The sequence below is a fragment of the Antennarius striatus genome, chromosome 13 (assembly GCF_040054535.1).
Source record: "Antennarius striatus isolate MH-2024 chromosome 13, ASM4005453v1, whole genome shotgun sequence".
Lineage (NCBI taxonomy): Eukaryota > Metazoa > Chordata > Actinopteri > Lophiiformes > Antennariidae > Antennarius > Antennarius striatus.
In genome coordinates this window covers 7,285,703-7,392,079 of record NC_090788.1, presented here as the reverse complement: position 1 = coordinate 7,392,079, position 106,377 = coordinate 7,285,703, and the positions used below count along the sequence as shown (strand labels likewise).

Genomic DNA, 106,377 nt, shown 5'->3' with positions numbered 1-106,377 from the left:
CTTTTAAATTTCAGATTTTATTTAGCAATCATTGGAATAATTGTAATTGATACTGATTCCATCTTTAAAAATGCAACAAGGGCCTGGAGTCAGACATAACAATGAGTCTTCAGTCTTACACATTATACATAACATCATATAAGCATAATGGGGTCCAAACAAGATTCTGGGGACAGCACATTAAAGCTTGAGAGTCGTTCTATACAATTTACAAGTATGTACACAATTTGAAACCCAAAGCCACCGATCATTAATCAACAAGCCATCCTGTCGACACCCTGATCCACATCAAATCACATCACTCAGTCCACTTCAAACAGCGCCGTCAGTCCTTTAGGGTACTTAATTCTGTCTTCAGTTCTCACCAACCCACTCTGTGACAGTAAGAGGGAGACTAAGTGAGCACCAAATGAATGATGGTTGCTCTGATGATTGAACAAATAAGGAGTTCCAAGTCACTTATTGTGTAGCCATAAACAATAAAAGGAGAATAAATGATTCATTTTAACATTGACTGACTGAAAATGTATGTTCTCCATCAAAATGAATGAAGCCAATCTCACGCATAATTGCTTAATGATGGATGTACTGTATCTGTGACATTTTACACCACAGGTGAGAGGTGGCATACTTTCATTAAAACCTGAGTATGTGAGTGTTCGTGTGTGTGTGTGTGTGTGTGTGTGTGTGTGTGTGTGTGTGTGTGTGTGTGTGTGTGTGTGTGTTTCGCTTGTGCAAACAGGTTGACCTCCTTTACAGCCATGAGCAGCTTCAATATGATGATGTACCTTTGTTCTCCAATTATCACCTCTGATCCGGTGGGTGATTCCTAACTAATGATTGCTAATATGCAGGAGTAAATAAATAGTAAAAAAACAACTTTATTATGATAACAGCATCAACCTCTATATGTTTGCCTAAAAGGGGATCATTACATAAAAAAACGTTCAAAATCTGACACCTCCATGGGGATAACTTAAAAGGAAAACGTAAACTTTTTTCAACTTCATATTTACCAACTTATACACGTAATAAAGGTCCTCATGAATTATTCCAATAACATGATCAGAAACAGAATTAATTAGAGTCTGATTCGGTTGAATAAGTAATGCAGATTTCGTCTCTGAAAAAAAATGATTTCCCTGCTCCATGAATGACTGCCTTCTTTGCCATTAAATGCTTCGTTCTTTTCTTGTTTTTTCTTTCACAACTGTTTGTCTCACTTGCTAATATACACTGTGTGTATGTGTGTGTATGTGTGTGTGTGGGTGTGTGCTGTCAAGTTTCATTTTCCATTTTGCTGTGTTTATTCTCAAATTCTCTGCAATCTGTTGACAAAGTGCCAGGCATGACAGCAAAGGGAAAATGTGGCAGGATCGCTGGAGAGGCTGACAGAAAAAGTGAAACGGACGCCTGTCAAACCCGACCGACCCTTCATCTGGCGGGGGTGTGGGGTGGGTGGGGGGTGTCACGTAGAGACAGGATGGCTAAGTGCTGCACTGTGAATGGAAATGTCTCCTCTGACCCAGCAGCTCAACCTTGCCATATGTCGTGTAGTTGTTCAATTTCCTCTCATTATCACACAGCAAATGTTGAATTTTAACACAATCCAGAAATGTTATTATTCTGCATCTGTGGGGGAAGTCATTGGAGACTTTGAAGAACTGGTGTGCTTTGGCCTCTTGAACTATTGCATGTAATCATTCAGGAAATAGGATTTTCCTAGTAAGGTTCATCGAGGAAGTGCAGGAGGCACTCTTGCGGTAAGGAGTTGGGGGCGTGGGGGGGTGATGAAGACATTGATTAGCTACACAGCAGTGAAATAAACAGGTGGCGTCAGAGATAGGCAGCATCTCTCAGCTCTGGCAGACAAGATTTTCCCATATCATTGACATCCACGGAGACAGCAAGTGTGCCAAGTATAAATGCAAGGGGAAGGGGGGGGATACTTGTGTTTATTGAGATGTTACGAATGGGGGGTTGGGGTGGGGGGGTTGGGGAGGGCAGCAGTAATGAGTGCAAATTTATGATTTCAGATTTATTGCAGTTGTGTTTGAGAAAGATTACTTTCTTTTAAGGCAGGCAGTTGGTGAGGAATTAGGATATGTCAGAGATAATAAATTTTGTAGTGAGCTGGAGCTTCATCCAGCAGCAATAAATTCACATTTGTTTATGAGATATAACATTGGCTGTTACAATAAAAGTTGACTGAAAACAAGGGGAGGAGGTGTCATATAAGGGTGATGAGAAGGGACTATAAAATTGTTCAAAATTACAGTGAAAAAAAGACATTTTATATGGTGTCAGGTGAAAGGAAGCATATTTTCAAATGAATCTTAAATGCAGATAAAATATAATATGAAGAGCTTTTCTTGTATACAATCTAATTTATTGTGAAACAACTAATAATTACAATTATATGATATGATATAGTATAATATAATCTCCCCACCTTTATATTTGAATAAGCTCAATTGAAAAAGTCTCACATTGTCATGCTGTCACCAACTCCACCCACTACCTGTAAATCAGGCACCCAACCTATCATGGAGCCCAACCAATCACGGCACATCTGCCAGAAGGAATCACTTGAATAATATGGCGTAAGACATCTACTACATTAGGAGAATAAATAACTATACATGGACTCCCAGTGAACATAATGTTAGAGTGTCATAACTGTTCCAACAATGTTCTTGTTTTTGTGCAGAAAGCCCAAACAGCAGGAACGAGACAGAAAATGGCAACAAACTCTGAGAGAAACTCTGACTGAAAGAGAGGAAAGGTTTGTGTCACAAAAAGAGAAGTACTACTTAGCCAGAGCCAATGAAAACCAAGCACAAAAGGAAAATTGCCAAGAAAAAGAATGGTGAGTTATACAAAAAGTATGCCATACATTCAGTGGTTTAAAGCCTATCGACCAATAAGCATTTTACCATTTTTATTTATTATCTATCTAACTCCATAGAACAATGTAGCTATTTATTCTTTTCATGTTGTATGTTTGGTATGAAGTCTGATATTAATGTTTTATTGTGGAATTTCCACAGGTTCCTGCTAGTATAATATAATCTCCCCACCTATATATTTGAATAAGCTCACTTGAAAACTCACGCTGTCAGGCTTTTTAACTCCACCCACTACCTATCAATCATGGCGCCCAACCAATCACGGCGCATCTATCAGAAGGAATCATTGGAACAATATGAAGTAAGGCATTGGCCAGCGAAGCTTTCTGTTGCCTTTCGTCCACACAACAAAGCAGATAGCCGGGACAAAAACGTCAGCCAAAGTGAAGTTTTTTGAAAACGTCGTGTGGATGCTGTAACCGAAATTTTTTCTATCCAGGGGGCGTCTCCCTGCGATGAAAACTGCTGTGACTTTAGTGTGTTTTACCAGTCTCTACATGTACACACAGAATGGAGTTAAAACTGGCTATTTTCTGAAGTATAACAGCTCCACGTCGAAGACGTGTTGATAAACATGCTTGACAGTTGGATATTTGTTCGTCTGTTTCTTTATGAGTCATACAGTTTGTATATTTATTTATTCATTCATTCATTCACGTTCCTCGCCGACGCCAGTTCTGGGTCAGACTGGGATGAGCTGCCTGCTGGTGGGAGAACTCTGTGATGGAGGTCATCCTCCAGGAGGAATGACATGAATTTCCACACGTCCCGTTCTCTGAGTTGTTCTGCTTATAAACGTGTTGATCAATGACTTATGCTGCCACGTGTAGACATGGCCTGATTCAGGTAGTGGTTCAGTTTGTGCCAAGAGTTTTGACAGCGATATAAGGAGGGTGTTTTTTCTAAAGCAGGGGAAATATAAAAAAAAAAAAATCACCTGCCACGATGGACAAAAATGTTGTTTTTAAATAAAAACCAAAAACATTACCCAAGTATAATCACTGGCTATACCTCAGTGTTACAAAAGCACAATCATTGTCATTACCCTAACCCCAAAACCCTCCCCTCACTGTACATGTTTACTGTATTTTCATTTTCGTCGTGTCCAAATGATCGTTTTCCATACTGCCAGTGTGTGTGTGTGTGTGTGTGTGTGTGTGTGTGTGTGTGTGTGTGTGTGTGTGTGTGTGTGTGTGTGTGTGTGTATACTGTATACAGGTACTGTACAAGCATTTGGAGTTAAACAAAACTACAGTAATTTCTCCACGGGAATTATTAATACATTTATTTATTTGATATCTGTTTTTACACACACACACACACACACACACACACACACACACACACACACACACACACACACACACACACACACACACACACACACACACACACACACACACACACACAACCAGTATACTGCCATCACTAAAATATACATGTTTTGCATACTTTATTTTGCTGACAGTTATATTCCCAGGCTTTCTGTAAAATACCACACTCTTCAAACTCATGCCCACTGATATTTTAGCATTCAGTAGGTGTCGTACTAGAGCAAATGAAGTCTCATGAAGCTTTGAACCACAGAGAACCGATTGGGATGAAAAGCTTCGATGCTTCATGGGGCTTCTTCTGCCCATCACTAACTATATATGGACTTCCCACATAATTTCAGAGTGTCACAACTGTTGCAACAATTTTCATGTTTTTGAGCAGACAGTCCAAACGGTAGGAAAGACACAGAAAACGGCAACGATTCTTGAGTGAAAATAACTGGCTAACATGAAAAGTCTGTCCAGCTATGGTTTCTGTTTGGAATGGGACAATCGATGTAGTATCCAAAATGCTCCTCGTGCATCCGACAAAAACAGTCTTTAACTAACTACATACAGTTCTGTTCATGAAGTCACCTAACAGAGCTATCACTTCTCTAAAATTTCTTTTCCACTCTTTTGACAGGTGACTTTTCCTTTAACGTTAGCTCCTTTCCCAATCTTACGATTAGTTAGCTTTCTTTCTCCAGTTAGCCTGCTAACATTCATCTACGCCTTAACAATGCCCACCCAGCGCGATCCATGATTCACCAACACAAAATCGTTACGTCAACATGTTGATTTTTGACTACGTTGGGTGCGCTTGGTTTATAATACCAATACATTTGTTTTCATGTTTGGTATGAAGTCTGATATTATTGTTTTATTGTGGAATTTCCATGGGTTCCCGCATGTAAAATAAACGACATTTTCAAGCAGAGGAGGTGCTTCACATAAAACATGGCCAGCAGGTGTCGTTTCATTAAATTTGATTTGAATTAAAAGAAACATATTTGCTGCATAACAACTGGCTGGGTAACATATTTGGTTTTATTTTATTTTGGGATGCTTTCTGATTGGCTTCAGCGATCTTGCTGGTGCTCAGTGACTTTCATGAAAAAATTTGCAGTGAAACTGCGAATAACGTTGAAGAAAACTACTCGAGCGATCGAGCAGAATGTCTATAACTATAAAAAAAAAATAACCACAAGTGCACTATTGTGTTCTCCTGGGGAGCCTCCAGCAAATAGGGCTAGGTTAGGTTTAAACAGCAGAGCTGCAGACTTAGTCTGGATCTGTGAGCGAGCAGAAAAGACAAAGATGCACATCAGTATCGGAATGCAAATGTCCTTTCCTTGTTTACCTAAATGCCCTCTATCCGAGACCTCCAGGAGAGGCCATGCTCCTCCATGTTGGTGTGAAGAGGTAACATAAAAGTTCACAAACCATCAGGGTGAAAGAGTTTGAAATAAATTGGTCACTGAGGGAAATGAAGGCCAATGGTCTCCGGCTTACCCTCAGGGCAACTGAGCCACAGAGCAGAACCCACAGTCTCAGGTGGGGTGTATGCTAACCGTCATACCATTCCACTGTAGCAATTAGCTAAATGTCGTAAGTCACAAATCAGCTTTTCAAAATAATACTGAAAGCTGTCCAGCACTTGCAGGAAAAATGACATGACATGAAGCAGCTTGTGGAGTAATAACATGATGTCAGTGAATGGCCCGTTTTCCAGCAGCTATAATGAGTTTTGCAGAGCTGGGTCTGACAGTAGCCTGTATATTTTGCTGTTTGGTGAATGAGAAGTTGTCCTGTTATTTGGGGTACTAAAAAGCTGGAAAAATTTGCACAAGCTGTGTGAGGCTCGTTGTTGCTATAAATGAGCCATTTTCCCCCCATGACTTTATCTACAATAAAAAAAAACACCTCTAGCAAACAAACAAACAAAAAAATTGTTCAAATTAGTGCAATTTCAACACAATCATCTGCCTTAGTGGAGCAGGCAAATGCATCTGCAGTTGACTCTTCTTGTACCCTTTGTATGACTATGAAAACCATCAAATCAGACACATCACAAAACGTCATCAGAGATGACATTGTTTTTGCTGAGCATGGAGCTAAAATACTTGCAACAGCTATGGATGTGCTTTTCCTTTCCCGTGGCTCATCTCAGAATTTTCTAACAAATTAACACCCTCAATGTGATGAACATGTGTAATTAAAGCCCGATGTTCACACTGTTCACACATGAAAAATGACTGCATTAATATGGTCCTCTATGCTTTACTGCCATTATCACCACGGGTGTTTTCTGCAGACAAACGATTATCTTGAAAAAAATTTTTTAGCACAGTCCAAAGACGGGAAACAGTTTGAGGCCGAAATATTCCCCTAGGTGTTGAAATAATTATTGCAGCAATAAATAAGTTACAGCAAAAAGATTTTTTTTATCCAACAAAAACCCCAACACCCAATCGAGTGACCACATCGTTCCGAGACCACTGTGAAGCTACATTTTAATAAGACGGGGCTGTAACTCTTTGTAAATGCACATGGAGGGTTGTAATTGGGCTCTTTGGGCTCAGCAATGCACTTCAGCTCCTCCATTATATTCCCTTGTACTACAAGCCGGGCAATTTAGGTAGAGACAAATCAAAATTGGGTGTTGGGATTGTATTGTAGGGTCTCCGATAGGGCAGCTAAATTGTGCCCAAGTGAATATAAAACTGACTACACACGAGCAATTTTTTTTGTCCCATTCAGTCATCCAACCAATTTAAAGTTAAATGTTGGATTGCGCATGCTGTCTCATCAGCACAGTTTTGCAGACAGTCCTAATTCCTGTCTATCTATTACACGACACAAATATTGACAGTGTCTGACACAGTGGGTTACAATGATTGCACTTTAAAAAGCAATGACTTTCAGTCTCTCCTGACTTGGCTGTGGTGAAATTAGGTCAAATCTAAAATCCATTCAGGCTACCTGCAAGAATATACTGTATATGTATGTATATATATATATATATATATATATATATATATATATATATATATATATATATATATATATATATATATATATGTATAGAGTTACACAAAGATACCAAAATTACACAACAGATCAACATAGTCTAAAGCAAATTCAACATAACTAGTTTTTGATCTGACAGATATAACGGTGAAGTGACTCTGCTGTCTGAACCAATGAGAGTGCAGCAACAGTGTCATCTGAAGGTGCTGTCAAACTTACAGATCTGAAAATTACATCAATTAAAGTTGACTCCCCACAAGGCAGAAAAAAAAGCTACTAAAAATAGAAATACAATTTTAAGTATATGATGCTGCCACTCAAAATATGAATGGACATTGTGTGTGAATGCAGACATGTTTCAGACTCTGGTTCATTTTCACATACACATTTTATTTCGCATCAAAGGATGAAAAACGGCCCTACGGTATGTGGCTGTGCATTCCTGAGGGCAGACCAATATGGCAGATAAATATTCTTCAAAGAGAGAGCCATGACCAGAACAACAATCAGACCGAAACCCCTGAACAAGTGTAAACACACGGTGTTGTGAATCTCACCCGGCAGAGAATGCTAGTTGGCTGAATATTAATATTAGAATATTTTAAATCTGGCTGTCAATCTAGTCTGTACATTTTTTTAGGGAATTGTGTCAAACTACAGCCATTTGACAGTGTAATATAGAGGACAAATATTTTTTTTAATGATTTTTAACATTATATATAGTCTGCATCTCATTTTTTTCCAGTTGTCATCAGGTTGTTTTGGACTGTATGTTCTACCATTCCCCTTTAATGTCACATTAAACTTTTGATATTGCACTGCTATGTCACTCTTATGTCACTGTATGTAACTGGAAAGGAAATGCAAAAACAAATATATAGATATATTTTATTAACATACTGTTTTTGGGAATCTGTTTTCCTACATATTTCCTTTGGATATTAAGTGTTGTGTTGCTTGGTTGTCATTAAAACATCATAGCAACCATTCATTGAAAACCATTGCAAGTACAATGCATAATAGTAATCCAAGAATTATTTAGTAACACAGTTTATGTTGACATATTATTTCCAAGCTTTAACTGTGGGTTTTTTTTCCTGCGCATCTTTCAATACAGTATATGAGTGTTTCTCAAAACAATTACATCACAGCCAAGTACATATCTTTTGTTTAGGTTCAGTTTAACATAGATGTCCCTCGTTGCCATTATCAGTGCTCATCCTCAGCTCAGCTGACAATGGGTTTGTGCTTATTTTTACCAAAATGCTCTGTGCAAAGTACAATACAGTAGCTTCTTCAAAATAAGCTAACAGTTTGAGAATCAATGAAAAATTATTCACCGTAATAAATCACAAAAGAGACAACATTGGGTTTGGCTTGCATAGCAAATCAAAGGAGAGAAAAAAAAAACAACTTAAAAAATATATTTACAATTATGCAAGTCCTTTTCCTTTTTACTAAGCCACATTGTTGTGATTTTTCTTCTTCTCTGCCATGTGAATCTTTGTACAGCATGTGACAGAAAACAGAAGCAGACACACAACATACTGTATACTCTTTTGAAGAGAGGGGGATGAAAATAACACTGGTGAGACTGGTGTCTGTGTCTGTACATGACATTTACAGCTCCGCATTTTATTTTGCACTCAGTTTCATTGTCTTCATTCTGTCTCCTCTCCCTCTTTCCAACATCATTCTGTGTCACTCTCCGAGAGTAAATCTCATAGCTCTTACAAACAAGGTGTCCTGGAACAGGCAGCAACAGCAGGGAATGATGTTTCACAAAGACTCTGAAAGAGAGACAATAGATGCACAGAAACATAACATAAAATCCAAACAACAATAAATGCTTCACTCTCTGCATCTCCTTTTGCAATATGTACATATGTTCCCTTGAGGATTGACACTTACAGTGTTCCCTTTTCTCTGTGCCTTGAGTGGGAGGTTGCCCGTTGTGAGAAGGATCTGCACTGGGTCTCTTGTGGGAATCTCTGCTCAGGGTGGCCCTGTTAGATGTTGTTGTGCCGCTCCACGAAGCCATATGCTGACGCTCGAGAGTTGACACAGTCACCATACACTCCTCAGAGGGGTCCGAGGTTGATGCTGCCCACGAACTGTGCATGCGGGAACCCACGTTGTGCATCGGCTTCATGATGGGTGTGTGGGCTACTGAGTAGATGATGGGTGAGAATGTTGGACAAAGGGTGAGAATTACGCATCATAACAGAAGCATAACTTTAGTGCAAAAAAAAAAAAAAGTGGTAGCGTACCATCTGCCATATTGTCTCTCCGTCTGGGCAGAGTTCCGACCTTGTCCATTTGTGGTTTGAGGCCAGTTATTGGTGCCCCCTTGTGGCCAAGACTATGTGTACCGTGAGTACCGTGATCCATTGGTCTGGAGCTGCCTGAGTGACACTGCTGCAAGCCTTTACCTACAAGTAGAAAAGAGAAAGATTTGATGTACATAAATATTGTACCTACCATATCCAAACAAGGTTTTGACTCAGATTTAGAAAAAGGAGCTGGATGGTGAGCTCTGAAAATTTGTGGGATCTGTAACCCTCTCACGCATACTACTTAATAGATTTAAAGCTTTAAACAGAGTCTCTGAGAATCATTTCCTTGGTTGCTGCCTTCATCCAGTTATACTAAGTGCAAAACTGAGAGCCTTTTCATTTAAATTAGACATCATGCAAACCTGTCGAACCAAACATGACATTTAAAGCATCGAGTCACAACTGCAGTCCTTGTAGAAATGCTGCCAGCACACTGGCTTTGTTTGTCATTTGTCTTACTGGGTTGAAGAGACTCCTTAGTCTCAATGCATTTGTGACAGAATAACTTCTAATACGTGACAGCTACACACAAGATGACAAAAATGTTTGCATTACTAATTATCTGTAAATATTTTTAGTCAAAGCGACCTGTATTTTAACCTGCGTTGGGGTTTCAAAAGTACTGAAAACACATAATCTCAATGAAGAGGTCAATCTCTTAACCAATCAAACAATGGAGTATAAAAATGGAAAGGTACCATCCCAGTGGGAGAAGCCTTCATGTTTCTCTCTAAAGAAATGCTTTCAGGCAGAATCCTATCTATAAATACATCAAATCTTAAATGTTGGGAATGTGACTTTTAAGTATTTTTAAAAAAATATTCTATGTTATGGTTTTGATGTCTATGCAGGGCTGGCTTAAAATAACCTTTAAGAAACTGTTTGGATATCTCTGACAACCAATGTTGTGGAAAAAAACTTATGCATGATTTAAACTCGCTTATTAGAATACTTCTGAGTCTCTGAAATTTTTAACTTTACAGTAACTGTTTAGTCCACATTGCTTTTGACTGTCAGTCAGTCAACATCTCGTTTGACTTCATAAACATGACCTTCAATGCAATACACAAAAAGACAACAAAAATCCCAACTTGGCAGAATCTGAAAGGTATGACTAGTAATAAAACTACTTCTGTATTTAATGACCTGACAAGAAATGACAGTCATATACTGTATTTTTCCTTGATAATAATTTTGCAAAGGCCACTTTGGCCCAACTAGTAACTGTATATCAATGACAGGGGACCACTGATTTGGGAAGGCAATCAGGAAACACTACACTGTACAAGAATAAAATAATAGAACATTTTCCAGTTGAGGGTGGCATGGTGGCGCTGTCGCCGCATAGCAAGGCGGTTCCGGGTTCGAGTTCCGCTCTGTGCGGAGTTTGCATGTTCTCCCCATGTCTGTGTGGGTTTTCTCTGGGTTCTCCGGCTTCCTCCCATCTCCAAAAACATCCACTTCAGGTTTATAATGTTATTATAATACTGCTCTTGCTCCATTCTTTGCATCAATATCTTTTGGCATGAGTTTCAATCATATGTCCCATTTATCAGTGTTAATGAGAAGATAAAAACAACCTTTGAGAGGTGCAAAGAGATGTATAAATCGGTCAAGATTTCCACAATGAAGAATGATGAACCTGGGGTCTTTTTTCTGTCAGTGACCCAGGGTCTGTCTAAGTTTAAAATCATTTTCACCACCTGAAAAACATTACCTGATCCCTCAATGCTTTCCAAACTGTGACTAGGAGCATATTCGAAGCCACACAAGTTCTTCGACACCACTGCGTATCTTTCCTCCTCCTCCTCTTCATCATCTTCGGAAAGGAGAACGGCTCCCAGATCAGACCCCAAAGTACTGGACATGAAATCCACTGGCGGGTTTGGGTTTCTGGACAAGTTGGGACTGCCTTTCATGTGCCTAAATAATTGAGGGGATAAAGTGTGTAGTAATGAAAAGGATAATGGACACCCCATAATGAGCAGGCCAAATAAACAAAGACAGTTCCAGAACGCAGAATCAGTGCTTTCTCAGGAAAATAGGTAGGCAGAGACTTTTAAATGCCAGCAGTGACTTCACTCATTACTTTCTTTCAGCTGGCATGCTTATGCCTCCTACTTAGACACTACCTGAAAAAAGACAAGAATAACTTCCACCATGTCATTTATTGCTGAACAATAGATCTTCATTGTGCTTCTCCCATAGCTCAATATTGATACAAAGCGCTGGCAGCACGGGGACACACTGCACTGAAAATGACTGCATCCAGTGAGTTAATGTCTAAATCATACATTTTTAAGATTGACATACTGCAGTGTTTACCTGTTATGAATTAATTGTGACTGGGAGACTTCCCTTTTCTTAACTGCTGCTGATAGCCGCTACTTCTCTCTGCTCTCATCCCGCGTCCAGTGAATGACAGGAAGTGAAACATCAGGTCAAATATTTTTTTCAAGAACAAAAAAAAAAAAAAAAGGTATTAACCGGTTTACAATTATTTTCTGTTCCGATTCTGTTCCGGAACATTAAAAAATATAAAGTTTTCGGTTTCTGCCCAAATACCAAAAGTTTCCGGTTTTCGTTTTTGTTCCATGAACCGGTTCAAAGCCCTTGTTAAAACATATCTAGATGGGCAGAGCTGTCACCAACATGCCTGTTATCTCCCCCACAGCTGTCCTCAATGATGGCTCACATCCCACCACAGGGGAGATGCATGCATAATTACCGACACTATTTACCGTTGTGAGAACAGCATGTTAGACTAAAACCAGTTATTAGCCTAAAACATGTGTTGCCGCTGACTTTTCTAGTTGTTATGTTCTCCGTTGGAGATCGGAGGGCTGATTTTATCAGTCAAGTATAGACCAGGATCAGTAGACACTCAAATATTGGTCACAGATATACAGAAACCCAAAATTAACACAATACAACAGATTATTTGTGATGCGTACACACACTTGGGAACAAGCTACATCTCATAGATGATCTATTCATCACCAGAAAAGATTATATACGGAAGATGGCTCAGAATGTTTGTTGGTACTTTGAAAGACCCTTACCATGCCTGTTTAGCCACCTCATATTGGTAAGCTCTGGTTAGCTCATCCAGGTGCGCTTGCAAAATGGATTGCATTTCCTCGTGGTGGGTGGAGCTGAGGGAGGAAGTTGATGGCGGGCTGAAGGGAGCCGGCGAAGAGGATCGGCCTCTCAGAGGAGGAGTGGGGCCTCTTTCATCATCTACCTCATTGTCAAGATTCTGGCGACAGTAAGTCTGGACCGACATGGGTGGGGCCCAACTGTTGCTGTCATATCTGATATGCGGGATAAATAATTTCTGTTGTAGTTATTACATTAGTTTGCTAAACAATCATACTGTATATGTTTAAGACGACTTGAAAAATGGAAGTATTTGATCACCTAAACATATTCTCACTGATAGGTGACTTTAGACCCACCATTAAGGGGTGTTGAAAAACACAGTACAATTCATTTCAGCATGGGAAACATTTTTTTTTAATCCCTAGCTGGCTTTATGAGATGTAGAAGGAAATAGTTTGTCAATTCAGGTTAAAAGAAAAACAAATTTAAACAGAATTAAAATAGCTCAATGTTCTGTTAATGCTGTGTTGTCCCAAAATCATTCTGCGCAAGAGTAATAATGTTAACATTATACCATTGAATCAAGTAAAATGCTATTCTGGGAATGTTTTATTGGGGTAATTAATAATCTTTCTTTATGCAGTGCAGTTTTACCAGATTTATTCTTGATGCCATTGGTATCTTGTTGAATATACCGCAGCACCTAGACAGTGAGGGTTTATATGGAGGAAAAAAAAAATTTTTTTTTCTGGCCTCTGGCTATTTTCCACTCAGATATTTTATGAGTTACCTTTTTTTTTTTTTTTTTAGAAAATAATGGGTTCTCTCCAACAAACATTACATAGGAGATACTCCAACATTGAGAAAATGTGATTTTGTTGTCTATCAGAAATTTGTTTTCTTGTCAAGGTGCACAGATTGGAGGGATGTCTGAGCTGTATGATGCTTCTTTCATTGTCTGATGATATGGTGGAAAGTCCCCATGTGGCTCAGAAAGTGAAACATTTTTTGTTCTCCTCGTACCTACTTTGCAAGATATATCTTTAATTTATAGGTCACTACAATTGAGACTTTGCTCACGTTTTACTAAAATCACTGGATGCTCGGTAAAACAGGATGACAATAAAATAGAACATTATACTGATTAGTTTCCCTCAGTTTGCCATTTGGGAACTGATACATGGAACTGGTCACAATCTTTGGTTAAATTTAGTCAAACTGCTGTTTAACTCAACTTTGTATAAATTTGTACAAACTATTACCACTACACTACTTTTGTTAAATAGACAGTTGAATGTATGAAGCATTCTTGCAGAATAACGCACAAATATATACACACATTGGGCACAGATGTAGAGTATTGCGACATTTTATGTTTGCGTATGTTTTTTCTCTTTAAGTCTACATTTAGATTTGTGTGTATCTGTTCAAGACTTGAGACAGATTACATATAAATTCATCTTACCCTCGTCCATGGTTTTCCTGCGGGTAACGGTCAAGGTCAACCTCAGTACCGGGTAAAGGGTGCATGGGTGGCAGGGGCAGAGGCATGTTAGCCCAACATGTCCCGTTTGATTTAGAAGCCTTTGTTCCACCCTTCACCTTCTTTTTCTTCCCAACCTTTGCACCTGGAGGAGGGAGGTAAAGAAGGAAAAATATCTGCTTACGTGCATATTGCAAGAGATCCAAATGCTCACACGCAAATTATTCTTTGCAACATTCACACAACCTAACCCTTCAACACACACAAACGCATGCACTCCCTCACACACACACACACACACACACACACACGCACGCACACACTGCCTTGACAGCTATCCAAGCTGTCCATATCTGCTATTTGAAATTATCTAAACCTTTCTTTTTGTGGACTGACAGTGCATTTGGACTTTTCCTAAATGCTGACATTTTTTAAAGAGGCATCAAAACCTGCAAGCAAAATACTTTAAGTTACATCCATACAGCTCTGGCACCATCTCTCCCTCTTTCTTATTATCTCTGATAAACCTGACATTTAGCTCTGGCACACAATCCATTGTGTAAGGCTACTGAAGTACAGGCAGACATGCCTCTGTGATTTTACTCAATGTATAGAAGGTGCATAAATAACCCAGAACACTTAGGGATTTTCTGCCATCAGTACTAATCACGTTAAAGCAAAAAAGAAATGTGTCATGATTGTGTGACATTTCTGGGCTAGATAAGCGCTAAGGGTCGAATTGTGACGAAGACCGAAGAGTAATTAAGAATATTGTCCTAAGGCTTCATTTTCAGTGAATATGTAAATAACAGTGCTTTTTTCCATTTTTGCTTGCCAACTCCCCTGTAGTATTTTGCCACTGAAGAAAGTATGGAATTTATGGCATATCTTAATTTCACTGGAAGTTCAAGCACTGCTACAGTGTACAGACCCCTAGGATTCATACCCAAGAGCACAAACATCAGACCAAAAAAATTTAAAAAAAAATTATGTTTAATATGTGTGTTACCGCTGCCAGGTCGTCTGTCTGTTAGCGAGTATCCCAGGTTTGCTATTTCCTGCTGGGCTTGGAGAGAGGCTTTCCAACGAGGATCTGGCCTATCCACAGCCAGTTCGTGGAAACTGTTGGACTGGAGTATCTGAGTCGTGGCGTAGGGGGTGGGCTGACGTACTGGGCTGCTGTAGCCGACCTTCCCCATGAAGTCGATGCTGCTGTAGATGGCACCATCAGACAGCATGGTACCCGTCTTCTCCACTGCTGCAGATGGTAGGACATCTGAGGAGCGTGACATGAGTAAGGGAAAAGAGAAAAAGGATCATGGAGGGATTAGCTGACATGAAGTTAACGATCTCTAAGGTCATTAAGCCTCCCTGCTGCTCTGGCTCTCTGTATTAGTTAAATACAGGTCTCTTATGGACTTGATATAAATGGAAGTGATTATCTACAAGCGTAATTAGCATGTGACACGCTGTGGAGGCCTGGGTGAGTGTCCACAAGAGGGATATTCAAATAGTGGTAACCTTCTGCTCTACTGTCTTGTACACATTCTGTCTGCAGCTCAACAGGGTTCCAGTAAAATGGGAGAACATGCAAACACACAATGAAAACGCACAAACTATAACTATTAGTGCCAAACAAACATGTAAAATCAGCAATGGCAGGCCATGGGGAGGAACGGCAGGGGAAAAGTACATGTAAACACCATAAACTTTAGCAAATATCAGGCTTGTCAAATCACATCAGCGAAGTATAGCCCTCAAAGGCTCTTTTAATTTGTGCGTGTGTGTGTATTTGTGTGTGTGTGTGTGTGTGTACACACCCTAATCATGTCCTGTCATTGTGCTTCTAAGTGGATGAACATCAAAAATGTCCAACCAGGCATCGCTGAAACTGTATTCTCTGTCACTCCATCCTGTTTATATCTCTTACCTCCCCGGCCATAGTTGCCACCGCCCTTCGGACTCTCTAAACCCCCATTAGCTGGGAGGCTAGTGGATGGCCAGGAGTCAGCTAACCAGGGGAGCCCTTGATCACCCGCTTTCAACAGCCCAGGACGACTGTTGTTTGTGGACAGAGATAGGTAAAAGAGAAAACCAGTAACATGGTTAAATATACAGCTGGCATCATCACAGTATTGCGCATTTTCTTCCTGCGGCACCAACTGCAAATTGATGTGAAAACTCTTTCAGCATATTCTCACCCGTGGAGCAGCCCAGCATGCAGGCGACAATAAACAACAGAGAGACATAAAATGGCAAGTCTATAAATCAGACTTCTGCCTCCTCTAAACTCCATCATCCCTAACTCTCCTCCAAGACACACGGCAGGCCTAAATACACACTAAATCCACTTTAGAGCCTTAGCACAACAGAAATTTACATTTTAAATTGAGAATCATGGACAGCCCCTGGCAGATCAGCTACACTGGCGCACTGTCTCCATAGCAACAGAGACAGCAAAAGCCCATTAGGTGGTTTAGGAAAGCTACCATGCCATTTTGTCTTAGTGAAATACAACGCTAATGAATAAGAGCTTTGACTTCAAGGTAGAAAAGTTGCAAGGGGCAATTTAGGGAGGAAAAAAACCCCACACACAATTTAGAACCTCTTTATATTAGATGTGCAATGGTCACATGGTGCATGCATACTGTTTGCATGTTTAGTTAATGTGCAGTGACACACATCATTTTCCACTGGGACTGAATCTTTAATGGTGGGCGGAGTTGTTCAAAGCTGCCTTGGTGATGACTCAAAGGTGTTCATACAATTATGTCAATAATTTCCATTTTAAAATCCACACATTTATATATGTTTATTTCTAAATACACTCTAGCACCAGAATGCACAAAAAGACAATAGAAGTGTGTATTTTTAGTCTATTATATTCAACATTTGTTTTAGCTTTGGGGTTATATGCTGCTTCATGTAGACAAAGAAGCACATTCGGCTATTATCTGTAAAAGAATTCCCCATTTCCTTATTTCTTATTGTTTCAGTACACTTTGATGGATGGTATGGATGCAAACCTACACTTCACTTCTGGTGTTTTTGAGCTGGCAAAAATTTTTTTGCAGGAAATTCAAGGCACAACACTTGGCTGATCCATGCCGTTGGTATGCCAACCTTTTTCTACATCACATTCATCATCTCTCCCGTCCTCCCACAGCCCCTTGTTCTGCCAATAACCTCATTTAAACTGAGCAAAAGCCAGTGAACAAAACAGCAGTTCACCTGCATCCATGGGTAGCGCTTTTCAAATGAGTGATTAATGATTTCATCAAGTGTACATCAGTGCGAGTAATACATTGATATAAGCAAGCAAATGGATATTAAAATATGTACGTAAATTGCATTCAGCACAAAAGAACTCCTCATTACAGGTATTACAATGGGCTCTTGTCAACAAAAGGGCAAGCTGTGCTTAACATCTTGTGGCACTTGTGTCAAATGTCAGCGGTAAAGCTCCCCAATAAGCTTGTTGCTTTTTTTATTTCAGTTAAAACTAAATTCTCACCTTCCGTTTCTGATCAGGCCTCTGTCTCTTTGGAAGGTAACTGGCAGAGAGAAAAAGGGGGTGGGATTAGAAACTGTTTTGCTTCAACCTGAATTCCAATGAGAGGTATATTACAGTAGTGACTGGTTAATTTCTATGATATTTTAATATGCTATATGCGCAGACATACCTGCACGAGTGAAGGTGAACGATTGTACTGCAATTCCGGACAGAGATGGATAGAGGTAGATGGAGGGTCATAAATCAAACACATTAGAATGCAGCGATTTGAAAGAGGAAATAAAGACATTCATAAAATCACGTATGGCAATACTGTCCCCTCATCTTTTACTTTGTTCTGTTCATTTATCACTGGTGGTGTGTCAGCAATATTCATATCTTAATGTAATTCGGGTCAGTAATTTGACATCTCATCACAGCACTGCGTCATTTTGTCCGCATTAAACTGATGGCTCCAAGGAATAACGTTGAAATGAACATGACATGTTTTATAATTTTATTCTATGAAACTGTTTCTTACAAAAAAAGGCTGAAAAAGAGGTTAGAATAGAATTACATAATTATTTGATAAACTGACAGCAGAAAAGACATTCTTAAACAATAAAACAATTATTGTTGCTCATGACAATTAAATGTACTGTAATTTGAAGTAATACAGTTTGAAATTTGAAGAAATTTGTTTAAAAGTACAATTCAAAAAGAAATCATGGCATTTCTGATATTGTGAACTTTCCAGTAATTCTTCTTCATCTTCTAAAAGGAAATGTGCTTTGCTCGGACTTAAACACCTCAATTCGTTTGAGCGAAAGGATCAGACGAGCAGCACTCAATCATGTAAATCCCTATTGAATTAGAAAATCAGAGCACTCTCTCCAAGTCCCTGCCATGAGGGAAAAAAATATTTCAAACATAAACCTAGACGTGCCTCTGGTTAATGTGCAAACAACCAGCCTTGGCCTGACAGTGGTAGGGGGTGGAGGTAAGGCGCTGATGGAACTCAGCACGGTTGATGCACATCATTGCACATGATTTCAAGTCAATAGGGCCTATTTCCATTTGTGGTGAATATATTTCCTTTGTTGAACAATTTAGCCAGCTCAGATGGAGTCACATCTGAGATGACATCAGTTCTCATTGGAGAGAGAGAGAGAGAGAGAGAGAGAGAGAGAGAGAGAGAGAGAGAGAGAGAGAGAGAGAGAGAGAGAGAGAGAGAGAGAGAGAGAGAGAGAGAGAGAGAGAGAGAGAGAGAGAGAGAGAGAGAGCGAGAGAGGCCTATCAGTGCTAAGATTTTGTATGGTGTGGAACCGATGGTGAATTGATTTTTTTTTTCTTTTACCTGCATAGTTGCTGAGTCCCTTCCTCTTTTTTCTCCTCCAGTATAGCCAGGCACTAAAACCCATAAGGACAATCCAGCAAGCTCCTCCCAAACCGGCAATAAAGGCTGGCTGCTTCACCATGTCTGAGATGCTATTGTTTCCTTCCGATCCCGTCATTATGTCCCTCAGTTCTGCACCTGGGGGTACAGTAGGAATATACAAACACAAACACATGCATGCACGCATGCACATATGCATGGGCATGTGCACGTGCACACACACACATGCACGCGCGCACGCACACACACACACATACACACACCACACACACAGAATAAGAGGACAAATAATTTATCGTCAATTGAACATCAATTCCACACAAATGGAAACCAAACACAAACAAAGGTCATTTTTTCCTAGTTTCCAAGCATGAAAAGCTTTTGATCAATATGAAAGTAAGTCAAAATATTCAAGTCTTATTTCCATAGTGATTTCAAATATATATGTATAAAAAAACATAATAAAATCTGTTTGAATGTTGTTATTTGGTTTATTTTGCCTGGTTAACACATCTGAAAACTTTATGAAAGAAGGAAAATATAATGGTAAAGATTGGTAGTAAAACACATTCAGTTCCAATGATGCACTTATATAATACACCTACTGTATATGAGACAGCACATACCAAACATAAATCAAACAGACCTCAGGAAATGGCAAAAGGTGGAGACAATGGAGGTAAAAGCAATACGAATAAATAAATAAACAAATAAATAAATAAATGAATACACAGCATCAGTGTATCCAATATGTAGGCAGAGTAAATCAATTCAGCTGTGCACTTATCAACTTGAGCTGCAAGACACAGGATTGACAGAGCAGCTCTGACAGAGTTTGATTTTCTGTTGCAGCTACTGTGCTGTGAAATTAGATTCACAGTCTCTAGCAGAATCCCACCCACCCCCCTCCATCATTAAGCTCTGGTCCACAGGGGTGTGTTTCCCTTTCCCTGTGTGTTAAGGGTTTTATTATATATCAGTCAAAAGTCACAGACGAAGACCATCTGGCCTGGGCTCTGATATTGATTCTGGGCTTATATACTCTGGGCATCCTTTTATTTGCTGTTTGATAAGATGTGATAGTCTGATAAGCTCCAACGAAAACACTGTCTACTATGTTAGCACCAGCTGCCCACATATTGAAGAGGATTATTGATATGGCTAACAGTACTTGGCAGTGTTACCAGACACTACACTTAATGAAACACTATTGATTTCTCAGTAGACGTCTGCGTTGTAAAGCGCAATCTTCTTTCTTCAAGTGCAATAAATTGATAAATCATTTTTCTAGACCACCAATCTGTGATGGAGACCTAGGTTCCCCATTAGGAGGACTTTCCATTTGACACCTGGTTTGGTGTGAGTGTGTCTGTGAGTGAGTGTGTGTGTGTGTGTGTCTGTGTGTGAGTGAATTACCCAAAATGATGAGCTGAGGTTTGCTCTTGACCCCCACCCCTGCACTAGTGCCTGCAGCCACCTCCACATGGTACTGAACTCCAGCCTGCAGCCCCCCGACCACCACTGAACGGATGGTTGCATCCACAGACTTATTGACGTGAAAGCGGGTTTCATTGGCCAAACACCAGATCTAACACAGACACACCAGACATGATAGATTTTAAGGTTAGTAATAAATTCAGTTTGCGTCAGTGTGCCAAAAGCAGAATGTGATCCAACCTTGTACTCCTGGATAATGCCATTCTGTTGGTCGGAAGGCGGAGGGTCCCACGATACGCTGATAGATGTGCTGTTGTGGTTCCCTACTGTCAACACTGTCACTTGCTGTGGTGGTGCACCAGGTGCTGATGGGTTACAAGCAGTATGAAAAAAAGAGCTTATTACATAACAAAAAGAGCATTTCATATCTTAATATGATTTTTGCATAACTGTGAAGCAAAGGGAGCTTCCCAATTTTTCCATTATACAGGGAGTCCTCAACATACGAACATTCGACTTATGAACATTCATAGATACAAGCACCGAGGCCCTGCCATTCACACACACATGCACACCTATGAGCAATTTTGACATGACCAATCCACCTAAACTGCATGTTTTTGGAGGTGAAAGGAAGTCAGAGAACCCTGAGAGAACCCATGTAGACACGACGAGAACATTCAAACTCCACACAGAAAGGACTCAAACCCGGACAGCGACTGCACTACCCACTGTGCCAATGTACTGGCCGTAAATATAGATTGAAATTTGATAAATAACGACTCACAAACAATTCAGCTTAAAGAACCATTTGTGTTTGTAGGTTGAGGACTACCTGTATTGACTTTTCCATACTTCTTGGCATCACAACTTAAACACATTAAGCATTTTTGCTTTCTCTATGTACATAAATGGATACATAAATGGTTTATTGATTATTTATCGACTCATACATATTTCTGTACATCCTCTATGAGGACATCGATACAAGAACATTGAGAAAGTAAAGTTTCAGAAGAGTCAACAATAGTCATTTTTGGATGTGATAACAGTAAATGCAAAATGGAAAATGTGGAGGTAATAATGACCCCAGTGGTGGTTTATGAGGCCATTAAGTACATCAACTTGACTTGAGTTTTTAAACTTAATTAAGATATTTCTTAATTGTTTACATACAGTACACATTTGTTGTATCTTGCTTATATTGTAGCTACACTGTCTCAAACCATTTCCAGCTGTTTTATTTCATTCATGTCGTCTGTATCCGTGTCAGATACAGTAGATCCTTGACTTAGAGTATAAATTTAACTTTAACTGTTGCATAAACAATAACAATTCCAACCAGAACAGCAAGATTTTTTTAAAGGTCCTATATTATTCTCTTTGTAAGTGACTTCGCACAATTGCCAGATGTCCAACTACACTGTATTTGAAATCTATCACCCTTAACTGACTTGCACAAAATGATTGCAAATAGGTAAAGAAATCAGCAGACGAGACAACGGATGGGTATGGATAGGAAACTATAAAAGTCGTGTCTCCTTGTTAGCCAGCAATTTCTTGCTGGCTAACAAGATGGAGGGGCTAACAGGATGTGCTTCAATGATATGTGGTCATGATCACGAATATTTCATTGAGAGCTTCCAGACGGTTCGGATGGGACCGGCAGTGGTAAGAGGAAACATGGAGGTCTTCTCTTCTTCTTGTGAACTACTTTGAACTGTTGGCTGTTGTGTGCCTATACCACTCTCTATCTTATTTTCACCTGCTAACCATCGCAATGAGGAGGAAGACAAATGGAAGCTAGGACGCTAAGAACTGTATATATCCGTATGCTTTTATTTTATTATCTATTCTCTATTAATTATGACTTGGTTTTCTTAAATGTTCCTTATTTTGACGTTTTGATATCATCTATGGTTTTCTCTGTAGCAGAAAACCATTGTTACAACTGTAACAAAAAAATATTCTTCCCTCAGAGGAAATGTTTTTTTTTTTTTTTGGTGAAGCAATTGCTGTTGGACAACTTTGCGGATGTACATTCAAGACAGGGCCCGTTTGTTTTCCAGATTCTAGGAGTTGGCAGGGTTTGGGAAGACGATTGTATTTGTAGGGAAATGAAAAAATGTGTTTTCATAATAGGATCCCTTTAAATGAAAGGAATTTCAATTAAGCCCAAAGACTAACATTACTTTCTTAATGGATAAGAACCATTTTGACCACATTTAAATGCTTTTTAAGTGGATGCATTTAATTTTTCAAGTCTTATGTAATTGGAACTGCTTCATGTCCTTGAAAGCATGCTGAAGTTGACTGTAAAGTGGAAATTGCAGCTGTCCTTCTGGGATGCCATATTCAAAGCTCTTTAAAGGACAATTTCCTATGTACCAAGTTACCTTGCTAACCTTCATGGACAGATTGGTGGATTACATAGAGTGCCAATGCCATGTATATGGCACAGGGGAAAAAAAAAATTGATTGAACTGCTCTAGGACCACAGTCTCTCATGACTCATATTAAAATTTCATTATGCTCTGATTGAGTGGATGCATTAACTTCTTTGAAATGGCACTTATTATGGCACTACAATTTACTAAAGCTAACTGCAGTGTAATGCTGCAGTGTTTGCAGATAAGGCAATGGTGGTCACAATAATGCAAAGCAGTTGGGACATAACTGCATTGTCTTATTTACCACCTGGTCTAAAAGCCAGTTACTTAATGTTTCCTGATGGGATTGGTTCTGTAAATGGCTGGAGAGAAATGCAGTCAAGAAGTGTGCAGTATGAGTGCAGCAACTTTAGAAGTGTTTGTATTGCTATAGAAGAGCAGTAACTCCAGGTGATCTATTCCTTTACCTCCAAAACAAAAGAAAAGAAAAAATAAATTGAGAGTCCCTCAAATTTTGGTAAAGGTGACCTAAAGCTTCTCTCTGATTGGTTCCTTCAGATTTTCCAGGACATGCAGCTCTCTGTGAGTCTGACCCACTTGCTGTTATTGGCAGTAAATTTGTTCAGCTTTCCTGTGTAATGTGATTGGACAATTCGTAACACTGTCTTTCATTTTCCAACCCACCATTATTATAGCTGTGGATAGGTGACTGCCATTATCTTTATCAAGACACTTTGAATATAACAATAATTGGACCAGCAGGGATTTCAAAAAATCAATGCAAATACAATAGTAATATTACAGTAATACACTAAGGTTGAACTATAATGGTTGACACTACTAGCATGGTAGAATACTTGAGGTTTGATTACTTATCTAATTAGAGATTTGGTGAGTCTCAACCATGACACCTCCTCTTTACCTCTGTGCACACAGATGTATATCTAAGAACATAGTTCTCAGTGAAAATATGAAGAAGGGTGGAGTATCTACTCCAAGTAGGACAGAAGTCCCTCTCTCAAGCAAAATAGTTCAATCTATCTCAGGGTCTTATTCATGAGTGAGGGAAAAATGAAATGGGAAATAGACAGGCAGGTAGATGAGTCGTCCACAGTAATGTGGTTGCTCTGCTGAGCCATAGTGATGAAGACAGAAATGAGCCACAAAGCAAAACTCTCCATTTACTGCTCTGTCTACACTCATCCATGGTCATGAGCTCTGCGCAATGACAAAAAGGACAGGATTTTGATTACAAGCGGTGAGAAATGAGCTCTCTGTCGGGAGTCTGGGCTCAGCTTTAGAGATAGGGTGAAGAGCTCAGACATCTGGGAGAGGCTCAAAGTTGAGCAGCTGCTCCTCCACATCAAGCAGAGGTGGTTTGGGCATCTGGTTAAGATGCCCCCTGGATTCCTTCCTAGGGAGGTGTTCAAGGCAGGTCCATCTGGGAGGAGACCAAAAGGCAGACCCAGAATTTGCTAGAGAGATTAGATCTCTTGGTTGGCCTGGGAGCACCTTGGAATCCCTTGGAATCCCTTCAGAGGAGGTGGGAGTGTCTGGGCTTCACTGTTCAAACTGATGCGACTATGACCCCAATCCAGATAAATGGTTGAAAATGAAAACAAGAACAATATGTACATATGGATTAAGCAGTACAATAAAAATTCCATATCAAGCATGCGCAGTTTTGGTATTGCTGTTTCAGCAAAGGGGTGGGGCTTGCCCAGTCAGTTGAGGGTTTTCACCAATATCATCAACCAATTAGTGTAATTCAGCAATTTCTGCATGAATAAAAACAATCCCTGTGGATGAATAATGGCTGTGATATAGTAATGACTGCAGAAAACATAAAACTAAATGCTTAGACTGACAGATATGGTCAAAGAGCATGCTCTTAATAATGTGACTAATACTGATGTGAGGGATGCTGAACACGGAAGCTTGTGAGTAATTTGAAGCAATTATTGCTTCCAGTGACTCAGAACATTTCAGTGTTTACTGAACACAGCTGTTCAATTAAACAAAAGGTATAAAAGCTGCTTAATGTCCCACTTTACATGATATAAAGAGGTAAACATAACCTGTTATGCAAATGACTGCAGCGATTAAACAAATTCATACATTTCAACAAACTAGTCCCCATATAACACCTGCAAAACACACCCTACCCAGTAGGATCAGGAAATAGGTCATATGGTGGTGGATACTCACAAATATGAGGTGAACTTTATTGTAGAGATCATAAAAGAAAGGTAAGGGTTAACTTCTCATACAGAGCCTTCAACGTAAAATAATGTTTTTTGTCCACGGCCAACAGTAGTACAGCCATTGGTAGCTATTGAAGCCAGTGAGAGCCAATTCACTGATTATGACTAGGATTATGGTAATGGAATGTCCTATTGGCACTGATTTATCTGTTAAATCAATAACTATATTGACCTCTAGTTCAATTAGCTCTTGTCTCTTCACTGTCCTTCCTTCCTGTCCTGGTCTCAAAATATCAGAGCATCACCATGAAGGCTATACCTACTGAGGGTACATATAGCATTTCATTTAATTTTCCATCAGCAGTTGTGGAAAGCTATAGGATCCATGACAGGAGTGATGGTGACGTCAAAGAGCCTTTTGCCTCTGGCCACATTGCTCTCACTCGCAACTCATTAAATGATTGTAAGGATCATTAATCTTAACATACAAATGCCACTTTATGTCACTTGTTTTGACCTCTGAAGCTCCTGAGATATCCTCTGCTAGGGTTTCACAAAGGTAGGGACCTGCCTTTGATGGATATCTTGTGTTTTTTGCATGTCAGCACATTTGCGGAACAGAGTATCAGTAGATCACGCCAATTTTTCCACTACTATGGTCTTTCCAGAGTCCAAGTAACTAGAGCATGCATACTGGTCCACAAAGACATTAAGTGATCCTGTGTGGCCATTTTAATTGGCTGGGGCTGAGTTGTGTTTCTTTTTCCCCACCAGCCGTATCCTTAGTCCACAGGCCTTAACTCTCCTACTGGGAGGAAGATGCATTAATGACCTCAGCATGACTTGCTTTCACTGCAAGCTAACCCCCATGCAATCCAAGTGATGCAGCATGAAAGCCCCATTGTTGTGTCAATGTTTGGGTGAAACAGTCGTCTTGCAATTCACAAACATTTGTTTTTTTCAAATTCATGGATTTTTATGTGATGAGCATCAAAAGTAGTGAATAATACTGTCCTATGACGAGGCTTAAGACAGCAGTTTGTCCATGGTTGGTAAGTTATTTCAGTAAGTTAGTTTATATTTATACCGCAAACATTAGCATTCAGAGAACTGTGGCTGATTGTGTTTGTGCTGGTAAACGAAGGGCGCATCCCTCTAGTCTTTTTTAGTATGTGACGGAGATTTGGCAGCAGGGGTCCACACATCAGCAGAGTTGGGCTTATGTCAAAAGCGACAGTTTTTGCCCTCCCCCTGTTTGCCCACCAACCCACAGAGACCAAGACCTGTCAAAGTCCCCTACTGTGCTGTCTGTGAAACCTGTTTGCACACACAAGAGACATGGCACTACAGCAGTATGCCTGTGTGGGTGGCTGTACTTGAAATGCCATTACGCATTACCGCTAGAAGCCCCAATATAACTGTGCAGTAAGTGGAGTCATTTACAAAGTAAATCTTGAATTACTTGTAAAACAGAGGCTGAGGAATTTTTTTTTCTCCTCAGTACTTTTTCGCTTACCTTCTTCCATAGTACGTGCTGTCATAGATTCACTGTCTGCACCCTGGAACTCGTTGAAGTATGGCCGCACTTTAATTTCATAGACAATGCCTTTCTTGAGACCAGAGAGAGTTATGTCCCTCTCTGAAGCAACCTTCAAGTCCTGTATCTGCCAAGGCCCTGGGGAGGGCAGACCTGAAGTCTGCCGGAACAGAACACGGTAGCCTTGAATAAACTGGGAAGGATTGTCCACCTGAATGAAGAGCAGAATGAGAGAGAGAGCAGCATGAATATACGCTCTATGGAAATGATGTGGGAGTCCTACATGAATTTAAAGCTGTGTACAGTTTTTGACTGCTTTATAAATTTTTTTTGACTATACAGTTTAATCATAAGTGGACAATGAAGAAATTGCACAAAGAGGGTCATGAAGTAAAGCTGAGACAGTCAGAGACCTTAAGCAGTATGTGAACACAAAATTCTGAATCACCAAGGAGTATATCATCAAACCTGACCAAATATATTCGGATAATACTCCCCCCCCCCCCCCCCCCTCTGTCGCCTTATTCCACATGTCATTGACAAAATGGACACTGAATCTTAAATATTGTGAAAACAAGAAAAAATTACTTGAAAAACAGTAGGTTTGAAGACTTGAATAAAAAAAAAATCATCTTCTCCGTTTACGAAAAATTGCACTGCAGATATAATGAAAACCTTTGGCTTACGTACTGCAAGCTTACACTTTTATTCAACATCAAATCCCAAATTAAAACAACAAAATATGACTTCCAAATCTGATGATGAAGATGTTTAAGTGGGTCTAAATGACATGAAATTGTATGTCTTGTCAAAATTTAGGAAATTAATATAAGAACATAACTACACATTTTTTAAATGCATTGAAATATGCATCGCATTTAAATATCAATTTATTAAACTCTAATGACACCCAAAAAACTCAATACCTGTTTTCTCATCTGACATTAACCTGACTATCTAAATAAATTTTACTGAAATACAGTATGCACCTGTACAACTCTTTCTAAAGGACATCAGAGGAATAAAGACGTCAGATCAACCAACAGCGCACACTTTTGTACAGCCACAATTGCCTGAAATTGGGAAAGGAATGTATGGCTTTCCTGCAACAAATAATGGATCCACTGAGGCCAAAAAAAACATAGCTTTACCCATTCACTCAGCAAGCAGCATTACAATGTGTAGTTGTCACAATGACAGCATAAAATAACAGACTGGTGTAAACCCTTCCTAGTGTCATTAGCCTGCAGCTGTATGCAGTATGGACACCTTGCCAATGGACAGAAATGATCACCTAATGGTGATGTATTTGTCCTAAATAGAAACATTACTCTTAATTCCTGCATTACCTCAAACCAATCTAAATTAATGGAGCACCAGCTGCTTACACTATGAATTCTACAGTGTATCCTATGTTTGCCAACAAATTCAAAATCTAGTGAGATGAAAGATTTGCTGCTGTGCAGGTAATAGTACAACAATAACAACCGAATTCCCCAAAAAGTAAAATTCACAAATACTTTTTTGTGAATACATTTCAGTGGTAAACAGGCTCATAGGTAGTGACTAATGATGTCATGATTATGATTATGAAAAAGGCATCCTTGAAAGATTCATATTAGGGCTGTAAGTTTAACGTGTTAAGTAGATTAATTACGCTACAAATTAACGTGCTATAAAAATTAACGCAATTAATCGTGAGTGGCAAGTCAATGCGCAAGCATTTTAAATTTGGCCCATTGAGAGACCTGTAGGCTGCAGTGACACGTCACTTCGTATCTGCGCCACTAGTCAAAAGCAGGGTGACTGACAACAGAGATGGACGCGACACAGGAGAGCGAGGCAAACCCACTTGGACTTTTGGGCGGAAAGTTTATTTAATAAAAGAACAAAGACGGGACTATCAAGAAAAACGCAGTGATTTGTACCTTTTGTAAAATAGAATTTTCATATCACCGAAGCAGCTCCAGCTTAACGTATCATTTAAATGCAAAACATGTCAAGGACACAGAGTTGTGTGTTGTCAGTTCCTGTAACGTTAGCTAACCCTTTTAAAGGCCTGTTGGCATCTTGCAATTTAGTTGCCTTATTTAGAGGCATGTTCTACTATTCATTTTGAATCGCTGCATTGAGTCAGCTTTAGTATTCATTTGGATTGAGAGTCTGCTTATGTGCCTATTTGAGATTCAGTCTTATTTTATTTCTGACTTTTATTTATTTAACTTTATTCGTATTGCATTTTTGAGAAATGCACCTGACCAAATTGGTTTGCTGATGTGCTTGACATTTTTCTTTTGAATTTCATTTATAAAGCACACTTGACCAATAAAAATGTGGATTTCAGATCTTCCCTTCTTGGTGCATTCTATTGATTAGTCATGCACTACAATTTTGTAATGTCCTAGAATTCAAATTCTTTATTTGGGGCCTTTAGCAGGTATGAGATTAAAATGTGATTAATTAATTACAAATCCTGTAATTCAATTTTTTTAATTGCCTGACAGCACTAATATGTTTAACAGCAAAGAAATGCTAAAAAAGGGGCAATAAACTATGTGAATAATTAATGTTTTTCTGTTTTACCTAGCATTCTAATCGGAGTTTGTACTGAAACCTATCACCAAATGTGTGTACTCACAGTCCATGTGACCTGCACAGAAGTCGAACTGAGGACCACTGGGTTGTGCATACTGACCACCACATCCCCCAACTCCTTCTGAACTCGACGATGGTCCACCCCTTGTGCTGTGGGACTAATGTCTGGGAAAGAGAAAGAAATGAACGCATGTAGAGGGAGAGCATTTCTTACTAATAGTAATCCATATCTATTTATTTTTTGCACCTTGAGTGCGGACAGGCTCAGACATTGGACTTGGGTCTCCAAGACCTTGACCATTGACTGCCCTGATGATGAACAGATAAACTGTATTGGGTCGCAGGTCCTTGACTGTGAACTCGGTGGTCTTCACATGGTCTGCCACCGTCTGCCAGCTGTTACTGACCAACTGACTGCAAAAATAAATGTATTAATTTGTTGAAATCGGGAAACAAAATGTATCACAGAAGTAACTCCAATTGCATGGGACAACACTGACAGGCTTTCCTCCTAGAGATTGTGAACAAGGATTAATTTAAAGCATTTAAAAAAAAATTGAAATGCATCCTGTCATCAACACTAGGAATATGACTACATATGATCTTTCTTGAATTGGGTGCGGAAAGAAAAAGCTCTTGTGCCAATATTACTTTTCAGTGTAAGAAAAATTTAATTTCTGAAACATCTAGAATTCTGTTTGAAAACATCTATTTTCTGCCTACATAAACATCATACATCTGTTACTGCCATGAAAGTTTGGGGTCACCAAATGTTACCCAAGGGTATAGGTCACAGACATTACCCAAAAGCCTCAATGACATATGAGGACACTGGGGAGATTGCCTCAGGCCCTGGTTCCCATGACAACGAGATACTGCTCTTTGTGACATCGATGACCTTTGGCTTGGAGGGTGGCCCTGGGAGAGCTGTGACATTGTGAGACACAAACTCCAGGAGGTCCGTGGACTCTGGCAACCGAGGAAACACAGATACACAAGATGAATACTAGCAAAGCTATACCAAATCACGCACAGAAATTTTCTTTTAGTTATCATTAAATTTTCTAAATCAGACCTCGGACATCCAAGTAGGCACTCCATGATGTTTCCCCACTAGAGCTGGTTGCCACACAGGTGTATAATCCCATGTCAGATAGCTAGGGAAGACAAAGACAATCCCAAGACAACTTTTACAATGAGGCAGATTTCAGATTTATTTAAAAGACTAAAATCCACTCATAAGACTTTCTCTTCTCATTCACATCACAATGTTACCGTTTTCAAGCTGCACTCTGCCGTTATATTTCACTGTATCCCATATATTTTCTAACTCTGTTCCCAATTGGTTCCTACAAGCTCTTACATCAGCCTAGGCTTCTGAAGGAGGTTCACAGCTACTCATACAGTAAAAATGCATTAACCTCCACTGGCCTGCATTTGGCTCAAGAAAAACCGGAGAGTGGATGAGTGGAGGAAACTTTAACACCGGGCAATTAGAAAAAAGAGCCTAGTAAGAGCTTACATTAATTTTCTTAATTGATTCCCTCCAATAATAGTCACCCCCCATTCCCAGAGCCATCAACATTATCATCATCATTGCTGACACAAGACATAAGTGATATGACCATTTGTTTTATACATGCAGGGGTATAGGAGTCCCAGAGCACTGTGATATCTCAAGAAAGAGTCGAGGATAGTGAGAGAGAGAGACTTTGACACTGTGACAGGACATTGTTTATTGCAGTTTGTCCATTATATTAGCCCCTTTAGACTCCTCTCACCAGTCTCTGTCCTTGAGTCCTTGAGTCTAACTGCTGCCTCACATATTCAGACCAAATAGCAGTGTTTAACAACTTTTAAAAATCAATATTTACTATTCATCTTTTAAAAGCAACCTGACTGCACTTTTCCATTTGAATTACATTCAGCTGACATCAGCCACTGGGTAAGAGTGTTTCTCTTTCATCTTTCACATGCAATAGAAGAAAAACAATAGAACAAATAGAACAAAAAAAGAAGAAAAAAGTAGATTCTGGATGTGTTTGAGTTTGTATGTCTGTGCTGATGCAATGCATGTAGATCCTTTTTCTGTGGACAAGTAATTAAAATAAGGAAAAGCAGATGCAGAATTAACCTTCTCTTCTACTGAAGAACAACAATTACATTGCACAGTACACATGTATAACCTCCAGGCAATTGGAAAGTGGATGAGTACACAGCATTATTAGTTTCACACATTTAAGAGAGATTCAACCAATTCTTCTCTAATGGAGCCATTTTAAGTTAAGCTGAATTGCAGCAATTGTTCGACTTCAGGTACAGAAAAACAGACAAAATCTTTGTTCTGTGCTCCTTCTACAGGAGATTGTATCATGTACTTCAACCCACTATCAGGTATCTTCTGTGAAAACTATGAGTTATTTTATAAAAATGAGTTATTTTTTTGCCTGCAGTTTTCACCATTGTTATTAAGAATTAATAAGGTTGTAATTTCATTGCTGAGATCTGATAATGCAGTGGAACCAGTGTAAATATTCATATGGCAACACATGCTTTTATTTGCAACCTTGTGGCTGATTGTTTTCGCTCAAATGATGTTGTGTTTTCACATGGCCATAGTAACCTTGGGTAGCACAAAGTGGTGGAAGTAGACAGATTAAGCCACCAAAACACACTGTAATCCCACCCTGGTGTTCTGGATCTGGAGGCTGCCGTGCTCTAGGAGAGAAAATCGTGGATCCTTTCCCAGCAGACTAGGCCCATTCTTTCTCCAGGTAACTGTAGGCTCTGGGTCCCCTGATGCCTGACACCTAAGTATGGACACACCTCCCAATATTTGCGTTTGATTGGATGGGCCCTGCCGGATTATGGGTGGTGGGCGATCTTTCATAGCTGAGGATGAAGAGCAAAGAAGAGTGTTATTATTTAAATTAAGAGTTACCCTATAATTTTGATGTCATGACTTGAGGATAAAAGTCTCTGATCTAACTGGATACATTTTGCCTAATTTGTGAAAAATACATGACCTCCTTACATGGCGTTAATTTGTGATTACTAAGAATTGCTTTAATGTCTGATGTTATGGTTCAATCACCAAGATATGTTGTGAGAGGAACTGAGCTATCTCCACAGTTAAGCAGTGTGCTCACTGCTCTGCATCACACCTTTGAGCTTTAATTATTAGGTAAGGATTAATGACGCTTCATCCACGGTGCTAATTACCATACCTTCTTATTAACACTTCTCAACACATTCATGCCTGTCCTCTCTCTTCCTACTCCGACTCAAGGCTGCACCTCCTCCCAGCTTTAACACTCTCAGGCACACAACTACTAAACTACGAATTATCATGCCAAGCAATACAACAACTCGTCTATTTAAAAGCTTTTTAAAACATGTTGTATCATCCAAAAAATAGCTTGTACACTGCAGCAGTAATTTCTCAAGCTCTCTAGGCCCCCACTTCCAATTTTCTTACGCCTCTCCATTGCTATCTGGTCTGTCTCCAAGTGTTTGCAGCAGGTTTCTCTGTGTTAACTATCATCAAACCTCCTTCTTCACTGTGAGTAACACAGGCTCTCAAGCCTATGAATAGTCAAAGATCCAGGTACAAGTTTGAGTAGGGACGGCAAGTGGAAATTCACATGAAATGAATGGTGGCAGAATGGCTTGTATTTGTGTGGCGAAAATAGCTGAAATATATTCTATAATGATCAAACTTAAAAATAATATATTGCACATTTAATACATATAATATCCTAGAGGAAGACCAAAGAGGACGTTTATGGATGTAATGAGGGAAGACATGAAGGTAGTAGGTGTGAGAGAAGAGGATTCAAAGGACAGGGCTAGATGGAGGCAATTGATTCGCAGTGGCGACCCCTGAAGGGAAAAGCCGAAAGGAAAAGAAGAAGAAAATCCAGGAAAACATTACCCAACTACCCAATTACCCAAACCCAATTGACTGGGACTCAAACAACACAATATCACTATTCTTATTTTGCTACAATGCTCTAAGAAATCCAATTATACATTCTAGCTTTCTAAGCAAAGTTAGTAAAATTATGCTTTTTGGGGGAGTGTTTATCACTTATTACAACCAGAAAATCCCCAGGCTACAAAATTAGTTTAAAACTAGTTTGGAGACGTAGATTTTTGACGACCATAAAGTTCTAAGCCTGCTACTGAGAGAATGTTAATTATGAAAAATACCAATTAGATGGGGCGGCACGGTGGCGCAGTGGTTAGCGCTGCTGCCTCACAACACGGCGGACCCGGGTTCGAGTCCCGCTCTGTGAGGAGTTCGCATGCTCTCCCCGTGTCTGCGTGGGTTCTCTCCGGGTTCTCCGGCTTCCTCCCACCTCCAAAAAAGCATGCGCTTGAGGTTGATTGGCCGGTCCCAAATTGACCATAGGAGTGAGTGTGTGTGTGAGTGGTTGTTTGTTTCTATTTGGCTCTGTGGTACACTGGCGTCGTGCCCGGAGTGTCCCCTGCCTCACGCCCTGAGACTGCCAGGATAGGCACTGGCTACCCCGCGACCTGCGTTAGCGGATTAAGCGGGTTGGAAGATGAATGAATGAACCAATTAGATGACATGATATAGATTATACTGTACATGACCCAAGCAGAAAGATACCTCTCAAGTCAACAGACAAAATCTGTTTTGTATCAAGCACAGGCTTGAATTAAGGCTTTGAAAAAGCTGATTTTGTTTCTGTGTAACCATGATCTTCTTTGACTGAGCAGTTAGGATAGATTCCACTACTGTCTGAAGTATTCAATTTGCGCATCAACGCTCACGACGTCACCTCATTAAGGATTTTTGGTAGGCAGTCACGGGGTACCGTGCGAGCATTCTGTTGGCTGATGGCATCCGGAAGTGCTCGGACTTCTGTCAGTCTCGGACTTTCGTGAGACACAAAAGACGCAATGACTCTGGGTATCTGCACAGGACCCGCCTCTTCAAGTGGACTCTCGCAAAATGGCTCCTCGGTTCATCGGACCCTTCCCCATTGACAGGATCATTAACCCCAATGCCGTCAGACTCCAGCTTCCAGCCTCCCTCAAGATCCACCTGGTTTTCCATGTGTCTTTGCTAAAACTGGTGACTGACAACCACCAGAGCCACCGCCACCTCCTCCACACACCTTGGAGGACATCCCGCATACACGGTGGATCGCATGCTGGATGTTTACAAGCAAGACAGAGGATACCAGTACCTCGTCGAATGGGAGGGATACTCCGGAACGCTCCTGGATCTCACGCTCCCTAATATTGGACCCACAACTGCTGCGGGATTTCTACGTCCGCAACCCAGGGGAACCCGGTAAACCGCCAGGTGGCGTTCCTTGGGGGCGGGGGGTGTGTGTGTGTGTGTGTAATGTCATGGTTGTGTTTTTTGCTCTGGTCATGTTTCTCTGCTCCGCTCTCCCTCCCCCCGCTCTGCAGTGCTGCAGCATGGCAGGAGGTGGTTCTGGGGTTGTGGGCAGAGCCTGGTCTCCACACCTGAGTTTCATCGGGCCGATTACATGGGGTCTATTTAGCCACCTTTCCCCTTTTGTTTAGCGCTAGAAGATTTTCAAGTCATGCAATGTGTCCCCGCCACGTTGCTGATGTTGGCCTTGCTTTTGACTCGTGGCTCACAACACTCTTGACTATACTCCTAATTTTAAGTCACTTCAAAAAAGCCTGTTAAATTTACTACTGTTCACTTACAACAATCAATCACGCCCCCATCCTCTGTGGTCCAAACTAAACATTTGGGTATTGATCTTTCTCCTGTGAGTGACAGAACAGGAGTAATTTGCTCTCCAAAAACACTTCAACATATGCTAATGTAGTAATGTGTGGGAAGCAACAAATGGAGAGAAAGGCATAAACAGCCTTTAGCTGGCAGCAGATCAGCACTTAATGCTTAATGCTGACATTAAAGCTTTGTCAAGAAAAGTGTGAAGTGTCTTTCTACCAGGGAGGTAAGGAGACTTTTATTTTGCACAGTTTTAGTCTTTTCAGATCATTCAAATTAACCACAGTGAGGTGATAATGACAAAGGTGGTTGTGGGTGACTGGCTTTTAGAGCATTGAAATGCAGCACCTCTGACTTTAGTGTGGGAAGATAAACGGCCTTTTGTAAAGCAATGTTCTGGATTTATAAGGTGCCGCAGGCTCATGTGTACATTTCCTGTAGAATTTTGAAAGTTACTTTATTAAACCCCAGTGGAAAAATTCTTTTCTCACTCAATATATATTTCACACACATACATGCCAGAGCACACACACAAAGTGCTTGCAAACATGTATTTAAGAGAGATGGTGGTGTGATGGGCAGCCAAGCAGCCGCACCCCAGGGGCACCCTTTAGGGTTTGTTTCATTGCTCAAGGGCACCTCGGCAATGCTCAGGAGGTGAACTGGCACCTGTCCATGCTTTGATTTATGCTGGACTTGAACCAGCTACCTTCTGGTCCCCAAGCCAAGTCCTTGTGGAGTATACAGCACAACATCACAATAAAACAAAGTGACCTGACATCAAAAAGAGAATAAAAACGACGAGGTCTTTAAATTAAAATCTAAGTTGTTACCTCAGTTGCCAATTTCAAACAAGATGATGAAAATTAAGAGATATCAAGAGTCAGGGCGAAATGTGTGTTAATCTGAATAATATCATGAAAATAACATTGAATAGAAGCACACTGCCTAGCTGTCTGGATGGTAACACATAAACATCCACACTTAATATGAAATCACAATGTGTGCCTGTGTATACTGTAATTGCAAACTGCTATAACACATTTACGTAATATTTTTCATTGTAATGTATAATTTCACCAGAGAAGAAGTGACGCTTCTGTCATCTACCAGCTATTCAAGAAATCTCTCCAGATGATACCATGAGGAAAAATGTAATAGCTTTTTTCTAGTTAAATTACAAGTGGTTTGAGCCATGCAACCATGGACTAGTTTTGTATTATACATGAAATTATGCAAATTTACTTAATTGGGCGTAACAATAAAATTTATCCCAAAAAAAATATTGTCATGAGTGTTGGTGCTGAAATTTGAAGAACTCTTAAATTGTAGTATACTGTAGAGAAATTGATATTCTCTCTCTTTCTCTCTCTCTCTTGTGTGTTTGTGTGTGTTTGTGTACAGCCTTACCGTCTGCTACCTCAAGCTGGGCCTTGGCCATGATACTGCCTGCTACAGTGAGAGCCTGACAAATATAATATCCTGCATCAGAGCGTTGCACAGAGGAGATGGTCAACTCTCCATTCACAGACACGGAAATGCGGCTATCTCCCTGTATTGGCTGGTTGGGAAACAGAAGATCCTAAAAGGAGCAAAAGTGGGCGGATAATGTCATTAAATGTTTTAGCAAGTCTGAATCTGCCAAATCTTTCCAACATTCTCTTTCTGTTATCTTTTTTTTTTACTGAAAAGTGAGATATGCTTGGGTTTCTTCTGCTATTCTCTCAAACTACATTAGCACATTAGTATTATTACATATCATATACCACACGACTCTAGCATAGGAATAGGGAAACTATGACTTATGTGATTGTAGGATTTGTAAACTTGCTTTTACTAAATAATTTTAAGCTTTGCATATGCTTTGTTGCATGTTAATAGTCAAAACCTTTAATAAGGTAGTTTTTACATGTCATTTGCATAGTACAAATAAACACTCATTCTATCTGCTCCTCAGCTGGCCCACCTATCAAATTTTAGTACTCTGTGTGGCTCACCAGTCAAAAAGTTTGCCCACCCCTGCTTTAAGATGTTATTGATACTGTTTGTGCTGTTTTGAATTTACACAAGCGATTAATCTTATGTTTTCTATTACAAATTGTGAGATAAACTATTTTAAGTAATTACTTTGCCAAATTAAGTGTTAGGTCATGACATTCTATTTTATACTACTCACACACTAATGTGTCCAAGATATGCCTTTGAAATGTTTCTTTATTAACAATGTGTAATTAAGTTAGAAAAGTAGTGGCTTTAAATGCCACTTCACAAAAGGGTGCTAATCCCACTGTGATAACCTGCAGTCACTATTGTGAAACGCATGAAGTTGTGGCTTCAGCACTGGCTGTATCTGCACCACAAGGAGGCAAGCTGATGGGCAGGAGAGACAATGCACTGCTTCCATTATGACTAATGGCTCCATTGCAGTGCAGTGTTGTTGTGCAGAGAATTGTGTGGTCATAGTGGTGTAGATGAACAATAAATGACCATTTCATTATCTGTGTGTGGAACAAATACACTCATGCCTGTCTCCTGAATTTGTTTCTTCTGATCTTTGGCTAACTCTTATACAGCATCAGTCAGACACACCTTCCAGTGTGATACAGCATGTCTGCACAACAAAATGGGCCACAAGGGACAGCCTTAATTGTCTACTATGCAGAGATACCTACGTAATATTTGATATCATGTGGTGCATTGTGTCAAAATCAGTATCTTTACCTGGTTACCCTCTCGTTGCCAGAAGACAGTGGGCTGAGGTTTGCCTCTGGTCTCGCAAGGAAAGGTAGCTGTTCGTCCTTGGGCAACAATCTGGTCTCGGGGTCGCACCACAAACTGGGGTGCCTCTGCAGTTTAAGGTATAATAAACCGTGACACAATAGCAAGACATTTACACATAGCGTATTACAGAAGGACGAGGTGTAAAGAAAAATACCTGGGCTGCAAATCAAACTGCTAACTGAGAGCTTCATGCATTCTTCATTATATAGAACACACAAGCTATTAACATAGATATGAGATCAATTTTGAAGTGAGCTAAATCCATACATAAACCAAACTGTATACAGTATCTTTTCCACAAACTGCTAGAGGAAGCGTGGGATTTATAGTAAAAATGTAGATATGCATGTCCAATATTGGTCAGATGGATGTTTGTGGAATGCTGCAGAAGTCCATGCATACATGTGTGTGATTAAAAAAAAACAAAGAGAAAAAAACACATGCATAATGGGATCAGCTCTTACTTACCGACAGGGCGAGCTGGTGACACAACAATGGTGTGGATGAGTATAGCACACAACATAGAGAGGAGAACAGCAGAGGAGTACAACAGAGAGACAGAAAAAAAGAATGGAAATCAGAAATGAATGATATGGAATTGAATTTCCAGCCAAGGGAGGAGGGTGGAGCTCCACCAAAACAAGGTGATGGCATGGAAATAACACTCTAGCAAAATTAAGGGGGACTAGTAATTAAATATATATACTGCATATATATGCATAAAAAATCTAAACTTGACAATTTGACAAACGTTTAGAAGTTTAAAAATTTGTTGCACCTAAATTTCCACAGCAGCCCATGGGAACTTTAAAATAAAATCACAGTTTAATGAAGACATAATAAAATTAAGAACTTAACTGACAGACTCAGTTAAAAATGTATTTTTCCTTCTTTTGGGGTTTTTTCTTGGAAAATTGTCCGGTTTTGGCTTCCTTGGTGATCTGCGATAACTTGTTGTATGTCTTGTTACATTTTACTGAAAATAAATATACAAATCTAGCTTCATATAAGTTCTGAAGATAGGGTCAGGATATATTTCCCAGATTTAAGACAACTAACATATGAGTTTTTGAAATAAATGGAAAAAAAAAATCAATAAATGGACTATATGCAGAAAGAGAATGAGCATTTAATGGGATCAGTGATGAACGACATGTGATATACAAATGTGTTATTTGTTGCTTCAGCATGAATTGTTCCTTATCTTAGTTTGTATGAATATTTTCACAGTGCCCAGTTTAATTCTAATAGTAATGTAAAGAGCAGAAAACTGAGGGAACATGACTTTCCAAATAGCAATATTGTTTATCTTCACAATATCAATTTTACTATGGAAGAATTTCCTCTCATACACATGGTGTAAATATGGAGTGAGCATGCTGAATGGAGAATTAGCCTCCTGGGAGGAGTCATAACAGTTCACTTAGGGCCAGTTCAATTGTTCATATCTGGAGCCTAGCTGAAGATCTGAAACAATCAGCTACAACAGCCCGTTACAAGAAGGAAAGAATGAAGCCAGGCCAAGCTTTGGAGCAGTGGGGCAATAACAGTCATAAGGTGGGCAATAATGGATTGATTGTCCTGCGACCTGCTTCGGGAGATACCAGAAACAACAAAAAGTTACCAACCTCTTATAGTCAAGTAGGCAGAGGCCTCCACTTTACCGACACGGTTCTCTGCCAGACAGGCGTAAGTTCCCTGATCACTGACAGATGCTTTCTTTATCCTCAGCAGGAAGTCCTCTTTATCATATCTCATATCATACCTAGCAACAAAAGAGAACAATGACATCAAGTGAGGTTGCTTTCACAACACAAAAAGATCAAAAACAATCATCTGCATATGAAAATGTTTGTTTTAATGAATGGCAAAACCAAATACACTGTCATTGAATGGAGTTTGTATAAACTCGTGCAGTGCTTTAGATGGTTGCTTTTAGGAAGCTTATGTCATTTTTGATAGAATAAAGAATTTCTAAAGCAATTGCTGCACACACTCCACTACAGAGGCAAAAAAGGGGGCAATTATGCTCAGATGAAGGCATGGCAAAATGAAAGGTGCTTTCAGCTGGAACCTTAGCTGTTTCACTATTTCAATATTTATAAAACAGAAGCACCCGGTGCGGTGTTGTCTGTGCATATGCTATACTACATATGTGTGTGAGCGCATGAGAGAGAGAAGGGGTGGGGGGGTATGTGGAAGAGATAGACAAATAGTCTGCGAGGAAGGGAGTGGCAAAGTCTGACAAACTGAATTTGATAAATGAGCCGAGCAGTAAGAAATGACTAATTCATAGACACGTTACATGCACCAGTGTGTATGCACTAGCGCAGCTTAGTGTAAGGCAGCAGAGGTGCAGTTGAAAGAGAGAGGGAGAGAGAGAGACAGATGGAGAGATAGAAACCTCTCAGCTACCATAGTTTGGATAAGGGTCTCAAAGGGGCTACAGACAGAGTAAGTAGAAGAGTCAGGTTTTCACTCTCTAGGGTCCTTTTTGGTGTGAGAGCTCCTGTGAAATTGTCTGGCCAACCATGCTGACTCAAAGATGGTCAGCAAGTCAGGCAGAGAAATGGCACAAGGAGTGAGAAAAAGTCATATTTGAAATAGATGTTCCAAAAGGTGTGGGCAGAATATCGATGAGAGTTGTGAGGTCTGTCCAGAGTCTGGTGAGGACTCCATTCACATCACATCCCTGACCCAAATACAGACCTCCCAGGAGGCTGATGGGTTTAAGTGAAGAATGAAAGAAGTGGAAGGAGGGAAGTGAGGCGAAGATGGGTCTGAAAGTAGGACATGTTTCTAGATTCAAGGGTTCTTGGGGTCACAACTCAGGTAGGCAGACACATAACCAGACACAGAGGCTGTTATTATAGTCTACCTCACAATATAAAGCGCTCAAAGTTCAGGAAAACGGAACCTTTTTCATACAGTACTGGGATGATACCTTATATTTCTCATGGCATTCTGTAATTCACACATTCTCAGTTGTAGTTCTTTGTTAAAATGATGGATGCTGTCAATTTAATCTGCTGTTTTGATTATCCATTCAATAGCACAGCAATATACCTTCATTAATAGCCATCTACTTTGTGCTGTTTGTTTTTTGTTTTTGTTTTTGAACTTATGAGACCAACCACATCCCTATCAACACCCAGTCTTTTCAGATTCAACAACTTAATTATTTACCAGCTTCACAGGGTCATCCACTGCCACCACCACCACCACAGTCAGTGACTCTCTGGGCTTTGACTTCAGTTTAGTTAAATGCCTATTTAATAATACTGTATTTGCTTTCTTCTTCTTTTCCTTTCAGCTTTTCCCTTCAGGGGTCGCCACAGCGATAGCAAATACTGTATTTGCTTTACTTGATAGTAAGTTTATTAGTAAATTAGTGAATTTCCTTATAAAAAAAAAAAAAAAAAAGCTTAATATTAATAAATTGTCCACTTTCCATCATTTGGGAGAGAAAATACAGTTAAGTATGGATTAATCTGATACAGCTTGAAGACACTAAAGCACCGCTTGAATATGGGAAATAAACAAATAAATAAGACTTTAATGGATGGCCAGACTGTATAATGAGACATATTATAATTAAAGGGATAAAGCACTGAGCAGTAACTATCAAGATCCCCATGACAGGCAAGTAACGACTTCATATTAATATTATTCCAATGGGATTGAAATAAATGCTTAGGTTGTAGGTCCAGAACAGAGAACCACACTGCAGGAACACTGTGGAATATGATGCAAATGCACCACAACCTAATGTGCATCAGCATTTATTCATTTTGACTTTTACTGTATGATTATGTACACACACAAACAATTGCATACACACACGGACCATTACATTACACTTTATAACACACATCCCTCACCTGCCGCGGGGAATATCCACATCCTCCTTTTTCCAGCGCAGAGTGGGTTGTGGGTCACCCTGGACATGACACCTGAACTCCACACTCTCGTCAACTAAGACCACCTGGTTCACAGGTCGTTGCACAAACACTGGTCTCTCTGGGTGTATACAGCACACATAACAGAGCGGCTAAATATACTTTTTTGACAGTGATAAGTGCATTATGTAGAGCAAATACTCAACAAAATCAGGGTTTTTGTCCTCTGTCTGAACCAAGAAAAGAGTGAATGTATGATTCTTACCAAACACTGACAGTTGAGCTTTTTCACTTTCTCTTTCCCCAACCATGTTGGCCGCCACACACACATATATCCCTGAATCAGTCTTCTTAGTATTGGAGATGGTCAGCTTTCCTCCCCGAACCTGCCAATAATACACACAATTTCATAAACCATTTCAATACATAAGTGCTTGCCATTGCAACAGTTCCAGGTAAATGCAAATAAATTAATCACTGAATTTAGGTTGCATACATGATAGAGCTGTTCAAGAGCTGCTCAAGAGCTGTTACTGGGGAGAAAACCCACCGTTATTCTGTCATCTTTGAGGTCAAGGCGAGACTTCTCCTTCCTCCAGAAGGTGGTGGGTTCGGGATGCCCACGTGGAGGCTGACACTCAAGACTGGCTGTCTCCCCAACAGCCACAACCACATCTTGTGGGTTTTGCCTGAAGTCATCACGTAATACTATGAAGCAAAATAAAGACAGCACAAACTGTTATTCTCATTGTAAGAGCAGCTCATTCAGTTTATTAGTTTGGAGTGTTATTAGATTCCATGAAACGGAAAGTCATTTTGAAGATGAGCTGTCTTGGATTTACTCACATACTACCTTTGTGTAATACACAAGTCCCAAGACAAATCTATCAAGACCACCTCACAGGACTCATAGCAACATCTCAGTCTTAATAACACAGCTTTTCCCGAAGGGGCTATGGCCTCCTCTCTGATCACAATAGCTAAATGTACGAGTGGGTAAGTAAGGCATTGATCCAGAGTACAATACACTGTGTACAGGAAGAATGCCTGAATGAAGAGAAAGGAACATAAGAGGAAAGTTAAACTCATTCATTTCAACAATAATAATCGTTGTTTCTCTTCTGCTGACCTTCCACAAACTTAAATGGTTTACTGAAATAAAAAAAAAAGCACTAACTATTCTTAAGTGCAAGGTGGAGTGGATGAACAATTTGATGTGGAACTTGGTCTGGATGGAAACTTTATGGAGTCCACAGTTTTACAGTTTCATTCTCTGGGCTGTATGAGTGAGCTCTCACAATTAGTTGGTTTATTGAGCTCTAATTGTCAAACTAATTCACAGATTATTGCGTTTGTTGAAGATAGAATGCAATAATCTGTGAATTTACCCACTTTCAGTAAACTCCTAAAATAAATCAACCAATAGATTTTAAACCACATGTCTTTTATGCAGAAACATCTTATTTTGCCTGGGATCATTTTTATTACATTTTGTGGTATTTTGCTGTTCTGTGATTAGTTCAGCTTGGAGGATTTATTCTTCATCTGAAGATGATGCGTCATCTATTGTCAAATTTATCCTGGACCTCAGGATCAGACCTGGGATCTGTTCGGCATGGAAATGACATCAATACAGAAAGAAGTGAGGTACTGTCTGGAGAACCTTTATAGTCTTTATCTGCAGAGGCTAATGCTTGTGAGTGCATAGTTGTTTGTGTCAATACCTTCAAGAAACGATTGCTTTATGTATGAAAACTCTTTTACCATTGATGATGTCACTCCAGATATTATCATATTAGGTTAAAAAAAGAAGAAGCAATCTTTAAAACTATTTTTGTCTCTGCTATGTCTATATAGCATTCTTAATATAAATAAAAATAAACATTACTCATGAAATGTGGGGTTGTTTTCTCATGTATGGGGCTCACCTTTGGGTTAAAAAAAATATTTTCTCCAAATTAAATGTTGTTAATAATGAATGTGCTGTGATATTACTGTGTCAAACCAAGCATGGCAATTAAACTGAACAATTCTCAGAAACCTTGTGAAAGCTGTAGTTTGAAGATGGGGCTGCACTTTGCAGTTAACACAGGTTCAGTTGATGGTTACATGAAAAGAAACGGCATGTACGAATTGAAAAAGAAAACACCTGTGAGCGAGGATAACTGACTGAATCAAACAAATTTCTGAAGCCTTATGAAAGGACAAGCGAGGAGGCGCAAGGTCTGATTTAGAGCCACGGGTGAAATGGTTTCAATATATGTCATTAACAGCAGCAAATGTCAGTGAGATGTTCCTCATTGTGGGTTATACTGATTCTTTTGAAAACATCCAACATATCTGTTGTGTTACTTCTGAAAGGATTCACTCTTGAAGCCAGAAAAAACAGCACTACAGTGCACCCTCATGCATTCGTGGGTCAACACTCGCGACTCCATCTCATCGCGAATTTTTGGTTTGGCAGTCACGTGATACCGTACACGTATTGTATTGGCTGATGGCATCCAGAAGTGCGCTCGGTTCCATCAGTCTCGGACTTACGTGAGACAAGTGCTTTAAACAGTCTATCAGAGTGTGGGAAAAGGTAATACAGATAGTAGGTGGTTTAGGATCAGTATGGGGAGGGTTCATAAACGTTTAAATTACCATAAATAATAAGATAGTTTTTTGCTCGATCGCAGATTCCTGGAAAGCATTAACCGCAAAGATCGAGGGTGCACAGTATATCAACAGGTAACATGTGGGCGATGAAATGGGACAACATTCCTTGATTGTTTACACTTTTATCATATTAAAATTCCATCATTGACACTTTTTTCACTAGATCCTGCCACTGTTGGACATTTTAATTAATCTATGGCAGGCATGTCTGTACTTTATTTTTTGTGGTCAAAGGAGTTATGGTTTTGGGATTTTCCATTTGTGTTTTCCCCTTTTGTTCTTCCTGTCCTTCCAGGACCTGCAGGGCTTGTGTATGGAGGAGGCGTGACGATGAGGCACACCAGGTTACAATCAACCTTCATCAACCTTTCTATATAGCTGGTCCTGACTCTCACTACAGTGCCAGATAATTCCGTCTTGTTTGGCAGCGCTATCCAGACTCTTTGCGACCTCCTGAGTACCTTTTGTTAGTGATGTCTGAATGGCGCCCCATAGATGGGGCTTCGAACCGTTTGCAACAATTGTACCGAAAAATGTTTCATTACTGGGCGCCCCATTCATTGGGAACATGGATGCCCTCTTTGGAAGGGTGACTGTACTGCAACCACAGTCAATGAGCCATGAAAACAGCTCTTTGACGTTTCCTGTATTGCATATGTTTTCTGAATAAAACCGAATATAATTTAATTCAATGTGTAAATCCTTGCCGAGACGTCATCACAGCAGCATCCTCACGTCTGGATCCGTAACGCCTCATCATTGATGACGCGTTGTTACTGTATGTCAGGTGGAGGGAACAAAGCAAACACTTCACATGCAAATTAAAAATGATGTGTGTGGTTTATTATTTTCTACTGTATTAATAACAGAGTCTGAAAATAAGTTTCTAAGAAATCAAACTCTACTTTGTTTGGCGGCACCAGTTCAAAATGTGTCCAGACTTGGGATCTCTTTCTGGTTGGATCCAAAGTAATTGCAACGCAAACTGTCCGTCAACAATCGGAAAGCTAATGTGATCAATCCAAGGGATATTGACATGATTGGCAGCGCACCCTGCTGTTTCAGCCATTTTAATACATCTGGGACCAACCGGTGTTTCGGATCGCCCATTGATCTGGACTACGAAACTGTTTCACCTGGTGAATGGAGCCCCAGTGTGTCACTACATGAATGGGGCGCTGAGTGTTTCAGAGCGCTTGGTGTGCCAAACGTCATCAGTCACGTGGTTTTTCCATGTTTGAAGCAGGCTCCGGAGCAGTGGTTCACATGGGAGCTCCCACTGAGTCCAGGGCGTGTATTGGAGCGTCGCAAAAAAAGCGGACATCACTACCTTTTGTTGTTTCCAGTGAACAGCAGAACTAATTCTTGTTTTTTTATTGATTGCAGTTTGATGCCTCAATGCCGTTATCACTTGGAGCCCCAGCCTCCTGCCACCACTAAGCTACCTGCCATTTTTTGTGTTCTTGCTCGCTTTTATAATAAACTTTCTGAACATTGATCCGCCTGTCTCCTGTAGCTTGGGTCCACAACAGTCTCCAGTCAGCCTTAACAAAAGGACTAAGAACATCAAATATTGTCAGGAAATGCCTTTTAAAGCCATGCTTTTTTTTAATTTTGAATTGAAGATGAGCTGGCTGCTTCTAATTTAATAAGTTAACACTTCAAAAAGTGTTCAAACTGTTATCTAAAATGATATGAAAAATATAACGGTTTAAGCAGCTAAATGAACAACTGTCCCGTAAGTGCTTACTGGAATCATGTCTAAAAATAGAGCTTATGATTTAAATGTTGCAATGACTTCCAGCCGTTTTGCATTAATACATAATGACATGTTATTTTTGTGAAAAGTCTAACTGTAGGCGGAATTTGAATTATAAAGAGCGTTGTGTGACAACAATGACTTAAAATATCTTTGTAGAGAACTACAGTATTGGGATTTGTCAAAGATAAAGGAGCTTGTGGACAAAACTCTGCTATATTACATTTGAGTCATATTTAATGATGTCTTCATCTTACTTTACTACCATCACATCTGCTAATCCATTTTTCTTTATTTGATTACGGTACCTTGTGAATGTACAACAGAAAATTAAACATTTTTTCCGTGATATGACTGTTTTTTTCAAAATGAAACCTCAATTTATGGTGCTTTGCTAAAGGTAAAGTAAAACTCAGCAGCAGTCTGAATCAGTGCTTTGTTTGCTTTTCACCCTCATTACAGCAGAAATCTGTGCTGCTGATAAACTGTAGCTAGAATTTCAAGTCCCAGAGGACATCTCTAGTGAGAAGAAAAATTCAGGAGAGCCAAAGGCCCTTCGGCCCACCTGTCAATAACACCCAGTCTGTGCTGCAGTCTACAAGCCTCGTTTGCAGACTTTGGCACAGGCATGTCTAGCTGGCTGTCACATGGTACTGTAAGATTAGTGACCCATTCATTATACAAAACACTTCACACAGCCAGTCACGCAACAAACTTCCTGTTCCTGAGTTGTCACATTAAAGATGCTTCTATAACGCCAGAGCTTGTCTGCAAACCCAGCCCTCCCCACCCACATCCCTCCCCATTCTATCTTCTCCATATCAAAGATACTCCCAAATTCACAGCATCCAGAACAAAGGTTTTTTTTTATGACTGGTGGCATATTTAATACATATAATCTGAATAAAAGGACGGTGAATAGTTTATAACCTCTCTAGGAACTGACTACTACTAATTTGAAAGGGTATGGGGCTGAGGTGTTTGTCCAAATGCTTAAACATGGATTATTGCTGTTTCTATGGTTATTTGTTCAATACCAATAAAAACCATTGCCTCCTGCAATCACAGCACTCCCACACCCCCAATAGTGCTGGCGCTGTCCCCTCTCTCCCATTATTGCTGAGAGGCCTCTGCAAGATTCTGTAGGTGATGGTAATGAAGGCACGGGAGACGTGAGGTGGGGGTGGAGTTGCACTTATCTTGAATGTGGAAGCAGAATTTATGTGTAGTCTATTGCAGACAGTTGTCTGAGTATCGGTCATTGATTCAAAAAAGCTATACATGGGACCAAACTGTTCACCAGCTTAATTTATCCAATTACAAGGCAAGTGACTTGTAAATAGGTTTCATTTTTAGAAACAATGAGTGGAAAATAAAAATTGGAAATATAATTTATTTGAAATAACACAAATTACTATGCGGTTCTATAACATAATTAACAGGAGAAGTGTGGTTGCAAATTTCCTTTTGGCATCCTGATTTCTTGAGACCATTCTAGGCCACCGCAACACTATGAATTTGAATAACAGAATATAACTACTTCAAAAAAAAATAAAAGAAGAAAACACACCCCCCCCCTCAAAAAAAAGAAAAAAAAAGAAAAATCAAAAACCCCACAATCCATGAAAATCCCCCTTGAGCTGTGGATATGGCGTTTGCTCACAAGCTCCCCAAAGGACACAAGAGAAGAATATAAACCCCATTTGGTACCAAATACTCAGGTTTAAAGGAGCTTGTTTATTCCTATACAGTAAGTGATGTTTCAAAGTGCATTTAAACGACAATGCATTTATTATCTGCTCTTGGTACACTTAATGTCTCATGTATCCATTAGGCTTCCATGCATTTACTGCAGTGTCTCAGTTCAAAGTCAGATGCAATATCTCTAGATCTGTACAAGATCTAAGAGGGGAAATCCTTCTGACTTGTTCACCCTGACTTTGTATCTATTTTTCATCTGCTGCAATCAATCATACCAGAAGACAATTTTGTTTTTTAATGGCCTTTCATAATTATGATTAGTCCAGTGCTTTGGTTTACACCAAACAAAATTAATCACATCTGCAACACTGTCAGCCAATTGTGTTTATTGCTATCATAATAATACATCACAAGCTCAACCGACATGTAAGTCTTAGTCTTGCCTTAATTATCACAAGCAGCTCTGGTGTGGCTGTTTGGGGCTTGATGTCAACATTAATTAGAATAACAACCCTTTTTGGCACATTTCTCAGAGGCATTTGCCTCCCTTTTATAAATTTCAGAATTTGTTTTATGATGTGTAATTTCCTGTAGACGACACCCTTGTATTGGCCATTAAAATAAATTGGTATTGTTTAACTGCATTAATATTTTAATATTCTTTAAACACACGGGAAAGTCAATATAAAAGGTCTCAATGGAATAATTTGCAGTGTAAAAAAACAATCACTAGATGCAGGTTCTGATCAGTGTTGACCTATTAATAGAGCAAAAATTGAGTCACCACAAATAAAATGAATGAATTCAAATATGTTCATCCAGTTCCAACCACACTGAATAGCAATAAAAAGGGGTGACAGACTGATGGTAATGTTCCATAAAATTTCAGCCAAATTAACTCATGCATCATTTTGTTTATTTTGTAGTGATCTGCTTGTGTATGCACTTCTGTGTGCCACTGTGTGTCCTGTATAAGTGAGTCAGTGTGTGCATAGGTGTGAACAGTGCCAGCAGGCTGGTGGTCGAGCTGCAGAACACATAACCTTACCCCACGCCAAAGCAAACAGATGTGATCCTACTGTATAGCAATACCGTAGATGCAGAAAAAACAGAATTGCTTATGAGCAGAGCTGAAAGATGAAGACGCCACCCAGTGAGATGTGTGTGACAGATGCTTTCTCATCCGAGTGTCACAGGTGTAATGAAAAATTAATGTGGCGCATGTGGACAAAGCTCGTCACACGGCAGGTTGAAAGATCAATCAGGCTGTGTTCTCTTTTTTCCAGACATCCAGTATCCATTTGTACAAAATACCGGAGCCTATTGTCAAGTGTCATGATGTTATATTAACTACATCGTTTTTGTGAAGCTTCAGCAGAGGATGTCTTGCAACAGCTAAGTTATATCTTATGACAGTGGTCTGCTAAATTGTGTCTTGGAGTTTGCTGAAGATTCCTTTTGAAAACTGATCGCCTGGAGGGGTGTGTCACTTTATCAACGGCAGTCAAGGATGTTCCATATCTGTCACATGAATAAAATGCACATTGACTCATACACACATACACACCCATGCAAAAACAATAAAAACAGCTGCCCTGTCCCTATATCACATACTTTGCTGATGACCACAACACATCAGTGCTGTTTAGGAGGCAGACACGGAAGCCGAGACCGATTTGACAACACACAGGGGCTGCACAAAAAATGTGGAGTGGAGAGGTCTATTTGCATTGTTGTTCTTTTTTTTTTAAATAAATAAACAATTTAAAATGTCTGTGTCCTAAAACAGTCATCAGCAATCAGTCAGGACTACAATCAACGGGGAGATGAGAAACGTTTACACAGTGTCCCCCGGGGCTACGGGCCCAGCCCAGACATATACCACCTATAATAATTCTAAGTCTACAAAAGCGGGACACTGAGTGAGTAAATCTCTAATTCCACTTTCGAGAGAGCATGCAGCAGCCAGCATATTAAAACATTTATTTTGAGTATCAAACATACAAAGCAAAAACATGAAGACGCAAAACAAAAACTCAAAAAAGATTAATGGTATGACATTACCACCTAGTTTGCATAAAATGGTTAAAGCTACTCTGCTTATCATATTCAGACATATTTATCAGTGATTGGTGACCCAGGATTATTTCCATATTTAAAGCAAGGTATGAAATTCAATACTGAAAGCAGGGCGGGGTTAGGAACTCCATGGTAACCAAAGTCAGCTGTCTCCAAAATTGTAAGCAGACAGCTAGAAAAACCTGGCTTTGCGTTTTTGGGATCATTAGTGTCCAGTCAAATTAATGTTGATTTAAAGTATAGTGATAGAGATTTATTGAAAAGTGAGCAAATCTGTGACAGACTTTTTTTAGACACGTCCATTTTGAAGAGTTAGAGTATTGCTAACAGAGGCAGTACTGAATGCAGAAAGTGTTTTTTGCCATTGTTTCCTTTAGTATAGTTCTCAGCTACTTTGGCGCTAAACATGGAAATTACATTTAGTGTTTTCCTCTTCACTCAAATTGCACTATACGTCACTGCAGATCTCATTTTACCCATATATAGATATTTGAATATGTAATTTTTCCACTTTGCTGTACAATAATATATATTTGTTATTCATTCGTTGGCCTTTGAGATTAGGAATCGTCATGTTAAATTAACCTCCATTCTTTTGTCATGTAATGTAAATTAAAGTTGTGGATGCTGCAGATGCCCCCCATCCCCCCCCCCACCCACACATCCCCCATAGCTCCATCCCCTCATTTCTCACTTGCTATGCCTCTAGTTACAGTAACAGCATTCCCTCAGACCACATTTCCACATCTATAATTAATTACCCCTGTCTCTATGCATTTGTTCACTGGAACACATTCCTCTATTTCTCAGACCTTGATTCCTATGTAAATCTGCTACTGCCTGCCTCCCAGAAGCTCATCTAATTACACGTGTAAATTCAAAAGCACATCTGTGTGCACAGGATTATGCAAACATTTGTACGTGGCAGTAGTTCATGATTTTGCATTTAAGGATGCACAATGCCTTCATTAATTGCAAGTCAGACGTGCTATCTCCTTGAGTATTTGCAGAGCAGCCTTACCAAGCCTTGTTGGGCTTCAGGGTATGTATGACCCATGTTCACAAGGCTACCATGGTTCTTTATTCTTTTTTGAGAAATATGAAGAGTAAGAAGGGAAAAAAATGAAATAAAGAATCAAGTCATATTTTGTTCTTGTAAACCGTGGATATCATTGAACCTCACAGCATTGTGGAAATGTACAACATGAGCTGGAAAAGGACTCGAGGCTCAGAATCTAGAATTTTATCCCCTTGTTTCACTAAATCTGAGAAAAAGCTTTCCCCACTCAGACTAGTCTTTTCAAACCGGAATAATATATGCTGCTGTGTTTCACAGTCATCCTCATCTTCATCATCAAAAGTGGATAAACAAACGCTAAATGTCTTTTCTCTCTCTCTTTCTCTCTCTGTCTCTTAAAAAAAATCTTAATCAGATTTTCTGCACCTTCCCTGTAATTCTAATTCTAGCAGCCATTTTCTCTCTGTTCTCTTAACTATATCCTCTGGTGATGAATGCATGGGAAATCCTCACAATATGGTACAATAAGCTTTATAATATGACCCTGTTGCCTAGACTTTTGTGGGATCTACTGGAGGAACATCATACCAATGAAAGCCAAAGTCATCAGTTATACTCTATTCATCTACACCATCCAGCACCACTGAACACACCTTGTAATGGCCGCCACAGATGCTGTTTGTTACTAAGATGTTTTGACTACAACATTCTTGGTCATATCCTTCTGTGCATGACTAGTTAAAGATGGGCCACAATATATGCATGTTTGGATAGTATAGATATATGTAGGAATGGATAAAGAAACACTTCACGTTCTGCAGCACACTGCAACTGCACTACAGATGACATTCAACACAAAAGAAAACTAATTAATATGGTAATGTCATGGCACCACATTAACTGATAAAATATGGCAAGCTTTGTAGCCTTGATTGCTACTGATTTGACCTTTGATCTCTAAACGAGTAAACGAACTGTAATGTTAGGATATAAATGTAGGGCACAATGTTCATGGGACCTGGGGGTGAATCCCCCATCACTAATAAGAATCCACCATGTCACACCCAGGAATGACATAAGATGAGTTTACATGGACTTTTTTTTTTCAGTCTGATTGAACATTTCATATCAACATTTTACATGAACTGTGATGTAATAATACCTGGTGATAAAATGTGCCAATGAATTTAATTGGAAAGACTGTGTGTCATGCAAAAGAGACGTAGTGGGGTAAATTTGAGTCTTTTTAGCAATGATGAATGTTGGTTTGCTTTTAATGGTGTGACAGCCAAATAATTGTACAGGCATACGCTGGCAGCAGTGAGTATAACACTAAATACTAAGCTGCACCACTTGTATTGTCCGATCAGTTTAAGAAATATTTTATCCCCTGCATCAAAGTTAAATTCATCCAGTTTGGGTGTAGAGATGGAACATTCTTATTTTGATTGAGCTCTTAACTAAATTCAAATTGGAATGAAGAGGTCCATGTAAACCCAGTTATAGATTGATACCAGGATGGGACAATAGGACTCCCAGTCAATAGTATTATTATACAGTCTATATTTGTTGCTGGGGGTTGTAGTCAATCATTTATAAGCTGTATGTCACCTTCAACAACAAAGTGTTCCAGGTATATTACTCTGAGTAACACTGAGCTTCTTTCATCTCCACCCTAGGCCCCATTGCCAATGCGCCACTGAGCAGCTTAGAAGATTATTCACCCCAAATCTCTGTTAATCACATGCATACACATCACCAGCAAACCCAAGGCCACCCAGCACAGATCCTGTACATCAAACAAGCAGCTGCTGGTGGCCGACGCTGACCTGCTGCTCTCCAACACCTTCCCTTCCCACCTTTTCCATCACATAAAGCATCTAAGCATATTAAAATGCACCATCTATCAGAAGAAAGACTGTGGTGCCACTTCAGAAAATGGCATTCATTTTTTTTATGTATGGCATTTCCATGGACAGATGGAAAATCAGACCAATCTTCCAGTGATCGCCCATCATGGGGTGATCAGTCTCCACAGAGACAGCAACCCCCCATCCTACCTCCCGTTCCTGTGTGAACACACACATGCATATTTCTGCACTTGCTGGGGAACACACACACACACACACGCACACACACGCACACACACTCAGCAATGTACGTTTGCAAAGCAACTGCATATAACATCTCTCACTCTCCTTTTCTCCCTCTCTCTCTTAAGATAAACCCGTTCAATACATCAACATCTTTATACCGCAGACATTCACATTTCAAGTTAATCATGTCTCTTTATCACCTGCCAGTCTTGCTCTCTATTTTTCTTTTCACCCAAACCTCCCATTTATGGTAGATTTTGTGCAAACAAAGGAAGTGGCTTTCTCCAACTTCTCTGTCAGATCTTTTCATCCACATGCCTCCATCCATACACGGTGCTTAAATTGTTTCTCCTAAAAGACAAAATGATTTTAAAAGTCAATTTAAAGGTCTAAGTGATGGAAAATGGAATAAATACACTATGGTTGGTCATTCTTTGAACAGAGTGCGTGGTGTGCTGGTTGACAAAATAACTGTAAACACTGACATGGCTAATCTCTGCACAGCTGTGAGCATTAGGTGGTTTAATCCCGATCCAGATCGGCGATGTGTTCACACTGGCTCAGAGACAGATGAGCAATAGCCACCAGGCTGCCAAGTGGGCTAAAGACAGTCGAACTGGCCCGAAGCTTACTGTTAGACATGATAAGCTGTGAATCTGTGGGTCCTGGAGGGCGACTGCAAACAATACAATGTTTGCAATGCATCCTGCACTTTCCCAAAAAATATTCTTCTTGAATGTTGCACTCTGAGATGCATTTCCTTTTTACTTGGCATTGAAACCCCATGTGACTGCTTTGAGTTCAGAGAGATTGAAAACTAGAAAATTAAAAATCAGATCAACAGAGAGGAAAATATCATTCATTAAAAAGCTAGATTTAGTTGGAAAGGCAATGATATAGTAGATCTAAAGAAAAAATAAAGGCAGTTAATTTCTAATATGTGCCATTCTGACATGAACAGTACTTTTATAATGGTAGCAAACCCTACCATACGTTGCTTTTTCAAATTAACCTTAAATAATGTGTGCAACAATCCAATGAAACCATTACACCTGTCGGTACACATATGAGCTGCTGTCTAGGTCAACTTCAACGGTTTGTCAGTTTCTTGTCTTCTTTCATTCCTTCTATCTTTGCTTTTCCCTTAAAACTGTTTATGAATGGATTTCATTTGTATTGTATCCACTAGTAACAGTGCCGTTTGCTCAGAAGTTCTCAATTTAAAAGGAGTTTTTAGCCCCGTAATTTATCATTCTTTATCAGAATCAAATCCTATTTGTTTTTGCTTTCATAACCTGTCAATCAGATTTCTAACTCACATGCTATGACTCTTCAAAGACAGCCTCCCCTGATGCAATATAGTGCAGGCACAGTGATGGTCCTTTTCCCTCCAGGCAATTTAATAAGCTTCTAAGTCATGGTAAAAATGATTGCTTCAGAGGCTGACTCTGCAGTATAAGGCATTGCACTTCTTTGCCGCTGACACACTGGAGCCAGTCTGCACTGACTTTACTGTCTGATCTACATGCGACGCCATGTGCCAAACTCAATTGTCTATGGTCAGATCAACAAAGAGAAAAGGAGACAAGGAAACATTTGTGACGTGTATCGGTAAGAAGAAAGGTCAGAAGTGTAAGCCTTGCAATAAATGACTGACAGATGCATGCGTGGACATGATTCCAACACATATTCTCTTGTTACAATGTGTAGGGAAACAGACAATCCTGCCTCAATCCCCCGGATAACAAAAATCAACCCATGCTTGCAGCATATAAACAGTCAGTGCAAACAAAGCATACTGAGTTGGTTTCCACTGCTTGTTCTCTTTCTGCTTACTGTTGAAGTTCAAAGAATGTTCATTAAATCAAAACTTTTCCTCAACATCAAAAGTTTAAGATTAAAAGTCAGTACAGTGCGCCCTCGGTCTTTGCGGTTAATGTGTTCCAGGAACCACACGCAATTGAGGAATCCGCAATCGAGATCGCGATCTATTTATCTTACTGTTTATGGAAAATTAAACATTTATGAACCCTCCCTATACTGATATTAAGCCACCTTCTATCTGTATCACCTTTTCCCACACTCTGATAGACTGTTTAAAGCACTTTTGTGTCTCACAAAAGTCCGAGACTGACGGAACAGAGCGCACTTCCGGATGCCGTCAGCCAATAGAATGTGTGTACGGTATCACGTGACTGCCTAACAAAATTTGCGATGAGGTGGAGTCGCAAGCGTTGATGCACGAATGCGCGAGGGTGCACTGTATTACTGGAAGCTAGAGTGTACCCTCTATTTATAGGGAGTTAGTTGCCATTAAGCGGACACTGAATCTTAAATTCAGTACAGGGATGAGATTAATTATCCCTGAATGTGCAGGTATCAAATTGTTAATTATGGCTTAAAATATGTAATGGACTTCTTAAGAGTTCTGTATATGCCAAAAAAAAATTAACAGGTTGTTTCGCTCAAGTGCAGGCATTAGAATGTGAGAGTATTACCCAGTCATCAAAATGTTTCTCCAAGATGGCTTGTGGTGCTTTTTTTTTAAATTTGAAAGGTTGAGATGCTGCAAGAGGTGAATAGTGGAAGAAAATGAGGTACAAACAGCAGATCATTCATGGAAAGCACGCTGTTGTACAATATAAAGCTGTATGCAGCATATACTCCCTGCTCGACAAAGACTGTGCTTATGATTGTTAAGTTGCTCCAATTACTGGCTGGCAGAGGCATTTGAGAAATGCTCCATTAACCCCGTCATCAGAATAAACAGAAAACAGCCAGGCGTTTTCTCTCTGGGAATGTAATTGATGAGACACCAGGAACAACACACCCACTGGAGCGTCCAGTCCCACAGCAAATTATTGCTTGGGTACAGTATGTGTGTCTCCTGGTTTGCTGTTTTCATGACATTTGGTGCCCGACTAGAGTATGATCATATTCCTTGGGTGTCAGATGTTGAATAATTACAATGCAGCCTATATTGAACATCTTCCTCAAGTAGATCTTGAGTTTTCTTTTCTTTTTGTGTGATGAAATGACTTACGCTGAATTTCACCACCATGCTTATAATTAACATTTCAGGTTTAACAGCATGTGCATTTTTGCATTTCAGATTCTTGTGTTTGTAAGCACAGCTGCATTAACATTCTTTCAGGAGACAGCCTAATGACAGCGGCAGAAGAATCATCCTTCAAACTGACACAGTGAGTCTTGAGCACCCACACATCACTAATACTCTTGCAAATTCTTTCAATCTACGGTTGCATGTAAATAACATACTGCGGCACTGAAACATCAACGCATAGTGAAGATTATTACCTCTGCCATGAAGGGAATGTTTGTTGCTGACATTGATTTGTTTATCTGTCGGGGGAATTGCTCAAAAAGAGGAAGGATATGGCACAAGGAACAGTCCATTAGAGTTTGGGGGTGATCTGGGTCATCATCTGGATCATCTGGATTCAGAAGTTTTTGAAAGGATTCTGTACTGTCAGAATGTAACTTGTTAAAAGTGTGAATCTAACTCTAAAGACATACTTGTAAAAACGGTTTTCGTTTTATAATGGAAAATGAACGTCACCCATTTGGCATTTGGGGCATTTGGGACGATTTTGGCTCAGAAAGTTGGCATTATTCATTGCCCAGTCCTTGCAGTTTACAAGTCACAGTGCACTTAGGTAGGGCACTGAACCCTAAATCACTCAAAGTAGATGTTTCACTGGTGAATGAGAGACTGTATGAACAGTCACCACTCCTAATGAGCAGGTGGTGCCACCACTGTGTGATTGTGTCTGAAGGAGTGGATGCTGGCTTGTGTTGTAAGGCAGTTTGAATGCTTTTGTAGATAGTTTGACACTTGAACGCATCTTCAGCTACTGATTCAAACATCATCCTCTATTTCATATATAGGAACCTTAACTCTCTATTGTCCTGCTACACCACCTCTGATACAAATGCTAAACTTATTATACATTAAAGTGTTTCCCTTCAACATTTATCTATCCTGTAATCTCTTTCTAGACCACGCCTGAGCTTGAGGAATATCATCCTACCTCATCACTCATTTGGTGAAGATATTAAACTAGCCTCCTCATAATCTCTTTGCTGGGATAGAAGCAAAACATAATCACTGAGATAACTAGGGTATCGCAGAAATGTGGGCTTTCATATTGGTCATTTTTACATTATATATTTTTAAGAGGCCCATTTTTTCCACCAGAAGTTTTTTACTTGGCTCTGTTGTCTTCACTCTGTTGAGGCGTTATTGCCAAGCAAATAGGATTTCATTGTGTCCTTATCATTTAATTGATCGGCAGAGTGATCTGTAATAATGAATTGTTTTGGAGCAAATCCCTAAATTAGAGAACGGAGCTTGTAGTAACATCTTCATTAGCTGAGATTTTATCTGACTGAAATATTCATTATAGCGCTATTTTCAACATACAGTATATTCCCATCTGCAACTGAAACATCAAAATCATAGCAGAATTTACTAAAAAAAAAAAATTCTAAACAAATAGTTTGGTATAAATTCAACATAAGACTATTTGTTCTCTTACATTGAAGAGTGTGCATGAATTAGTAATAAGACCTGTGATGCCCTTGCGAGTAGATAGAGGAATATATAATTATGCATGAGCAAAGATGGGGGTTGTGACAGACAGTGCAAAAAAAAAAAATAGACTGCCGGATAGCAAGACGTTCTGGGGGTAAAATGTAGAGAGAGTATTTATTCTGGATGGATAGCTGTATAGCTTCAACATGGTGGGTGTGCTGTTTCGCCCTGCATGGCTGAGTTGAACTGCAGTGCAACTTGGTGTAGCTCACTCTCAAAACCCTCACCCACAGAGAGTTCCCCAACTGTCACATGCCACTGAACCACAGTAAACAACACACACACACCATGCGCAAATACACAGACACACACACACAGCAAAGCCATTTTCATTAACAGAACCACTGGCACTCTCAGCCCAGCTGGTCCCTGAGTCGACACTGGAACTGCACATCTGGTGTCAATGCTCTGTTAGAGGGAGGCCATCTGCCTGAATGTATGGAGGGGGAAACAGGAGAAGAGACAGGGAGTCAAAAGGGATTGAGGAGACAAAAACAACAAGACTCTCATCGATACTTTGCCATTCAATGTATGCACATTAATATAGATCTGTTTTGTCGGATGAACTGTATACTCTACATGCATTAGTCCTCTTCCGGGTAAGAGGATTAGACGTCAAGTTTGCTCTCTGAGCATTTGGAGCTAATGGCAGTGAACAGATAGCATGTTTAATGGCCGTGACTCTCAACACACGTCGTCTCAACGTGAATAATTCTCTATCTGCATTGTCTTTATCAGAACAGGGGAAGTTAATATTACATATTACACAGAACCATTAATAATCTGTAGGCTTGTCAATGTGACATTGATGCACATTTTAAACTACAGTTTAAAATGTATGCTTAGAGTTGCACTGCCTACCAGTCTGTTTGTATTACACAGTGGATGTTGAAGGCGTTCCCATATAGAATCCATGCAACGCTCCAATTACCTCTGTTGAGTTGCATTTATACTGCGCTGGAAATTATATGCAGAGCTGCACAGGGGTTGATTAGACATGGTGTTCAACAGTGTCGCAGAGATGCTCCATCTACAGCTGCAAGCGTGAAACCAGTGTGCAGACACAAGAACGAGCTGATGATAAAATCATCTTAGTCACCGACTGATGAATTGGCACAGGTCCAGATCGCGTGGTGAAAGCCCTGTAGCAATTTGTCCCACTTAAAAGGGACAGGTGCATAAGCAGAAAACTACCTTTACCTTCCTGATTGAATTATCAATGACTCATGACATTGTCTTGTTAAGTTTTACTGACCACAGTTTGACCCTGGCGCCAACAGAGCCATGTGTTGTAATTCGGATCTCACAATTTTTTCAGTGGGAGGCAAGAGGTCAGGAACCCTTTGGATGCACCAGAAGTAATGTACTTATACTTGATGTTTAGGAGAGCCACAGACACACAGACGGACACAGACACAAACACACACACACACATACACACACCCACGCACACGAAGAGCCTTCTTCCACCAGCGACTGACTGAATCATGCTCTTATTAAACCTTGATCGGAATTCCAGATAGAACATTATCCACTTACAGTTATTAATGTTGCAGCTCTCCTGGGAGGACAGAGCAGGCGGAAAGGGAGAGATGCACACCCCACTTACAAATACTGACAATAAAAGCTTTATCACTGGAGGTAGGATTGTTTACGAACGAGGTTTGCGTTACTTAAGTTCTGGAAAAAAATCGCTCCTCTCGTTAGGCAAGAAACCCGACTCACACACACATGCATTGCTAAAAGAGATCCAAAAAGCATCCAACAAAAAGCAATTATTTAAAAAGCACATTATTATCAAACCAATCAGGAAAAGTGGTGTGCACCCAGATACCGCAACCCTGCACTAGATCCTTGATGAGACTTCACAAAATTACTCAAATCCGAGCCTCAAGGGAGACAAAGAAATGGAGATTTGCATTATTTATTTACTATTATTTTTTTTGCTAGACTTAAACTTCAGCCCCTGTTAATTAGAAATCCAAAGGCATTCCATCATTTGGCTTACAGAATTACAAATTCTACGGAGATGCATGCAAAATGTGATTGAAAATGACAAGTGAAGGAGAGGTAGAGAAATTAGTGTGGAACTCCTGTTGCCTGTAGAATTCTGGGAGACAGGAAAGCAATTATACAATGTTAAGTGTGAGTATGTGCAAGGTTTGTGATTAAGGCCGAAAAGGTAAAAAAAATAAATAAATAAATACATGGCTTCATAGCATATGAGCCAAGAGCTTCATTCAGAAAAAACACCAAAACAGAAATGCAAAGCGAAAATATTAGCAGTCAGATTCCGTGACTACATTTAGTGTGTCAGTCTGCGTCTGGTGAGTTGTATGGTCAGTGGTCTTAAACCTTCAGCTCTATTTGGATCTTCAGCACCACAATTTTGGTAAATTTTAAAGTAGTTTTAATAGTTTTGTGCTGTTTATCCAAATACCTTTTGATTTTGGTTCATCAAAAAAAGTCAAGTCAGTCTCTGGAAAACAGTCATGAACAACTCCATATTGACAATAATAACTTGTGGCTGCTGTGGTTGCTTTGGGGGAGATTAAAAAAAAAAAAATCACCTAGAATCAGAAACTCTGCTGACTTCTAAAGAGGATTTAAAGAAGGAAGGTTTTAATTTCACTCCAGTTACTTTAATGGAAGTGTTTGTAAAGGTTGAATAGAAACCAATTAAACGTTACTACATAAGGTACACAGTTATTTTTTTAAATAGATACACATTTGTTGTGTATTATGTTTCAAAAAAAACGCCACAAAAACATTCAAACAGTTCTTATTTATTAGTGTCACTAAAATCCTGACATGACTGCGTGTAGAAATTGTGTGCTGGCCAATAATTGGGGTGAAAATTGATATTAATCAAGTCAGTGGCTGGCAGATTGTTAAACAGTACAGTCGTAGGCGGTTAGGATGGTGTTTGATAAAACATCTGATTTGCACTCTGGCAACTATCTTTCCTTCCTTTGCTAATAAATTCAGGTCTTGCACACTGTTTTCTAATCTTTATTACTCCCTTTAAGAGTTACAGTATCTGTACGTGCCTCCACCAAACTGCATGAATTTTTCCTCCGAGGGATTGAATGATACAACAGTGATACACGGAGAGTGGTGACTGTTGAACCCGAGCCAGACCTGCTCCATGGGGGAGGGGCTGTGAACACATGCAGGGAACAGGAGGCAACAACTAGGGCTGGTTCTAGCTTTGATGAGGAGGAATGAGAGGAAGACAGGCGCAGTCTTTGAGGGAAGCAGGTGTGCGAGGAGGTGATAAGGATGTTGTGGGGGGGCTCTACACACAGACACACACACACACACACACACACACACACACACACATGTGCATGCTTGTGACAAATAAATATACTCCTAAAAATACCACTTGCTGAAAGTCATTCAACTTCAACACTAAATTGAAATGGCATCCATTGAAATATCTCAGATTGCGCTAGTGATATCCCTAACTTTTTCTTTTTCTTAACATCATAAGAAGGCAGACGGAGAATTACGGGGTGCAGTAAAAAAAAAAAAAAAAAAAAAATCAAGAGCAGGATGAAGATGGTGAGAAAGAGAAAAATAGAAAAAAAAAGTTGAAATGAGGAGCTCCCATTGTGGTAAACAGTCCATTTTGGGGGAGAGGATACATCTTTTAGCGTGCGTACTGTACGTATTTATGGTTGCACACACACATACATTAATGTGTTGAAGTCAAAGCGTCCCTTGGGAGTGCTTTGCGGCAATGTGTGTTACGGAACAGAGAAAAGTAATTTATGGGTACAGTTTTTTTTTTTCTTTTGGCTGTGTTATTTCAGAATCCATTAGGATTAATTAAGCGTTACTACATGTGGTGCTATAGAGTTCAGATTTTGCAGATGCATTATAATCATTAGCTCACAGTTTATTCAGCCTGTTTAACAGCTGCTAATAGCCGGAGTGAAGCCAGACCAGAGTGTTATAATGGTTTGAGAACAGCAAGTACAACCGCTGGACTGGTTGAAAGTGACTCAGTGATTGAGAGTGTCTACTGTGGCGTTGATGTATAAACCGCGGTGTGTTAATGTAAATCAGTGGTAAACTACCCCCCCCCCGGGAAATCTGTCCAGGCTGTTAATCAAAGATGGGGGGGGGAGTATGACGGACAGAGAGGAGGCAATTAGACACTCCGTTATCAAATATTTGGTTTGTTTGGCAGGAAACCTACATTAAAGAGTGAAAGGGACACAGACGAGCCGGCTCAGCCTGCTTCACATCAACTGTTATTTCAGATTGACGTAGCGCACGCAATTAACGCCAATCAGGGATTAATTGAGCTAACAGAAGGAGAAGGGTGGGTTTGGAATTGTTCCGCTTTAGCAGTCTTTCTAGCCCAATCATCCAAAGTCCAATTAAAACATCACTGATTTCTTTGCTATATCCGCTCATAAATTGTGCATATTTGTGCTCTGAAAATGTGGTTGGACTTCACATTCCAACTTTACATACCTTTAGTGTCTGTCGTCATTCTACCGTTTCATTACATCTGAAAAACACAAACTGCCGTTGAAGAAAGTGTGATATTGTAGAGCAGGGGTGTCAAACTCTTTTTCACTGAGGATCAAATCAGCATGATGGCTGTTCTCACAGGGCCAGGTGTAACTTAGAAATGTAACAAAATGTAACTCAATGTAAAATAAATGTAACTACTCCTTAAACTTAAAAAAAATCTGGATATATTACTTATATAAGTTACAAACATTACAGTTGCAAAGAAAAAATATGTTTGCCTGTTACCACACGCCATGTGGCAATGGGGCTTGATTCTCAGACCTCTAGTGATGAAAACAAGTTATAGAATGCTTATTATTCGGTTGTACTGAGACAATAGCAAGACAGAACAGATATGTAATGATGTAATAAAACAATAACGCTGACAGTATCAGTGTTTTTAGTCGATGTTCACAAGCACGGATGTATTTATGTGGCTAGAAATAGCTGTTAGTAAGTTCAAGGAAAGTTAACCGTCCCTCAAACCATTTATGTTGCCTCAGTGAAGGCTTTTTTTGGAACATTTCTGGTCTTTAATACCACCTTTCAAATGGACAGAGCTGTGTCTAATGACATGACACTGCTTCATGAGCTGTTCGAAAAATAGCTACAAGTATGATCTGACGACAACGCCTTAAAATGTGGTCACACCACACTTCTGCATCACAGATAATTAATTCTTAGGTTAAATTAGTTTGGTAAGACTTTGCTTCATCATAATGTCCACTTTCTTAAAGTGCCACAGTAAGATTATAAATGCATATGTTTTAAGAACATTACTAAATATTTACTGATTTTTGTCTTTTTTTGGCAGTGGCAAGGGAGACTCATCAAATCATAATCGCATTCTAAAAAAAATCAAATTATGTAAATTCTTAATGAAAACATGAATTAATTCAATAAAAAATGCAAATGATACAGGAAAAAAAGATTCATATTTGATGTGGAAAAACATCCCGTGAGGATGACTGCACAATGTTAAGCTTGTGTTTTGACTTATCTTTGGCAAGTGCCTTCAAACAAACTTGTACCCTGAATAACAAATTTGGCAAAATTGGTACCGTCTGTACCACATAATCATGTTTTTCATCCTGGACATTCTCAGCTTTTTGACAGTAGTTGTGCCAATGCATCAATGGGCTATAATTATGGCATGCTTTTGTTTTAAAGTAATGCTCTTTTTATACTGATAATCTGTGGAGGATTATCATTGGTGCATGATCTTAATTTTGGACAGACATACAGTATATCGCAAAGTGAGGATACAAGTGAATTGTGGGTTCCAAAAATCAGGTGCAGCGGATATTTGTTTTGTTTTTTTTCAGCATTTTATCACATGCTGTGTCCATGGGTGGCACGGTGGTGCAGTGGACTGACATGAATATACTGTACATAGCAGCTCTAAACTTTATATCCTTGACTCTTCAAAAGTCACCTTGCACTTAAAATAAGGACTGACCAATTGGGAAACTTCTATCAGCTCTGCTGTACAGTAACGGACTGAGACACTTATCTTGATTAAGCTGTGCCTATAATGTCATTTTGGCTATCAGTGGATTTCCCATGACAGTTTTATGTGCAACAAACTTGTGGCCTACTTCCACATTAGGCTATTACTTTGGCAAATACAGGCTTCATCTACTTTAATAAAAATTACAATAAAAGCTGTTACACAAAAATAAGTTATACTGCATAAATCTGGAAAAGTGCCACATTTTAAACTGATTGAGCGTAAAATCTTTTATACCCACATATATTTCTTCACGCATAGACTGACCGTGCTGTAACTCAAAAACAGAAACATGTCATCAACCTGAAAATCATCTTCGCCCTGTTTATTGTCCTCCAATCTCTTTCTTTTGGCATTTGGCACCACACACCACACAGAATGACCCAATAGTACACTGAACACGTCATTGAAATCCACACAAGCAGTGCTTTTCGGCTTAGCAAATTATATGAATGGCCCATTTTGTTAATCCTCTCATCCATTAAGTGACACCTTAAACTACAAATTAATTAAGTTAAAAGCACACAAAGACCGTGTTCCTGTTTTCCTCCCATAAAAGTAATATTAAAACCATGCTTCTACACATGCACGATGAAGTGCATTTTTTATTTAAAAAAATACTCAAATGCCATAATATTAGTTTAACAGAATGAATGCAAAGGCAGATCCAGGCAAATTAGAAGTCAAATCACAAGTCAACAGTGACAGGTGTTAACTTCAGGATAACGAAAAAGAAAAAAACCTGAGATAAACAAAAAATCTTATTTCTCTTTATTAACTAAGGTTCAACAAGCCCTACCTTCATGAATGCCTTCCAGTTATCAATTTTAGCCATACATTTATCACTGAATTCAAATTTAAATTCAAAGGTTGTTCAATCAGTCAGATCCTTTGTTTGATTTTACTTCATATCATAATCATTAAAATATCAATCCAAGAATACTTAAAGCTTTCAATTGTAGTTCCATAAGGAACTCCACATCAATCTGATTGAAAACTGTCATGAAAAATTGCTGCAAAAAAGAATCTTTGTAGTTTACCAATGAAATTATTTCTTCATCAGTGTGACAATCTATACTGTAGACTGTTCTGGAAAACAAATACAGCAAGAAGCAATTTTAAACTATTTGTTTGGTTGATTTGAATGAAATTAAACAGAATAATTTCATATTATTAAGTTTTGACTATGTGGTCGTAATTTACTCTCATTTAGGTTAGATGTGTTAAGATGATTTGCTTCGGAGCAGCTCTACTAGTATCACTACTAGTAACTGAGTGAATTAATGGATGCGGAAAATGACAGTGATATTAGTATAAAACCAATATCACAGTAATTGCGTAGCACACAGCTAAAAGAACACAAATTATCTATAAAGTTCTTTCTACTGACTGTGTAGGAATCTGTTATCCAATAGATACAACCTATTTTAGGGGTTTCATGACCCTGTGTGACAGCCGCCTCGCCATCCTGCATCTGTGAGATGATGAGAGATGTTTGTTTGTTTCTACTTCATATTCATTTCCACATGCTCTGTCAGAAAGCTGTCAGCTGTGGGGCTGAAGTGATTTTCCGCTGGCATTCATGGAGAAAATCCCGTTTGGATTCAGAGCTGCCTGACTTTTCTGATGTGTAAGACTGCTGGAGACAGGCCTAGCAGGTTTAAGCAGATTAATTAGGGTGTTGCAAAGACTGTGAAGAAATCTTTTCTCCATAGATGCTATACCCACACAGACACACACAAAAACACAAACGGGAGTAGACATTGTTTGAGGGTGAAAGGTTAGTAGTAGCCCCCACTTATTCTCTCTCCAGTATCTCTCAGTGTTTCCGTCTCACTCTGCATTAGCTTTGTTCACTTGTTGTCTCAATTGCAAAGGAAATACCACTCAGTCAACCCTGATTTTCTACTCTGTCTTTTCATCAGAACTTAGTAACTACTAAAGTGATGCAGCTCAAAATCAATGCACAACAATAATACTAACGGGGGTCATTTTCTTATTTGGAAAATGAAAAAGAACTTGCCTAAATTCAAACCAAAAGTTGTTATTCCTTCAACACGTCCTGCATGCACCTAATTATACAATCTTATCTCACTGCACTGATTGATATTGAAGAAAAGACAAGGGCAGAAAATAGAAGTGACCCCCCCTTCTCTCCCCGAATCCTCATCACCATCATCATTTTCATCATTACATGAAATATGACCGAGAGCATAATCCCACAATGCCGTGCAAATGTCGTTGTGAGTTAGCATCAAGAAGACACAAGAGATATGCATGCATCATCTGGCCAGGAGAACATCACTTGTGGGGAGACAGCCAGAGGCCCTAAGGAGGGGATGCGGAGACGAGGGGAGGAGGGTGAAAAGGAGAAACTGAAGGAGAATAGCGGTGGGAGAGGAGAAAAGGGTTCTGAATAACAGAGGGGATTTGAAAGGAAAGTGAAAAGAGAATGATTTACAATATTAGAGAGGAAAAAGAATGACATGAGTGGGATATTCACCAGAGCACAAGCAGGAAAATAATACTGAGGCAATCAGAGAAAATGGAGGCATAATATCCCGGCACTGCATAATCTCCATAGATTCAAGCATAATGCATAATCTGCACAGGTTCAACAATACACCGTGTGACCTAATTCTGAGCTAATTACAAAATGTGTGCCAGTTTGGTTGGGTCTGCATGTCAGGTTTGTATATCACAGGAAAGAGCTTGAATAGGGGTGAATTTAGGATTTCTGTGTGTGTGTGTGTGTGTGTGTGTGTGTGTGTGTGTGTGTGTGTGTGTGTGTGTGTGTGTGTGTGTGTGTGTGTGTGTGTGTGTGTGTGTGTGTGTGTGTGTGTGTGTGTGTGTGCGAGTGAGTGCGTCGGGTGGCTTCTGAAAGGTGCAGACAGCTGGGGTGCCCATGCATACAGCAGGGCTGAGCCTCTGCCTTATATATACTCTAATTCCCTTCACTGACTGGATTAAAACCCAAATGACAAATGTATAAAAGCTGGAAACATCTGTTCTGGAACACACTGTCCATCCCTCCTCATGCTGAGCTCCGTTGGTCACTCCTCAGTCCCAGTCCCTATGCGGACAACATCTGCAGCAATGGACTAGTGCACATTAGCTACTGGAGCATGAGACCAAGCTAATCCACTGACCATGGAAGCATCAGCCTTAACACACAATTTTTATAGTTGTTTTTTTTTTTTTTTTAACCAAACTGTCATCCACATATTCAGCTCCTGTATGAATATATTTTTATATTACTCCAGTTCAAACTCCAGACCAGTATTTAGATATTACTGAAATGGTTTTGATGCATATGGTTTTAGAATAGGTGTGGTCTTTTTCCATCTTTCCTTCCCTGTTACCAAGTCTGATGTATCAGCAATTTCTGTGAGGAATTTGGTATAAATAAGCAAACGACCAAAAAATAAATAAAAAAATTGATATTAAATTGTTGAGATGCCTATATCAACCAAATTCTGCTCTCTGAGAAGAATCCACATCTTTCTCCTGCATGTCACAGAAAACCAGACCAATTTAAAACAGCAACAGAGACTTTCTCAAAAGCATGATTTTGTGCAAAAAAGATTACTGTAACTTCTGCAACAAATGCAATAACAGTGCATGCCATTTATCATTATGAAATAGCATTACATGTGAAGTTAAACTACTAAAGACTCTGTAGCTCCCTAACATGTGCTACCAATCACTTTTAATTCAGATAATAGGTTTTTACAGCTGCACTAAATGAGTTAAGAATCTTTACTGCAGAGAGTAAATGGAGCATAGAAGTGGACAAAATTCCATGAGGTAGAAAGCACTAGATCTTTGCTAGCAACCAAGACATCAAAACATATATGCATATATAAAAAGGAATGAATATCCATTGAAAAATTGCAGTCAGCAGGGGAAATGAAGGACACTGAATAAATTCTGGAGATGAGGCAGCAATTTAGGAAGTGGTTTGCGACTGTGAAAAAGGTCTGTGTTGAGTGGAATGTGAAATTTGAAAATGCGAGATTATATGAGAGAATAACAAGTCAAACGATTAAATCCTGTTTGTTATGGTAAACAAAGTAATGTTGGGATTGTGAATAGCAAACCATGTAGTGCAGAACAATCAACAGCTGCTTCATTATCAAACACATCATTTTCACACTTGGGGCATTATCTTACACCTGGTGCAAAGTGTCATTATGAGAATCACCCAACACAGTTGTCAGCTTTCACCCCTAGGGCTCACATTATATAAGTACATATACTGTATGTGCTACCCTAAAGTGAGGTGTGGTCACACATATTATTCAGATGGTGATGTCTTGAGAAATAAAGCTTCTTCTGGTCTGGAACACTAGAGGTCACGTTACAGGGATTCCAGGTAAAGTTGGCAGTATAGATTCTTTCAAAGAATAAATAAAAATTAGATAGTCATAAAACAAAGTATATAATCAACACAAATCAAAAAAATGAGAACAGGAAAGGCAAAAAGGCCATACGAGAATTTCCATAACACTGGGCCAACACTCACCTGCTGTAACTGTGGTTTAGAAAAACACACAACAGTAATTAACATTAGGTTACATTGATAGATAATGTGCTTTGTGCATGAAGAGCACAGATGGCAAAGAATTACTATCATTTGTGCTGCTGGAGGACCAAGTAATGTAAATAATATTCTTCTCATCAATAATTTATACTGATTTTCCCACTACTCTACTATGATCGCAAATTACAATTTTTATGGCCCAAACATTAGATGGTAATTCGTGTTCATGCTTATCACAAAGGACTTTGTGTCCAGATCAAGTGCACTAAATACACCGGTACAACAAAATTTAAACCACGTTGTTTAAATTGGGCCCTGAATGTACTGGTTCTGACTCCTACATCCAGTTAGCCTCCTTGACCTCGCAACATCAAGAGTAATTACTACTACTTCCACTCAGCAGATACATGTCGGAGGGGATTGACTCATATGCTGCCCTGTCGCAAAAAACATTCTGTATAACAGTGGAGAATGAATTCACACACACTGGAGTGGGTGGGAGGGATGGGGGGGGGTCAGCGGATGGAAGATGCAATAGGACAAAAAGCAGGCCATTGAACAGTGTGCACTCTGGTATGGAGCATTTATTTATGAAATAGCCTCACCCAGGTGAAAAAAAAGCAGGAGAAAACAGGTGCTTGAGTGTTCCGGCCTGTGGTTTGGACAAAAGAAAGATCCTACATTCAGCGGATTTCATGAATTAATCAGGTTCCCGGATATTCCCTTTCCTTTTTACTCACTGAGGTGTATACTGGATGAGTCTGATGTCATCTCACTGCTGCCCTGGCACTCTCTGTGCCTGATGAATGAGAGGGTACATTTGAAAGAGTTGTTGACGATATCTGGGCAAACTGCTGTGATGGAGGTGAATGAGTGGGCAAACGGAAGTCTGGGATTTAACACTTAGCCGTTAGAGCAGTGCCTTGGCCTAGATTGGTGGAATGTTGGGTTGGCCGCATGAATAATAAACCAACTGCAAAGCCCCTCTGGCTGGCTGATGATGTTCTTCACTCTCATCACCCCAGCTAGACTGGAGATCACTGAGGGGAATGGATAAGCTTACTCAAATTATAGGCAGTACACCATGAAAATACAAGCTATATTTTAACACTATAACAAGCTGCCAGCTTAGCTGAAAATACTAGAAGAAAGTGATGATACTGCATTATGTTACTGCAGCTTGTGAGGTTTTTTTCCTCTTTTTTTTCTGTAGCAATACAGTAGTTGTGCCTTGAAGATTCTTTGTCCACATCTACAGAAGCAAGTCTTTATGCGGAGATTGAACATCAATCACAGCGCAGCTACAATCTTAAACTATTTCAGACAGAAGAGACAGCTCTGTCATATTTAGACACACACAATAACAAAGATACTAACGCACGTATACAGTACGTGTTTTAAAAGCAAACTGCAATACAATTTTACATTTTATATTATTTTCGCATCTAACAATTCCAGTATTGATACATGACTTTACATACTGGTTATGAAATATGGCTAAATGTGGCTGTCGGAAAACAGAAGGCTGCACCCAGCTGCAGCTTTCATAAATGACAGCAGCAATAAGTTACAGCTGCATATGTAACAATGTGAAGGCCTCATTCAAGGACAGCTTATGGGGGAGCTTTAGCCAGCACCAAATAATTTAAAAGGAGATATATAGCCATATTTCAAATTCAAATGCTGAAACATGACTGCATTAAATAATAACCAATAATATACTGCATCACAATATACCACCTTGAAAAGTAGACAGCAGTGTGCAATGAATCATTCTGTGATCAATCATGTTGAAAATGGGTAGTGTGCCAAGAAAATAAAACATCTTCATATTTACAACAATAACTTCAACTATTAAAAAAGCAATATCTGTATTTATTTATAAGATAACCCTCTCTCGGACAAGTTCAACCCTTTTTTGTCCAATTTAAAAAAAACATTTTATGCATATCATCGTATTAATTGAATCCTGTTAAAATCTGTCTCTTAGCAGGGTTACACAAAAACTGCAAGACATTTAATGGAAAGTGATCGGAATAAATATGGGTTGTTGTTTTTTTCAACTGAGAAAATTTGATTAAAAGTAATGAAAGGACAGAATATGTGGTGTTAAGAATCCATCAAATTCTGGAGTGTATATAAATGAATGGGACAATTCAATAACTTTCTTTACACTCTTGAATATTGCAAATGCAGTTATTTTGCCTTTTTTTGTTACACTCAAAATACTCATTTACAATAAAGCAGGGCTTTGTCAAAAAGAAGGAGCCAATGAATTTCATAGCAGAGACATATTCTTATAATATAGTGAAAAACAGGCTTGCAGAGCTTAAGCCTTAGCCCCGTGACCTACTGTGGACGTTTTTTGGTACCTTTAATAGTTTTCTCTAATATACAACATTAAAAATGATTTAACACAATGGAACACCAAATGTTTCAGTCTGAGCCAATTTATTTGAACTATGGCGTTTCTGGTTCGGTTTTCTACAGAAACTCACATATAGACATAGATTAGAGCATGCAAGACTAATACCACATAACACTGAAGGTGGGCCCCTTCAAATTGACTCAAATTCCACATTGTACTTTTGAAATAGATCAGGTGAAAAGGATTTCCCAAAAGGTGAACTAGACATAAACATACAAAAGTCCTTTGAATTACAGTGAACTGATACAAACGAATGCATATTTAACAACTTTACCAGTACATGCATAATAGATATCACTTCAATGGCAGAAAAAATATTAGATAATTGTATAAAACATACAATTGCTTCTTCAATTAATACAAAAACTTCCAACAGTGTAAAACCACTTAGCATTCTTCTTCACACCAGGCATATGTTTCTTCCACCCAGCTGTAAGAAAGTGCACCAGGGCTCTTAAAGGTGTTTGCATGGTCCAATTAACACCAGATGCTGGCCCTTAGCTAACTTACAGAACCCCATAATGCACAGACCTCCAAGGAGTAAGTATGGTCCAGTTAGCACCAGATGCTAGCCCCTTTTCTCACTGTCTTCAGCCAAAAAACATGCATGAATTACTTCCACTTGCCTGTCTTGGCCACATCTATATTTGCACCATTTAAAATGAGATAAGGCCACCTCTAACAGAGGAAAACTAATCTCCTTTATATTTAAAAAGCTGTATGTAACCAATGATTTTAGATCAATGATTTTAGGAAAAAAAAAGAAAAACAAATATGATGCGACCATGCTGAGTTAAAGGTAATTTCTTCTACATTTAATGAAACATGCTACTTTAATCAACGGCCTAATAACACTGGACAGCAAATACAGCAAAATGCAAAACAGGAAAAATGTACATCTCAAATGTTCCTAAAATGTTTCTCATCAATGTCACAAAGATGCAAATGAATCAGTCAAGGGTGAAAAAGTGTGAACCAAAGGCCTGACATCTGCCATCCATCAAGATTAAATTAATATCAACTCAGTGCTTTGTAGCAGAGGTAAAGCTACTGGGAAAGTGTGATACCCTCCAGTAAAGTATTAAAAATGTAGGTCAATATTCTAATTTGCCAATTGATTTTAAAGTGGTCTTTGTGTGTCCAATGTGTGAGTCTGAATAACTTTTCTACAAAGACTGTTGGTAAAACTTTTAACAGATAACCACTCTGAGGTTCTGAGGTCAGGGTTGCATTTCCCTAACAGCAATGCCCGGTAGTACTTATTACTGACCACCCGGAGCTACAGTATCTGATTAAATGGACACAACTTGCCATGACATAAACAGCAAACATCAATCCAAAAGTAATATCAGCAAGGCACTTGAACCTTCGGGTGAATTTTGAGCATTGCGTTCCAGTTACTGCTGTGTTTGTGATTGCCTAAATTGCTGTAAATACTTATGCGCTGACACACAAGATATTAATAACAGATTATATGTTGCCTAACGACAGCAAAATGAGTGCAAAAATGCCTCAGCGTGTTTGTGATCACACGTATAGCGGACGGAAGGATTGCTGCATGCTTTGTTTGTTCTCCCAAGGCTTCTAAAGAATAATCCTCCAGTTGTTCAGGTATATTGATGGCTTTGCACATCTCAGTTGTGTCTGAGCTTAAGTGATGGCTCTTTTAATGCACATAAATACCCCTCATTCACAGCATGAGAAAGGACAATATTCATCCTAGTATGCTCTATGTTTCTCTTCATTTGGGTTCAAAATTCTAAATTCGGGCCCAGGTTGCATCTTTTGCTTCTCCACATGCGATACATACATTCAGGTGCCACCATTATACTACATTTGGTCAAATTACAGGTTTGTTTGTTTTTTTTAAATCTCATCAGAGCATATTCTATCACAACTCTCATTAAGTTGCACCATAATTTGATGATAGATACTAATGGCCACGGTGTGATGACAGGTCTGACAAACTGGTTTCACAAAAATAGGAGCTCTGTACCAGCTTAATGAGAGGAAAGGCAGAGGTAGGCAAACAGGGAGCGACCACGCAGGAGGGCTGTTGGACTAGCAACAGATGGTGCAATGTGGCAAACCTATCTACTCACAGAAAACATTGATAATCTGCCTGGAAACACACAGAGCAGCCAGGCACTGGCTTTGGATGTTGTCAATGGGTAAGAGTGAAATGCGTGATTAATGGCAACTTGCCACTTTGCAAAACACCAGAGAGTGTCTCCCAATAGAAACCACACTAAAGCTAACTGTAAGTGGTGTTCTACATTTTCAGCTTCTCACTAATAATTCTAATAGGAGGCTTAATAATATTCATGCATGACCACAATCACATTTCTAGTTCTGCAACAAAAAATACGCAGGGAATCCAGACAAGAATCTATTGGATGCCTGGCTTCTGAACTCAAATACTTTCTAACCTGCTACCCACTTGTTGTACGCCGTAACGCAAACACGGAGGTGGGGATAAATGATTACTTCAATGTGATGCATTTTGGAAGAAAACACTGTATTTCATGTGCCAGTACCAAGAATAGAATTATGCAAAATTATCCTACATAACAGGTCAAATCCATACCCTCCACTAAAGACAACACTGAAAAGAAGGCAAGACCGAAAATAAGAAAAGAAGTGTCTAAAACTGAAGTCAAAGTTTGCATCTTCTGTTGTTGCCTTTACGGCTTGAACAATGCTTGAATAATGTTATATATGCACACAAGTACTCTTGTATGCTGTAGACACTTAATTAAACACATAAAAAACATTTTCATTACTTCTAATTAGTCATACTTATATTTTCAGGCATATTCAGGCAACTCTGTTTCTGTGGAAAACAATGTCTGTCTGTTATCTTAACAACTTTTAGATGGATTATGATGACAGACATTCATGATCCCCAGAGGATGGATTCTGATGATCTAGTAATCCCTGACTTTTCTTCTGGCAACACCAGCAACTTTTTTTTTTCACCAGCCACCAGCAAAGGTTTTAATAGAGCATGTGAGATATCTCACCATCCACTGGCTGGATTTGCAGATGATTTAGAAACACAAATCCATTTAGTTCCATCACAAATCAAAAATTGTAATTTGCTCTCTATTTTGTTTATAACAAGGTGCACTGGAAAAAAAATACAAATTTTCCCAAGAGCCTCACCATCTTCAATCTATCTTACAGTACTTGCAGTGTTCATCAGCAAGTTGCAGCATGCTAACAGATTAAGTAAGGTGCTAAGCATGGTAAATTTATAGTAATAGCATGGTATAGTTATATCAGTTAGTTAGCATTTAATCTGTAAGCATTTGACTGTAACTATTGTTTTCTACCAAGGCTACACAAATCTGTGAGTGTGGCGGCAGATTTATGTTACTCTACCCAAATCGGTTCCTTAATTCATGCTAGATTACACTCCATTTTAGAATTAATTTGCATCAACTTTGCAAAGCAAGAAAAAATTAGCTTGGCAACAAAATCTGTGGCAATTGATCGGCTAATCGATTTTAACCCTTAAAGGGACAGTAAAGTTAATTTTAAGGGACACACAGTATGTTATTCATCATTAGAAAAATAGAAGAAAAAATAAATGTTATATGTATAGCATAATCCCTTTGGTCAGAAAAGCTTAAAATCTGGGCGCCAGTGACGTATGACGCCCACGTGACCACTGAATGCGGAAGCTGCTACGGCGCAGATTTTAAGCTTTTCTGACCAAAGGGATGATGCTACACAAATAAAATTGATTTTTTCTTCTTTTTTTCATAATGATGAACAATAGCAATAACACCATAACTTCGACCACCTAAGACTGCTTCACATACGTACGTTTCAGATTTGCCTCCTGTAAGAGGTAGAATTTAATCCACGAATATGTACTAATTTCTTTCTTTTTTTTAAAGTGAACTAAGGAGAAAGTCATCTTGATGTTCAGTTTTTTTGTATTGATGAACACCCATGCATGTCAGCTCTTTTCAACATATCACTATTTATCTCTGACTACCTCCTTGTAATAGTTTGAGGAAGCTGTTCTAATTCCATCAACAGCCACTCACTCTGATGATTACTGCCAGTCCACTAGTGGCCTGAGGTCACCCAGCTATTGTTGCCACTGCTCTGAAGTGCTTAGTGTCTGAATGGAAAGTCTGAAGATGTGAAAAGCCATCTCTGCGGTTGGCCACACAACGAGAGCAGGTGACTGTTGAATATTAAAATCATATATTTGGATGTGAAGAAAAATTGACATGCTGAAATAGTAAGAGAAACACAATGAGTCTTGTTTATCAAGCAAAAATACAAGACTCTCTAATAATAAACAGAAATGGCCTCATTTCACTGTGAAATGGCTGATGTTATCGTTTGTGTCAAATACGCACTCAACAAGTCTGTGCAGGAAATAGAATTGTTGAAATGTAAAAATATTCCCTCACTGGCCTTGGATTAAATTTGCTTCTCTCCAGCATCTTCCTTTTATTTATTACCAGTCTGAGACAAACAAGGTTTATACACTACAGGGCTAAAATAATATGTTAACACGTTCTTACTCAAATTACAATACAACTATTTTTTTGGGAGTGGGGGGGGGGTTACCTGACTATCAGCCATGCTTAAAATATTTATCGGGTAAAAGTGGTGCTTTCTTCATGATTGTTTTTTTTTTTTCCATTTACAAAGAAGGAAATATTCTGATTTCTGTTAACATTTAACATCCTCTTAAACAGATAAAGTGTTTTCCATCACATTAAATTATGCCCCTTCAGATTTCAGTCAGACACAAGCTCATAAAATGCACTGTGAACCCCATAAATTGAGTTTGTACAGCACAAATGCAACCGAGGGAGGAGCCCTCTAGTTAGTCACATTTTCTAAGCCATTGGTTGAGATGCAATTCCATATCCCATTAGGAAAATTTGAGGATGTGTGTGGACTCTAAGGGAACACAGCATTTGGAGCTACGCTCACTGTCAGTGCTTCCCCACAGCACTTTCATCTAACCGCTTGCTCCCACCAGCAGCATGACAACTCCTGGCTGCAGCAATACTGGCAGGATTTTTCAGCCCCTTGAAGGAATCATGTGATTCTGCATCCCTGTAGCCATGATATTCTGAATTGAACAAAGAAGACTGCAGGCTGCCTTGGCTGCACTGTATTTTACGTAAGAGAAATGCCAGAAAAAGTAACCTATTGACTCTGTGTCCACCAGAGGAAATCACGGGTAAAAAATACATGTCTGATTTTTGCTGGCAAACAACACTATTTGTGGTTAGTAGGTAGAGTGCATTTTAGATTTCATTTGGAAAGACCTGTATTGCAAAACTTAGACTTCAAATATAAATGATAAATCTATAATCTATGCAATAATATACTGCACATTCAATAAACACTGGGAATGCATGTTTAGGGTCCACTGTTATGCCTGGTTATAGAGAACCAAAACAAATCACCACTTATTGATGTGCATAGCGTAGACCCCTCCTGATACGCGGTTCCCCTACGATTCCCCCAAAACACAGTGTTTTCTTTAGGAGACACATCACAAAAGCCATACAATTTTGTGACCTTTGAACCCCACAAAGTTGCACCAACATCCAATATCCTACAAGACATTAAAGCCAGTGTGTCAAGCACAATCGAAGCTCCTTTGTGGAGAAAGCAAAAGCTATTCCGCACGGATCTCTTCATATTCATATTCATGTGCCTGTATATTTGGTGCTTGATATTTTCAACAATATGCTGTGTTTATCTTACTTACCATATGTTTTGCTGGAACATAAGTAGCATACCTCTTTTCAAACAATTAGAAAAAAAAACCTATTTGTAGGGAATAATTACAGCTGTTACAAATGTGACATTTAACTCTGGAAATTACTTGAGAATGCCTGTTTGAGCAGAAAAATGCTAAAGCTTTATTGTACTTAAGGAGAACATGAAAATCCCCACAAAATCACTCTGACGTGGCCATTGTGTCCATAAAGTCAGCCTCTATTCAGTCAAGTGATGCAGTGCAGCAGTTATTTTTCTCATCATTGGCCTTCTGATATAAAAAGAGACCTTTCTCTTTTCGGAAGATTTATTCACTAATCACTATCGAAGTCCAAATATGTTGTACAGCATAGTGTTAAATTATGATTAAACTGAGACAGAACATCACTATATTAGCCTAAGTACTAGATTGTAATCAATGTTGCGGTGTCTCATTATATAAGTCAGTATTCCATCCTGGAAAAGACCTGAAAAACGCACACACACACACACACACACGGCGTGCACCGGTTCAGGGCCTCTAAATTACCCGCAATGTCCTAAAGTATTTCCTGGGCAGTTCACTATTATTGATCAGAGCGGTCAAGAAGTGGAAGATGTGCCACAAAAGAAACACAAAGATCTCTAATAATAATAACTGAGTCGCAATTAGGAGGGCACTTTCAGTTTTTTGTATTTTTTTGTATTTGTAGCTCATATTTAAAGCTATTTTATGATAAAGATTATACTGTACTAGAGATCTGCATAAAATCTAAAACTCTACAACCAAGGTTGTTTATTTATAACAAATATGTATAGGAATGCTTGAGTAGGTAACTGTTGTAAAATTAACATCAAATTGTAATGTGCCAATTTGCCTGGAATTCTCTCTCCTTTGCATTGGTGCAGCATCCCTATGAGAAAAGAGGAGAGACAGCATGTGTGTTTGTGTATCCATGTGTGCGTTAGAGCGTGTGTGTATCTTGTTTATGGCGAGAAATCAGCTCAGTTTAGCACATAATGGAAATGTGAATAGCCCGGAGCGCCTCTCTCCCACACAGGGAGAGAACTGGCTGGGAGCATGCTGCTTCCTTCCAAATCCAAACAGCGAAAGGCAGGTAGCGGGTTAAACTCCTGCCCGCTCCCCTCTCCCTCCCTGAAGCGATTCACAACTTTGCCCGTATATTACTCAAACAGGTCACCCAAACGGGTCTCACTAGCAGTCTGAAAACATATTCACACACATATGCACACCCATACAACCCACGTGGCTATGCATATGGCATATGCACACTAGACACACACACACACTTGCAGGTTCAGTGAATAGGTGACGTCGCTCATATTATGAGGAGCATCCCTTGGCACAACAGTCCTAAAATGTTATGCTTCATTTAACATAACTTGTACCTTTCCCAGATTAAATATGAACACAGTCTATGCATAAATGGTTTCCAATCTCTGTGTGACATTTTTTAATTTTTTGTGTCATGCAAGAACGAGATTTCTTGACTCTACCTTCGCACCCAAAAGGGACGTGATGACGACTTACATGCTACTTCAAGAGATGCATTGCGGCTTACAGCCTCTCCCAGATAGTTTCGAGCCACGCAGACATAGCTGCCATCGTCAGGTTTGCTCCGTCGCCCGTGGACAATGCGCAGGAAGAAGAGGGACCCACTGGGCAACAGCATGCGGTGGGAGCGCGGGTTGTCGCGGTCTGTCTCAACACGCTCCCCATCTTTGTACCATTCCACCGTTGGTGTTGGGCGGCCTTCTGCCTTACAGTTGAGAGTGGCCGGTTCCCCTTTGGATACAATGAGGTCAGAGGGGTGCTCCACAATACGGGGAGGGGAGTCTTCCTGGCGAAGACGAGACCCTGGAGGGGAAAGAAGTGATTCAATGTGACCCATCAAACAAATAGCCACAATCTTTACATGCACAAATAATGCACTTTAAGTTGGATGCAGCAGCAACAGAATCATGGCATAAAAAGGTAATTATTTGACTAGCACAACAATAATTACATAAAACAGAAAAATCAAAGTGCAGTGGAAAAACTAGAATACAGAGGCAGTAAACGAAAAGAAGCTGTTGATTAGCATTTCATTACTGATAATAATGGGATTAAATCACATCTAAAGAAAGAAAGAAAACTTCAGTACACTCTCTAAATAGTTCTCATGTGTCTCTGATATCATATTGCTGAACTACAGACATTTGCAAATGCAATAAAGTATGATCAGTGGGATAAAAAATATATATAATTTCATTACAGTCCTTGAAGGTAGATTGATTAGTTTCACAGTTTTACTGGATGCACTAAAGGCTGTATTACTGCACTGAGGCTTACATATTTACTTTCACAGGCTGGAGATGTGATATTATTAAATCTCATTAGCTTTTTCATTAACACGTTCTATCAAATACTGACATTATCAAACATGTTGTCTCAGTGGGTGTGAAGCAGTGACTGCTACATTTGATTTTTCACTTAGTACGATGATCTTGTAGAAATGCGCGGTCTGTGATCCTCTTACCTCCCTTAAGGCTACTTTACCATCTTAACATACAGAATATCTAGATCTCACCGTAGTCAGCAAAAGTGAAGAGACTGTTTAGTTGTCATTGTACACTTGATGGGAAATCTTATTTATCGAGGACTGGAAACACTTTCAATTCTGTTTCTTAGCTTCTACCTGTTAAAGTTACCCAGTGACCGAACTGTGGCACCACTAACTCTGTTCACAGATACAACTCTCACCTGCTTCATGTGTAGGAGCACGTTATTCTATCTGGGTTAAAAAGTCTCGTCTGTTCTGCTGTGTGCATACAAATAAACCTGGAGTCTATTATAGGTGTCAGAAAAAACAGATTTATTGGACAATAAGGTAAAGAAATAAAAGCTATAAATAAATGACGATGATGTGACTCTGCCTCTTATCTTTTTTCCTTCTGGTGACAACAGAAAAAATTAAAAATTGCAAAGGGAAATGTGACAATTGGTTGCTACAGCAACCAGTATATAGCTATGCATGTGAGCAAAATTAATGTGACCGTCTATAATGTTAAGTGGTTTGTTGATAAAAAGCCTTCCATTAGCTGAAGCCAAAAGACAAAAACCATGGTGATAAATAATGTTTTTAAATGCTTTAAAAACATACGTGGCTCTTGCTTAAAGAACATGTATGTGGATCCACACTGACACACAAACACACGGTCTGTTAACATCTTGTAATTGGTTGTCCACTCTCCACTGTGATTAATCTAGGATTTGAGACAAAGCAACATCATTTAAATTAGACCATTGGGTAGTTCTTTGGTTGGTCCTGTCATCCAGTAACTTCTGGGGGGGTCCTGCCAGACACAGTGTTTGGCTTTTTTCTGCTCATGCTCCGGCACCCTGTGACCCTGAATATAAATGAGTGGCGATGGACTGTGAAGACATATGAATAAATGGATGTTTTGATTTTATTTGTGAGAGTGGAATGTTGGCATTTAAACAGAAGTCATATACTGCCTCCCACTTGGGTTCAAAATTTAATGTAAAATTTATATGGCTCCCTACAAAAATGCTTAAAGAATTGTCTTTCATGCAAGAATATGTGGAGTATCAAGCTTCATGGCTTCATGTGCTACCAGGTCCTGTTTTTTCTTGGTCGATTGGTGGGTTTATGGGGATCTATCCATGGTCCTGAAGCTGAGACTCAATGTCTTGCAGGATAAAAAAAAATGTCAGGAGCATGCTAGGACTAGTAAGCAGGGACCACTTGAACTGAAATCACTCTAAGGTGACATCAGTGTAGCAGCAAAGCTCAGGGGTTAGCAAGACACCATCTGTTGGCTTCACTTGTGCCTCTTTTTCATGTAACGGAACCTAAACTAGTGGTGCAATGTCACTAAGTACAGTTACCTATGCAACATATAGGAGTACCAATTCAATTTGTTTTCCTTGTATTTTTTCTATTTCATGTGACTTTTATTTCTGCTGTCCTTCATCTCAGAAGTAAATACACTTTTACTCTAATATTATTGTAAAACAGACTTAGTTTGCAGTAATATTTCAGATACCATAAGCTTCCTGTCCAGTGCTGTATGTCAATGAATAATGTGTTACTTTAGGCGATGAGGGATTCGTCATAGTTCTTGAGCTAAATCAGCTTCTTGCATCCCTCTTGGATTTTGTGGTAATGCATTTAAAAAAAGAGGAAAAATACATTTTCTTTCTGAGCTAATGACTAACAAATGATATAAAATTCACAGCAGTATATTTAATACTTACACCACATTAAATATAGTTAAAATAACCTCAGCCTGAAATATCTACAGTATGTTGTGATGTCAGCAGAAAATTCATATTTAGTCAAAAACATTAATAAAAGTCAAACAATCATAGGGACTATTTTATTGAAAGATGACATATTAAACCATTTTTAGGAATTTCTTCTGTATCATTACTTTCACTCTTTTGTTTGACCCGGGCCCTGAGGGGTGCACAAACCAACACATTTTTGGGACAGTTGACACCTGGAAGGGCAGCAAGAATCAAAATCCACTCCTGATCAACATTGTCGCCTTTTAAAAATGACCACATGGAAAACAGAAACAGCTAACTATAAGCTTCAAAAATATAATGTATGATATATTTCATAGCGATTGCATGATACCACTTTGATGCAAAGGGTGCTCCACTAAATGAAGTAGAAACACAAAACTGATTCAAATGGCCTGGGACCACTGACACTCACATGCAAACCCACCTCCTGTACCAATCACACCTCTACTTCATTTAATCCACAGATACATTTTTTGTGTTAGCTGCAGGGTACTAAGTAATGCTTTCCACTACAGAAAAAGGTTAACACTTCTATTAAGGAATCATATTCTTTTGAACATGTGCACAGCAGGTCCACGCAGAGGGATGAATAACCTGTAGACACAGCCAGGCGTGAGTTTCCAGACTATATGAGTATGCATCCATGACACATTAGATATTTCAGCAATAGGATATGGAGTTAACTCCATCATTCGCCTGAACAACCTTTTTGCACACGCAGAAAGTGCCACACAGAAAGTGACCCGAGATAAGTCGAGCACAGCAAACTGGCTGACCACAGAACAGGCTTCCACCACTTATTTCTATGAGATATTGGGAGATGATTTCAAAAACCGTAATCACGTCGTTTTTATTTCCAAACTAATAAGTAAATTAAAAAAGTTAAGTGGAAATACTAAAAAGCTGGTAAAGATGGTATTCAAGCGCAGACGTGTTCAATTAGACATCCCTCATAAATAAATGAGCAACAATCGACCATTCAAGCCATTAAATAGTTGGCCCGGCGCAATACCGTACATCAAGAATAAATTAATCGACTATGTTATAACGCATTAACTTGGTCCGGTGATGGTTTTAAACAGGAATTGAAGGGGAACAAATACAACGCGCACAATGTGGTATAGCCACCACTTTTACTGATGCACTTAAGACAAGACTATGGGTCAAAGAACACATAACCGCCCAGTGCGTTTTCATAAAGCTGCATCTAAGCCAGAGTAAACGTGTAGAAATTACCTCCATGAATCATCTTACCGTCGGTTTGGGTGTACAGAAGTCCACAGAGAAATAAATACTGTAGAGGACCCATTCTGGCATATTGGCCCCGTAAACTATGGGTGCATGATTTCCTCCTTAAGCGAAAAAAAAAATGAATCAATGAAGCAACCGATCCTGGGATTTTTTTTTTTCTTACTCGTGCGGCTTTGTCAGACTTTACTGTTTCAAGTTAAAGAACTAAAACCGCCAAAATATCTATTTCAACCACTGGAGAAAAAAAAAATCATTCTCATCCGCTCGTCCATCCCTCGTCCGCTCCAAGAGCGCACCAGTACGCTGTGGTGTGTCGACTTGCAGGCACGTTGGGGAATTTCTGCAGTCACCAACTGCAAACATCACCGACGCCCGAAGATGTTCCAGTTACTGATGGTTTCTTCCGTCCGACCGCATTTTTGGGGAAAAAAAAAAAATTCTGACACTTCACAGCGTCCCGCCGCTGTTGGGAAACGCGTTCATCCTTACGCGGGACAAGCGGATGAAAGGTGGTGATGGAGGTTTAGCCAGAGGTGAGGAGCTGCACGGCGCAGCTCAGCACAGCCCCTCCTCTCCACTCCGGGAGAAACTAAACAGGATAATACAGCCCAACGGACATGACAGGAAACCGGAACATTTGCTTTCTGGATGGTTAAGTTCTAGTAATCATTTTTAGTCGTGTTTGTTTGGGGTTTTTTTTTGTAATTTACCGCAAACATCAGATAACGGTGCACATTCACATTGCGTGAAAGTGTTGCTCTGGTATGCATGGGTTTTGTTCTCTTTCTTTCATTTTTCACGAATCCTAGCATGAGCAGTAGTGTTTCATTAGTTGTAATCTTTTTTTTTTTTTTAAATTACCTTATCACGTGTCTGTCGTGATCAGCCTGTCAGATAAATTACTCATTAATTGCCTTTTTATTTTTTGTTTGTCCTTGTCTCCTCACGTTCAGTCAGCATGCGTGAACGCGTCGTCCTTGCGTACGCATGAAGGACAGTCTGACAAGTTTGTTTTGGTATTTTAAGTGCATTAAAGCGGTCCAGTTCAAAGAAAATAATTCTCACTTTGCACATATTGATGAAAAAAAAACATTTTGTGAAGATCTTTATTATCCACTGTCCAAAGTTAAAAAAAATCAATGCTGAAAAATACACTTTGTTTGAATTATGGGTGAACTTTATGTGACATGGACATTGACTACTACTTCTTGTTTATTGTCTATTGGAAAATACAGGATATATAGAACATTTTGTTTTTATTAGGTGCCAGTTTATATTCATGGTTACAAATGCTATTGCAATGGTACAGCTCTCAAACAAACACAAAAAGGTACTTTATTCATGCCCACTGCCTGAGGTGGTTATCCCGCCTGTTCGTCAATGCTGCTCAATACTGTCGATAGCATTATAAATGCATTGCATCACCATGAGATGAGAATGAGACAGGCTTCATCAGGTGCTATTGATCCACAGGGTGAAAATCAAACCATTTTCGGCACAGTGTTCAGAGCAGTAGATCGAATAATAATTGTGGACAATGGCTAAATTGAGCCTGTGTGGCAGTTGTGTAAAGTGAACACAGTCATTTAAATTGAAAGGATCTCATCTATCACAGGATGGTGTTTTCAATAGAAATTTCTTGCATGATTGTTCTTTTGGCAGCTTAGCTCAGTTCATGCTGTTGAAAGGACCTATCGCCTCGCAATAGATTTTAGATAACAAGCGTTTAACAAAACTGCAGTGTTGAAATATACTGTACAGCTTAATCGGCTTTTTTTTTTTTTTTTGATAAAAAACTGTTTTATTTCTCTTACTAAAAGTCATGAGGCAATACAGGATCTCAAGTGGAAACAGACAACTCTCTCATTAGCATTTCCAAGGGTTATTATTGTTCTGCTTGTCAAAATGATAATGGATCGTTTTCTGTTTTCCTTAAAGTAGCAATTACCTAGAACACGGAACAAAAATGTGACTTTATTATTTTACTTAGTCTATACTGGAGATATGAAGGCAGAAAGAAATACTGTCAGCCTAACAGTCTGACTGGCTCTCCAGTCAGCCTTCATTACCCCAGGAAATTCAATGTGGCTGACAAAATTGCACATTGAAAGACAGGATTATAGGGAACCAATCTAAACGCAGATGGTGTCATTGTTCTAAAGCCATTACATAGTGCAATCAGCATTTGCTTCATAACGATACCTTAAAGCAAAAAAACTTGTCTGCTCCCATTTTAAGTAATCTTTTACTGATTGTTTTTCAGATTTTATGCTGAGGATGACCCCGAGTCATTGCACACCCTGTCTAGCAGAAGTGCAAGGAGATAATAAATATGCCTTTTAAGAAATTAATTACCTCACAAAATCTGTCAAGGTGAATTTTAATGATTGGGGAAGGAAACTTCAGGCACATGTTAGCACTAATTGTACAACCGACTTCATCCGCATTTCTGGTTTAGATTGAAATCGCTTTGCACTGCTAAATAAATGTTAGATATCAGTCTTATAGGCGATAAACACAGTTGAAAACTGCAATAGAGCTTAAGCCTAATGCCAATAGTGAAATATTAAAACACGTCACCCCACATGCAAATAAATTGTGATGAATATGAAGCCTCCAGTGAAGTCCTCACAGGTAAGACATAATTCATGATGCTGACACACACACACACAGACTGTAGATACTAAAAATAAATATAACTTCCAAAATGTCAATTCCATTCTGAATGTTAGGCATTAAACACAATAGTAGAAAAATAAACACATTATAAAGCATCCTTTGATTTCTTGCTGCATTTTATAAAACTATAACCAAGGCAGTCGCAGACTGCAACATCCTGCGACACCGCTGAATTCAAAATTTTACCCTGACGTACTTGCATAGGTGAAAGATCAAAGCCAGTGCTCTGACCTACTGTCATTAATCAAAGCACTTGCTTTGATCTTACTCACACTGGCCTTCTCCCTCGTCTATCTATATTGTCCGGTTCCCGAGTGTAAAAAAGTTTAAATTTGACCTTGACCTAGTTTTCACAAGGTCAAGGTCATCATCTCATTTTCATCCCCTTTGCCACCCGAGTACTGTGCTTTTTGTTTCATCTTTCTATCTGCATCCGTTGCGAAGATATTTGGTGGACATACTAACGGACAAATGGACGAACAAACGGATGAAGACACGAACACTGACAATTACAATACATCACCGCTTTGAAGCGGCATGTAATAATATACAGTATAATATATTATACTATATAGTAATATAGTATAATAATATGCATCAAGTTAAACAGGTATTATTGTAAATCATGATTAAATGGATCCATACAATGTCTTCCTATTGTTAAGACTTACTTAAATGTTCTATTATACACCTCTTGGTGCAACCTGGACACATCATCAGTGATTCTCCCGGCCTCACAGGGTGTTTCGGGTCTGAATCAGACACCCTCCTCCGGGCGACCCAGCTCTCAACTACGCCACGCAACCCCCTCCTCAACCAGAGCCAACGTGAAGCCTTCTCCGATGCTTCCAAGATGTTTCACTTATGTCACTTATGGCATTAAAAACAAACTGACACACCCTTTTAAAGTAGGCATGATGCATCTGAAAAATGTACTGTGTGCCGGTTTGGGGACTGAAAATGGCATTAAAATGGATAAATCGTAGATAAAATGACATGTGGCATGAGTAATTGCATAATGGCATTTGACATCCATCAGGAGGTCAAAAAAAGCATTCCGGTTTATTGAGTGAAGTGACTCGATGTTTATCTTTTAAGTTGAATGAGATAAGGCAGAGAAAAACCTCCGCTTTTCAACACACACCGGCACAGGCATGTTTCCAGGCAACACAAGTCTCGGCTGCCCTTCTCTCACAAACCAAAATCAAAGGGGCCACTTGCACTCATTAATCTACCTCTCTCTGCTGATCACACATAGGAGACAGTGTCAAGGTCACAAGTTTCGTCCGCACCATTACCTACTCATAACCATGGTTGTCCAAGCCAGGACTGCAGGAGGTAACAGATGGTGTGTGACAGTGTGTTCAACACAAGGCATGCCTGGCTTTAGTGAGAGTAGACAGACTGTCCTGGCCACGAATCCTAAACCTGTACACAGGTGTCAAATGTCTGTCTAACGTTTTAAGGTGTTCAGTAGAATGGCTGACTGCAACAGTTCCTTGAAATATACACCAGTGGTTACGTAGAGCTACAGATATTTAAAACCACAATGAACCAGAGGAAATGTATGCAGTTCAAGTGTCTAAAACCAGGAATTTAGTTCAGACTTCATTCATAAAATACAACAGCCATATGGTCAGGTTATAAGTTTGGGCACAAAAACATTTGGTTTGGAAAGATCTAATTTTCTTGTCAAATAGCTGTTTTCACATTTGGAAACTCCCAACATGTCCTTGACAATCCGCTGTAGTCATGGCAAACACAGTTGAAAACTCTAGCGGCAGTTACGTACAGCGTTAACATTTTATTCCGGTCACTGGGCTAAGCGCAAAGTGTTTTGGCTGTAGTCACGCTGTGTCACACAGGATTTAAACTGCTATATCCAAACAAGCTGTCGTGGTTAGATTGTGAATAGAACCAGTCAGTGAATGTATTATCTGCTGTAGAATTCATTAAAACTTTTTTTAAATTACTGTACAGGGACTAGTTGATAACCCAAATTCTATAACGAAAAAACCAAACAAAAAAGCTGGCTAGCCAATTCTTTATGTAATAAGAGTTGATACAATTTTCATTTATGATCCCATTCAAACTCTGGTGTAAAGGCTAAGCTGAAAAGACCACATAAAGTTTGATATTAAAGCAAATTATTTTCTCAGTCTTACATTTGCTGAGTTGTTTTTACATGATGTGAAATCTATGATGTGTTAATGTTAGGTTTTACAGATCACCTGCATTAGGCTAAATCTTCTAGCATATGTTTGTGTGATCGGCCTTTATCCATGGTCCTGAAGCCTAATTGGGCCATCTTCCACAGGAAATTAAATATTTCATGTCCTTCGTATTTAAAGGTTGTATTAAACATAAATGTTAAATTGGTCAGAATTCGTAGGGTTAATTGATTGCTTGTTGATTGCTTATTTTTTCATGATAAAAAACACCCCCTTGTTTCAAAAAAGAGAGGGGACCCCAACAAACACACACACACACACACAGAAAGCATCATGAGATCATGAGCTTGTGACTCGATTCAACAACAACTCTCACTGAGTTTTGAAATGTGGGTGTTCCACTTGACTATTCAGGGAGCAGTGGAAATTTATAGCGCGGTCAGAGCAACATCTATAGTATACTGGGCAGTGGACTTTCAACCTCCATCCATCCATCCACTTCCGCTTATCCGGGGTCGGGTCGCGGGGGCAGTAGCTTAAGCAGGGAAGCCCAGACTTCCCTCTCCCTAGCCACTTCGTCCAGCTCCTCTGGGAGAATCCCAAGGCGTTCCCAGGCCAACCGGGAGACATAGTCTCTCCAGCGTATCCTGGGTCGTCCCCGGGGCCTCCTCCTGGTAGGACGTGCCCGGAACACCTCATCAGGGAGGCGTCCAAGGAGGCATCCTAACCAGATGCCCGAGCCACCTCATCTGGCTCCTCTCGATGCAGAGGAGCAACGGCTCAACTCTGAGTTCCTCCCGGATGACCGAACTTCTCACCCTATCTCTGAGGTTGAGCCCGGACACCCTGCGGAGGAAAATCATTTTGGCCGCTTGTATCCAGGATCTCGTTCTTTCGGTCACAACCCACAGCTCGTGACCATAGGTGAGGGCAGGAACGTAGATCGACCGGTAAATTGAGAGCTTTGCCTTTCCGCTCAGCTCCTTCTTCACCACGATGGACTGATACAGAGTCCGCATCACTGCAGACGCTGCACCGATCCGCCTGTCGATCTCTCGTTCCATTGTACCATCGCTGATTCTCATCCCAACCGCTTCACACTCAGCTGTGAACCACTCCAGTGAGAGTTGGAGATAACGGCTTGATGAAGCCAACAGTACCACGTCATCTACAAAAAGCAGAGACACAATACTGAGGCCACCAAACCGGACACCCTCAACACCTTGGCTGTGCCTAGAAATTCTGTCCATAAAAATTATGAACAGAATCGGTGACAAAGGGCAGCCTTGGCGGAGTCCAACCCTCACTGGAAACGGCAGTAAGTCGGACTTTCAACCTAATCATGAAAATTGGTGGTTACATGACAAAATTCCCCTGATCCGACAGTCTAGCCTTCAGGGACCTCTAGCATGTCTAGTGAAAATAAGGACTTTAATATTGTTTTATAATTATATGGTTAGAATGAAAGTTTCCTAAGAAGGAGATGTTTGTGTTGTGACCTGCCTAAAGACAGATGGGAAGAGGCCATTAGCACTGGCACCACATACGCTGCCTTTTGATCATGCACATACATAATTGCTTAGCCTACAAGGTTCTTATTGATTAGCAAACACTGCAGGGTTCAAAGATGCTGGGCATAGCCATTAGCAGTGAGGAAAATATTTCTGGAATAATTCACTCAAGTGCTGTAAACTTAAAAGAAATAAGTCTCAAGTACAAGCAAAATTTGTTCCATAAAAATATACTCAGTTAAGATAAAATTAGGTTGGTAAATATTAATGTGGTGAATTTTTAAAAGGAAAAAAATGGAGTGAAGGAATGATAAAAAAAATACATTATACATGATGATGATGATATTATACGATCACATTTAGGCCACACAAAAGTGCATTGAAATGCCATCATATATGCATCATATACAGTTCTCTTGCAGCTAAACTGGCTATTCATTTCATTTTTTCAGCTGAAGAAAGGTGCACCATTTTGCAAAGTCATGTTTAGTGTGGACATAGCATCATGTTATAAATTTGTAAGAGAGGTACAACCAGTAATGGGTTTGTGGTGGCTTGTCTGAAAGTTGTTTTGGAAGGTCTTCAACAAACTAGGTTCACCATCATCAACAAGCAATATAACCAACCTTCATCACTCTATCTCAGTGTGACCTCATAGTTGCACATTTGAGCTGAGAGAGCACTGAGCAGTCACTGCCACATACATTATTATCAAAAACAGCAGAAAGAGTTCACACTCTTCGCTTAAGGACGGAGCTCCTAAAGGAACACCGACGTCAACGCGTTTTGTTGCCAGATCCAGCAAGCACCTTTTTCAACACACTGTGTGTCACCTTGGTCTCTTACCACTCTTAGCTGTTCATTGAACCGTGAATTACTCAGGGTAGATGACGTTTTTCCCATTTCAAGGTGCTGTTGTTGTTACCATAATTGCTAGTTCTTTATTGCAATTTAACTATTCGCAAACTTCATAGCCAGCCCCCACACCCCCAGTCTCTCAGCTGGTGAATTTTTCATTTGGAACATCTATCTTCTCCAGTGTCAGCCGAGTTCAATGTCACCTCTCTAGAGCTGTGGCCGCTTGGGACTCAAAGCCATACAGCAGCAACTCCTCCTCTGATTACACGCCTTTGTGTTCTATCCTCACCTCTTTTTACACATGACTTTTCGATTTGATCTGTAAAAAAAAAAGTAGTTACGCACAATACTTAAGATTAATTTTTTACATCATTTAGAAAAGTACAAGCAGGCCAGCCCAAGCTATGCCTATGTAATAATTGCAGTTGGAAATTTGATGATTTCATTCTTCAGTTGTGAATTTTACTTGTAAATGTAGTCTTAGGGAAGCACCGTGGAGTACCTGCAGTTCGAAAGTGTGGCAACTTCGCCACACCTATCAGAGCACCTTTGGAGTAATTTCAAAAACACTCTTGAAATCACAGCAAGACATAAGATGTCTCATCTCAAGATATGTCGGGGGGTTTTTTCCCCATGAGGACAAGTGGTGTTGTCATTGTCTTCCTATCACTTTAGGCTCCATACATTCAAGCTCCACAAAACACCACTGAACTCCTGACACACCTTGCTAAAGCAGAGAGAAGGGCCCAATCCTTCCAATTCCATTTAAATGTTTTCAAGGTGAAAAAGGCCCCATTCAGCTCTTAGAAGTGGAAGAAGTACTTTGGAGGACTCCAGTGAGATATCTCTCCAGTGACACAGATGTGTACACGAAAGAAAGGGGCTTGTGTTTAATCAGGCGCAAGGACATTTACACCATTTGTTTTTTCCTCTCGATGAGCACAGGAAAAAATAGAAAAACAAGGAGAAAGTGCTGCAAGCAATATGAGATAGAAACAGCAGGAAGCTGTGTGCTCTTAACATTTTCAAAATGGCAGATAATAGACTTCACCCATGCGTGTAAACATTGCCTTTCCATAGTAATGGCCTCTATCTGTGTCTCAAATAGGTAGTCATGGGTACGACAGTCATATAGCACTTACCTCTTAATCTTGTTAGATGTTTCTAAAATATCTCCTTTTACTCTTGTACAAAAAAAAGGAAATGAAAAATAATGGAGGAGTCAGTGTTGGTTTTTTTTTTTTAGACATTTTTTGATAGTTAATTTTGCTGTAATCTTAATCATATAATCTTAAGATCCACTTGATTAGATGAAAAATGAATAGTGATATTCAATTTATCATATAGAAAACTTCGCATATTGAAAGCTTAGTTAATATTAAGCTTTCTGAAAAATACAATTTTTTAACGTTACTTCGTTGCCCATATCATCCAAAACTGATCCCCAAAATACGGTTTAGTGACACAAAATATGTCACATTCACTATTAATGATGATAAAAGCTGCCATGTAAGGTGCTGACCTAATCATTATGGTTTTACAATGCTTTCTGTTTAAAGCATCCCACGACATTTTTGTGGTAACCCATTCATAAATTGGCTCACTGGCTGACACCATCGGGATATACATTGGGTTCGAAACTGCAACCTAAACGGATTAGTGGCTTATTTTATTACCATCCATGTCTGGATATCGTGTTGATCCAAAAATCGGACCAGGGTGTACTGTGCCTCTTGTTTAGCAGCAGCTGGGGCAGACTCCAACTACCCTGTGACTTGACAAAGCATAAGAGGTTATAGGAAAGGTTGAGGAATAAACTGGGCCATTGCAGAAAACCTTAAGACACCAAAAGTGGATGTAGTGAAGGACAGATCCATAGAGTTCTTTCTCTGGTACCACAGGTGCTAAAGGAGTATTATATTTCAATCATTATGTTTTAATACTATTCTATTGTTTTGTGTTCATAGCGATAAAATGATGACACCCATCCTGTACTTTTAATTAATTTCACTGAAAGTGATTATCGTTCATTTCCCACAGTTTGACAAAACAAACTTTCTAACCATTCTAACGATGATTGAAATGATTGAGGGGAATTCAAGTAATCAGAAAAGTGCTGTTCTGATTGTATTCATTCTCATATACTGTAGCACCGCTCATCAGGCTTCAAATAATAAAAAAAAAGGCAATGTCCAATCAATGCTACATTACTGCAATTTAAGAAACTACAATCCACCTTGTGTCTCCATTTAGAGTGGTAGACGTGGGATTGTCTGCATAGACGCAGTATTCACACGATAACTGGGTAAAAACTGGGTCGCTCCATTAAGGGGTCTTGTGATCCGAGCAGAAGAGTTCAGGTGTGTCAGTGAATAGTCGAGGGATAGGGAGTTTGACCACTCATCATTTCAAGCTCTCTGTTTTCTTGTCAATCTTCTGTGTGTGTGTCCCTCAGTGGTGGTCACAAAGCTTCTGGGTAATGACCAGAAGAATGGGATTGTGGCAACAAGTGACCGGGGGTTTACAGCATCACCCCACGTGACAGGGCAAAGTACTTTGTGATCCTTCAGAAGGACAGAAAGTGCAGAATTACTTCTGAGTGCACCAGGAGGTCTCGCTGAATTCAGCAGTGCAAAACATATTTTGTTATTGAAATCTATTAAATCATCGATTTAGGAAGAAAAAACAATTTTTAAGCACAAAGCACATACTTATTTATCTAGTTATATAAAGACAGGCATTCTATCAACCGGTTGTCACTAGGGATTGATTTTTACAGCGCTGATATAATTAGATGACACATCAGGATGCTGCTGAAGTCGGTGTTCATCATATTTACTTACACCACAGAAACGGTTACGCTTACAAGTTAATACATGTAAACTATTCATTTTAAATCACCTATCATCAAATGTCATCTTAAGGTACCATCTCAGTGCAGTACACACAGTAAGAACTGACATACTGCAACTGCGGAAGACAGTTAGAGTCAGGGTTATGACTTGTTCTGACAGGAAATGAGATGGAGCTACCAGATGACTCACACTTGGAAAAAGAAGTAAAAATTCAATACTAGTGAACCTTGAAGAAAACATGTGCAGTACACATTATTGGTGTCTGTGAGACAAATGGCAGCCGAGCTCTCATATCTATTGACATGAGGCACAGTACATCAGCAGCACCCTAGCATTACTCAGACACTTACATCGGCATAAGGCTCTAGCTAGTCATTTTTGATCACACCATCAATATCAACAAAACGGATGGGACCACAGGTTTGATTGGGTTCCAACCTACATGAGGATGAAATATGACTCATCATGCTAATGTAGCCGAGCCCGTGTCTCATATACATTGTGATTCATATCTTGTGAAAGAGGCTCGGCGGAACAATTCAGCTGCTGGATATTGAAATTCAGATTGGTTGTATCTGCTTAAAAGCAACTACTGAAAACAACGCTGATTGCAGGACGGACACGCTGGGTGGTGTGATTAAAGTTTGGCGAACTGGGAGGCAAAAGGCAAAGGCCACATACACATGTTCAAATATTCTCATGCCTACTAGCTTTGATTCAGAAGAAGATGCTAAAGTGGGGATAAGCCAATATCAAAAAGGACATATCACCTTTTGGTATTTCCAAATGAAAAGCAAAATGATCAGTACAGTAAACACTTATTTTAGCAGTCAGTGGGTATCACAACACTACGGATGCAATTTTGTCAACACACCAATTCAATTTTCTATTTTAGAGATACACTTATTTTGACTTTGTAGGTGCTTTTCCATATACAGTAATATACAAAAAAAACAGGTAGGATACTGAAGGTTTGGTTTATGATTTAATACCTGTGATTGCAAGCTCTCAAAAAGGAAACCTAAGCTGGCCCTCAATGTAAGGTAACTCATGATACTTAATCATTGTGTCCCATCATATAGATTACATTCATTGTGAAACTTGTGAAACCTTGTAGTCCATGCAATATGTATTGGTTTGAAGGGTACAAATAAACTAAAAAAAAAGATTAAATTATGATAACAGCGTGAGACTTATTCTTCTCCTTGAACTTTTCTCTTGTTTCTTAGTCAGTTTTTTCATAAGATTCCTGCATCCCTATCTATATGAACAGATGCAAAAATCCCAAACTGGTACTGGCATTATCCTGATAAACCTTGTTTCCTGTACAACCAAAAAAATGAAAACATTGTATATTATTCAGCTTCTGAAAGGGTGTATTTACCTCCACCAATCCTCCTTAGTGTTATCATGCATGTCTGGTTATTTATCGGTTGAAGGATTTGCATGTTTGTTAGCAGGATTGTGCAAAAAAAGGGAAGGATAGTGGAATGATGGAGCATGGGCAAGGGAAGAATCCATTCGATTTTGGTGCAGATCTGAATAAAGGCGCAGATGCAGGATTTTTACTCTGAACTGATTTCCAGGAAAAAAAAAAATGGTACTGCTCATTTCACTTCATTGTTAAACTCTATTTGTTTTCCTTTATTTTATATTGATCTCCTTTTTGTCTCTTTTTTCCCTGTGTGTTCCAATCATGATTAACCGTACAAGCTATGATTTAGCCGGAGGGTATTTAGACATGTAGATCTTCATTAAAGTGATCAATGTGTGAACCTCATTACTGGCGGCTTAGTCAGGTAATAAACCTAAATTGACAAAAGAGTGATTATATGCAGAATAAATTAACCTGTGAGGCTGTTTAACTGAGAATATTCAGCATGAGAATAGCAATGTACTACACATGCCTTAATCTGTGACGTGTATGCCTCTTAATTTAGTTAATCCATATCTTAATTTGTTAGGTCTAATGGCAGATTTAGGCACTGTGATGCCCCAGGTAACAAACTATTATTCTCAACTATTCTCCCATGTTAGAGCTAACATGATGTGAAAAGCAAAGGCAAGTTTCTATGGCTGGCCTCGGTGGCAGAAAACATTGTCATGTTTTGTTAATGTCACATCTCTTCCCTAATGCTGTGCACAACATTAAATGCTGGCCGAGTGAATTCCTTTAATAAATGAGAATGAGTTACTTTTTCAGTGATATCAGACTGTCGATCTGTGTGCGCCGTAGACGCTTGAAAGAGTCGATGATACAAGCAGGCAGATGGATTATTTCTGGCATTGCCACAAGCCTTAACTTTGTTTTGCTGTATTAAATTCAGATAACACAAAGACACCTGAAAAAAAATTATAGTAATAGTGACTAAATTGATGAATCATTTTAGTGACGATGCAGCTGTTCCAACACATTCTCATTGCCAACTCAAGCTTCAACTTAATCTTCATACTATAATGGTGGCAAAATCGATTTGGTTAGGCAAGGACGAATGTGCATCATATGATGTATCAAAAACATTTGGCCAGACTTGGGATCCAAACCCTGGCCTCAAATGTGATATTTGATTCAGCCAACATACACAAAAAAAAAGATTTGAAGAAACTCAGGGATATACAGATATGTTTTTTTGCATAACAACTAATGTAAACATACCTTTGAAGGAAGTTTTCCTTCTTTCGCAGATATGTGTAACAACTGTGAAATGTCAAACTCTGGGTGTTCCCTCCTTGCTTGACAGCAGATTAAATCAGGCAAACAGCATCCTTTGTAGTAAAATGGCAACATCATGGTCAGGAAACAAGATGAAAACTGCATTTTTTAAGAGGAGAGAATGCTAACTGATTGAAATCCATCAAATATGACTGCAGAATTTATATTGAAACAAGCAGACAGACTGTACAACAATCCTACTTACCAGAAAATGCCACTGCATTACACGTTGACCAGGGTTGGAAATGGACCTGAGTACAACAGGATGGTGTCATTCCCAAGCTAGTCTGTCAGTATTTATGCAGAGGTCAAGCTTTACACAGATTTGTTTTTTGACCCATTTCCAATTCAGATAAACAGAATTTTCCTGTGCGCCACATTTTGTCTCAGATCTGCCTTGCACATATTTCACTGAGAACATACAGTACGACACATAGGTTCTCATTAGAGTTTCACAGAGTGACCGGTGATTGAGCTTTTTCTAAATTTTCATGAAATGCACGCTAAATACTGTTCAAAAAATATTTAATTTAAAATCACAATTTTACAGAAAACAATGCAGGTAGTCCTCAACATATGAGAAAAATTGGTTTCAAGAGGTTATTCGTAAGTTTAATTGTTCTTTAGCCATTATTTATTGAATTAAAATCCATAATGGCCATTTGAGGTGATTTATATGAGATTAATACTCTAAATACAGAAGTACTCTTCTCTAAGACTTATGTGACCCAATTACAAGACACAAAAACAATGCATAACAAAATAAAATACAGGTACAGGTCGTTTCTCGATGACATGTCAGTTTAAAAAAAAACACAGTTTTTTAAGCATATTCAACAACAACAGCCAGACTGAGAGTTTGATGTTGATGAACCATTGTACAGTACTACAAAATGTAGCATGTAGGATGTGACTTACCTGTGGAGCAAAGGAAGAGGGGAGTTTTGTCGACAAGTTGTCATCATAGAGATTGTCACCACCACCTCTATCGTCACTAGCCTTTGCTTTATCATCCATGATAAACATTCAAGTATCCAAGGTACAGAGCCTGATGCCCTTAGACACTCAGAGGAGCAACAACAAATGGGAACAAGAGGGGAAAATGAGTGTTGGACAAACCCTGCACAAATGCAGCATTGCTGCTGTGGCAGTAATGAACTGCAGGATAACAGTCAGATATATGGGCTCGTGTTTTTTCACATCACCGAATGTTCGTAAGTCAAATATTCATAAGCTGAGGACTGCTCTACCTGTATTAAGGTTTTACAGGGCTTCTGAGGGATGTTTATTCGCATACAGATCTGAAATAGCATCAATCCACCTGGGGTAAAGAAAGTGGGAGGTAGGTGTGAATATGTTAATGGTTGTTACTTTCACCATGGGACAAAATCTTACGATGTCAACCTCCTGTAACCCTCCACAGACATGCACTTACAAAAATAGTGTTTCTCTCAACTCAACATTTATTGGCTGGATGATCGCACTGTACATTGTAATAGCTGTTTTTCTGTTCTGAAATTTTCTAAAAGCAGGTTGAAGGGGTCCAAATATATATTGGATGATAGGTAATTCAAGTTTTCTGCTTCCTTTTCAAAAAACTATCGGGTGATTGGTGTAGTTGTTGATTGACTCAGGTTCTAGGTCAAGCTTGTTAAAGAGTGACCCCCAAACTAGAAAGATGAGATACCAGTTCTAGGACTAAGATAATTATTTGTAATATAGTGGATTCAGAAATAGTAAGATATGCTTGATGAGCTTGGATAGGATCAAGTAAGCAGGTAGTAAATGACCAGTTTGGAGTGTTTCAAGTCGGATTGACTTAAATTGGGTGAGCTTAAAAGGAGGGAAATGTTCCACTGCACTTATACCATCTGGGGTAGGAGCCAAGGGGGGATAGAATATTGATTTTCTGATTACATTGACTTAAGTGGTGAATAATTCTATGAAATCAGTTGCAGTAACAGATGAGCTGTGAGTTCAGGCACTAGAGTATCGAGTTTGTAACCAAGGACACCATTTTGTTTTGCTACAATGGACAAGTGGGCAACTGAGTTAAATGAGTTCAGCAGTGCAAGAATAACTTAATTCAACCATGCGATACGTTCAGAAAGGCAATATAACAACAACATATGGCTACTTTTTGGAACCCTACATGAGGCAGCACTGGTGGTGTCTCAGCTGCAATATCTCTCCAAATAAAGCATCTGTCTTGCTCTATATTTTATATTGTGCGCGGTATTGGCAGTGTTTTGAGAGATGCCCACGGGATTTGGGGAGATTAAGTGAATATTGTGTGGCTTTAGGTGTTGAGTAGCATTTATTTGAAATGTGAGCACCTTGACTCCTTCGTTTTTAGAGAAAATCGTGTCACATTTAAGATACTATTGTGCTCCGTATTTATAGTCCGAACTCCATGTTGCGTATGCATGTATGTGGGCCAATTTTGGACACGATGTTCAGCCAGTTGTATCAGAATTGTGCATATTACTTTGCGTTTATAACTTCTGTGTATGTTCCTTGTATGCCAGCACTGTTTTTGTCTCATTTCCAGTACGGCAATTAACGACAGACACCAACTGTCTGCACTGTGCTGCCGCCCTCTGCTTATTGGCCGCAGCAGACAAACCATTTGGAGTAAATATGACAACTTCTCCGTCAATGATTCAGGTGAGAAAAACACATGTTTTTCAAAAGCAACACATTTGCTACCTCTACCATAACCATATTCACAAAGTTGTACAACATATTCAGTAGATTCTGTCTTGTATGTTTTTTTAAATTCAAGACTTCAGTCATATTTTGTCATTTCCATGGAAATAATAGATTCTGTTTCCAACAACGTACAGAAGTAAAACTGACAAAAGCCGCTTGCATGGCAGCCTCTTGACAGTTGTTCATTCAGTGCTGTTATTTTGGATGTCAGACAGGAGAAAAGCTGATACATAGTATACGATAGATGGCATGCTCAAAGTCTTAAAGAATGACAAAGAATGTACCCAACAAATTTCCATTTAGTCTCAGGAGGGGTGCTACTCACTGCACATCCACCCTGGAAACCTGCCTTTTCTTTTACTCCTCAGAAGGAAAAAGATTCTCAGAACTTGTTGTCTTCACAAACATGTCGTCCTCACGAGCATTCTATTAAAAAGAAATGTGCACTCTTGACTTGAGCTCACAGGTTATACATTTTTCATCTGGACAAGACATTCTGCTTTTAACTTGCAGGTAGACTTTGATAAGGAAACCTATGTTGGAGCTGCATACAATCCAGACAATCAGTGAGACCTACTTAGATAAAAGCAGTCAGGCTCTGGTTTTGATATGGAATGTGTTGGATGAAAGGTAAATGATGGGTAAGGGTTATGGTTAGGTTTAGGTTAGGGGATAGTACACTAAACCTACAAAGCAGCCAGTACCAATGAGGGGAAGCTGAGCCGCGAGGGAAGATTAAAGCAGCTTACAGATAAAGAGTCTCAACTTGGCTGCATTTTTCCTAAAATCTTGCTGGGCTTATTCATTTCTTCACATTTATTGTATGCTAGACAGAATGAATGGAAATCCATCTGTGTAGAAATGCATACTTGGCTGCCTACAGCTTAAGATGAGCACTTAATATATGGTAAAGGCAGTTTAATTGGAAAGGAGATGTAGACTCTTTAATTCCTGGCTGATGTACATTTAAACAATACTGTATTACCATTAATATAAGTGTTTCATCCATATCCAGCTGTGTTTTCATGGGATTTAATTTTTTCTCTGTGAAATACATAGCTGGTTCTGAATAATACAGCTTTTGTACGAATCTGCAGAACTACTTAAAGAAAAAAACACATGCAACAAGAAAATAAAGCCTAACAGAGGATGTGAGGGTATATAAAATTTTGATTTGTCTTTGTATAATAATTCAGTCTTTGATTGCACAGGACTTTGAGACCTTGATGGCATTGTTTCCTTCAAGAAAAAAAGAAGATTTAATACAAAAGGGAAACTATCCAAGCTTAACTAAAACTTCAAAGTGTCCAGAATGTGATTTTAACAGGTACTTTCAGATTCGTGGTTTTAATGGTTGCATCACATCTGTTTATGTCCTGATTGTCACGCCTTTGTCGAACACCAGCCGTTTATGTCCTTCATATCAGATACGTTTGCAAATTTTTTCTGCTTCTTCACAGCCAATGAATATGCATTTTAAACAACAGCAGACAGATTTAAGACCTGTCAGCTTAACTGAGCTCCTCATCATTTTCTCTAAGTATAGCCGAGGAAACCGAGTACATTTTCTTCACATTCTTTTATGTTTTTTTTCCAAATGATGCTTTTGTGCACCTATCACCAACACTGCTTCAATTTCCCCCAGATTTTGATTTTACACCAGTTTGGTATTTCCATAAGTCTTGTTGAAAGCACTTGCAGATTTTAGTTGTTTTGTTTCCACAAATCAGTTGAAAATTAATAAAATATATTCCTACAGATAAGTAAATAAATAACCATCAACAGTCCCTTAATTCATTCCATCCTATTTCAGTTTAGTGTGAGAGAAAATGAAGACATCTTCCTGCTGTCTCTTCCATAAATCATTTTGTTTTTAGCTTTTCTTCAAACGCTGTTAAGTGGTTGGAGTCCTAATTATCAGACAGAAGTTAATGTGCACACATTAAAAAGGTTCTGTAATCTCAAAGAATAAAAACAAAGGATGCCCCACAGGGATCTATTCTCAGTCTTCAGATTTCAGTCTTTGAGTTGATAGTTTTTTTCCCCCCATATTATGGAAAATACACACACACACACACACACACACACACACACACACACACACACACACACACTACACACATGTATGTGAATTTTATGTTCACAGTAACAAAGAAGATGGGTTGCTTGTTATTGCTCAGAGCAACAACATTTCGATAACTGAAGATTAATGTTATAAACATGTTTATAAATAAATGTATAAAACTCACTGCATCATCTAACTCATGAAAATCAAACATTGGAACAAAACATTCCAGATTGCAGAGAGGGGTGAATCAGGTTGAAATCAGACCAGTCCAAAAGACCTCTTTCATCCTAATCATTTATGCAAAGTAGATATTTTCAGGATGCAATCAGGCAATCTGCCCAATTTTGTGACTTTCAGAACTCGAACCGGTTCAACATCAGCACGCCACCTTTTGAACAGAGTTCAAATTAGTAGCAGACCTGTAAAAACAGTGATATCTGAAAGAGCTCGACACACAGCATTCTGTAAATTCTGTAAAAAACACTGGGAAGACATTGATCTAAGTAAATGAACGTTATCGAAGCTTACGAAGGTCAAAATCAAGAAATGGACAAACATAAACATTTGTGATGTGCATGTAGATGTGCATGAGTCCTTACCTTAATGCTCTGTCTTCAGCAGCTTTATAGTAACATGGAAATAAGAAAACAAGGGAGAACAAGGGAAATAACTTCAGCTCTCCTAGGATATATATTGAGACACCATACAGAGAACAATAAGTACACCACAATAAGCAACAGCATACACAACACAACAGGGAGGAGGTTGTATCATTAATAAGAACCTGCATTTGCTAACCGTCTTCAGAGTACTCCCTTGTTCCAGGGACTCCCCCATCAAGTGTGACAGGCTGCTAGATATACTGTTTATCTCACAAATGAGTTGAACTCATGTGACTTGCTATCCTTAAACACAAAATAGTACCCTAACAACCTGACTTTGAAGCACGAGATGAAGCACAATGCTCACCCTTCACGGTAGGAAACGTCACAATACCCCTGTTCTCCACAACCACAGCCCCACTCCTTAATCTAATCAGTTCAAATTAACATTAATACAGGCTGGGCCCCAGGCTTTTGACTACACTACGCTGTATCTCGCTGACGCACCTTGTACAACTTTACCACGTTCCCAACCGAATGACCGTCACAGAGACTAACCTGGGCTGACACCGAGGGCTTTGAGAGAAAAAAAAAAGTTCATCTACAGATAATGTAAATGAAAACTGAAAACGGGGATCTCAAAGAGTCAACGGAATGTTTTTCATTTGGAAAAAGTTTTCTAAAGATTTTTGAACGACAAGCTATTCAAATGAAATGTATTAATGGCATAGGAGAAAAACAAAAAAAGTGAAGAAGTTGGCAGTCTTTAAATGACTACAAGTAGCTCACTTAGAGATATCAACGGCTAAAAGCATCCACTGTGTAGTATGCTTACCAGGTAATTACAGGATATTACACTCATCTTGAACCAGACTGGCCACCTCTTTGACCCCTAGAACAGCCTGACATCCCCAGGGCACAGCTTCATCTAATTATCCCCTGCAAAGCTATAGTCACTTTAAACTATGATGGGGTCATCTCCCTGCATGCAGTGACATTTATGAAGAAATATTCATCAGAGAATAGTACACAGAGCTCTGTTAACATTAAAAACTGGCCAGCAGGCTGTCTCCAGTCTTCACAACACTGATAGTGACGGTCTCACAACATGCATTTTACCACTTCAAAGGTGCTGTCTGCTGGATTTTTTCCTGTTCTGCTGAATAAGAAACACGCACAAACCGAATACGCCACATTATTCTTGGCACTTGAAAAGAGACAAATATTTGTGTGAGCTTCCGACATTTCTAAAGCATTTTCCTTTATTTTGATTTATCTAATTTACCATGAAAGATGCCATGCTTACTTCACACACACATAATCAGTCACAAAGTGGCACACATACCAGACACAAACACCTACATGTGACACGGTACATTTTACCCATTGTCTTTTCATTTTCCTGGTTTTTACAAGAACGCTGTTGGTTTTAAAATGCCTGAACATCTCATGCTTTTCTTGTGCATGCAGTCTTTATTGTGATCTCGCTTTTTCCGCAGCAGAACCAATGTGATTTTTATTACCTGAACCAACGTAGATGTCCACAGCTCCACTGCCATCAAGTGGCGAACAGCAGTCATCCGAATGTTAGGATGATTAATACACACCTTTTGCTCCACAGCAAACTGTAGAACCCACTGACATATATATTTCAAACCTTTACTTTTAACAAGTATAAAAGCTGCAATTAGATAATTTATCAGAAAGAGATGGAAGTTGATTGAAAATGTATCGCGAATTGACATCTTTATCCACTGGTCAGAGACGGACTGGACATCATGACGATCGTTGAAACCGAGATCTGCTGCCATCTCCTGCTAACAAGTTGTCATTACATAATAAAGAACATGCGGTCTTTGCTGTATTTCATACAATTAATTTGTAATAATTCTGCTTATGCTCTGCTCATAAAAATGATTTCTTGCTCACATTCACATCTATAGACCCATGATCAAGTAAGCAATCAGTTAGTGTCCATAACTGGTCTTCTGTGGGTCATCTGTTAATTAGCATCACTTCAGTGTTACCACGACTAAAAAAAACAACCTCATCTACACAATTTAAATCTGGCCATATAGAGTCATATTCAAAATTACTGCAGCCCTTGTTAAAATATAGAACTGTGATACCAAGTCTTCTTACTTGTGTTCTGTCCTCAGATTTTTACACTTCTGCTGCACATAGATTTCAGAATACTTGAACTTCAGTCCTTCTTACAAACGTACCAATATTATGCACGACATCCACTGTGATCGCAACTCAACAAGAAGCTAAAAATGAAGAAAATATCTGGGTTTCTAGAGATAAATCTGACAGAAATAAAGGAACATTGTTTATCTTTACCAAAATATAACAGAGCAAAGAATTGTTGGAATATGAAATGTTTGATATCAGCATAGAGATGAGCTCTTGATACAGGGCCTTTATCATTCGCAGACACCCTAGGAATATCAAAAACCAATATTGTTGTTCAACCCAGTTCTTTTGTATTGCAGCATCTACAGACTGCAAATGGGATATGAGGATTTATATTCTTATTAGCCTCAGTCATATGGCCTTGACCCTTTTGCCTCAGATCTTTTCAAATCATTTAATAAGAGACAAGTTTTATAAAGGCTGATATGCAGGAATAAATTCCAGACAAAAAATGCAGGGGGAGTTAACTGCAGGACATAATTCTTGACAAGGAGATTGACTGTTGTTTTGTGTACATTTCTTGACATTTAATTGCCTTTAAACCCATGTGGGACAGAGAAAGTAATTGGTTTTGAAGCAGGGATAAGGGGACAGGGGAAGAAAGCAATTAGAAGTGACAACTGAAAACACTGTCTCATTAAAAATGTTAGACAAAATAATATAGCTATTTCATGAAAGCACAACAGGTGGGCCAAAACCCCAGCAAGTTGGCCCCTTTCTGTTGACTGTTGAAACGCATGTTCTTTGACAGATTTCATATTATAGCTGATAAGTATTGTCATTTGATGATTTCCTTAATAAGACCCACCTTGTGCTTCTTTATTAAGTACAAGTGAGAAATGTCTTTATCCATGATGTGTAATGTAATATGCTTCATACAAACATCCTCCAGGATCTCATGTGAAACAAAACTTCAACCTAGACCAGCTATATATAATTAAATTAAAATCAATTAAACAAATTGCTGAATTGAATATTTACATCATGGAATAATGATATGCTTCGAAGTACGCAAACCATCATCTCAACAATCAGCCATTAAAACCAAACAGTTGTGCAGCTGCTTCCCATTAAGTCCCACAGCCCACTCAGAAAGAGTCATTAACCATCCTGAAGCCCAGCAAGAGAAGCAAGAAATGTGCCACACCACTCATGACACCCATATGAAGTTATCAATTCACCGTAAGTTTCTTTGTTAATGTTTTTTATGGCACTGTGTCGACAATTATGGCACATTAGTTCTTCATAATTTGGTCTTTGCTTCTTTTTATTGTGGGCATTTATTTGAAGAGGTAGCTTCTAGCCTTTTCAGCATCTCTTTGCCTCTATTTTTCATACAAGAAAAAACATCCTTTAACCTCTATGCAAGGATTTATTTACCTGGCTTACATTTCTGTTTGTTAACCTTGTTAAGTTTGCAGATGGCTCACAGTGGTACACAGGTATGTGTAGCGAGGCTGATGTTATTGAAATGCTGTTGCAATGATTCCTCCACTAAATTCAACCAACTTTTTTTAAAAAAAATCCAAGTAAAGTTGAGATTAAGGTCATTAAAGGCACATATTTAGAAAGGTAAAGTGAAAATATGGCCAATTGTGGGAAGATCCTTTTTATAGGAAGCCTTCAAGCATCAACGCTGCTGGACATAAACTTCCATTTATTAAAAAAAAAACCAACCAAACAAAAAAAAACAACAGCACTAACACAACAATATCTATAAGCAGCTCAGAATACATCGTAACAGGGAATCCCCCAAGTCCCCTGTTGATCATGTTTGAGAGGCTCAACCGTGGTATGCCTTCAACTGGAAACAAAGAGAACAATAAAAAGCAATGTATCCCACAGGCAATTGATTGTTCACTTCCATTCAGTCTTTGTTAATTCCCTGATATGTACTGTAAACAGTTAAATGAATGGCTGACTAATTCCACGCACAGAATGCGGGGGTACACATGTGAGCGACTGTCACATGGCCGTTGCTTGTAGCTGACTAAATTTGTGTCACTGTTTTCATGCTGAATTATGTATCTTGTGATGCATTTATTCATTATGGGGATGGATGTTATAAAGATGGGGCCGTGTACATGTACATCTTCATCTGAGTGAAGACTTCCTCATTTATCATTCTGAAACCGTCAGAGAACAGGAAAGAGACAGGCCGACATTTGCTGTGTTCTTATGAGCGTTTTGGGTATTATGTTGGAGCACGTTTTGGTACAAGGGTAATCACCAGCTGCCGACATGCATGTTATAGCACACACTGTCCGAGCTCACGCTGCTCTGTAATCAGTACTGTTTTTTTCCAGGTCACAAGCCGGTTGACAAACTGTGACATTTTCATGTCTTTGTGCTCCTTCATATCACAACTGCCTATAAATCCCAAACTCTGATGCTCAGCCTGCTGTAAACAAGCATCATTAGATGGGGTGGGGGTGGAGTGCTATTGTGCCTTTTATCAAAGGACAGTTCTTCCCTTAGGTCTTACACTTTAATGTCATCATGTAAGTTATTGTCTAGTAGTACCGGCTCCATTGATGTCTAACTGACAAAAAAACATCAGCCTTTATCTCTTGTCCTGATTTTCTTTATTATTTGGAAATCTTAATGCCACTGCTCTGCTTAACTCATGGATGTCATCATGCAATAACTAATACTTTTGCTGATAATTGTGAAAGCACAGTCCCCGTCATATTGAAGGTTAGCCTACCTATTGAAAACCTTTTTACAATGCTGACACATCCTGGAGTCACTGATAAGCTCCTTAATTATAGAAAAATGTCAAATGAGTTTCAAGGGTTGTAAATATCAGGCTGGTATCACTGCCATCATTTTGGAGACAGCTTTATAGAGCGGATGAAAAAAGAGGGCCAAGAAATAAGGAAAGCATCTCTTGTAATATCACATTAATATCTAATCAGGCTGAAGACGGGAGCAAAACTGAATTTGTGTAATGTCAAGTGCAGTGTATTGCAAATACTAGCACAGCAACACAAACAAATTTTTTTTTCAGCTTTGTGCAATGAAAATGTAACCGCAAAGATTATAAATTTAAATCAATCATAAAATAATAATTAAAAAAAACAATAAATTAGTGCAAGCTCTAAATTTAGTATCTCAAGCTACACACATCTCAGTGAATACAGGCTTTATTATTTGTGTGTTAAGAATAACCCTGTCGACACTTCACGTATGATGTGTAATTAAAACCCAATATCGATCAGACCCAGAAAAAAAGATAGTGACACTAGAGTGGCTTGTAAGGAGGGGCAACACAGCATACATTACTTTCACAGTCAAATGAGTGCTGGGATCAGTTTGTTGAAAACTTAAGCAAAGCGTCCTCCAGAGAGGAGTAAAACTGCACTCCAAGTGATGGGAAGACACACATGAATGCAAATGACAGAGTTTAAAGCACTTTTTTTAATGGCTCACTCTCATACTAATACACAGTAAGCACACACTACACACACATTAACCGAAAATAAATTACTAACATTCTGATTCCTCATTCTGAGAACCGTAACCAACACTGAGGCCTCTTCAGGCATGTTCAGTTTATCTGCTAGGATGTGGCTTCTATCTCCTTCAATCGTCTTGCATACAATTATCTTGTATGAGCTTGTGATTGCCCTGAATATCCACTGTGTGTCAAATTTCATGGACAGCCTGTGGATAGTTTTGAAACATGAAAGGAAATATTATAATTCTGAAGAGTAAATATTGTCATTGAATATCTGCAGGGTCATGTGCTGGTTAATTAAACAGGACAGAGAAGCTACACGGTTTTGTGTTCTTTTTTTTTGAGGCAAATTATCTGTCTGCTTTTTGGTCATGTAGGAGATAGATGGATTTTCTGTTTTGAGCACTAAATAGTTATATAAATGGATCTATGTGAAAAGCTTGGTTTTTTGTGAAGCTGATTGCTGCTCATCAATATTTAAAACCTGTTTAAGGACCTCAATTAGTCATTAATGTTTAAGTGGTCAACAGCCAGAGAGCTTACTTAAACCACGAGTTGTGTTATAGTTCACATTCTCATGTTTAATATCTTAATTTGAGAAGCTGTTTGACAGAGCAGGTAGAATA

General features: G+C 39.2%; 1 protein-coding gene across 2 annotated transcripts; it reads right to left on the bottom strand.

Moving 5' to 3' along the window:
• Positions 1-8,162: 8,162 nt before the first annotated feature.
• On the bottom strand, positions 8,163-82,432 carry LOC137605849 (roundabout homolog 2-like). 2 transcript variants are annotated; one of them, XM_068330698.1, is made up of 28 exons: positions 81,930-82,432; positions 77,892-78,218; positions 42,205-42,362; positions 41,920-42,040; positions 41,637-41,775; positions 39,384-39,520; positions 38,224-38,235; positions 37,696-37,820; positions 36,385-36,556; positions 31,915-32,120; positions 30,304-30,385; positions 30,032-30,197; positions 29,476-29,642; positions 29,272-29,393; positions 26,613-26,844; positions 20,743-20,867; positions 20,482-20,653; positions 19,027-19,203; positions 17,860-17,886; positions 17,691-17,730; positions 16,107-16,234; positions 15,186-15,452; positions 14,159-14,321; positions 12,654-12,905; positions 11,309-11,514; positions 9,526-9,687; positions 9,167-9,424; positions 8,163-9,045 (listed from the first exon to the last, which is right to left on the bottom strand). In XM_068330698.1, coding segments are annotated over exons 1-28 (4,200 nt in total). In that variant the 5' UTR covers positions 81,985-82,432; the 3' UTR covers positions 8,163-9,043. The 2 variants fall into 2 exon arrangements, with proteins under 2 accessions (XP_068186799.1, XP_068186800.1); XM_068330699.1 differs by having other exon boundaries at positions 9,167-9,421.
• Positions 82,433-106,377: the final 23,945 nt, after the last annotated feature.

Excerpts from the sequence above, each read along its gene's own strand:
- LOC137605849 (XM_068330698.1), bottom strand. The coding sequence starts at position 81,984 with ATGGGTCCTCTACAGTATTTATTTCTCTGTGGACTTCTGTACACCCAA. Across the intron at positions 36,557-37,695 it reads GGCAACGAGAGGGTAACCAG|GATCTTCTGTTTCCCAACCA; the intron begins GTAAAGATACTG and ends TGCTCCTTTTAG. Across the intron at positions 19,204-20,481 it reads ACCTCAGCTCATCATTTTGG|GTGCAGAACTGAGGGACATA; the intron begins GTAATTCACTCA and ends CTGTACCCCCAG.